The 144,179-nt window shown below is 38.7% G+C and overlaps 3 protein-coding genes across 3 annotated transcripts; 1 reads left to right on the forward strand and 2 right to left on the reverse strand.

Annotated features, from left to right (window-relative positions):
• Nucleotides 1-12,069: 12,069 nt before the first annotated feature.
• Nucleotides 12,070-63,977, reverse strand: LIX1 (limb and CNS expressed 1). The gene is made up of 6 exons (XM_063088256.1): nucleotides 63,896-63,977; nucleotides 46,420-46,583; nucleotides 23,461-23,601; nucleotides 21,204-21,299; nucleotides 14,102-14,179; nucleotides 12,070-12,357 (listed from the first exon to the last, which is right to left on the reverse strand). Exons 1-6 carry the CDS (start codon nucleotides 63,975-63,977, stop codon nucleotides 12,070-12,072), a joined length of 849 nt encoding a protein of 282 aa, XP_062944326.1.
• A 7,732-nt stretch (nucleotides 63,978-71,709) lies between these two features.
• Nucleotides 71,710-103,592, reverse strand: RIOK2 (RIO kinase 2). The gene is made up of 10 exons (XM_063087787.1): nucleotides 103,455-103,592; nucleotides 100,068-100,206; nucleotides 98,405-98,521; nucleotides 95,733-95,908; nucleotides 93,261-93,349; nucleotides 91,273-91,464; nucleotides 88,984-89,076; nucleotides 87,606-88,127; nucleotides 85,505-85,601; nucleotides 71,710-74,392 (listed from the first exon to the last, which is right to left on the reverse strand). The coding sequence occupies exons 1-10, from the start codon at nucleotides 103,518-103,520 to the stop codon at nucleotides 74,228-74,230; spliced, it is 1,656 nt and encodes a 551-aa protein (XP_062943857.1). The 5' UTR covers nucleotides 103,521-103,592; the 3' UTR covers nucleotides 71,710-74,227.
• Nucleotides 103,593-134,679: 31,087 nt separating this feature from the next.
• On the forward strand, nucleotides 134,680-136,442 carry LOC134370218 (protein NYNRIN-like). The gene is made up of 2 exons (XM_063087266.1): nucleotides 134,680-134,709; nucleotides 134,843-136,442. Exon 2 carries the CDS (start codon nucleotides 135,176-135,178, stop codon nucleotides 136,103-136,105), a length of 930 nt encoding a protein of 309 aa, XP_062943336.1. The 5' UTR covers nucleotides 134,680-134,709; nucleotides 134,843-135,175; the 3' UTR covers nucleotides 136,106-136,442.
• Nucleotides 136,443-144,179: the final 7,737 nt, after the last annotated feature.

Below are 144,179 nucleotides of genomic sequence, written 5' to 3' on the forward strand. Positions count from 1 at the left end.
CCATTTCCTCGCAGAGTCACCAAAGTTGGATATTATGATTCTTTATTTTTTGCCAATCTGATTGGAAATATTATTGTTGTTTGGTAAGTACTGAGATTGAAAGTTGAAATTTCTTTTTCTGTAAATTGCCTGTTGAACTTGAATCTTTCTCATAACTGAATAATCCTGTCCTCATTTTCTGGATTAATGGAACCAGGTATTAAACTTTCATTCTGTGTGTCTAGATGCCAGAGAATTCCCCCCTCTTACACGGTGGAGCTCAATTTACATCTGGGAACTGGCAGAAAAGCTTCTGTTCTTCAGCCAGGTGCAGGGAATGAGAGCGGTCCTCAAACTTTTGGTTCGATATGCAGAAATCGACATTGTTTGGCACAGACACTGTCATGCCAAGTTCCCCATTTTTTGTCAAGGTTAACACAAAACACACAAAGTAACTATCTTTTCTATGCCCTTATAAGAACATTTTTGCTATCAAGAAAGAGAGGCAAAGAGGAGCTTTATTGGGAGAAGATGTAAATGAGAAGGCCTTAATTACCACAAAGTCAATTCCCTTTGACTATTTCCACAGAACTTTAATTCTCAAGTGTGAATAAAGAGTAATTTGAATAAAACTAATGATATGTGTAAATAGACAACAACATGAGGAAGAAACTGAAGATTGAATTCAGGGAAGAAATGGCTCTTTAGGTTAACAGGAAAAATGAGGAGTCAGTTAGAGGGCCAGAACCCAGAGTTTCCGTGTTATCGTGGTCCTCACTGGCCTTGCTCCCGTCTCCCCCAGAGATTCCTGTTCTTAACTGAGTTTCTTCTTTTAACTCTGCCATGCCCCTCTTCTAACTGTGTAACTATATACGAAGATAGTTCAAAGTACTCATAGAAAGATTTGTATTATCTTTCAATTCTGTTTTTCCATGAACGTTTTGAAGCACCCTCGTATATACTGAAACTGGGTTTAGAAATGGCTAGTTTTTGTTTTTCGGGATTTAATTATTTTTTTTTATTTTTTAGACCATTCATTTTAGGCCCTATAAGTCCGACTGTCAATGTGTGTGACACAATGCCTGGGATGAAGTTGCCCGTGTGGTGAGATGCAGCCTGTTGAAGCCTCTTTTCAGTGGAGTGAGAGCTGAGCTCCCCTGGCTTTTTACAGACAACTGGTAAACTGGGCAAGGAGATACTGTCCTTGGATTTCTATGAAGAAAAGAAAACGGATGCAGAACGTGCTGCCAATAAGAATGCTCTACGTGAAAGGCAATCTGAAGAAAAGTTGTCTTAATTTAATTTTCTACTGTATTGAACTCAATCTTTAACAAATATATTTATGTGAGTCAACATTTAAGATAAAAGGAACTATGTTTTGGCCTTTAAGAGACTTTAAATCCCCTTTTCCTTTTTTTGGTTTTTTTATTTGGTGGCCTTGTAAATAAAAAAAAACATTAAAAAAAAATCCAAGTAGCTACAATAAATGAATGAATGAATAAATGAAATGAAATGATTCTCAACTCATTGGAGAGAAAATTAACTGAGAGGATAAATTATCTCCCACTTTTTAGTTTCAATTAATTATGGTATCAGTTGACTTTTCACCTCTTCCAGCAATCTGGCATTTCATTGGGTCACTTGTGTTTTCAAAATTTCCATATGGAAACTGACGTGGACCAACTACTACCTATTTATTTCCAGCCATCATCTAACAAATTACTGCATGGAAACATGGGAATATCTGGGAGATACACAATGGATTGCCTCAGAATAAATTGTTTCTATAATCATTTTATGACTACCTTAGTCACGAATCATGGGTCAGAGTGGAGCCACACCTAAGGTTAGCAAGTGGCTGAGTACCACGTAGAGATAGACAAACTATCCAGGCTGTTGCACTGTCCACTTTTGCTACAATTGTTTTCACTTGTTGGGATCAACTGTTTTCTATTAAGAAGCATTAATTAGCAGCCACTGATAATGAAAGCCAGGGACCACCAGAAATAGACCAGAGGAAATTTCCTGACCCACTTGCATAGCAACAATTCATCATCACTGAAGATATATGATGTGTGACCACAGAGCAATGTGAGTGATTAGGTTTCTCCACACAACAAAACTCTTACATGTAAATGAATTCCAGCCCCTTCAGGAGAGTCCTTGAAACCCGCCTGTATGCTCATTTCAGTGTGTGATTGGTCTGGAAGCATTTTTATTTTTCCCCTCTGGGGACACTGTTCTTTTGAACATCCTTAATGGTGACAAAGTTTATCCTTTGAGGATGGATTTGATTTTTGGAAACAGTACTGTGTGTTCGTGGTATACATCTGTTGTTTTTGTCTACCCAGCAGTCTTTCTCCAAGCTTCTGGTTGGGGAGACACGTTGTTTTGTTGTTCATTCTGTCTCTGAAGGCTCTCAAGGAGGAAATAGTTTTTAGTATGTCTTGGGAAATGGCCATTTTCCCCCCTGGTAACTGTACCCCTATTTTGTTTGGGTGACTTCTTCCCCCATCAGGTCTAAGTTGTATAGGTGGGCCGGCTTGACCACTAGTTCCAGGGGGACAGGCATGTGACTCGGACCTGGCCACAGCCATTGACTCAGAGGTGGACATGTGACTAAACACCACAATGGCACTCAGTTCTGGAACTTGGATTTGAACTGTTGGGAGAAGAATTCCTCATAAGAATGAAACTGCTGGCTGCCTCCTTGCTGATACAAGGAGAAAGCCTGCCTAAAAATGGAGCCAACACAAAAGAAAGCAGATGTGAGACATGAGCAGGGACACACATGAATGTGCACATTTGTAAACATCTGTATAATGAGAGAGACCAAGTCCTGAGTTGTGCTCCTGGATGCAGACGTACTTGGAGCAAAGACTATCCTGGGATTCTTTTGTGTCATCAGCCAGTAAACTCCCTTTTTGCCCAGCAGGTTTCATGTGGGCTGCTGTCTTGCAATCAAGTGAGTCCAGTAGAACAGAGCCAGGTCTGGTGAAGCAATGAACTCATCAAGCAGGGAGTAAGAAAGGCACCAAGACGTTTATGACAAATTTCTACTCAAGAAACAGTCACTGAGCACTGGTTAAGCATTGGGCCTAATAGTGGAGATGCTGAGATAAGCTAGTCAGTTAAAGAGGTCAAGGCGCTTTCGGCCTACAAAAGTGACTGCTCTTCCTCCTTTGCTCACATGGACTCTGAGGGCCATTCTGAAGGAGTACTTAGTGACAGGAATGTCTTTGGCAAAGACGGCACTCTGGAGCACGGTCACAGCATGGTATTAATTTCCCAAGGTAACTAATGTTTGAAGAAGACAACATATATTTTAGGTTATGAATTCTATCCTGTTAAAAATAGAACTATAATTTCCCTCCAGTCATACCTCCAGGGGATCATGAAAACACAGGAATTTCTATGTAGGGGAGCATGGACAGTGTGGTTTGCACATGATACACAAGTTTATTTCAGTTGAGAAGGACTCCTGACCTGTATGAGACCTTACATTAGAGTAGGAGGGCCAGTAGGCGGGAAAAAACCCTGCCACCAGTCCTAGATCTCGTTCTCAACAGTGTCTCCATCGCTTGAAAAGGGTCCTCCTTGCATCAGCTTTGCTGGTCTTTCCTTAGGATGAAAAGTCCAGAATGATTCACTGTGGCTTTGCTCTGAAGTAAGGAAGGTCAGATTCCTCTGGCTGCAGGTGTGTGGCCTGCTTGGAAGAAGAAGGAGACAGTTCATTGCAGGACACGTGGCCGGCAGTTCTCATCCTACCCTCGTGGGCCTCACGCTCTCACTTCTCCTTGTGTCTCTGCCTCTGTCTGCATCTGTGCCTCATACCCACCACCTTCCTTCCTACCAACCAGCTTGCTTTGCAGACACACATGCCTGCTTCCTCATCCCTTCAGCCTGCACAAACTGTAGCTCTCATATATGGGACTCGTCCAGCTGTAGCTCCCAGCTCACACTGCATCTTCCTTCCATGTCTCCCAGTTCTCTTCCCTGAGGAGGACAGACCCATCGGTGCAGTTTCTAGTTCTGAGCCAGCTTACCCAGAACCACTGGCTAGCTGATGGGGTCGCTGGCTGTGATGAGGATGGGCAATGTCACATGGCACCCAATGAGAAGGCTGGAGGAACAGGACACCTCAGGGGTCTGGGGGACTGGGTCAGGTTGCATGGTGACTTGTCCAATACAGTCCTGTCTCATGTGCCTGCCCCACAGGCCCTGGTGAAAGCAGACTATGGAGAGCTTGGTGGCTGCCATTTTTAGGTCACCTGGATGTTCCTGTATCTAGTGGCACCAACTCTTAGAAAACTTCAAAGTGTTTTTAGGAAAGGCAGGCAGGAAAATGTCATCTCTTTTTCAGCAAGTCAGCAAGTAGAAGAAACCATGATCAGAAGAGGCAACAGGTGATGGCTGTGGGTGGGGCTCTGGCAAATTAATCTATGGGGGGGACAAAGAGAAAATAAAAGGAATGTCTGGAGAAGTAACCTGGAACTGAGAAATACACCCCAAGTAGGTGTTTCAGTATGGTGCCCCAGGCCCACAGCTGCCCCTGTTCTACCTTCTCTGCCCACTGAGAACCCAGAGCAATATTGAGTCCCATAGATCATTATTTTAGGTACCCTATGGGTTATATAGACTGGTCTGGGAAACTTGCCACAATTTATGATTTTGCTCCTATAGAAAAATGCATTCCCCAGGTTGAACTAACTGACTTACAAATAGACTTGTGGAACACAGTTGCTGTTAAAACTGGGAACTGCCTATAAACAAGGCAATCTGGGACTCACTTCAGAACCAACAATCACTAGAGAATCAAGAGCTCTCAGAAAGAAGCTTCTGCTAGCTTTTCGCACCACCTACACTTTGCTCCAAGGAGGAAAGTGCTACCAGGGTTTAGTCAGATTTAAAGAACTGACTGACTATGAGTTAACAGAGATTGTCATGGTGTATTAGTCCATTTTGTGTTGCTATAACAAAATACCTGAGACTGGGTAATTTGTAAAGAACAGAGGTTTATTTGGCTTACGATTCTGGGACAGCTGCATCTGGTGCAGGCCTCAGACTGCTTCTACTCATGGCGGAAAACAGCAGGGAGCCGGCAGGTACAAGCAGATCACATGGCGAGAGGAAGCAAGAGAGAGAGAGAAAGTGAGAGAGAGAGGGGAGGTGCCAGGGTGTAAAGCTAGGCCAATGTCAGAATCCTGCTGATGACTCCAATTGTCGAGCTAGCGCTGGGCCTGGAGCTCACAGACCCCTCAAGTCCATTCACAGACTGGGTCACAAACCCTTTACATGCCTGGCTGGGTCACCAGACTCCTCACACACCAGGCTGGGTCACCAGACCCCTCACATGCAGTTCTGTGAGCTAGGTAACTGGCAAACGGGTCCTTGGAAGCCGTAGGATGGAAAGCATGGCTGCGTGGAATGGCGTCTGCCTGAGTTGCCAGCCAAAGTTGTGGTACTGCGCATGTGCACCAACTCCACCCACACACAACTTGCTTACTGAACCACCCCCAACAGGCCCTGAGGTGACGGGAGCCTGATTAAATTATTCTATTTTCCCAACAGTCCACCCCTTAATCTTTTGTGATGTTCCCTTAACGAGGATAGATGACCCTTACATTCACATATTACACATTCCATCCCAGTCCCAAAAGTCTTTAGCTTGTTGCAGCACCAACTCAAAAGTCCAAAGTCTCATCTGAGACTAAAAGCAAAAGTCCTTCCAGCCATGAACCTGTAAAGAGTCAAAAACAAGTTTACCTACTTCCAAGATACAGTGGGACAGACATTGGGTACACATTCCCATTCCAGAAGGGAGGAATAGAAAGGAAAAACAGGCCCCAAACAAATCCAAAACCCAAACAGCAAAAGTTAAACACACTGGGGCAGCCTGGACCCCAGGCTGGCACTGCATGCTGCCAGCAGCCCCACAGTTCTGGGCTCCTGGTGACAGTCCTGCCATCCTGGATCCACTAGACATTTCTTCAGTGGGGGGTCTCTGTGGGGGCTCCAACCCCACTTTTCTGCTCCACATTGCTCTGTGGATGATCTCCGCTGCAGCTCCACCCCTGCGGCAGGTCTCCGCCTGAGTCCCCCGGCTTTTTCACACATCTTCTGAAATCTAGGTGGAGGCTGCCATGCCTCCACTGCTCTCATATACTGCTGGCCTGCAAACTTAACACAACGTGAATACCACCAAGGTTTTTTGCTTTTGCTCTTCGGAGGTGCTGAGGCAGTATTGCTCCAGCCAGAGGTGCTGGGATGCAGGGAGCAGTTTGCTGAGGGCAGCAGTGCCCCAGGTCTGTTCTCTGAGACAACTCAGTCCTTCTAGGCCTCAGGGTCTGTGAAGGATGGGGCACCCATCCAGACTTCTCAAATGCCATTAGGGTTTTTCTCTCATTGTCTTGGTTCTTAGCATCTGGCTGCCCCATCCCCGGCTCCTGAATTACTTCAATCAGCTGGGCTTACACCGGTTATTCACTCAGTCTCAGGCAGTTCAACAGCATTCACCCACGCAGTTCAAACAGCTGCGTTCACCCAGTCCATCAAGGAGTGGCTGCCCTACCCCTGTGCATATCTGAGGCTCTCCTGTAACCGCTGCCACCAAGACAGGCATGTAGTAATAGAGACTAACTTTTCCACCTTTTCACCAGGTGAAAATACACTTGAAATTCTGCAGGGGCACCTGTCCTCAGGTCATCTGCCCATCTGCATGTGGCACTTTCTTCTTGGGTTTATACAGCACCTGTCCAGCCACCGGGTTTCAGTGGCACCCTCTGAGCCTTTTGCCTTCAGACAAATGCAATATGCATTTACTATATCATCTCTACAGCACATTACACCATCCACCCCTAGGTCCCATAGTTGCAGCAGCCAGGGGCTCTCCCTGTTTCTGCTGCTTTACTGTCTCAATTTCTCGTGCACAACAGGTCATGCCTGGAGATGCACAGTTTCCCCCAACTCACCACTGGGTTGGGCATCTTCCCTGATGTGAGAAGCAGGAATAGCCAGTCACTGCATGTCATCCTCCAGGACATTTATCCATGCTTCCAACAACTCTGCTTTCTGCCACAAATCTCAATCAGTTTGCAGCATAGTGAGTAGCAGCCAGGCTCTGGTCAACAGGAAGGTGGCCATAGGGCACAGCACATTCAAAAGTAGCCACATTTCCTCCTTCTTCCAAGGGCTTTTGGCTCCTGTACCTGTTCAGAATCCTGTCACAGACTACATCAATTGTGTCAATCTCTTTTACTTGCCCGTAATCCTCCTGAGTGGGCCATTTGTAAAGCAGGCTAATGTCAGAATCCTGCTAACTCCAATTGTCGAGCTAGGGCTGGGTCTGGAGCTCACAGACCCCTCAAGCCCATTCACAGACTGGGTCACAAACCCTTCACATGCCAGGCTGGGTCACCAGACCCCTCACACACCAGGCTGGGTCATTAGACCCCTCACATGCCAGGCTGGGTCACCAGACCCCTTACATGTAGGTCTAAGATCTAGGTAATGGGCAAACAGGTCCTTGGAAGCTGTAGGTTGGAAAGCATGGCAGCGAGGAGTGGCATCTGCCTGAGGCAGTCACCAGCCAAAGTCTCAGTGCTGCACATGCGCACCAACTCCACCCACACACAACTTGCTTACTGAACCACCCCCAACAGGCCCTGAGGTGAGAGGAGCCTGTTTAAATTATTCTATTTTCCCAACACAGGGTCTTTTAAACAACCAGCTTTCCCAGGAACTAATAGAGCGAGAACTCACTCATTAATCCCCCCACCTCGGGAGAACATTAACCATTCATGAAGGATCCACCCCCATGACTCAAACTGCCATATTGGAGAACAGAGTTCCATGAGTTCTGGGAGGACAATACATCCAAACTCCATCACATGGTTTCTAGTAAAAGGGTTAAAAGTAATACCAAGTATTGGGGCCAAAGTGACTGAAGTGTAGCAGCTGCTCTTTTGGTAGAGTAAAGGCAATCGTATCTCCTTGCTCTTTCAGCTTCTCTCTAGCTTTCAGGAGAAATAGAGAGTCCCCTTTTCCTCTCCCTTTTATTCTTTTCTGTGCCCTCTTCCTAGAGGCCAGGCTTTACTGCCTAGTAAAACATGCATTAGGTAGCTTTAGGCCAGAAGATTGCACGTTGAAGTGTGATCAGAAACACCTGGTGGGGGCCAGCCTGTGGCTCACTCGGGAGAGTGTGGTGCTGATAACACCAAGGCCACCAGTTCGGATCCCATATAGGGATGGCCGGTTTGCTCACTGGTTAAGCGTGGTGCTGACAACACCAAGTCAAGGGTTAAGATCCTCTTACCGGTCATCTTTAAAAAAAAAAAGAAAAAGAAACACCTGGTGAAGTAGTAAATAATCCAAACCCTCCCCTGGAATTTGCTTAGTAGGTCTCGGGTGTGGCCCAGAAACTCATTCTTTTAAACAAGGACCCCTTATGACTGTGGTGCAGATAGTTCATGTGCCATATTTGAGAAGGAGAGTCTGAACCTTTCGCTCGGATGAGAGAGATTGTGTGTGTGTGTGCACATGTGTGTGTGCATGTGTACTTGCCCTGCTTTTATTCTGGGCTCCAGGAGAGACCTCTGCCCAAGCAAAAGGATTTGCTCCTACCTAGCTCAGAAAAGCTCTACATTTGAGTTTGGGGAGTAATACCCAAGTGGAGTAATAGCTTTCATGGGTTAGGACATAGACCTCTGAGCCAGTACTTCCTGGGTAGAACCATGGTTCTCAACCTTGTTATACATTAGAACTAAATGCAGAGCTTTAAAAAATACTGATGCCTGGGCCCCACTCCCAGAGAGTCTGATTTCATTGGTTTGGGTGCAGTCTGGACATTTATAATTTTAAAAAGCTCTTTGGGTGTTTCTAATGTGTAGCCAGAATTGGAACACTGTGGTAGGGAAAAGGATTTTTGTTTTCTTGGAGCCCTTGCTAAAAACAATCTCAATATTAACTCTTTAGGATGAACAGTCGAGAAGAATCTCACTATTTTCATTTCTGCAAGCCAAAATAAAACAAAGAGAAGAAACAAAAAAGGATATCTTGACTGGTGTTTACCTGTGAACCTAGTCAAGGATAGTGAAAATATTCTTAGTCTGGCTTTTTTGTCCTTTGGCTAGAAAGGAAGGCATGGCATGATAGAACTCAGACTTCTCTGAAGCATCTCAGCTAGAGATAAAACAATGCTTGTGGCTTTAAAAGCTTTCCCTAAAGAAACAGAAAAGCATTAAACCTTTATGCAATTTTTTTTTTTCTATTTTTCCTGAAGCTTGGGTGATCAGATTCAAAGTTGATGTAGGTATAGCATTTCAGGAATATATAATGGTTTGATTCTTTTCTAGAAGTAGGTGAATGAATTTAACAGCAAAAGTACGAGTGAACTACAGCTTTTGAACAAATGGACAACCAAATTCTGAACATTAGAACGATGACTTTATTAAATTTGTATTCTGATGTTTACCCAAGTTTAGTGACTAGTTTGCTCTAAGCTGTTTTTTCACAACAGTATGAATTTTGTGAAAATTAATTATTTCTTGCCAAGTATAGCGCAATTCCATATTTTAGGGTGATGATATTTATCTTAGAAATAGGGTACAGGGGCTCTGTCTGAGCTACATTGGATTCCTGATGTAAAGTTTAAGAGACTCTATGTTTATGCTTAAAACTGAGTTCTGTACTGGGATCCGAAGGTCCTCTAGGGCAATCATAGACTTTGCAGGGTCCAGATACTCTCTGGAACTGTGCAATTTCGAATGTGCATGTTTTGTTCTATTTTTCTAGAGGATAGTCCATAACTTTTATCAGATTCTCACAGGGTTTATAACCAAAAAAGGTTAGGAGCCAGAGCTCCACATGTTTAAACAAAGAATCTTCCACTCTAGTCCCCTTTACCATAGCATGTTATTGAGAACGAGATATAGAAAAGGGGGGAAAATCTGCTGTGCTCTGTAACCTTGCTCTTCTCTGGGCCAGGATTACGGATGTTTATGTGATGTACTAAGAGCAAAGCTGGAAGTGCTTTGCTATGAAATGAGCAGCAAAAGTTCTGACTTTCGTTTCTTTTGCTGTCGCTTCCACCCTGTTCCAGGAAGAATGGAAGGTTTTGGTCAATCAGCAAAAACTGATAGTGGCCAAGGGAAAACCTCTATTTACAGAATGGGTGCAGTTTTCTAATTGTAGGGTGGAAAGTAAATTTCATATTGTCCCATCTGGTCCCTGCTTCTGCATCTAATTAGATGGTGTCATTTTGAGGCAGTCATTGCAAAGGCAGCAAATGCAGTAAAGGTGCACCCAACTTTAATCACACCCAACATAGGAAACTGCCTTTTTCTAAATGATAATGTAATGACTTTATGAAAAAAAAGTTACTTTAAGTGGGAATTTTCCTGAATTTTAAAATTTGTTCAACATACAAAAGTTAATTCTAATTTCTTTTCAGGAATATAAGGGAATTTCTAGGTGACAGCTAGCCTTATTATGGGGAGGAATGTGACTTTTGTTAAAACAATATTTTAAAATAAAATGTATCTAATATTACATATTACCTTTTCAAGATATTAGAGTAGGGCAATTATGTAGCTAAATTTCCCCTGTTGTGAGAAATGTCATGTATGATAATTTCTTATTATCAAGGCTAATTCCAAAATACAGTATACAGTAGTTTTAGTGGGGACTTAAGGAGTGACAATTATCTTTGTATTTATTTAGATGTGAGATTAAAATATCACATATTGTGAACTTTACTGTAATTGTTTACTTTACTGTAATGGTTTAGCTTTCATGAAAGATAGTCTGTATTTGCATAAACAAGAAGAAAAAGAAACTATTTAAAATTGAGAAGAATGTTTTCTTTAATCTGAATAATTGGACTAAATGCAGGATAATCCTTTTCATGTTGTAGATATGGAAATACCTATGAGCATTGCAAATTGATACTGCTGCCGTTCTTAAATTGTGACCGGAAATGACCTAGAAATTAATTTGTATTTGCTTTTGATTTTCTAGTCTGTTGATTGACTCATAGAGATGGGTCAAATAGAGATGGCAATGTCTTACCCCTTCTTAAAAGAAGATTTCAGTGACAAACTTAATAATGACACTACATTTGAGCTACTGGTTGCTTATGTTCTTGAACAACAAAGTGAGCTAAAGATTCTTTCTCTCTAATGCCTGTGGAATGAATCACAGACAAGCATTCTTTGTTACATGCTAATGATTTTTCAAAATGCTTTAACCTTTACTATGCCATTAATTTTCTCCATTATAGATATATGTCTGCAGTGGCAGAAGTAAAAACAAATTGGTTTGAGTTATGTATTTGCAAATAAAAAATGAACATAATTGATTGTAAAACTTATACAAATTGGGTATTAATTCTCCTTGAGGAGTAAGAGCGAGGGTACTATTCTAGGTCACATTTATCCCCACATATGGGAGAGTGTGGGTTTTTAAAAGTTATTATTACAATGGCCTTTTAAGCCACATTAAGTTTATCTAGTATATTCATACTACTATAACCTCAAGATCTTTGATAGTAGGATGTCCAGATAAAATTACCACTGTAGCTTTGGATTATACCTAGTTGAGTGCAAGCTATTGCTTAGCTTACAAAGCTCAGGAAGAGACTCTGACCCTTGTATATTTTAAAAAACAATCCACAGTGTTTATTTAACCTTAAATTGCTATCCTGCTACTTCCCCTAGTCCTTGCTGCTGTTCTTTTGGGGGATGCTATACTGGCCTATTCTTTGAAACAGCATGTATAATCCAGCAAGGCACATGTCAACCATGCTTTAGGTTGGAGCCAAGCCTGGAAAGTATTTTTCAAACAATCCTGTCTTCATCCTTTCATCCTGAGGTGGAACTATTGACAGCATGATGCAAAAACTGTGAATGGGCTGTTGGGTCCTGTAATAATCCTACTACTCTCACATTCTGTGAATGGAAGGGGTGGGAGGACTAGTACAGCCCTCAGGTTGTGGCTATAGATGCCAAAGCCCCGGAGGACCTCCTTCAGTGAGCTTCCTAATGTTAGGGTCCAGCTTCTGCCATTTTTGGGGGCACCTAGGACCTGACCTTGCTAGTGATAGCCACACAGGGCTGTGAGGCTCAGCTGATCTTCACTGGGCGAGGAAGGCTCAGGGTCACTGTAGATCTGGGTCAGGGCTAAGCTCAGGATTTCTTTCTTTTCTTTGTAAAACCGTAGTTCTTGTCCTGCTTTTCTGGCTTCCTCCAACTGCCTCAGGGCCATTCGTAGCTCTTGAGAGAGAATTCCTGGTGACTCTCGCTCCTTCATGATCCAGTCCAGGGCCATGTGGCTGCGCATCTTTTCATCTAGGGAATACTGGGAATAGTAGGAGATGACTTCCTGGAGGCCAAGAAACCAAGTCCAGAGTATCAGTAAAGAGCAACAAAGGCACCTGCGGGCACATGGCCCCTGCCCCCGCATCCATCCACACAACAACCCAGGCTCTCTGATGTTCAAGAACTTCAACCATACCCCACTGACACACTCCTTAAGAGGAAATGAAGGGCTAACCTGGTCCAGCAAAGCAAGTCACTCCAGGGTGAGTCAAAACACACCACCAGCAATGACTCGATATTGTTCCCCAAACCAAGCTCTGACAGCCCGAAAAAGGACAAGCCTGTCTTTCAAAGTGCATTCCTATAACAACTGGAATGAATATTACCTCATTTATTCACTGAGTCTCTGCTCAGCATTATCTCTTTTGGCAAGACAGAGAGAGGGAAATAGCTGTACAGAGGGATTCAGCAGAATGGGGTTTGGTCACACCCACTGCAAAATCAAGAAGCTCTTCGTCAAGGGGACCTCAGAACAAGACAGGAACCAGGAGAGCAGCTGTGCTGTTGGCACAAGAAAGATGCCAGTCCAAAAGTGCCCAGTAACTACAGAAACGTTTAAAAAATGTATTATGGAATGTAGTGATTATCATTATTGATAGCATAATGATACCTTCATAGTACATTGTCTCTTCCTTTTACAAAAATTAAAAAATGAGCCACTACCTGTCAATTCTTGTGTAAAAAATTTGCCCATTCATAGTAACGTCATATATAGATTTGATTGTGTGGAGAGGATGCCTTGCTTATTTTTATTTTCAAGAACATATGGTATTTATTTATGACCTTAACAAATTAAAAACAATCATGGAAAAGTGTTTATAACCAACCCAGCATATTTCAAAGGACTTTTATAAAATCAAAGGAAAAGGAAAAAAATAGCCAAAGCCATTGTCAGCTACTCATTTCTTTTCAGTCTTTGACATTTTGAAAGCTAGACATTCTAAGCAAAGAACAATTGAAAGTCCTGGGGCTACAGTGCATGGAAAACGCTTACATCCACCCTCATCTTGCTGACTAGCAGAGGCTTTGTTCCTAGCACAAATTCCTTTGGAAACTCTTGAAAATAAACTACCGTCTTTCAAATTCTAACGGTGGATACATGAAGGATAAATCCTGGAGGATAGCTGGTGAAAACTGTTAAATACACAGGAGAGGGTTTACATTTGCTGTTAAAAAAGGATGCTTCCTGTAAGTAACAAAGAAACAATGAGACCCATCTCTGAAAAATAAACTACTAAACCAAAAAATTGGGGATTGAATAACAGCTTGTCCACATTTATAATCATTTTTATTGCCCATGGAAGACTTTTCCTGGGGGTGAGAAATACGCTTCCTCTACAACCAACTCCTCTGTTCAGTGACGTGTCAGAAGCAGCACATTCTCAAGTTTCTTTCTGCATTGGAAAGTGTAAGAGTAGGCAGGGCAGGTGCATACAGTATGTTAGAGTATATTCAGCATTTGTCTTAGACATTAAGTCTATCTTAATGATCCTTCCATTCTGCATTCAGTACAAGTATATAAATCAGTCCTATGCCCAGCCACCGTTCTTCCTAGTGTGTGTATTTGGTCAATTCCTGACTCAGCTGGACTGTTGTATATATTTCTTCATGTGTCCTTTGCTCTTTTCACTAAATAAGGTACCAAATTTAAACAGAGAAAAATCCAAATAAAGGAATCTCCTGGAAAGATGATGAACTATATGCTTAGTCTATACAACACGACCACAGTCTCAAATGGAAAATCTCACCTGTCGGGAACACCGCGTTTCACGAAGGGCCTTTAGGCTTCCATTCCAGTGCAGTAGCTGGAATATGGTCATCAGCTCCTACAAAACCCAAACACCTGTTACTGGTTTCGAAGCAGAAATATACGTGTATGTGGGTGAAAGCTGAGCAGGGCATAACTCTGATCCCCAAATGTATCAGAGAAACAGAACACACAATATTGTAAGAACACTCTGGGACTTTTCAAAGACCAGAGTTCCCAACTTCTGGAGCATTCTTCCTTCTCTCCTCTGCTATATCCATACTTGGAAAATGAAATGGCTAAAAAATTGATGAATATCGTTCAACATTAAAAATACATACACTCTAACATTGTACATCCAAGAAGTTATCTAATATACCAAAACGTGAGAAATAATGTATAGGCAAGGTTATACATTGTATCATTTTTTGAAATTTCCCAAGACTAGAAACATCTTAAACACTCATTGTTAGAGGAATGGTTAAGTAAAGTATGATACATCCATACTACTGAATACTTTGCAGTCATAAGGAAAGGATGAAAACACTCTCATGGTGTGAACTGTGTGCTAAAATTTGACTTAAAAAGACTAGAAGATTCCTATATAGATATTTACTTATAAATGCCTAGAAGAGTTTGGGTAAGATAGAAAATCTGGCAACATTAATAGTCTCTGGCGAGGGAAAAAGAATGCCTTGGGTGGGGGACAGGCATGGGAGGGAGACCTTCCTCTGACATTCTTTTGCAAAATTGTTTGAGTTTTGAATCATGTGACTATGTTACATATTAAAGAAAAAAATTTTAATTTTAAAAAATTTAAGCAAAAAATACATATGTAAATGTTGTTCTATAAAATTAGTAGGAGGCTATTGGTTTGGACTGAGATCCTGCACCAGGCACCAAACCAAAATGGAGTTACTTATGCTAAAGTTACACATCACCAAGACAAAACTAAATTGTCTATGTGATGTTTCCAGAAATCAGCAGAGACAGAGATAAGAGCCAAATCCCCAGACAAGCCAGTTTTAGCCATCATGATAAGGAAGTCCCCTCTGCTCTAACCTTTACAAAAAAAAGTAGCTTCGAAATGATCTATCTGCTTTTAGTTTTCTGTTTCTACTTTCTTTAGCCCTTTTCTGCCTATAAAGTTAAACTCCTCTGCTCAGCTATTTTATAGAATGAGATGTTGCCCAATTCTGAATTGCAAATAAAAGCCAACTAGATCTTTAAAGTAAATTTGTGTTAGTATTTCAGTCAAGACAAATGCCTGACAATATGAAAAATAAGGCTGTATTGACATTAAAACCCACATGTAGTCCACATCCAATGGCCAGGACTCAGCACAGTATTAAGTAATCAGCACTGTCCTTTCAATAGCAAGGGCAAGCTAAGATGTAGAAACATACTTAAAATTTTTATTTTCCTAATGTAGTTATAACTAGCAGTTTTCCACTGAAGTTATCTGCATTTCACTTATAAAGATTTTTTGTTTGTTTTTGCCAGAGAGACGTCTATTGTGGATTAATAGCATAAACCAAGACCACATAATTATTGGAAAGTAACTTGATATAATTAAGGAATTTCCTGGTCTTAAAAATAGTTATGAAAGCTTAACATTTAGACAGATGTCCTAGTGCTCATTCAAAAAAGCTGGCTTTTATTAACTCTTTACCTCTGCTTGCTTAGGAAAAAGTTTTCATTGTGAAAATCAGGAGGTGCATAGTCAGTCTTAGATTGCTGGCATCTTAAAATAATTTGGTAAATTTTAAAGTTATAAGATTATCAGAAGAGCAGATAGCACTATTCTCAGATCTAAAATTGCCATCAGAATTAAATGTTTTTCTTCTTTTCAATCTAAGATCCAGTTTGGTATTTTGACTCTGTTCCACTTCACAGTTAAGCACCCCAAGAGCCCGCAGAGACCTCAGTGGAAGCAAAGCCATTTCTTTCCATTAATTAAAATACAGCATGAATACCAGATGAGTTGCTCCTTCTGCCCCAAATGGAGACTCCACCATCTGCCTGGAGTCCTGGGTCCAGTGCCCAGGGAAATTGCCTGTCTCCTGGCCTCTCTTCTCCACCTCTCCCTGCCACTCTCCATTTTTTCACTCCACCACATCACCGTGCTAATTTGGAAAAGTGGAAATGCTTTGTTCTAGAAACCAAATCTTGCCCAGTCTGGCTGTCACTGCTGTGTTTCTTAATCTTTCCATCAAAATAAACCCAGTGATTGAGGAAGGTAAATTTCTCAGTATATTGCAAATCCACTTGCTGAATACTTAGCAGCTATAAAAATGAATAGGAATGCTCTTCATGTCCTGATATGGACCAGTCTCTATTATGTAAGAGGAGGACCAATATTTGCAACTAAAAAATTCTTTTGGTTTCATGTTTTATAAGAATCCACTTGAATTATGTATTCGGTTATATATGCCCATTTTTTTTTAAAAAAAGAAAACAAATACCACTCCACTTCTCTACTTGAGCACCCCCCAACCCCAAATATGTATGTAAAATTGAAAACCAAGAAAGATACACTGGATTTATTCTGTGGCTTCCAATACCCATCCTGGCAGTGCCTGTGCATCCTTGTGGCCCAGTTTGAGAAACAGCCTATTACTAACAGGGCTCTTAATTCCATCCTCTGATAATTGTTGTCTTAGAAATGTACTCTTCTTTCTCCAAGATCTTCTGAGCTCTCATTCTTATCTATGCACTGCTCCCCAGCTGCTTCCAGATAAACTGCTGTCATTCCAGCCTGCAATTCCTCTAAGACTTTAGAATCCACAATTCTGCTGTGAACAGAACTGGAAACCTTTCTCATGCCCTTGACAACTTTCATCTTTCACAAAAGGGACTTGAACCGTTTTTGCCTCCAGGGTGAGGATCATTCTTCTCATCCTCTCTGGTTTGTCTAAGTTTCTATCCCATCACCAAGCAGGGTTTTTCTCTTCTGTAACACAACTGGCTCTTCCTCAGTGTTAAACTCTGGTTCCTAAAATTCCCCAGGGAAGATGACCTCCTTTCTCCCTTCCTGCATATATGCTGATCTAGTTTTTGTCCTCCTATGTAGAGATGCTAATCTCACCATCATTTTATAAAGTAGACTTAAATATTTCCACATACTTCCTGTCCCACTTCTTTATTTCCCCTCTCAAGACCAAATTCACTATCTTCAAATCTTCCCGAAGCTGTATGATTTGTCAGCTCAGCCACAACAAATCCTCATGTGCCTCTAACCAATTCTGCTGGAAGTCCTTGCATTATTGCAGACTGGCGTGGGGAGGGCTGCTGTGGACTCCTGGAAGGAAATGCTTCCTAGCTTCAACATGATTTCTCACTGCCTGGTTTCTACCATCTCACTTTCTGCCTGGAGAAGCCCTGTCACTAAGGGAAGTTAGTGTTGTCTGTTCTGTGAGGGACTGTCCTGCTAGTGCTGAAGTCTTTTGTGTTGTGGCATTTGTTTTGTGGGCTAATCCAGAAACCTGGATAGCCTGGCTGGACTGGCAGAAAAGCAAGAAGCTGCCATCCTAGGGTGAGGTGATTGAGGCAAGATTTAAAGTGAGTAGGGGGTCATGCACGTTCAGGGTCTTTTGTTTAAAAATTCAATACTTTGTTTATCATTAGTTTTTTGAGAATAATTTTGAATATTTAAAATATCGCATTATAATTTATTTATTTTGATTATAGAGTTTTTGGTGCTCTTTTAAATTTTGCACCCAAGGTAAATGCCTTGCCGGGCCCTTCTTGTGAGTCTGTCTCAGGGACTAGTGTGGCTTCATTAGCGGGATATACGGGACCCTGGGCTTGATTTAATGCTCCTCTGTCTTGAAACTCTTCATAATTTTACAACAAGGGCCCCTGCATTTTTATTTTGCACTAGGTCTGGCAAATTACGTAGCCAGTCCTGGTCAGCAAAGTAAATTTAAAATCGAATGGGAATCAAGCCTTGTGTTTTCTTTCCTCTTTAGGAAAATCGCAGTTGCAGCTCTCATCCTACAGCTTTCCTGGTTCATTTTGTCATTCATTCCATTTAAACCTACAGCACTGGGTTCTGGCCTCCCAGTGCTTCCTGGTGTTGCCTTCTATTAGAAGCAATGTTGGCTTTTCAGCTACTTTGTGGGGAGAAAATGCTCACTGCTTCTCTCTGGAACTTTGTCTGGGAGACTGGCCTGGTTCTGTGATTCATCAGAAATAAGAAAAACAAACACTGTAAATGGAGAACTTGAAAAACAGGTGGGCACCATCTCTCCACCCAAGAGAATGGATTTAAGAGGAAATTTGTTTATGGGATGAGGTTTTAAAAGGCGACCTGGAGAATTTAGAAAAGATGTAAATAAACAACTCTTCCTTGGATTGCATTAGGCTTCAGAATAAATATATTAACCAGCTTCAGTCAAAGTCTGCCTAGACTCTGACCTTGACAAGACCCAGTGACTGGTGCGGCTCCCATCCCTCCCCCCAAACAGCAGGCAGTTTTCTCTGTGGCAAGGCTACCTCAAAACAGGCATCCCAGCTTCCCTCCCACGAAGCGAAGGTAAGCAGAGGCCTATCATATTTCCTCCTAGCACTGGCTACAGGATGCCCCCCCCCCCCCCCGACAGCCTGAGGGCAGTCAGGAGACACCAGCCTTGTTTTTATATGGTATAGACATCCATAGCTAGATACAAACACACATCTATTACCCACCAGGGGTACTGAATTGCTGTGTCGGCTGCAGAAACAACCCAGGTCTGTGGTCAGTTCCCATTATGTGCAGACATAAGCTGATGCATTTAACCAGGCCACTAAGGAATGTGCCGAGTCCCAGCAGGCAACCTAGCACCGGCGGAAAGAAAAGAGATGTGCTCCCTGGGCTCTCCTCCTGGGTTGCTAGTATGCCCACTGTGGGAGGGAGTTTGGATTTTTCCTGCTCTCACATCTTTCTCTTCCTTTGTCCCCCATCCTATACCCAGACTCCTTTCTGAGAATTTATGAAGCATTTCCACAGTATGATTCAAATTATTATTTCACATATTTAAATACCTTACTACACAGACCACACAGAAAACACACAGCCCACAGCAAGGCAATTAAAGTATTACCAAAAGGAGGCTATAGAGCCTCTCATAGTGCTTGGAAGGAATTTTAAGAATTTTTTTTTTTTAATCTTGCCTTCCTCTGGCAGACTAACACAATCACATCAAAATCATTCTTGATTTTTCTGAAAATAGCTGCTAAATCACATACAAGCTACTGTGCACTGGGGCAGGCCATAACACATATGTCTGTATGATTTTTAAATTTTTATGTTCTTCCACTTGAAATAACTCCTCCCTTTTATTTTTTCTCTGTTTAGTTTTAGTTTGAGTTATAAGAAAAAATGAAAAAGGACCCTTTGCAGATCTACTCTTTTATTCTACAGCAGGGGCCCTAAATCTTTTTGTGCAGAGGAGCTATCCTGTTTTCATCTGAAGCTTCAGCTTAGATAGAGTTAGTTGTTAAGGGAATCCATCCAGCAGCCTCTGGCATTTCAAGTAAAGCAGTTTTTCAGAAATATATATAACAATGGTTGTTAACCTTCATTGACCATTTACCATACGCTAGGCACTGTTCCGGATTCTTCTCATATTGTCCCATTTAATCTTCACAATAGCACTGTGAGGGAGATACTATTATTCTCCCTGATTTACACACAAATGAGGAAACAGATTTTGGGTAAGGAACAGAGCCAGGCTCAGAACCCCTGAGCTGGCATGTGCCCCTGTCCTCTCCAGAGGGCAGGCTTAAAGGATACCTCATTGCTTCCAAACAAAGACAGGTATGTCAAAGGTCAGTGAGACCATGGTCACTTAAGGTGAGAACTGAATGACCAAGATCTAGGATAGGGTGAAAAAAGAATATTTTTGCTTCCCATCCAGGGGACTAAGAAATAAAAGTATTGATTTAAACAAAATTAGCAGGAGGCACATATCTACCTGAGAAGTGGCTATGCCATTATGGTCAGAAAAAGAATTTAAAAGTCATCGAAGAAGGTATTTGAAGGTTGGTAACTTCAGGGCTCAGCTGCAACAACATTGTAAATTATACCATAATGAACATTTTTGTCCATGAAACTTTATATCTCTGATTGCTTCTTGGAATCAAACCTAAGAAAATAGAATTACTAGGGGCCAAGCCTCTTCATTATTATATTGCATATAGATTCCTACAAGCATTGCATGTGTCTGACTGTTCAACTGCATTCAAGTTTAGTTCTTTAGAGGGAGACATATTTCATGCCCAATCATTGGCCTAGCCCAGTATAGGATAATAGTCTGGTGTATGAGGTGTGTGAGCTCAGAGATCAGACTGCCTGGGTGTGAACCCTGGCTGTGTCATTTGCAAAGCTATGGCACATGTACTTCAATGATAACATGGGAATAATAATAATACCTACCTCACCTAGTTGTTGTTAGTGTTAAATTATGATATTTGTTAAATGCTAAGCACCATGCCAGACAAAGCAAGCATCCAATAAACGTCACCTGCTGCTACTATTGTTATTGTTATTAATATAATTATTTATTTTGCAAATAATAGGTAATATAATTCTTCATCTCTATTATTGCTTTTCAGCAGTGGATGAAAAAGGGTTACAGGTTGCTAAATTTTTTGATTTGGTTGAAGGGAGGAGGTGGCAGATCTTGTTCGATGGAAATGCCACGACTGAGGCAGGTATTGTTTAATGTACACTGTAGGAACCTTCGTCTATGACTTCTGAAAATTAAGAACCACTTCAAACTGTCTGAGTTGGTTTAAAGAACTTCGTACTGAAAAGTGGTGAAATGTTAGGGAGCCATAAGACTATGGTGTTCCTCACCTGTTTCTTAGACTTAAGTCTCTTATTTCCCTTCATAAAAGCAAAGATAGTGCCTTGTTTGCTCATTTGTTTTAGCTACTGAGGTGTGGCTCAAATGGAGCTACTATGATTGATTCTAAGAGGGTTAAATTAAAATGACCAAAATGCTTAAGACCAAAAGGAAAAAAAGTAGATTATTAGGACAGAAGATGTTAGTGATAGGTTGCATTTCTCCAGGATTCTGGATTGGATAATCAAAGAAACGTGGTAGGAAGTCAGGTACCTGAAACTCCAGCATGGTCTTGCCCATGTTTGACTCCAACATGTAGTGATAGGCTCCGATGCTGGTGCTGGGGTCATCTGCATCTTCTAACGTGCCCTTGGGAAGGAAAGCGGACAGAGAGAACATTACTGATTTTTCCTCCCCTTCTTTCAGTGGTCACAAATTGATCTTGTGGCCACACAGCAAGCTTTCTATTGTTAGCATAACACTAACAGGTGTCTATTCTACAACCAAGTCTCAGTTGATTTTGGATAAACTCTAATGTCATCATGACATAAAGAGGGTTTTGTAATCAATTTGAATCTAGCTTTTGATTAGAATGCCACTATACTCACTGATGATAGAATAGTTATCCCAAAGCAGAAATTTCTGTATCACTGCACAGGGTTTTTTGTTGTTCATGTTAATGTTTGTGTGGTTATTCTCCGAGACTGCCTTCATTGGTTATTGAAATCTTGAACTACTGACCTTGCTCTTATTCCAGTGATAACTAGACAAGATCATGTAAATGACATGGAAGGAATTCTCCAGTTGTATGGACTATTCAAATTTTACTGCCACGATTCTTAACAGGAGCTTTTTTTTTATGTTAACATTTAGCATAATATGTTAGTGTTTGACCTGGAGACATGGATCTTGGTTTATATTTTTTCCCTCCTGAACCACTTAATCTTTAGGAAACTAGGTGGGTGGGTGGTGGGTAGAAATGAAATTCCCCTTCAGTTTGGTTGTGGGCAGTGGTGCTAAGGAGCTAACACAAGCTCTGGAATGGCATCTGGGCCTGCCCTTTGATATTACATGGCCTTGGGATCCCGGGAAGGTGGGCAATGGTGACTTTGTGAGGCTGAACAAACAACTGCTAGCATCAGATAGCAGCAAATTTATAGCTTTTGAATGCAGTAACATTAACACACTGCTGCTGAAATATTTATGTTGGCTTTTTAAATATCCCAGAGGAAATCCATCCAGAAGCTTGCAAGCCATATATATTCAGTTTCCTTAGAAATTTCCATGAAAAAATGATAAATTACATTTACATTGAGGGCCCCTCCCCACTCCTGAGTAAATTCCACACTTATATAAATCAGGCATCATTTTCCTAACTTCTCTTCCTCAAAGGCACTTGAAATTTACAGGGCCGGAAAATAAAGGTTTCCTTTCATCCTCAGACCAGATATAGACCAGAGCTCCCTGCGGCTCCCTGCCAGGTCAATCGCTCTCCTTCCCCTACCCTTCCCTATCTCTTCTGTAAGTGATTAGAGCATTTATGAGGGGAAAATGGTCAGTGCTGGTCTGATAATGTCTCCTTCGTTATCAGCAGCTTCTCCAGGATGACAGAACCCTTCTAGTCAGACTAAGAGAAACAGAGAAGGAAAATCTCAGATGGGTAGGTTTATCCATGCTAAAGTCAAGGCAGAGGTAGCTAATCCCTTTGGTAATGCCAAGTTCCTCCCCTTGAGCACACACAGGGAGACACCTGCTGCTAGTGGGAACTCAAGGCTTCCTCTGTGGTTTATGGTTTGGAGGTAATGGGGGTTGGGAGCTCCAAATCATTCATGGGACAAAGCATTCAGCCCTGGATTGCTGAGAAAATGTCCTATATAAATTTCTAAGGCAGGGTGTTTTACTCTTCAAGCCCTTTGAATTTAATTGTGTCCATTACAGAAATTTTCAAAGCTCTCTGAAAGAGGTAATTATCAACTATGATCATTTAAATAGCTAACACATATTGGGCACACAGTTTTTCCCATATCTTAACAGTTGACATTTTCCTTGAAAACATAGATCGCAGGGCCCTACACTGGCTAGGGAATTGGCACTTTCAATAAGCACCTCAGATGATTTTTATAGCTAGTCAAATTTGGGGAAAGTAGAGCAAGTTTATCACCAGATTAAAGCAGTATTCGATTGATTCCATTTGATCTCAAGCCTTAAAAGAATCAACACTTTTCAAAAAGCAAACATTCAAATAAACAAATGGAGATGGATCAATTGTTCTACATTGATTTAAAGCTTGATTAATTGTGATCCAGGGAGGCTAAACAACATCACTGAGATGTGGAAAGGGGGTCAGCTCCAATTTCATGGTTTCCAATCCATGTATTCTTTTTGCTGAAAATTAATGACTTAATGGGTAAAAAATCAAACCTACATAATTCTTAAAATAAGAATTTGCTCACTTTAGCCACATCCCCAGATTTAAATGTCTCAGTATTCTCAGTGCAGCCAGCTCCTCCCTTCCCTTGCGGGTACTCACACTGGTGGAGGCTACTGCTTCCTGGACACTTTCAATAATGAATTCCTTGGTGATCCTGCGAGAGGGCAGCTCATTGAAGAGGGAGTTGATTAGGGCCACTTTAGCAGCATCCCGTCTGGCCTCTGCTCTACTTAAGCAGCACTTGAGGAAGGAACGAAAAAAGGAGTCATTAAAGGATTTGCATCAATGGGTCTCTGGATATTTCTATTTATGCATTTACTGTCTGCACTTATTCTTTCATACCCATCACAGATTTCCTTTCAGCTCTAGAGCACATGCTAATATCTTGGTTTGTCTTCAATTACTTTTTGTCCTATTTCACAGTCATTGAATGTCTGCTATGTATCAGAGGCTTTGCATACTCTGTTAATAAGTAATAACGAAAGGAATAATGGCTACTATTGTGTGCTAGATGATTTACTTTCATTGTTAGGGCCTTCTTCAAATCCCTATATCAGAGAAAACAACATAAGTAAAGAAGAAAAATAGGGAAACTAAACACTTGGGTAGTTCGAAAAGTTCAAAGAAAAATATAATGAAAAGATAATATGAGTCTTTCCATGAACTTTTTGGAGACCCCTATTACTTGCAACAGAATAATTAGGAACACAGATTTTGGAGTCAGGCTGCTTGGGTTTAAGTCCCAGCTCTGATATTTACTAGCCATAAGACCTTGAGCAAGCTAATTAGTTTCTCTGTGCCTCAATTTCCTAAAATTCTATAAAATGGGAATAGTAGCAGGATTGAAGTTAGGATCGATTGGTAAATATAGATGAAGCACTGAGAATACCTGGCATATTGTAGCCCTGCAAGAGCATCCCAGTCTTAGACATCTTTTCCTGTACATTAGCATGAGGGCATTGCTGTCAATATCTATTGTTTTTGTTTTTCCAGCATTTATCCTTCACTTTTCTTCTAGTAACATTCCCTGATTTTCTTGAAGACCACCATTTTTGCCTTGTTATCAGTCCATGTTGTTTGGGTAGGACATATTCCACTCAGCCTTCTTGAAGTTAGGGGCCATAGGCAGCTTGTGCTTAGCAATTCATACAAAAAAATCCAGTTCTCCCAAATATTGTCTAACTCTCCATCCGCCTAGCCTGGCATCCTGTGGCTCACATGGATCTACTTAACGTATCCTGATTCTTTTCTGTTGTATCTGTCTCTTTTCCTAATAGCCAACAACTCTCATTCTTCAAGCTCTGGCTTGGTGTGGATCATGGGGGTACATATAGAGGACTGAAGCCCTGTTCCCGCAGTGTGATGGCCTTTCTCCTACAGGCTCCTGTGAACTCAGGGCTAACTGTCTAGGGTCCTAGACTCCAGGATTCCTTGTAGGAAACAAGTCCCAGGAAGAGAAGCCTAGGCCCAGGTCCTGGTCAATGAGTGGCCACCCACCCCTGGCTTCACTGTTCTATGGTTGTAAGACCTGGGCCACCTGAACTTTAGAAGCTAATTTTCTCATTGGACCAATAGAGAGGCTAGGTTTTCTGATCTCCAAGTGTCCCACTACCTAAAATACATGGTTCTCAGAATCAGTAGTGCATGGTGACTGATGGGAAAGAAGAGGAAAAGTACCAGCCAGAGATTACACTTCATTTTGCAGTTTCATAGCCACAAGGGCTCTATGCTATCAACAGGAAAAAACCAAATCCTCTAGCTCACTTTGAGCACATTCCCACCTCCACCCCATCTGCCCTCCATTGACCATCTCCAACACCCCAAACTTACATTCTGTGTCCTCCAGAGACCTGCCCCTCCTCCCCATCTCTGCAAACCCAATTTGAGTCCCTGAGGTCAGGTTCTAAGTCCCCTGCAATTTCTCCTCAAAACCTCCCAGAACAGTAGCAACTGTATATTGTAATGATCATATACGTGCCTGTAGATCACTTCTTCCCCACCCCTCTCCCAACCTCCAGACCTGGGAGAAGCCCCTTGTGTACTTCTTGAGCATTCTCCACAGTGGCTAGGCCAGGGCCAGCGCTTGGAGAGACTCATACACGGTTAGTGCATGTATGAAGTAAATAAGACTTCTGGAACGGTAAGAACATAACACCAAGGAGAATGCAAAAAACATCTGCCAGTAGCCTAACAAAGCAGAACAATTAAAGGCAGGAGGAGCTACTTAAACTTTCAACAAAGAGTCATTTACCATATAGCTTTTAAATGGAGGATGGAGCTAACGTTCTATAATGTACATGGAAAGTAGTTTGGGATTTTTCTCCTTGATGTTGAATGACAAGCAATAAGTCTTTGGGGTAGCTTAAGGCTACAAGGCCATTCAAAGTTTATTTTATTATTATTTTTATTGAAACATAATTGATTGTACATATCTGTGGGGTACAATGGTGCATTCAAGGTTTTGACCTCTTCCAAGTTTTAGGCCACAGGTATTAAACTAGAGGGTGTCTGGGCACATAGATTGGCTTTGTATTATGGGCTTGGCTGGAGATTTACTGTATAGTGAGTTCTGGGCCATCAGCTCTTCACTGAAGCTCAGGTGCTGCTTCTTCCAGGAAGCTTTCCCTGACCACTCCCAAGCCTAAGCTGGGAGGACCACTGTCCAAGAGAAGCACTGAATACACTGCAGTGTAATTATTTGCTGGAGCTCTGCCCCCCTGATCCTCATCCCCAGGCTGTGAGATCCCTAAGGGCAGAGTCTGTGACTTAATCATCTTTGTGTCCCCTGCCCCTGTAGCATAGTTTGCTGATTGAAACTCAGGAAGAAGTCATGAAAGTACTGGACATAATGTTCAAGAAATTCTCTTAAGAAAGATATATATTTCTTATTCTAAAAAAAAAAAAAAGTCCCATTTCAATGTACCCTGTATAGTATGTATAACCCAGTAATATAAAAATATATTAATACCTGAGTTTTGGAGGGGATAATTGGCCATTTTATTCAGACACTCTGAGATGACCATTTTTGCCTGAGTGTAGGATATGTTTATTACTCTTTGAAAAATTAGTTCTCCATTAAAAAGCAAACAGAGTTTTTGCAAGTATTACCTAATACCTGTAGGAGCAGCTCATTTTAATAGGGATTTGGCTTTACAAAAATTTGTAATAGAGCTGTTGGGGGTTTAGAATTTAGAGAATTAGATTCAGATTCAGGCACTCTTAAGAAAGAACTTCTGTCTAAATGATAGCAATTCTAACCATCTTTCATAGAGAGAGAGAGAGAGAGACCTAGTAAACACTTCTTAGATAAAAGAAACTATCTATCTTAAATAAGACCAGCTAAGTACTAGATCAAAGGCACCACATACATTTACAACCAAATGGCATTGCTTGGGAGATCAAAGTGCAGCAGTGCTGAGAGAACAGAAAGAGCCTTTACCATGAAAGCATGAGAAAGGACTATAGAGACTTAACCAATACCAAGATTTTAAAGCAGACACATGTCTTTACTTATTTTATTGTTTCGATGTATAGAATCTTTGCTTAAAATGGGGGAGAAAGTGTACTAATTAATAAGTACATAAAATAAAATAAATTCTGAGCCATCAAAGTGCTTTCCTTGCTATTGTTTTTTGTGTTTCTCAAAGACTTTAAAATGTCTATAATGTTAACCAGCCGCTTTCTTCAAAATTCTGGAACTACAAATCCAAGCCAGTAAGAACTGCATATTTTTCTTCAGGGATCTTTTAATGGGCCCTTTCAACCCATATGAACCTGTACTTGGGCAAGAAATTTAGCCAAAGAGAAATCTACTTGGTGTATCCAAATCAGAGTGTGGCTGCTGCTGTGAGCACAGGCACTGTTAGAGTTACCATCAAACAGTGGGAAACACTGTAAGAATATAAAATATGGTAACTGACAGGACGTTTTATTGATGTGTACAAACCAGTCGTCAAAGACATCAGTTGGGGAGTAAGTGAAGTATGATGTTATTTCAAAGCAACTTCCTGCTAGAATTAGACTTCCCAGGTTGTACAGTTTATTCTTGCTGTTTTTTAGCCAGACCCCAATCATAAATACAGATTTGTAAACTGTGTCTTATCTGCTGACAATTTTTACATGTTAATATAGAGAGACAACTTCTGTCCTTTGCACTTTGTGAAAGTGCAGTGCTGGAAAATTTAATGCGTAGTCAATATTTTACTAAAGTCAGCTGTGGATTTCTTAGGCATGTGGCACCACATGCTTTCCAAGTGGCTAGCAGACCCCACTCAGACGTTTATCTTGATGCTCAGATGACTTTCATTTGCTGGTAGATTATAAACCACGATAATCATTTCAAAGCCTCCTGGCTCTAATCTAAAATTAAAGCAAAAAAATTAAGAGCAACTGTAGCATTGCTCAGGAAAGCTATTTAAAGGAAGTGGTAGCCATCCTGCAAGATGCCCCCAGTGGTCTCTGCCTCTGCATTCACACCCTTGTGTAGTCCTCTCCCACACTGCACCAGGATTGGTCTGTGTAACCAACAGAATATGGTAGAAGTGATGGCATATCACTTCTGATATTAGGTTATGAAAGACACCATGCTTCCATCTTGGTCCTGTTCGCCTTCTCTCTTGAACCACTTGCTTGGGGAAAAGTCAGTTGCCATGTTGTGATTAGTCCTACACATGGCAGGCAACTAAAGCCTTCTGCCAAAAGCCAACTGAGCAAGATTGAAAGCTGACCCTACAGACTTGATCAAGCCTTCAGATGACTGCAGCTCCAGCTGACAGCTTAACTGCAGCCTCCTTCCAGGAGACCCTGAGCCAGAACCATCCAACTAAGCTGCTTCCAGATTCCCAGTCCTCAGAAACTATGTGAGACAATAAATGTTTGTTAAGTTTTGAGGCACTTTGTTGTGCAGCAATAGACAACAAATACAAAGGCTTTGCTCACAACAGGTAATTAAGAATTCTCTCAGCACACCCTTGAGGGAGAGCTCAATGCCAGTAATCCTTACTGCTGACACTGTGTGCTTTCCACTTTATGTTCATCATCACATTTCATTATTACAACAATCCTATGAGGTTGGTTTTGTTATTACGCTTATTTTGCAGGTGAGGATCAGAGGCTTAAAGAGGATATGGTATCCCAAAGTCATGCAACTTAAAAAGTAAACAAAACAAGATTCACCCCCAAGTCTGTCTGACTTGGGAATTCAGGTTTTTAACCACTGTGCTACTTTGCTCTTCACAGAAATGGTCACCCACTTTGGACATATAGAGAAAAAATGTAATTTGGGTAAGGTCACATAGCATTCCCTAAATCAGTATAGTACTTTAGACAAAGCTCCAGCTTCGATATTTTATGGATTATTTTGACAGAAGACTCGAAGAATGTTCCCTCTCATCCTTGCATGACAAATTTAACTTCATTTAGAAGAAAAGGCCGAGGAGGATGCAGTGGCAATAACTGTGCTCACTGAGTAGGGGAATGTGCTGATAATTACCTTAATACCCTCCTCCTTCCTATCATCCTCCTTTTGATGCTTTCCTGGACTATAGGGGGAAGGAAAATGGAGATAGAAAAGCCATCTATGACTAGACCAGAGATCAAATGTCATCTCCTGTAGGAAGCATCTTTCTGGATGGAAGTGCCCTCTTGATTAATTATGGGGCTAAGAGATTTTTCCATTCTACCACATAGGGTTACACAACAATTTTAAGAAGTGTTTGGTAACTCTTTAAGAACAAAAGTCATTTAAATTAACCTTCCCCAGCTCTACTGGATTAGAAATTTCCCCCCAAGACCAGCTCATTCTGGACTTGTATTTTATTTTGGGGTTTTAAGCCACCAGGAGCCCACAGACTACACTATAATGATCACCACCAAGCCTAGGCCAGGACCCTGGACCAATAGTACAAACGCTTTAGTATTTATAGTAAGATCACCAAGGAACTTGCTAAATGCATATTTCTGGGCCCCAACCTGACCTACTGAATCAGAATATCTTCAGGTGGATCATGGCAGGAAATGTGCATTTTGATAAACTCTCCAGGTGATTCTGAAGCAGGCGGACCCAGGACTACTCAGGGGAATGTTGCTGGAGCCTCTGTCCCTGCCATGTCTCATTTCTAACTGGCAGGGGCAGAACCAGGTTTTGTGGGGCCTGAAGCTTACATAATTTGGGTAATTTTGTTTAAGAAAAACAATATGAAATTACAAATAAAGAAAGTTAGCATTGCGACTTGCAAGGAGCCTGTGCAGAAACTTCCTTGGCTTCATGGTAAATCCATCTCTGCTAACATCAAAAATGCTAATTTCTCACTAGAGAAGCTGCTTCTACCCAAAAGTCAAGGAAAGCAGTATTCAGGTAAAAAAAAAAAAAATCCTTATGATAGTTCTAAAATTAGGCCCTTAGGAAGTACACATACACTGCTAACCTAAGTGAGGTCTCAGTTTTACTTTTCTGCTCAGCAGTTTTTATGTCTTCCATGATAATTTTCCAATGTGTCACACTATGCAATGTCAAGATCGAACCAAAATTAACTTGTGGGCCAGTAGGCTGTCCTGAAATAAAACAGTGACTAGTCAATTATGTAGGATGGACAAGTTCTTAAATTAATTGAAATAAAATTTTGATAGTCATATACATGTTATAAACAGAAACGCCTAATTAGAAATTAGTTTTATTGTTAATTATTTATGAGCTACTTTAAAACTGTATATAGGTGTGTTACTGTTTATGGAAACACCTTCCAGCTCAGCTGACACTATTTACTTTTTTCCCCCTTTCCGCGGCTGGCTGGTACAAGGATCCCAAACAGTGACCTTTGTGTTATAAAGCTGTGATCTAACCACCTAAGCTAACCAGCCAGCTCCTTAGCTGGCACAATTTAGACTCTGAACAGTAACTTCACTGGTAGCCCTCATTTGATTAATAATTTTTTTCCATGCTTTGTATTGAAAATAGGCAGGATACATGTGTTGCGTTGTTTTTACATCTGAAGATTTCTCTGTACACATATCCCAACTACAGTGCTTTCTTCAGGAAAGCATGTGGAAAGAAATCAATATAAGTAACTTCTCCCCATCTTAAACAAACAACAGACTTTCTAGAATTATTCATACATGTATTTTAAGGACATGTTTTAAAGGTCTGCAGATCCAAAGTGTGTAAAACCGAGTTGGGCACACTTTTACTTGGTGCCTACCAGTGGTTACCAAGGAGTAGAAACATTGTCTACAAGGAGCAAGATATCCTTATAATGTAATAGCAAATAGCAACTGTGTAATGTAATGTAATAGCAAACGTGACAACTTGTGTCTACATGTGAACTCAAGCTGAAGATGCCATCCTCCCTGGGGTCAAGGGCAGGTCAGTGTTATTTAGGTGCATTCACTCAATAGCACATCGTACCCAAGGGCACTTTGCAGGTGGCAAAACCAAATAAACTGATTCTGTGAGAGGTGAGAATTCTTGCCCAAATCCTTCAGGCTGTTAGTCTGTCATTCAAGCGGTTGGGAAGGTTTTGCTTTTGCAACTTGGCGTCTGAGTCTCAGCAAGGGACTTGCAGAGTTTGTGTGCACCGCCTGCCAGCTCTGGTCAGTGTCACCAACACCTCAGTTTCATCCTGACAGCAAGACTTCAGCACAAAGAATGCCACAAACCAGCCCCTTCTGCTAACGATCCCCTTTTCAGTTTTTCAAGACCTTAACTGCCCTGGCCGAAACATGAACATTTGCATATGTTCCAATTCATCTAATTGTGGCTATATTTGCACTTTTTCCCCCTTCCAGATGGTGATGTGAAAAAGGGCCACTGCTGAAAATCAGTCACCCAAGTTAATATTGTCTCTCCATAAGTCAGGCTGGCTGCGAATATGTTGGGAACAATTTAGAGCTCTGTGTGTGCTGGGAATGAGGGTCTTAGCTAGGGATGGGGGGAGGGAACTGGCCTGGGAGTCCAATTTTCACAGAAAACTCACCAGTTCCTGTCAACTGAAAGAAACGTTTCATGCACATGGTGGGTCAGAATGTTATTTTTATAATATAAACCACCTGGCCTCTTCCTCATTTACCTCTGCTGCAAATGCTATTCTACACATACCTAGACCAAAATCCCTGGTAACTATTACAAACCCATGTTGTGCTTTGCTTCTTCAAGTTTTTTTCTTTTTCTTTTTTCAAGTTCAGGTGAAGACAAGATGAGTTGATCAGGGCTCAAAATTTTGGTTTACTTTTACAGTTACTTTGCTGTAAAAGGACTTGGCTCTGATTGCATGAGAGAGAGGGGAGCGAGTTAGAGAGAAATGGAGTCAGACTTTCTTCTTACTCAGCAACTCAGTAGACAGTGAATGTCTTCCTAAAGTTATGAACTAGGGACTGGGAGACTCCTATGCAGATAGTCCAAAGTCTTTATTTACCATGAGGCCTTTCCTAAGCATTCCTTTAACTACACTCTAACTTCTAGCTGGAGGTCAAGCATCTCTATTCACTTTGCTTAATAAAAAAAGAAACGGTTAAAGTTAGGGAAGGAAGCTGGGGAATAAATAAAGGGTTTCATTAAAACAATATGCACTCCCAATTTCATGGACCAGTCATTAAGTTCTGATAATTAGCTGACATATGACTTTCAAATGCGTAGGGGTATAACTAACTTTTCTATCTTTGGGTCTCATTAGTTATAAAATAGGATGCTTTCCTGTGGAGATTTCCACCAGGAAATGTCTCTTTTAGAAGTTAAGTTATGTCGCACAGCACGTAGTGCATCTGAGGCGAGGTACACAAATCTAGAGGCAGAAGAGAGGTCATGGATGATTTCAAATAGAAAGACTTGGCATTAAAACAGCATTAGTGCTGGGCAATAGTTTCAATTTTATGACAGGAACTAAATCTCTATTTGGGGTATGGAATGCTAAGGCCAGGCCTTATATAATAATCAGCAATAAGACCACTACAATTCCGTTCAGTCAAATGTATGAATTAATCAAATTTTCTCTTAGTCATTCTCTTTTGGGAAAAATCTAACTTTATAAACTTAGTTTATTGTGTTTTAAATGTATCTTTAATTCCCTGGACTTTGAGAAGACTCAATAATTCACCTAAGTATAAAACATGTGTTTTTATGTCTGATAATACAGGCAAAGTGTGCTTACTGATTTAAGTAACCAAAACAAAACAAAATTAAACACTCCTGTCCTTTTAGATAGTATGTTTCGTGGAAAAGTAGTTTTTCTAGGTATCTTTGCAGGCAGTGGCTTTGGTTTGAAAACCAGAGTGACATAAAAATCAAAGATCATTAAAGGGATTCACTGTCTTTTAGAGACAGGGCTTTGCCAGGAGCTCATCTCCTCTTGGTGTCCCAACTCATGTCTCCCTACTGTGCAGCCCATTTACACAACACCAAACATGGGTTACAAATGAAAAAAAAAGATAATTAACAGTTTGCCTTGGGAAATACTAAATGCCTCAACTTCATGTGGTGCCTTACATTATGCAACTAGCCTAAGTATTGGACCCCAGTGTTTAACACCTATATATATTTTCTGTGAAGCAATTTGAACAACAACAAAGTACTTAAGTGAAAAAGATGTAATACTCCAATGAATAAGGGTCTCACACTTCAAACAGATCAAGTTATTACATCAATGTTTTAGCCAAGAGGCACGTTTTTAATTCAATCATAATTTGTGCACATAAATAAATGCGTACCCTAGTACTGTACTCAAGGGAATGTTTGGTTTTCACTCAAAATAAGAATGAAATTCATTAACCCAAGTCACTCTGGCAGACCGTAAATGGAAGACTACATCACTGGCTCAAAAACAAAACTTGAATCACAAATTTTTTAAATCAAAATTATAAAATAAAATACTCAGGTTGTCCTTTTGGATTTGGAAGCAAAAACAGCTGCTGCAACAATTGAATGCTTTCTTTCTGAGTTCATCAAGAGGGGGCCAGACGAGGATCTGATGGTCCTTGTATGGCTCTTATTGTAAAAAGTGGAAATTACTGCAAGTCTTCATGGTGATGATATATGGCTCAGGAAGGATTAACTGCCTAGACAAAAATGGCATAAGGAAAATATGTCCAAAATGCATGAATTTCTACTTAATGCCTGTAATATTAGAAGATGTTTTCTGTTATAAAAGATGCAAGAAATACTAATGTGTTTCAATATAACTTTCTGAAAAGAAATTTTTATCAATAGATGATTTATTGTTTAGAAATTCAAAAATAAAATCATATTTTCACTTCTCTTTTTTTTATACTGTAGCAGTTTATGAAGGGAGGGTCTAAAGGCAGGGTTACAGCTTCTTTCTCTCTGTGTGTGTTTTGTGGGTTGTGGTGTCAGAATTAACTGAAAATTCTTTAATTAGTCTTCATGGACACAAGCCTCACATTTACTTCAGTGGAAGGTTTCTTTGCATAAAAACCAGTGGTTTGTGTCCATCAGAGCCTTTGACTGGATTGCTTTCCTTTAATTAATCAGAAAACTAGAATTTGGTCTGAATACCACTTTCCTAAAGAATGAATGAGTATAATCTCTCACAGCTTTCATGAAACTGCCTGAAACCAGAGGGATTAGTCCTTCAATCCAGTCTCATACTCCACTTGAAGTATTTTCAATTATTTGGCACCACTGGAGGTGACGTCCACGGCTCAGTAAGAAGGCTACTGCTGGTATAATGGTTTCTCCATGCTTCAGCACATGGTCTTGGCATTAATAATACATTGTGAAATGATTTGCAATGCACAGGGGTGACATTTGATTACGTGAAAGGCATTGTAGGAATGAGCATGCAGGCTCTTATAGGCCAACTGCTAGCAAAAACATGGTGAAATGTTATACGGTGAAAATAGCATTTAAGATGGTTTCTGAACTGACAAAGAAAAGTACAAGGACATTGCTTTAGGAGAACTTTTCTTTCTTTTTTTCCTGGTTTTCCTTTCTCAAATCATATTTTGAAGGGCTAAATGGGTGAAGGAGCCAGATTTGGCAGCCAACCACCCAAACACATTTTCAAAATATATTTGATTCAGGAAATTCTGGATCTTTTAAAGCAAGGATGTTAACAATCCTCCTGAGAACCTTAAAATACAATGATTTAAACACAAGGAAAAGGAGACTATGAAATGATCAGAGAAATCACCAGGAGGCTTCCCTGTTGAAGAGTTCAGCTTTTTGTTTTGTTTTCTATTGTTTAAAGACTGCAAGGAGGATGTTGAATCTACTACCTAGGGGAAGTCCTATCATTTTCGGTCAAAATTTATGAGATGATAGGGAAATTCATAATTCTCAGGGTAGCAAAAACAAAAACAAGACCACTAGAATTTCTTAGACTCATATCCTGTAGATCCATTCATTGATATGCCAAATGTGTTCTAATCTAGATAGATTATAATGATCATGTTTATTACATATGAACAAACATAATGAATGCCTGTGTGTGAGTATCGCTAAATCTTGTCATTCACTGGTCATGAGAGTCAGGTGGGGAAAAAGTTACTGTGCATAAATTAAATGCAGAGAGAATTAGAATATCTTTTTAATCAAGACTTTTAAATTCATCCACTTTCAAAACTTTAATTACAGATATAAACAAAATAATATCAGCTGATTTTATTGATACTGACTTTTTTTCTTCCTAGCCCACTACCTTGAAGAGTTAGGTGAAATATCTTAGCTGACCATTGATTATATGGAAAAACATTAACTTCATTTATTCTTGGGATTCATTCATTTGGCTATTCATTCAACAAAATTTATTAGGCACTTACTATATGCAAAAAATTGTGCTTGGAGTCATGAGGGACATAAAGCTTCCAACCTTGTCCCTGAGGAACTTAACATTTTATTACCGAGACAGAACATGCACATAAGTAACTTTAACAGAGGGTAGAAAACATTAAGCACTAGTACTGAAACAGAGATAACTGCTTTGGGAAATCAGAGGAGGTAGAGATTTCTAGCAGGGAGATTCAGAGAGCTTTCACGGAGAATGTGACATTTGAGTGGAGTCTTGGGAGATGGGCAGGGTTTAGACATGAACAGGAGGTGACAGTAGGTCACAGTGTGAGTATGGGAGTGGTTAAAGGCTGTCAAGACACGGATAAGGAACAGTCAGGTTGAAGCAATAGGTGTCAGAAGATGGATTCAGGGACATAAAGCTGGAAGGAAAAGTTGGGTCAGTTGTAGAATCTTTACAATGGAGTAAGGAATTTAGACTTTAATAAGAAGGTTATAGGGAGCCACTGAAGCCTTTTAAAAAAACTTTATTTTGAAATAATTTTATAGTTATAGAAGAGCTGCAAAGATAATACAGAGAACCCAAAAAGTAGTCCATATCATTTGATGTTGTTTTAACATAATAACTTACGTGGTATTCTTATACCAACCACACTTCTAGGATTGCATCTCCTCATGCTTAGTGTGGCATATATATTGGTTTTTTTCTTAATCAGAAATGCCAAAGATTTGTCTTTCTTATTTATCTTTTCAAAGAAACAATTTTTTATTTTCTTAACCAAGTTTGCCAGTTTTTGCTCCATTTCACCAGCTCCCCTGAAGTTCCCCTAAAGCTACATTCACATTCAATCTAATTTAAAAAACAGATTCATGTACAAATGTGGTATCAAAAAAGTCCTTTGATCCACCTTTTAAACAGATTACTGTCCCTAGTCCCACACAGCCCCAGAGCTATGAGATTCTTTTGCCATGATCCTGCTTGGAATATGATGGTCATTTCAATCTGAAAACTTGTACTTTTCTTTAACTCAAAGAAAACTACTTCTGTTATTTATTTTCCCTCTTCTATTTCCTTTGCCTCTTTCTAGAACTCTTATTAGATCAATGTTCACCTCCAGCATTTATCCCCACATCTCTTGTATTGTCTTCTTTCATCTCTTTGTCTCTTTGCTCTAAATTCTAAAATATTCACTTTATTATTATTTTTATTTTTATACTTTGTCAACCTTTACTAATGTGGCTGTCATCTATGTCCATTCATCTACTTGCTCCTTATTTATTATTTATATTGTTCTAATTTGGCAATTGTATTTTAACTTTCTCATTCCCTGCTTGTTCCTTTTTTCATAGCTGTTTTGGGGATGAATATCTTCTCAAAACTTTCTTTTTTTTTCAATTTAATTTTATTTTTAAAATTTTATTTATTTATTTATTTATTTTAAATTTTATTTTGTCGATATACATTGTGGCTGATTGTTGCTCCCCATCACCAAAACCTCCCTCCCTTCTCCCTCCCCCCTCCCCTCCAACAATGTCCTTTCTGTTTGCTTGTCGTATCAACTTCAAGTAATTGTGGTTGTTATATCTTCTTCCCCCCCCCAGTTTTGTGTGTGTGTGTGTGTGTGAATTTATATATTAATTTTTAGCTCCCACCAATCAGTGAGAACATGTGGTATTTCTCTTTCTGTGCCTGACTTGTTTCACTTAATATAATTCTCTCAAGGTCCATCCATGTTGTTGCAAATGGCAGTATTTCATTCGTTTTTATAGCTGAGTAGTATTCCATTGTGTAGATGTACCACATTTTCCGTATCCACTCATCTGATGATGGACATTTGGGCTGATTCCAACTCTTGGCTATTGTAAAGAGTGCTGCGATGAACATTGGGGAACAGGTATACCTTTGACCTGATGATTTCCATTCCTCTGGGTATATTCCCAACAGTGGGATAGCTGGGTCGTATGGTACATCTATCTGCAATTGTTTGAGGAACCTCCATACCATTTTCCATAGAGGCTGCACCATTTTGCAGTCCCACCAACAATGTATGAGAGTTCCTTTTTCTCCGCAACCTCGCCAGCATTTATCGTTCAGAGTCTTTTGGATTTTAGGAATCCTAACTGGGGTTAGATGGTATCTCAGTGTGGTTTTGATTTGCATTTCCCAGATGCTGAGTGATGTTGAGCATTTTTTCATATGTCTGTTGGCCATTTGTATATCTTCCTTAGAGAAATGCCTACTTAGCTCTTTTGCCCATTTTTTAATTGGGTTGCTTGTTTTCTTCTTGTAAAGTTGTTTGAGTTCCTTATATATTCTGGATATTAATCCTTTGTCAGATGTATATTTTGCAAATATTTTCTCCCACTCTGTTGGTTGTCTTTTAACTCTGTTAATTGTTTCTTTTGCTGTGCAGAAGCTCTTTAGTTTGATATAATCCCATTTGTTTATTTTTCCTTTGGTTGCCCGTGCTTTTGGGGTTGTATTCATGAAGTCTGTGTCCAGTCCTATTTCCTGAAGTGTTTCTCCTATGTTTTCTTTAAGAAGTTTTATTGTTTCAGGGTGTATATTTAAATCCTTAATCCATTTTGAGTTGATTTTAGTATACGGTGAGAGGTAAGGATCTAGTTTCATTCTCCTGCATATGGATATCCAGTTATCCCAGCACCATTTGCTGAAGAGGCAGTCCCTTCCCCAGTGAATAGGCTTGGTGCCTTTGTCAAAGATCAGATGGCAGTAAGTGTGTGGGTTGATTTCTGGATTCTCTATTCTATTCCATTGGTCAGTGTGTCTGGTTTTATGCCAGTACCATACTGTTTTGGTTATTATAGCTTTGTAGTATAGCTTAAAGTCAGGTAGTGTTATGCCTCCAGCTTTATTTTTTTTGCTCAGCATTGCTTTGGCTATGCGTGGTCTTTTATTGTTCCATATAAATGACTGGATAGTTTTTTCCATTTCTGAGAAAAATGTCTTTGGAATTTTGATGGGGATTGCATTGAATTTGTATATCACTTTGGGTAGTATGGACATTTTCACTATGTTGATTCTTCCAATCCAAGAGCATGGGATATCTTTCCATCTTCTTGTATCCTCTCTAATTTCTCTCAGCAGTGGTTTGTAGTTCTCATTATAGAGATTTTTCACCTCCTTGGTTAACTCAATTCCTCAGTATTTTATTTTTTTGGTGGCTATTGTAAATAGGCAGGCTTTCTTGATTTCTCATTCTGCATGTTCACTATTGGAGAAAAGAAATGCTACTGACTTTTGTGTGTTGATTTTGTATCCTGCTACTGTGCTGTAATCATTTATCAATTCCAGCAGTTTTTTTGTAGAGGTTTTAGGCTGTTCGATATATAGGATCATGTCATCTGCAAACAGGGACAGTTTGACTTCATCTTTTCCAATCTGGATGCCCTTTATTTCCTTCTCTTCTCTGATTGCTCTGGCTAGTACTTCCAACACTATGTTGAATAGGAGTGGTGAGAGTGGGCATCCTTGTCTAGTTCCTGTTCTTAAAGGAAAAGCTTTCAGCTTTTCCCCATTCAGGATGATATTGGCAGTGGGTTTGTCATATATGGCTTTAATTATGTTGAGATACTTTCCCTCTATACCTAACTTGTAGAGGGTCTTTGTCATGAATGAGTGCTGGACTTTATCAAATGCTTTTTCAGCATCTATAGAGATGATCATATGGTCCTTGTGTTTGAGTTTATTAATATGGTGTATCACATTTATTGATTTCCATATGTTGAACCAACCTTGCATCCCTGGGATGAATCCCACTTGATCGTGATGAATAATTTTTCGTATGTGTTGCTGTATTCTGTTTGCTAGTATTTTAGCGAGGATTTTTGCATCTATATTCATCAAGGATATCGGCCTGTAGTTTTCTTTTTTCGTTATATCTTTACCTGGTTTTGGTATCAGGATGATGTTTGCTTCATAGAATGAGTTTGGGAGATTTGCGTCCATTTCAACCTTTTGGAATAGTTTGTAGAGAATCGGTGTCAATTCCTCTTTGAATGTTTGGTAAAATTCTGCTGTGAATCCATCTGGTCCTGGGCTTTTCTTTGTTGGGAGCCTTCTGATAACAGCTTCAATCTCCTTTATTGTTATTGGTCTGTTCAGATTTTCTACGTCTTCATGGTTCAGTTTTGGGAGCTTGTGTGTGTCCAGAAATTTATCCATTTCCTCCAGATTTTCAAATTTGTTGGCGTATAGTTGTTTATAGTAGTCTCGAATGATTCCTTGTATTTCAGATGAGTCAGTTGTAATATCGCCTTTTTCATTTCTAATTTTTGTTATTTGAGTCTTCTCTCTTCTTTTTTTTGTTAGCCATGCTAATGGTTTGTCAATTTTATTTATCTTTTCAAAAAACCGACTTTTTGATTCGTTGATCTTTTGAATTGTTTTTTGGTTTTCAATTTCATTCAGTTCTGCTCTGATCTTAATGATTTCTTTCCGTCTGCTAACTTGAGGTTTGGATTGTTCTTGTTTTTCTAGTTCTTTAAGTTGAAGTGTTAGGTTGTTCACTTGCCATCTTTCCATTCTTCTGAGGTGAGCGTTTAATGCAATAAATTTCCCCCTTAATACTGCTTTTGCAGTATCCCACAGGTTTTGGTATGATGTATCATTGTTTTCATTAGTTTCAATCAATTTTTGGATTTCCTGCTTGATTTCTTCTTGGACCCATATGTCATTAAGTAGAATGCTGTTTAATTTCCATGTGTTTGTAAAGTTTCCAGAGTTTCATTTGTTATTAATTTCTAGTTTTAATCCATTGTGCTCTGAGAAGATACATGGGATAATTCCAATTTTTTTGAATTTATTGAGACTTGATTTGTGACCTAATATGTGCTCTATCCTGGAGAATGATCCATGTGCTGATCAGAAGAATGAATATTCTGAGGTTGTTGGGTGGAATGTTCTGTAGATATCTGCCAATTCCAAATGGTCTAGAGTCTTGTTTAGATCTTTTGTTTCTCTACTGATTCTTTGGCTAGATGATCTGTCTAATATTGACAGTGGGGTGTTCAGGTCCCCTGCTATTATGGTATTAGTGTCTATTTCCTTCTTTAGGTCTAATAGAGTTTGTCTTATAAATCTGGCTGCTCCAACATTGGGTGCGTACATATTTATGATTGTTATGTCTTCTTGATGGATCAGTCCTTTTATCATTAAGTAGTGTCCCTCATTGTCTCTTTTTATGGTTTTTAGTTTAAAGTCTATTTTGTCAGATATAAGAATAGCTACTCTAGCTCATTTTCCTTTTCTGTTTGCATGGTAAATCTTTTTCCATCCTTTCACTCTTAGTCTGTGTGAATCTTTATGGGTGAGGTGGGTCTCTTGTAGGCAGCATATAGTTGGGTCCTCCTTTTTGATCCAGTCAGCCAGTCTGTGTCTTTTGATTGGGGAATTTAAGCCTTTTACATTAAGAGTTGTTATTGAAAGTTGTTGATTTATTCCTAGCATTTTGTTGGTTGTTTGGTTGTCTTAGGTGTCTTTTGTTCCTTGCTTTCTGATTTACTGTTTGGTTTCTGTGTTTGTTAGTTCCTTAGGTTGTAGATAGTGTTTTTGTTTGCTTGTTTTCTCTTCATGAATGCCAATTTTATTATACTAGTGGGTATTGATTTTTCTTGGGTTTTTATGGCAGTGGTAGTTATTTTTCAGGAACCAAACCCAGTACTCCCTTGAGGATTTCTTGTAAGGGTGGTCATGTGGTAGTGAACTCCCGCAGTTTTTGTCTGAGAAATATACTATTTTCCCTTCATTTCGGAAGGATAGCCTTGCAGGGTAGAGTATTCTTGGCTGGCAATCTTTGTCTTTTAGTATTTTGAAAATATCATCCCATTCCTTTCTAGCTTTTAGGGTTTGTGATGAAAAGTCTGATGTTAGCCTGATTGGGGCTCCCTTTTAGGTGATTTGACGCTTCTCTCTTGCAGCTTTTAAGATTCTCTCTTTGTCTCTGAGTTTTGCCAGTTTGACTATGATATGTCTTGGAGACGGCCTTTTTGGGTTGAATATGTCTGAAGATCATTGAGCTTCCTGGATCTGAAGATCTGTGATTTTTCCTATACCTGGGAAGTTTTCTGCCACTATTTTGTTGAATATGTTTTCAATGGAATCTCCATTTTCCTCCCCTTCTGGAATACCCATGACTCGGATATTTGAGCGCTTACGGTTGTCTGATATCTCTCTCAGGTTTTCTTCAATGCCTTTGATTCTTTTTTCTTTCTTTTTGTCTGCTTGTGTGATTTCAAACAGCCCATCTTCAAGTTCAGAGGTTCTCTCTTCAACTTCCACAAGCCTGCTGGTTAAACTCTCTGTTGTGTTTTTTATTTCGCTGAATAACTTCTTCAGTTCGGCAAGTTCTGCTACATTTTTTTTCAGGACATTGATTTCTTTGTACATTTTCTCTTTCAGATCCTGTATACTTTTCCTCATTTCATCATGATGTCTAGCTGTGTTTTCTTGTATCTCATTCAGTTTCCTTAGAATTATCACTCGAAATTCCTTGTCAGTCATTTCAAGGGCTTCTTGTTCTATAGGATCTAGAGTTTGAGATTTATTAACTTTTGGTGGTGTACTTTCTTGATTTTTTGTATTTCTGGTATCTTTTTTTTGATGTTTATTCATTGTGGCAGGGGGTTTCACAGTCCACTGGTTTGAGACTAATGAATAACTAGGATGTTGCTGTGGTTTGCAATTTCGTATGGCTACCTCCGTGGCTGCTCAGTTGGCCTCTAATGCCTTGTGTGTGTGGTTGCCTCGGGTCTTGTGCTTCTCCGGGGAGCCACCTTTCTGGTCAGCTTGGACTCTGCTGGGCTGGTGGATCACGTACCACAGGGTGTGTGATCATTGTTGAGCTTTCACTTCCTGTGCAGGACTTCTCCCTGTTCTGTGTGCTCTGGCCCAGGCTGTTGGATCATGCAGTGGCGACCCCACAGGATGTGTGGTTTCTGTCGAGTCTCCGCCTCCCTGGCTGCACGTCTCCCCACTCTGTGCGCACTGTGCTGGGCTGGGGCGTGTCTTCTGCAACCCTCGTCTATCAGCTGGGCCTTCAAGACCCTGCTCGGCACCGCCTCGCCCAGGAAGTCTACCAGGTTTCTGCTAGGCACAGATGACCGGTCTCTCTGGGTGCCTTTGTAGCACTGTGTAGATCTTTCTCGGGTCTTGTTCACCTTTGTATCCCCCCGGTATAAACCGAGTCTAGCGCCCGCCTGCAGCCAGCTCTCCGGCAGGTTCAAGTGGACCTGGGAACTCTCCTACCACACTATTCCCAACCAGAAATTGGTTAGGCTTTTTTCCGAACTGGTGACCGCAGAGATGGTATCTGCCTCCCAGTAACAGGAAGTTTACCGGGGGCCGGAGTCCAGGGTGTGGTGGAGTGACAGTCGGCCCGCCCGTACTTCCTTGCCCTCCCGACACTGGCCGGGGACGCCCCACGCCACCAACCCGCCAGAGAACCGCGGAGGGAGTGGGAGGGGAGGCCGGCCCGCAGGCTCCGGAAAGCCCCGTGCCGGGCCAAGGAAGTGGGAAGGCTCAGTGAGGGCTGAGCCGGGTGGAGCTGCTAGCACCTGGGAAAATGGAGGCAGCCCCAGGGCGGTGAGTGGCCTGGTGATGCAGGCGGGAGCCAGGTGGGCATCACCCCCCCAAACAGGGCTGGTCCAGGGGTCACTCACAGGGTTGTGCCAGGTTGGGTGCTCACTCTCTGCCTCTGGTTTGCTGCCTTCCCCGTTCTCAGCCACTGCCGCCTCAGGCTCTTCTCAAAACTTTCTAAGGCTATTTATTGTAATACTCTCTTATATTTAGTGCTGCTTCAATTCTTCCATTCTTTTGTTTGCTTGCCCTGGCCTTTTCTCTTATGCTTTCAGTTTTCCTTAAACGTCTGATGTGATCTTTAGTTTGTTGACACTCACGGACAAAGAAGTATATTAGTTTAGGTGGCTGGGAAGACCTTCCCCTGCAGTTGAGTAGGTCTGTTTCCCTAGGAGGTCTCTTCTGAGTGGGAGGGCTGAAGGGATGAGAGGGCAGGGTGTGTGAACTGGCAGACTTCACTTTAGAATGCTCGACAGTGGACCTGCAGGCACACATGGCGTGGGGAACCTCTTCATCAATTGCTGCCTTTCCTCTCCCTTCCCTACCCCTCATCCCTGTCTTTGGTGTCTGGGGTTACATCAAGCTCTGTTCCGAGGCTTCTAGGCCCACATTCAAGTTATCCTCATCAGGTAACTCACTTTCATTCATCAGAGTTCAAAATCCACTGCTGTGGGAGCGCCGTGGCGCTGGGAGCACCGAGGCCACTGGTTCAGATCCTATATAAGGGGAAGGCAACAGCTCAATGGATGGATGAGTTAGAAGTTTTAAAAGCAGTTCTTTAATTAGCCTTAAAATTACCCCTGGACCCCCTTCTGCTCTTTGCATTTTTCATCTGGTCCTGGACTTTCTCTAACTCTTCTTCACTTTCATGGTGTATTTCTCTTGTACATGTATAGACCATGGTATTTTTTTCATCTAATAATTTGATTCCACTTGCATCTCCCAGAATTGCCTCAAAATTCATCACTTCCAATGACACCCTTTCTAGTTGCCCAGCACTCTTGTAAATTTACTTATTTGAAAACATGTCTTTAACATTTGAAGGCATTTTAGACTAGAAAAGAGGTTGAGGAATGTGCTAAGTCTACTATCTTGATTCAATCTTGAGGGGTTTTTTGTGTGATATTTTATATTCTAAGAGAAGTTTATCTTATTGATTCTGGCTCATCTTTGCAGGCTGAGAACTGTTTGAATATTGTGGCTCAGTCTTAGTTTAATTATGGCTTAGATGTCTAGAAGACACCAATGGCAATTAGACCAGAACTTGCTTTCTCTCCAACTCCCCACTGGACAGTAGGCAAGGTGGTTCTATTTTCCCAAGCAGTGGTGACCACAAAAGTAGGAAGGAATCCTTTAAATTCCTATTGAATCATCCCAGAAAGTAGGGAAGGATTAAAAAAATCCTTATTGAAGGATGCTGCCTCTATTTCTGAGCCCAAATTTACTCTCCAATCCTCTGTTATCTGACTTGTATCCCATTCTCTGCACTGAAATTACTCTTTTGAAAGCTATTGAGATCTTACATTCATCACAGTCAATGGGAACATCTCACTGGACCTCTGTACTGTGGCTGACCCCTGTTCACTGTACCCTCAATCTCGAGATGTCACATCTCTTGATTTCCATAAATTCCCTCTTCCGGATCTTTGTCTCTTTCTGGCTCATCCTCAGGCTTTTCAGAGAAATCTTTTTCCATTTACTTCTGCCCCCTACCCCCCGCCAAAAACATTACTAAGATCACTCCTTGAATTTCTTCCCTCATCACACATTCTCACTCAGCAGTGGTACCTGTGGCCATAACCTCTGTTCACAAATTCAGAAATCCAACCCATCTCTCTCCCTCGAGCTTCAGTTTTTTTACCGACTGCATTTCTCTGCCTGGAAGCTTCCAGACACTGCACACTGACTCTCTCCTCACCTTGCACATACTGGCTGCTCCTCCTGTGTTGCCAACCCAGTGGCAGAGGCCAGAGCAAAGGTATCATCCTAGCTCCTGTACCTAATGAAGTCCTCTCACCTTTACCTGCTGAATGTACTGTGTATGCAGCTCATCTCCAGGGCACTCATCTCTCTCTCCCTATCAGCCCCTTGGCCTTTAACATCATTTAGATCTAAAGCATCTTCATGCTATTGCAGAATAATCTTTCTGAAACATGAGAATATATCACTCTCCTGCTCAGAATCCTTCAGGAATTCTGATTTTAGATAAAATAAAAGCTGTACTCCTTTGCAAGGCATGAAGGTCTCTTACAGTTTGATGTGAGTGCCTGATAGTCCTCTCCCCCAGTTCACTGCCACACACACCGACAGATGTGCTCCCACATTCTGAAAAAGCTTGTGGTTTCCTTTTGCTCCTTGCCCTTGCACACACCGTTCCCTATGCCGAGAATGTCATCTCCCCTTTGATGACTGGGCAAGACACCCTTAACTGCACGTCTCAGTTCATGTTTGCATTCCCTGTGAATCCTTCTTTGATTTCTCCTGGGCAGCATAGGTTTGAGGGTCTGTTTATTAAATTATGTTCTTCCCTCACTCCACAAAGGATTTGAGACAATGTAAAACAGATACACTGGGTAACAGGATAAAATAAATGAGAGATGTTAAGTTCAAAGTGGAAGTAAAGGTAGAAATATAAATAATACTAGGTATAAGGTTAATTTTAAGAATTATATGACATAAAATTCTGTAGAACTACACTACAAAGAGATACACTGAAAATTTTCCTCTGGGCTTCTTAGTTGTCAAGCCTAAGAGACAAACTTGGTTGCTTAGAAGTTTCACAGTGTCCATAAGCTATAAATAAAGCATGGTTGCCAGTTACTGAAAATTGAGAGATAGTTTACTGTGTTAAAGTGGTACTTCTAAAGAGGATTGGTAAATTTAGAAGTTCCTTTCCTTGTGCTTTCATGGACGCTCACACATAACTCTATGTAATTATTGTAACCTTTTTTGTACACTGATTTCCCCAGGGTATGGACCATACCCTCAGTACTTGGCCCATTGCTTGTATTTCCTAGTTACTCAGCGAGTATTTGTTACACACACTGGATAACCAGATGCTGATGCTTAATGCAGGCAAATGTTTTTTATGTGAGTAGGTATACAACTAGAAATGTATCATTATTTACACCCCATCATAAACACAAAGATTGAACCAATTGGAAGAGTCTTTCTAATAATTGTAAAAACAATACTTGGGATACCTGCTATATACCAGATACCATGCTAAACACATTATGTACATATTTCATATGACTTCCAACCAACTCCCTGGAAGTTAAGTTTGCCAAGGTATACAGGTAGTCAGAGGCAGACCTTGGGCCTAGCACAGATGCCTGAACCCAGCCCTATGATTCTCAACCCTTTGCTGTTGGTTAATGCTTTGGCATATAGTAGATTGATTAATATTTGATTACAAAACTTATGAAAGTGGAGACTTTTTACAGATGGGAGGGCCCTGAGAGAAGAAAGGACAGCAGCTATCTGCAAATAAAATGATGTGCTATAAAATTAGTTTTTCCTAAGAAATATCAGGGCACTTCTTAATATAAAACACTTCCATTTTTAGAAGTTGAAACATCTGACCAATTTTTCAGTATATATAATAGAATATGATACAATTCGTTCTCTGTTTCTGAGAGAACTTGCAATGTTACCATTTTACATAAGGGTTTACTCTATTTTAACCTAATTAACTTTCACTGACAAATTGGTGGTTGCTTCTCACCTGAAAGTTGCCAAAACAGCTTCCCCCCGGAAGGGTCACGTAACTCACAAAGGGAGGTCCAGGAGCTGGCAGCGACTCATAGACCACCACACCTTCACCTGGGAATGCAGCCCTCTGCTGCTGCTTGCCTTCCCAAAATTCCTGTAGCATCGACACAACATTCACTGAAAAAGAGAAGAAACATCATCAGTTATTAAGGATGGACATATTCTGGCAAAAAGAAAATTTTATCTGTGGGCTGTATTCTGTAACACAGAAGTTCCAGTTCAAGCAGATCAGAGTACATGTATGGTGGGAGTGATTTCAGCTGTGAAAATATACTTTATTTAAATATATTTAAAATATATTAAAATATACAATTTTCATGCAAATGTGTATATTTCATAATGACTAAGACTCAAGTGGTTTTGGTATGCTAATTCTAACAATGTTGAGGTATAACAAATTTACTTCATAAATTAATTTTTAATACCAAATTTCAAAAATCTCATTTTTTCTGCTTTGCACATTTGCCTTAATAGCTTCCTTAATAGACTTTATCCAGAGCTGTGATTATCTATGGTCCTAGCTTCCATTTCTCATAGACTCTTAAACCTGCAGTGAGAAAGGCAAATCGAGACATAAAGATGTAAGCAATGTAATTTTAATGGGGACTCACTTATTATAAGATTTAAGAGGAGAAATTCAGAAAGAAGAAAACTCTTTCCTGCTCCCTCCACCCCAATCTAAAGGAGAATGAAAGGCAATTGTGGAATAAGCAGAAGGCTGGAAAAAATGGAGACCTTGTTAAGGTCAAGGTCTGATAGATGACTTCAGAAAACACAGTAATGGCTAGAGCCATGTGTTTCAAATTAAATGACCTGCGCTAGCCTGCAGAAGTTCCAGATCAAATTAGGTTGGTTTGTTTATCCTGTACTGCAAATTGAATTGTGGAAATTAACAAGGATAATGGAATTGTAGAGTCAAAAGTGACCTCATGGGTCATGTAGGCAAAGCTCTGCCTAGTGCAGGAATTCCTTGCCAGCACTCCTGACAGCTGCCCATCTGGCCTGTACCTGAACATGTGGAAGGACCTGGTACTTGGCACATCTTGAGGCAGCCTGTTTCAGCTGTTAATGGTTCTGTGAAAAGATCCTTTTGGGGAGTGAGCAGAAATCTACTTTCTTGTAAAGTTTACACAGGGAGTCTACTTCTCATTCCTGGAGCTTCATGGAAGTTTACCTACTAATCCACATGAGAGCCCACCACATATTTGAAGGCAATGTAGGACATCTGTGGTTCTTATCTGCCTGGCATTTGCCCACTGTCTTGTGGGAACAGCACAAAGCTTTTCCATAAAGAACATGTAGTCTCCAGGAGTGGGGAATTTGGCCCAAGTCCAGTCCAGGACTTTTGCTGAAACTATTAGACATTCCCTTTTTTCACTAGGATTGCTGGAGGCAAGGGAGGTAAGCATGGCACTGCCAGATGGCTAGCTGAGAAGAAAGTCAACACAGAGAAGGGTAGAGACAAGAGATGGAGAAAGAAAGACTAAATTCTGATGACACAGTCTGAGCGCCTGGTTCCAACTGTGCCCAAATCTGGCATCCTCGTTCAGACTTTGAGTTATCTCAACCAAATCATTTTGGTTTTTCCCTAAGTCATTTTGAACTGGCATCTCTCACTTGCATATGAAAGTATATTAATACAGACAGCTCTCGTGTTTCCCCAAGTTCTAGATTAAATAGTTCTTCTAAACATTCTTTGCGTAACACAGTGTCTATGCTCTTTGCTATTATCCTGAATACATTCTTAGATGTGCTTCAAAGTAGTGGTCATTGATATTTTTAAGGGAGTTGGGAGTGTCACAGAGTTTGATCTCAAAGCAGAAACACTGCACAATCATTTTCTAAGCTCTTTACTAGAGCACTGGGCTCCTGCACTTCCTTCCTAGGTCACCAATCAGCTTCATGAAATGTAGTTTAGGCAAATTCTGGAGACTTGTAAAGAATCAGATACTTGTGTATATTAAAAATCTACAGTGGTTAGTATTTAAGAATTGTTTGGGGAAAGAGATTGGGAAAATGGAACACTATCAGAGGGGATAATTGAATTAACCAATAAAATACATATTGGAGTGGTCAAATTGAGAATTGGTCATTACAGAGATTTTTAATTCATTCAAAAATATTCGAAATAACATATTCTGCCTGTTGATGTAATTCAAAATGGAATTACAACTTTTATTTTCTAAACTGCATTTTTGCCCCCATCCCCCTCTCTCTCCCACTTCTGAGAAGACAAGGATTTGGCTGGCTCATTTATATCTCCACTTGCAGTTGATCTGCAGAATTCAGTAGAGATATCTTGAGGATTGAATCCTGAAATTAAAGCCAGTGGCCTGTTACTCTGCTAGTTAAGAAGGACCATTAGCCTCCTATTTTAAGTTAGTTTATTGTTGAATAATGATGTTCAGCTGAGAACTGCGATAGGAAGCTGAGGAGTCATGATTATTTAGGTGAAATGAACAAAAGAATTTTGACACATAATGCTATTTGGATTAAAGAGTTTGAAGTATGCACTAAGATTTCTGAATGAATAAAAGCAGCAGTTTCCAACTTTTTCATTCTGTAACCTTGAAAGATTTCTTTGATGGTTCTACAGATGTCATCACCACTAAAGAGTGCAACATATATACATGCACACACATAATCCATCTTTCTATCTCTATCTCCTCTTGTCAGCTGGAAAACCAGATGAATGAAGTGCAGAGGAAAGAAGGCCAGCTTGCTGTTTGGAATTCCAAAAATCAGTATATATCAGAGAATTCTCTATTTGTGAAATACACACTTCTTTATTGTTTTGAGGTAGCATCAACAAGGTTTATGGACAATTTAAAAGGAAATATGAGCACAGAGTCAAGTACTGCTGGAGAAAACCACCCAACTTTGAGGTTAGATCTCATTACACAGTTTTGTCTCTAGGTGTAGCTTCCATCTTCAGTGTCCAGCCAGTGATCTTGTCTTCCATGTTACAGAATAAGCCTGAGCTACTCTGTGTGCAATATCCATCCCTACATCTAGGGACCCATCTGCACAGGTGCCCAGCTCCACCTTATTTCTACAGTCTCAGATGAATTTGTGCTGCTTCTCCTGGGCACTGCTCTCTTAGTCACTCCCTCGACCTATCTTTAAGTGTTTCTTCTTTACTCATTCCTTCCCAGCAGACTAAGTATGCTCAAGACAATGAATGAATGAATAAATAAATGAATCAATCAATCAATCACTTAAATGAAACACTCAGCCTTGGGGCTATTTATGGCTACTAGTTATTAAAATTTTCCCATTATAGCCAAGCTGCTGAAAGTATATTCTATACTGACTTTCTGTTTCCATGTCTTCCATTCATTTTTAGTCCACCACAATTTGGCTTTTCTCTACATTATTCTAATGAAACTACTCTGACAAATATCACCAATTTGTAGTTTTCAGTCTTTATTTATGTGACTTACATTTAACACAGCTGGTCAATTTCTTCTGCAAACTCTCCTCTTCCTAGGCTTTTCTGATGATATTTCTTCCCCATTCTGTTTCTCTCTTTCTAATCATTTCTCCTCAGTCTGTTTGGTGGATTTCTCTTCCTCTCCTCACTCCTCATGTTGGTTTGCATGAGAATCTTTTCTTCTTTTGCTTCACTCTCTACTATTGACCTTGAATGACAGACCTATCTCCATGACCCCATCTACCATAATATTTACCAATAGGTCCCAAACTCTTCTATAAGTCTAACTTTGTTAACAGGCACATCCATTCGGATGTTACACAAACTCAACATATTCCCAAACTCAACTCATTTTCCATTCCATAAACCTTTCTCTTCCTCCTGAATTACTTGGAAAGTGATGCTGTCATCTACTCGTCACCTAAATAAAAAGTCGAACATCAACTTCATTCCCTCTTTCCATATCTAATAAATGCCCAAGTTTTGTCAATTCCATATCCTTGATGTCTTTCATAGGCTTCGCTTTCTCTCAGTCCATACTGTCATTGCTGCTCTGGCTCAGACTCATGTCTCAACAACTGCTGAACAGCACCATACCCGCCTGACTCCAGTCATACTTCCATCGACCCATTCTCTTACTGTTTCCAGGGCAATCTTTCTGAATTTCATAGCTGATCAAATCACTCACATCTTAAAATTCTTCTGTGTGTCCTTCATTACCTCCTGGGCAAGGCCTAGAAGACCCTATGTCTTGCTCCTCTCTCTCATTCTAAAATTCTCTCCCCAGGATGTCCAGTTAGCTAGATCGGTTAGAGTGCGGCCTTGTAACACCAAGGTCAAGGGTTCCGTTCCCCATACTGGCCAGCTGCCGTAAAAAATAAATAAATAAATTTCTTTCCCCAAGTTCATCCTCCAGGCTCTTCACACTCCCATTCTGCTTACACTACAGGCAAGCCCCAGCCATCCATGCACCCTCCTGATATGCCCTGTTTTCCATTGTCCATTGTCTTCTTGGATGGTACCTACTAATTTTTCAGGATTCACCTCCAGCATCAGCTTCTCAAAAACAAAACAAAACAAAAACAATGTAATCTCTAAACCTTTGCTAATGAAAGCGCAGTCCCTTAAGAAACATCATAGATATTACTTGGGGACTTGTTGAAAATGTAGGATCTCAGACCCCTCCCCAGGCCTACTGCACCAGAATCTCTCTTTTTTTCATTATATAAATTTATGGCATACAGAGTTGACTATCAGTATTTGTGTATAGTATATGATGATCAAATCAGTATTATTAGCATGTTTATCATTACAATCATAATTATTCTTTGTGTCCCTTATCCAGTTACTCCCTAACCCTCGTCCCCACCAGAATCTTCATTTTAACAAGATTCTAAAACAATCTGATGTACATTCAAGTTTGAGAAACCTTGGGCAGGAAGAAGTGGTTACTCCCATTTCCCTTATCATGTACCTATTATATGCTAGGTGCTGTGTATTTTCTCACTCAATCCTTGAAACACCCCCTTGAAATAGGTAACATCATCCAGTTTATATATGAGCAATAAAATAAGCTCAAGGTAAAAATCACATAGCTACTTGGTTTTGGAACTGGGATTTTTAATCTTGTTCTGTCATAGTTTATGTTTTTTGCTCATCCTGAAATATTCCCTAATATGATGGAACTTAAGTTGTCTTCATGTCTGTCTACTTCTACTAGAGACACTGGTCTTTGGAAGAATTATTATTTTTAATATTATTTCCCCCACAATGGCTAAATAATAAATGTTAGTTGAATATGTGAATGTCATCAAAGGTAGAGCAGATGTGCTGTATTTGTGAGGCTGGCAGTAGGGAAGGCATAGAAGGCCTCCCACAAGAATTACTGCACCTACCTCTTCCCATGGGCCATTTGTCTGACATTTGTTCTTGACAACGTCAAGTAAAGCAAAAGCAAATATTTGTACTTTTTCCTGAAGTGATAGGACAGGTGTCCAGCTGGGAACTATTATACTGCATGATCAGTCTGTGTGCATGTGAACAGACATCTTCATGATTAATCTTCAGCCAATACTTTGTTCTGGTTTAAAGAAATGGTGTAAATACCCACCTACCACGTGACTTGGAAGGGGCTGTGACTGAGCCTCCCCTTCTTTCAAGGAAAGATGGACACAGGAGGGACCTCAAGAGGAACAAGAAATGACAAAAGACTCCTGAAAAGCTTGGAGCAGGCTTCCCAGGCAGAGGGGCATGAGCAAAAGGGAAGGTCGGATCTATGCCTGATTGTGCCCCCCCACTCCGGGTCAGGAAACTATCATCTAGAACACATTATTTTTGGCTCTGCATTGTTTCTCCCAAAGTCTGTTAAAATTCTTTTTGAAGTTTCTACTCTCTGGCAATGGACACTAAAAGAAAAAGGGCTTTATCCATAGCCAGGACAGGATTAATTGGTCATCCAGTGAATCTGGAGCCTAGACATGAGGGTTTTAGTGAATCCTCAGCTGGAGGCCTGGAGATCTGGAGAAAGCAATGTTGTCACTGTGGGTGATGCCGGAGTCCGGACAAGTGGAGCAGCTCTTCAGGTTCAGAGTTTAACTCTCACAAGTCATCTTTTGGTTTTGTTTTTGTCAAGGTAGCTGATGTTTAACTGATAAAATTACTATAAAGAAACAATACCAAATGGCTGAGGCTGGCAGTGTGGGAAGAAGTAGAATGAGAGATAATTGTTGGGGAGATCCTGGGAACAACAGCATGAAATACTGTTTCTTTTTGTGACTTTTATCAGCTTATAACATCTGAGAGTAAAGAAAGCAATTTACTTTTGAATTGATTTTGTAGATCAAACTTCTTAATCCATTCCACTGCCCCAAATGGCTTTTTTGGACAGAAGTGATAGACCCCTTCAGCAGTTTTGAATATTTTGTGTATCAATAACAAGACAACTTACTAGGTAGTTTATAGACGTCCGTGTGGCTACTTTCTTCTTCACTGTGTTTTGAAATTTGAACATGACAGAATTTTCAGAGTAGTAATTAGATCCCCAAGCAAGTATCTAGGAAGTAAGGTTTTCATTTTCCCCTTCCTCAAGCTTCCTTTTTTATTATAAAGTTCAACATCGAGGCTTTCCCAGTTAACTGATGAAGATATCCAAAAATGTGGAACACTTTGGCTATCCAACCTTTGACCGTCTCCAGCAGAAATCCCTGAACACGTGGTGCTTATTTGCTATCTGCGCCTTCGTTTAATTTCTCCCTCCTACCTTGAGTGTTGTTTCTGCCCAGCCCCTCCCCTCCTTCCATCCAATTTACTCCCACACTTCAGAGGAAACACCACCTCCTTTATCACGCCTTACTCACTGGTTGCAGCCCACATGCATCTCCTTTTCTGAGCTCTTATTCCATTAGCGACCCTGTGTTTTAGCACTTAATCTCCTATAAACTATGCTAATAAAATGGATGTGGTGCTCCTGGCTAAATTTATCAAGTCAGACTTGGCTGGGCTTCCTTCTGGCTAGAGGAATGAAACGCCATGTGGTAACACTTCATCTTATACAGTACAGGTTTCTGTTATTTAACTCACAGCCGACTGGGATTCTATAGGGCAAGAACTCGGGTTTGTTCTTCTCTGTACCCTCCTTGGTATCCAGCACAGGGCGATTGACCCAGAAGCAGTCATTAAATTCATTTGCAACCTAAGAGAAAACTCTACATTGTCTGAACAGTTTTAGTGCAATTGAATGTGTAGGAGGTACATGAAGTCACTTTAATTCATGGGGAGGTCAGGACTTCCTTCTGGAATAGAACGTTTCATGTATGGACCACTGTGGTGTCACACAGTATGAGTGTGATGGTGGCAACCATGCCCCAGCTGGAGGTGGCAGAGCAGGTGCAGAAAGATGAAGCCTGGTCAGAGTGGACAGGAGATTGCTGGCAGCTTGCTCACTTGGGTTGTACCTTCACAATAACTAGGGCTTAGGAAAACACTAAAGGGTAAGTCTGTTTGGTTTGCTTGCCACCTCTAACCAATTTATGTTGATTGCCTGGCTCACTCTGTTGAAAAGGATTTGAAAATAGTTTCTGGGATCAGTGGAACAGAACACATAATTAACCAGCAATGTGGCACTGATGTGATCTACGTGTTGACTCTGACCTTGATGGTATGAAGTAATAAGGAAGTTCAAGACAGTTCTCTGCCCACAGAGATTTACAGTCTGACTGGAGAAATAATACATTCATCATATAATTAGTGAACAACATATTAAAGTGCTAAATTGTAGAACAGGGATGATGTTAAAACTTAAAGCTTAAAAATCTATGGCACAGTGAAATTAAATCAATGCAAAGGGAAAGTAGATGAACGTGGACTGAAAGAGTCAGGAAAAATCTGCATAGGAGGAGAGCCTAAGCCGAGCCCTCCTCAGAGGAATGAGGATTAGACAGGTGTAAAGCTAGGCTAATGTCGGAATCCTGCCAACGTTGCCAATTATAAAGCTCTTTTACCTGCCGACTGGGCCAATTGTCGAGTTAGGGCTGGGTCTGGAGCTCACAGACCCCTCAAGCCTGTTCACAGACTGGGTCACAAACCCTTCACATGCCAGGCTGGATCACCAGACCCCTCACACGCAGGTCTATGAGCTAGGTAATGGGCAAACAGACCCTTGGAAGCTGGAGGTTGGAAAGCATGGCCGTGCGGGAGCGGCATCCGCCCGAGGCAGATTGCAGCCAAACCCAGGAGTGCACGCACACCAACTCCACCCACACACATACAATTTGTTTATTGAACCACCCCCAACCAGCCCTGAGGCGAGGGGGGCCTGATTAAATTATTCTATTTTCCCAACAGACAGGGGTGGGGGAAGGGAGAGAAACTGTGTTCTCAAAGGACTGAGGGTGGCAAGTGTCAAAAAAAGTAAGAGAAATAATTGAACCTCTGCTGAGGAATTGTGTAAGGAAGTGATAGGAAAGGGTGCGTTAGGAAGGGGATGTGATTTGACAAGAGACAGGATAAAGGGACTTGGCTTCTTTTAATAACTGGAAGTGAACCCCATCATCCTGGTGCCCCAGCTTTACTTGAGTGGGAGAGAAAGGCAGGAACACAGAGTTTTGTGTCCTTGGCACTGGCCTAAGGTGCTGTGCTACCTCTGGTGCCTCCATCCTTGAAGAGGTGAAGTCACGAGGAAGGGCCCAGACACTCGGAGAGAATGTGTGGTTGCTCTTGTGCATCTGGGTGAGCCCAAGACAGAACATTTCTCTGGGAGGAGCCTGAGCAGAAAAATCCATGAGAAATGGGTAGGAAAGGAAGTAAGCAAAAGAAAGACTGCTCCATCCATACCCTGGAAGAATCAGGAAGCCCCTCAGAAGGCCACCAATAACTGGACACCCAGAGGGCTCTTATCCTCACAGTTTGTCATGTATATATATTATTGTATTTTCATTTTCACGGATTGGACATGACAGAGATACCGATAGGGCACATGATCTATGTTTTCTTATTGGAAGTCTAAGATGCAGAGAATTTAAATGCCCGTGAATTTTAGAATATATCTATAGAAGAGTCCTCAAATAAAGGCACTAGTCATGCACAATAAAATGTGTACTGCATCCTGTCTCTCCATCTTTTATCAACAGGCAGCTGTTTACTTAGTAGTTAAAAGCCTGTTCTCTGGAGCCAGACTTCCCTGGTTTGAATCCTGTGTCTACCACTGCAAGGTGTCTAACTGCTCTATGCCTCAGTTCCTCAACTGTGAAGTGTAGTACCTTAATCACGGGGTTACTGTAAGGCTTAAAATGGAAAATGCCCAGAATCGGGCTTCACACGTAGTAAGCATTAGAGTGTTCACTGTTATTTGCGGTTAGAGAAGGTGAAGGAAGAAAGGAAAAGGCATGATTATGTGTTTGCATATTGCATCTTTGAAACTAACTGTTCCTGGGTTGGAAACCATGTCATTAAATATTCTAAAAATAGTCTGCAAGTCTGAAAACTCTCTAACTGAACACATTGTACTATTTAATTTATTTCCAAGATATGTGAAGGGTTTAGAGATGGAAAAGAGAAAGCTCTTTGATAACATTCATTGGTAAAGTCAAAGCTCCATAATAGCCAGAAAATAAATGAATGAAATGCTACATATTTCAAAATCTGGAGACATGAATATTTGTCCCAATTTTTCACTTTCTAATGGATGCTAAAGGCAGTAGACCTGATATTGCCAAAAACTACAGAGAGGAGTTAACTTTTATTTTAAATTAACATTTAAAGACTGCATATACTTCAGGAAAGTAGAAACAATATAGTTCATTGCCTGGTTCAATTACGTTAATATGTCTTGCATAGAAGACAGTCATTTGTCTGCAAAAAGGAATTTTAAAAGTCCATTATAAATCTATCAGAAAAAAAGAACCAATGTCTTTAAGCCTTACATGAGGAAAAATTCTAGCTGGGTAAAATTTTCCTTGCCAAACACAAATTGGAAAGGCTGCCATTAAAAGACAAATTACTAAGAGGATTTCAAGATGATTAACGTATTTTCAAATTGATTTTCTGCCTCTAAAGAGATGTATCTTATGGTATGTAATATTTTCATATAATCTTTAAATTATTCTTAGCAGGTGATATTTTAAGACAAAGTTAATTAGTATTTTCTATTCTAGTAACTCAATTATGTACAACTTGTTCTTACCAATATGATTTCCTAGTTTTGTTGAGGAAAAACAGAAAAAGGACCCCCAAGTAATTTATTCATCTATCTATTTATTTATTTGGTGGCTGGTCTTTACAGGGATTGAACCCTAGACCTTGGTTTTATCAGAACCACGCTCTAATCAATCCCCAAGTAATTTAAGGGGCAAGCTCAAGGTGTGATGTCGATTTGCTAATTCATAGAAAATGGGGTGAAAAATGGGGGCCATTGGGTCTTTCGCTGGGCTTGGCTGAACACCAGGACACTGATCAACAGAACTGGTTTTCTAGGTGTTTGTAACCATCCCAGCTCTTGCCAAGGTTTGACCAGTCTACTGGAATCTTGCAGACACAGCTTGTGTGTCAGGTATGACATGCAAGAATCCTGGGCCCTTTTTTCTTTTGTGTAGACACTCTTTCAAAGGTTGCCACAGACACAGCAGGACTGAGACAGCTTGGAGTCTTGCTGTGTTCCCAGCAGAGGGATTTCCTTTGGTAGTGCTGGAGTCAGTGCCTAGCTTCTTCAGCAGCTGGAAAGCTGGTTGTGTTTCTTATTTTGTTTGTTTTTTCTTTTTTTCCCTAACCTCTATGCCAAACATTTTCCTGAAGGAACTATGATCCTTTGGATTGTTTTACAATTAACCTCTTTAAAGATTCTACAAAATATGCAAAAATAATATCATTCTGTTTGGTTTAATTTTCACATTAGAATTTAAGACTGCCAAACTGAAAATCTTTTGGGGAGGAAACTTAAATAACACTTATTTTTTGTATATTTGCAAGTGCAGGGTAATTTTTTAAAGGAGAGGAGATGAGAAAGAATATGAAGAAGCGAGAGGGAAGCACAAGGATACATTAAAATAAAATGTAATTAAGTATACCACATTTAACAGCAGCAGTAGCAGCCCTGAGTTCATATGTGTGGTTTATATGTGCACTATGGGTCAGATGGTTTCATCTAATCTCAAAAGCTGCATAAAATAAAAACCTACTGTAACCTGTGTAACAAATCAGGAAGTATATATCTTCCCATGTTCCATCGGGCACTGACACTGCATTGTACTTAAAGGAGACTTAGCAGGTCCATTGATTTTAGACAACCAACCAAAGATCAGTCACACTGGTTGCTTTGCGATTAGTTCTGATTGATCAAAATGGCCAAATCTGTGCAAATGTGGCTTTAGGCATATAATGCATCTTCCTTCCCTGGAAATGGTCATCATAAGAATGCTCTTCAAGGCTGCCACAGTTATCTAACCAGGGTCTATGTAGAAGGCACAGAATTTGGTGCATGGCCTTTAATGACTCACAGCTGGGGGTAAATCCCAGGAATGAATGTAATGATGGACAATTGAAGCCCCTATGCCAGTGTGGTTCGTGGGATGATTCTACATGGCTCTGCTAAGGCCAACAGCACTCTGGTGGAGATGCTGGAGGTGATGGTGAGTACCTTTAAGAGCCCCTTCTTCCTCCATGCTCCCTCCTGTCCATTCTGGCTGTCAACTTAGCCCTGCATACAATTAACCTGTGACAATGGTGTCAGTGGATGAATGGCTTAGAAGGGTCCCAGCACAGTTTGCTTCATCATAAAGGAGAACACCTGACATGTGTTTCTCCCCTTTTTGTGAGGGAGAAAAATCAACTAATCCGTAATCAAAAAATGTCTGATTGTGCACCTGGTTAGGTGTCTGGCCAGTGGGAGGCACCTTGGAGTTGCAAAGAAGTGCAAGGTACAGCTCTGCCCTCCTGGGACTTAAACTTAGGTGTGGACAAAAACAGGCTGGTGAAGTGCAGAACCACCTGACAGAAATGTAAACTAAATAGTTCAGCCATAAGTGCCAAAGGAGAGGTGACTAAATGATGGGTTCCCACAGCTGCTTAACGGGATGGATCAAAATAGGGATCAACTGATCATCACTGTAATAGCAAAAAAAGAAAAAAAAAAAAAACCCCAAAAGCAAAAAACAAACCCAAAACAAAAAGCAAAGCCATAATTCAAACAACAGTCTATGGACACAAGAGAAAATATAGACCTATAAGCAGTACAATAATTGTCTATTTTGTCAGTATTAAACTTCCCATAGGATTCTTTTTTTTTCTTTTTTTTGTTTAAAATAGGATTGTTTTAACCATCTTGACAGACTAAACTTGTATGGGCATTTGAACATGGAGTAAAAGAAATAAGAGCTTTTGGGGTTAAAACTTCAATATGAAATGTATTAAATAAAGAAGATTCTTTTATGAAAGGCTTCTAAAGTTGTCGTACATTTCTTAGATCAATCTGTAGCACATAATCAGTAAAACCGTATCATTTAAACAGAAAGATCATAACTTAGAAACTCACCCTTATGCAGCTGTATCCTATTATGGGCTGTAACTTAACACATGAGTTTCAGAAGTTGTTAAAATTGAGTTCAGGCTAACAAATCTTAACTGTTAAAAATAAAAAAAAAAAAAAACCTCTGGAGATGAGACAACAGTCCGTGAAGTGGCCCCAGGTTTGATCTCACAGAATGGATGTCTATCATATCTTATTTTAAACTGTTAAATCTTATTTACATATAAGAAATAAATGTATCAGGACACACATATGGCCTTTAAGTGATCAAGAAGCTACCTAGTTTTTCCATTTTGAAAAATTTTCCTCTGGGGTAGAGACTTTCAGTATTGAAACTCTGCCAAGTGTGTATTTACTGGGGGAGAAAAAAAAAAAAAAAAAGAATAGCTCTTATGCCACTGACAGCTGAACTGAAATCTGCATTTTTCTCAGTATAAATTCAAACAAAGATAGTTGTATCCTGTAATAAATAAAGTAAGCTTCAGTAGAACTGACATCCACAGTTTAGATGTTAAGATTTTCAGAGTTTAAATTATTGTAATTAAGATGCAGTCATTATTCTTAAATCAGCTAGCAAGTAGTAGAGGGCTTGTTTTAGACTGTATTCTTTCAGGCACACTTTACATGGTGGAACGCTACACAGCGTATGTCAGGATTTTACTGCACAAGAACCTTCATTCCTTACATCCTACTCCATCCCTTTCTGTTAAATGCGAAAACTATAAATGTATCATCAAATTTATAGATTTCAAGTAACTACACTAAAAAGAATAGGATGGAGAAAATACTTGACTCGAGAATTTTTGTTCTCTCATGCTGCATACAGATAGATTCTTGATTACTAGGATGTTTTTAATAGTCCTATAGCTTGGTCCAATTTTTTCAAAGGGTAAAAATGTATTCTTTGAAGTAAAGTATTTATCTATCTATATAAATAAAACCTTTCATGCAGAAAAATGTTTCCCCAAATGGAAGAGTTAATGCACCTCAAATATGTAAGAAATTTGCTTCCAATTGTGCAATGTTTAGTAAAAACTCCATCTTACTTTTTCATTATAAAATCTGGGGAAAAATATTAGTAAAATCTAACATGACACTTTATAAGTCAGTACTAGAAACCAACACATTCTCATGGCTGCAATGACAACTAAGATACCTTTTTGACAATCTTTTTGAGAAAGTTTGCCTTGATTTTGGCAATCAGTCAGTAGAAGTGGTTTCTCCCCATAGGCATGTTTGACATTCACAAATCTTGCATGTTGCCTGAGTTGGCAAATGGATTCTTGCTGAGAAAAAGCTGCAATTCTCCTTAATTTAGGTATCAGGAAGTGTACTTCTAACAGATGTCAATATAAACTTTTCCCTAATGCAACATAAGGCCATAAACTTCTAGAACTAATCTAGGATCACCGTTAACTACAACGGCTCCCCATTGCCTTGCCTGCCTTCTCAGCCTGTCTCTGCCTCCCCCATGCATTGTTCTTATACTGCCCAATGTGCCTTTGGAAAAGCTGTTCCCTCTCCTCAAAAATGCCCTTCCCCTCTCCACTTTCCTATGGTACTCCTGTTCGGATGTGACTGTTTAGTGGGTTCCTTCTATACTCCCAGAAGAATTCACTTCTCTCCTCTCTCTGTTTTCTTAACAGATACTGCCACCACAATGCTAAGGACATGGTAACTAGCACCTCTGAGGGACAATGTCCTGTAGTGGCTAAAGGTGAGGAGTGACTGAAGACAGACTTTGAATCCTGGCTCTATCACTTACTAGCTGTGTGACCTTGGGCAAATCACCTTAACTACCTTGAGCCTCATTTCCCTCACCTATAAATAACAATAGTACCTACATGACTGGCTGGCTGAGAAGAATAGATGTTTCTAGCATAATGCCTATCACATGGGGACTTGACATCCTAGTGTTGCTATTAAATGGATGATAAGTTGAAGAGTTAACACTCACATCAGGATCTGAAAGCGTAACCTTCTTGAAATCATGTGGTGATTTCTTTTGGGAGAGCATGTGAGGAACTGGCAAACAAATAGTGAGCTTACACACTCCCCCAAAAGAGTGGCCAGGGGCTGCTTTTAGGATAGCTCATGTTTGGTTGTGAAGCATGGCACTTGAAAAGAAATTGGATATTGCACAAAGCTAAGAATGGAAGGCAACATGGAGATATGCCATACTTTCTCTGCAAAGAGATTCTGTCTTGTGGTATGAAGACTTCCAGTAACACTTGTTACAAAATAGAAACATTTGTGTAATGGAGAACAGGCTAGTGTCAGTTTAGATGAGCAAACTTCAAATTGAGAGCCCACCTTATTTGAAACCTTCTTCCATTGTTTTTTGTTTGAAATGTAAAATAGGGACAAAAAAAAAAAGTGTGTTATGGAATTCATTTCCTTCCAGGAGAGAAAATAAAAACCAAATCACAACTATTGCCAGATGAACACCTTGCCTAAAATAAAATGACAGATTTAATGTATTGCAAAATGCCATTTGAAGGGCCTCCTTGGCTGAGAAGAGCATTTGAATTTTATTTTCTTAAATGAATGTAACTATTCCCATGTGGATCTGCCTCAGACGAGAAAACTCTGTGCTTTTCTGACCAACTTGAAGAGAAAATTCAGTTACTATTGCTTGTTTTTACGCAAATCAAAAGCCAAATGAGGGATCATTTACTCTCCTTTACATTATGTGTGTTCAAAGAGTGAAAAGAGAAAAAACTACCCTTGCATTCACAGAAGAGAACTTTGGAAAAAGTCTAAAAGTGGTTTTTTTTTTTTTTTTTTATGCTCCTTTGTTCAACTGGGCTGGGGTTTTAAAAATTCTCGGAACAGCTTTTCATCTTGCAGGAAAGCAAGGTAGCAATTTTTTCTTAAGGAATTGGCAGTGATGTGCTCAAGTGCTCAGCCTTTTCTTCTGGCAGAAAGTGATTGGACCGGGTAGAGATGGGGGAGGAGCCAGGAGTGACTAGGACAGGGTGCTACTCTGAACCTACCATTCAAGGCTGGTGGCAGCTTTTCATGGGCTGCCAACAGGGGTGTGGTAGCAGCGACTTATGGGTATGCCAAAGAAAATGGATTTACATGCCAGGGCATGGCATAGTTCCCAGACAGTCTCTTGGATGTCCTGCCCCAGAAAGTAAGTAAGCCCATTCCCACTTACCCCACGAGGACGGTGAGTGGTTGGATGTTTTGATGTTACGAAAACTCCTAGTAGAAATTTACCATTTGGCTTACTTTCATTTAGTCATTTGCAGATTAGAAAAGCCAGAAGAAAGCGGATCAGCAGCTTAATATTTACACCTATTAACCATACTAGCAGTTGCCGAGTGGCAGTCCATTCTAGGGTAAGCAGGCAATACTATCTGGTCAAATTTAGGGTCTATGTAAATGAATGAAATATAGTAAATAGGATACTTTTCTGTTTTTCCATATAAAAGAATTCCTGAAAGTTCTGGGTGGTGGAACTTCATGTACAATTGCCATTTAGTTCAGCTTGAAATATGGGCCATATGATTTCAGATTTAAACTTCTTAAATTTACAGTGAGCTCAGTGAAAAATTTTTCTCTATTGCTTTTCACTGCTTCTACTATCCAAACCCTCAGCATGAGACCCCTGGTCCTATACAATTTATCCGAGTCTTTGGACAGCCCAGGAGTCCTTTTATCCTCCACTAGTGAATTCAGTGCTATTGTACGAGAGAGACATTCTTTCCTTCACTTTTCACTTAAAGGAGCATACCAAACCTGAACAGACTCCAGTCTAGACTAGGGGAGGGAGTGACTTTTATTAGTTCTAACATAGCTATTGACAAATGCTTGAAGACAATATTAAAAAAAATAAAAGAAGGAAAGAAAAGGCTTTCATTTTATGCTTTAGAGGGCAGATTAGTGACAATTTAATCTCTAAGAGAAAAAATTTATAGAATAAAATGGCCTAACATTTCTCTTTCTTCATCACACATATGAGAAATATAAATTAAAAGGACAGACATCTGGAAAGGAACGTTATTCAGCAATCAGAAAGCAAAAATCCAAACCACTGATGTTTTGATGGAGACAAACATAACTAGATTCACAAAGAGGAAAGCTGTAACCTATTGAGGTTTCAAAAAAAATTCCATATGCATTTCACCTTTTGGGCTGTCCCAAAGCAAAGTTCCATTTCAGAAGCACTTTGTAATATGAAACCCACTGTAGATAAGATACAACGTGAAGATAGTCTGTTTTGCAGCAGCAAGAAATCAAATTGGTTCCAGAAATGAAGTTATATGGCCAATGTTTAATAGTATTGCTAGAATTGGAAAGCTTGATTGAATTATTTTTCATAATCATTAAAAAAGAATACTTTGAACAAGCTTTTCCATACTGTGTAGATTTGTGTGTGGGGGGGGTGGGGAGGGGAGACACAGGGAGTGTTGCTGAGGTTGGGAAGAATCTCATTTTATTGGCCTTTTAACTAAAGTATTATAATTTGTTATCAAAATCTAAGAGCTCAGTGGTCTTTTTTTTTTTGTAAAGTTAACACTTTTGTTTACAACAAAAAATTTCAGAAAAACACAATACTTGATTTAACATAACTAATATATGTTGTGAAAGATTAAACAGGTTAACAAATATATATTTTGTTATCATTTCCAAGTTATTTTTAGTTTCAATCTCAGTACCCGCCAGCCTTGCTTTATTTAAAAATCATCTGAAAAAGTACATTAAGTCTTATGCAGTTCTCAGATTTTAGAAGGAGAAACTTCTAAACAGTTAGCAAGATGTATCACTGACAAAATAACCCAGCTCCTAATGCCTGTAGGTGAAATGAAATCATTCTTCTAACTGAAGTCAGGAACAAGTTAAATATCACTTAGACACACAGCACACGACTACAGAGATTTAGGAGAAACCGTATTTAAATAGGATGTGACTGGATGTTTAAGACTATTTTTTTTAAAAAGTCAGAAAACTTTTCTCCCTTTCAGTACTTACAGTCTTTGAAGACTAGAGCTGGGTCTCTGTGAGGCAAGACTTGGGCAATGATGTGTCTCAGAGATTCCAAGGTTCTGTCCATCTTGGGTCTGCCTGTGTGAGCCTCCTGCACAGTGTCCTCATGCCTGAATTCTTGCAGTCCTGGACTGAATTTGTGCAGCTCATTGATGCACTGGATTACCAAAGAATCCCTTTTAACATCTGCCAATCAGACATTTCCCAGAATCTAAAGACCCCTCAGGGGGCCCTGCTCCCAGGCTCACTTATCTTTGTTGTATGCTGAGCTAATTAGCTCGAAAGACTGGCTGACAGGCGGGTTCCCATTGCTTCTTTCTGTTAAACACACCCACCTACAGGCTAGCTGGGGAAGCTCGCTAATCATGGGAACAGCTTTCCTCTCCAACGGATTTGGCCTGAATGCTGTGCAGCTTTCTGACTTGATATTACTTTTGGCCCTCCATCTCCATGTGCTGCCTGCAGGAATATGGAATCGAGAAGGTTATTTCTCAAGGACATTTCCTAAATAACAAAGGAGGTTCCAGCTCAGGAGTGCCAGCTATATATATTATCAGTATAATCAGTATAAATCTAAATTCTCAAAATAATTCTCCTTTGGTCAAAGAGTGCTGTAAAATTTGTGGATGTAGCCAGGCACCAGATTATGCTTTGTATTTGAACTCAAAAGCATCTCCTCTGGAAGCAAGGTTTGTCTCCCTGCCACCCCCACCCCGAAATTATAATCACTTCCAATGGGCAATGGCAAGTAAGCCCTGGTAGACTGTCTTACAGCTTGCCTGGGAACATTTGTTTCCCTATTTACCCTTCAAGGCAAATCATTCCCGAGGTTGACTTTAATTAATTCTGATATCATTCACTTCCTTTCATTTCATGATAATTCATTCTATTAAACATTTTAGGAGAAGCAAAAAAATATTTGTCAAAAGAATACAGACAGTTATTAAAAGATCTTAAGAAAACAGAGATTCTTTTTTTTTTAACCTATATTCTACAGCACCCATAATTTGTCAAATAATCTTTCCACAGGAGACATAAATATAAGTCATGGGATTCCTTTACAATAATAAGGATTTATACCATATATAAAATAACTGGTTTTAGTGGCTATAACCTATGGTAGATGTGGAAGGGTTATTGAGGACTTCTTTACTTTTATTTAAAATATTTTTCCAGGGTAGGCTCAAGAGATTGCTTTCCAATGTTCTTTCTAATTTTCAGATTCTATAATTATGTTGTATTTTATGATGAACCAAAACCAATCCTTTAAAGACTATATAAAAATAGAATGTCTTTCATGGGATTAGCTTCTTCAGCTAGTTGGTCGAAGGGTGGGCTTAATAAAAGGAAACAGAAGGGATGAGGCTACAATAATAATTCCAATTGCAATGACTATCACTTAGCAAATGCCCACAGGGACTATATGACACAAAGAACACAGACATGGGGCTGCCCCAGAGCACAAAGTCATCGTTATAAAAAAAAACAACTTGAAAGTAGCAGCAATTTGTGTTAAGACACTTCTTTAAATATGGTCCCAAAGTGCCCTTTACGTGGACTGTACCAAATAGAAAATTGTCAATGTTCTTGTTGTCCAGGAACTTAAAATATAAAACAGAAACTAGATAATTTGTCGACAGAACAACTATACATTGATCAGACACAAAGTATAAATGAATGCAAGTACTTTCAGTGTGATATAGAATTAGAAACCAAGATATTTAATGTTTCCAATCCAGAATCAGTAAAAGTAATATGGATTTCTCAAACGAGTAAAACTGATAATATAAAAACAGAGAAAAATTAGAAATGCTTGGATTTCAATCAATAAATGGGCATATCTATGGGCTTAAATTTGGTGGAAGGAACACTGAATTTGGGATCAATAAGACCTAGGATTTGATTTTCCTTATCTATGTAACCTTGAAGGAGCCACTCATCTTCTCTGGGCTCAGAGTCCTCATCTATAAAATTGGGAGGCTAAACTGGATGCTTTCTCTCAGTTCTACTATCTATGATTCTATGGGTTTATTAAAAATGAGTACAAATATTATCACAGATTTTCTAATTTTCTGTAAGTTCATATATTTATTTCCTAAAGGCTGAACTGGTCTTCAAACAAATCACTTCTATTCTCACAGTCAACCTCATATCCAATATCCATTCACCAATATGAGAGACACGATCAATATGAAGAATTCAAAGATACTTGCTGCTAATGCCAACTACTTTCATTTCACGATAATTCTATTAAAAATGAAAGGTAAGAATTTGTTAAGAAAACTAATCTTCAACCCACATAAGATTTTTCTAAGGAAGGCAAACTATGAGCATCTTCATAGAGAACCTCAAAATTGCTGTGCAAAGATAAATTCATGTAATTATCATGATCTTTAATGAGTTATATTTTAAGAAATTTAAAAGAAATTCTAAGAAAGGGGGATTATACAACATTCAAGTTACATAGCATAGCTTCTTTGTTCCTATTAAGTCCAGTCATTCAGCAGAAGTTTTCTTAAACCTTTGCTTATGCATTTCTTCATTGAATGCCCATAAAGACTTCTCACCTTAAAGCGCTTTTAAGAGAGAGAGCCTAGAAAAACAACGATGTGGTTTCTTACTATTCTCTGATGTAAAAAGGACCGGATGGAGATGGAAAGCCTGAGAATCCTCTGAGCAGTGTGTCTATCTTAGTACAGATTCTCAAGTTCACGATAGCTTTCATTGTAAACCTCAACCATCTGTAGTCATTTGCCAAAGGCAAAATTATTGAAACAAGGGTAGATGACTACAGTGAAAGCTGGAGTGATGTTTTTACAAATCCTGTGAGTACTAATCAGGATGGGAAATGGCATCCAATTTACATATTCAGTGATGAAAACTTACCAGCCGGTGGTGAAAGAGGATGGCTCAGTGCAACAGCACACTTAACAAGCTCTCAGATAGTACAAAGCTCTTTGAGAAGATGAGAAATCAAAGTGGTATGTTTTGCACCATTTCATGCACAATGCAATAAAAATGCCTATGGAAATAATAATTTTGCAGCTAAGAAAAATTCATTCCTGTCATTCTAGTAACATTTTTTTGTTAGATAGCTCATTAGCATTATAAAAATGATAAGGTGGGTGCCACGAATTAAAATAAAATCCAGAATGCTAGGAAACATAATAGATGCATCAAAGAATCATCTTTAGTTAAAAACAGGAAGGAACTCCCTCCTCATGCCATAACGTGCCCTGCTCTGGAGGAAGAGACCAGGGTTGGCAAGCCAGGAGTGGGCCTGTTGGTGAACCTGCAGGTGAGGTTGGTGAGACCATAAGTCCTGAAAGATTTCAGTTCAAGGCATGCAGCCTCCAAAGAATAGGCCTCCAAAGTAACTGAGCCTGACCAGAATTACACTACTCATCCCTAGGGTGACTGAGAGAGGGAGAGAAGCCTGATTGAGATTTAGGAAGATTCTCTTCCCTGAAATAATTTCTTCACTTATTTGCTAATACCTTAATTCTTAGAGCCCTACTTTATAAAAACAATGGAAAATGACTGACAGAGCTCCTTCTAGATTCCAATGGGAGTTGGGTAAAGGGAATTGGAAGGGTCTAAATGCAGAATTGGCAAAAGAAGATCAAAGCTGTGTTCAAGAGTGTTTCGGAGGGTGTATGGGAGGGTGAAGAAGGGGAAGGGCCAGGAAGAAGATGACTGCAGAGGTAATGACTAATGACTGTTTAGTGTCAGCTTTGTTTAGCCTCAATTCGAAAGAGACCAGTTGGAGGAATGAATGGCTGGTTAGCATCAACTTTGTTTACTCTCAACTGGGAAAGAACAAGTTAAAGGAATACATGGCTGCTCAGTGTTAATTTATTTACTCTAACTGGGAAGGGACCAATGAGATGTTTGAATCAAGCTATTTATGAGAGGGTTAGTGGAAAGGCAATTTCCAGTGGTTTGTAGACAATAGTTGATAAACACAGGTAACATAAAAGAACTTTACCCCAGACATATGTTTACTGATATTTCACCACATGTAGGAAATTATCTGTAAGAACTAATCTGTTAAACTACATGAATAATAATTAGAAAATTGATTAATATCCCATCTCTATATTAATGTACATTTCTTCACTTTTATAGAACATCATAAAAACACTGGTAAACTGCCCCTTATCCTTGCCAGGGCAGTCAGAGTCAACCCTCATAACCAGAAAGCACAAAGTAAACCTCTCATTTACCTGAGTTTTCTGATTGGCAGATATATATTTGGGGGCCCTGAATGAGTCCATGCGATCTTGATGGTCTTACATAACCAATTATCCAGCCCTTTCTTGGTATCTGGTCTGAGAAGTGAAATTGATTCTTTAAGAAATATTTTGGAGGTCAAAGATATCATTGCGAAGGCTTTGCTAGTTCGTGGGTTAACACTTTCAGGATAAACTCAGAATTATTTAAAAGTGGAAGAATTTGTATGTTCAGATTCACAACACTGGAGATGATGAGCCCTTGGGTCATTAGATATGTGTCCCATGAAAACTGAACTGATTACTTTAACTGTGATTGGCTGACTTCCAGCATAATATATACTTTGAAAAGGATAGTCTTAAAATTTTTAGTTTGTTTTTGGGGGTGGATTTTGCCAGTGGCCTTTACGTTTCCTCTTTCATAAAGTTTAATTAACTGGTTTGTCTTCTTCCATTTTCTCAAATACTGCGCCCCCCCGCCCCCAGGACAGGAATTTATATTGATGAGTATTTAGAAAAAACTTTATATACAATACGTGGCAATAAAGTGATCAGATTGATCTTAAAAGAGGTATCTGAACTCCAGCTGAGTCTCTGAGCCACTCTTCAAATGAAGAGAGATGAGGTCTTCTACAAGGGGCGTGCTGGGGGACGAGACATGTACCACTTAACATGGGTTAACTGGAGCTGCCTTTATTCTTTAAAGTCACATTTCTGGGGGTATGAGTCACACAGAATGTTTAAATCTTTATTTAAAATATGTTTCAAAATAATGAGCAAATTAAAATGAAAATTTAGACGATGAAAAAAATACTAGGTTAAAACAAACCTAGGGAGAATGTTTATTGGTTATAAACAAATTACTTAAACCTGAGATTACTTGATGGCTGTATTAGGTTCAAGTAAGCTACAAATTTCACAGCTCCACGTATTTTAGATGAGGCTTCCTGTAAAGACTGCATCATCATTATACTCTTAATTCAGTTCAGGCCACACTTTACGGATATGCTTATATTAAGATAAAAGCCTTGTGCCCCATCCATTTTACACCGTAAACTGTAATTTCCACTTCACTTCTTAGGCAGTCGCAACCAGAGCACTGCATTTAGCAGGCATCCTGCTGACAAAGAAACATTTCTTTACAAAATTTGTTTAAAGGAGGAATAGGAAACTGCATAGAAAGGGGGCCTATTTTCCCACAAATTGAAAACTAGAGAAAGACCAACTTAGAAAATAATTCATTCTTCTGATCCTCTCAAGGTAACTCAGTAGCCTCTTACTCAAGGAAAACGTACTCCCCCAGCATTGCCCTCTCCTCCACCCCTCAAACCAGAAATGTTCCACTGATGGCTTCTGTCTATTGAGGGTTTTCTTGGACTTGTCCTGAGAAGATGAAGAAGGATTTTTATAGAAAAAGAACTTTGTTTTCCAAAAAGTGAGGTAACTTTGTAGAGAATAGGACTCAAGACCTGGTTATGACTACCCCTCTCATCTCCACAGCACCAGGAGGACGAGTCAAATTTTGTGGCCCTTAGTGACTTTGCAGAAGAGACCCTTGGGCTGAATACAAGCCCTAAACCACTAGAGTATACTGGTTCTCCTACCATTCACCTTTTTGGTCCTGACCAATTCTATCTTTCCTTCCACTCCCTCCCAACCTTATTCACTCTGTGTGACTCAGGGCAAGTATCGTTACATCTAAAGATGTTTTCTCATCTCTACGATAAAAAAAAAAGAGAATCACTGTGATAACTCTAGTATAAAAGGATTCTATTCCAGATTGTCTTAATATTTAGGCTACTAACTGGACAACCTTTTAGATTCTATTCTAGATTCCCACCAATCCACTGTCAATACATCGACAGATCAATTCTCCTTAGCCCCATCCCTCCCTCTTTAAAATCAAATCATTGCACTGCTCAAAATTTAGTCGTTCTTTTTCCTAATACAACTTTTAAAAAATTTCAAAATCATTTTTTGTTTGGTCCTTTGCTACACAACACCTTTTTCCTAACTATAGCGTAGCAATCATACTACATTCACTTCTGTCTTCTGGATTTTCTGCATGATTTCTTCTTTGCAAAGTCTCTCTTTTTAAGTCCACCTATTCAACCAAATCCCCCTTACCCCAGACAACTCACCAAATTATGCTGGCTTTTCACTCAGTGACCCTGGAATTTCCTAAGCACTAATCCATGGTATCAGGTTCTTAGGGAGAGTTTACTTTGTAATGTCATGTAGTTGTTCCCATGTACTTATTCTCATCTCTCCACAGTGGATGCTGTCAGCCAGCAAAAACTTTATTGTGAAAATCTGTGTACTCTCCCCTGATATCATTTTACACGCCACCAAACACTTGGAAAACTGTGTGAACACATGTATTTTTCTTCCTAATCTAGGCCTAACCTCTTCAACCAATAGTAGGATTACAGTAAGCAGAGTTTGATTCATTTATTTCAAGTGGTTACTTTTTAAAAAAAAAAAATGGAGAGAATGGAACTGAGGACACCAGAGGTGGGAAAGGGGGAGGGGGGAAAGGGGTTAGGGAGAAATCGGTACAGGACCACAAGTTTATGTTGTGTAATGCTAAAATAAAAATAAAATACAGTAAAAAATGGAAGCATATAACATTGTGATAAATGTCCCAAATTAACATATATATCATTTATTATGAGGCATACTTCTATTTATGGAATTAAATCTACAATAATCTGATTCTAAACATATAAAATGTTAATTTTTTTTTTCTTTTGACCGATAAGGGGATCGCAACCCTTGGCACGGAGTTGTCTGCACCCATGCTCAACCAGTGAGCACACCGGCCATCCCTATATAGGATCTGAACCTGCGGCCTCGGCGCTCCCAGCGCCCCACTCTCCCGAGTGAGCCATGGGGCTGGCCCTAAAATGTTAATTTTTAATATCATCATTATTTACAATATTAAGGTAAAAGAATAACTTACAGTCATTAAATTGTAACAAATATCAGCCTTTGTGAATGACACAGCTTTCTATTGTAGACTTTGGAGTTATCCCTATACTCCTCGTTATCATACAACCGTGTAACCCAGTTATATTGAACTTTAATGTCCAGCCTCCTCCTTACATGGTTGCATAAAATGGCTCTAATACTCCATAAAGCAAACCAAGGGCAAACTATGCTATGGTCTGATGCTATTTAGGGAGATACTCTGAGGAGGGATGAGGAACATTGAGGATGGCTAGCCTTAGTCCACCCACAGTATTAAATCTGTGACAGTGAAATAAGCCTACATCTCAGGAACTGTTCTGCCTGAGAACCTAATAGAATTCAATCCTCTATCCTTTGGAAGTGGCTGATAAAACTGGAGGATAGAGCTCTTTAATTAGGTATAGCTATGTATTTTGTCAGAAAGTTTACTAAGCAATTGACTAAAAATATGATCATCTTGAGTTGCACTAGCCTTTTGACTAGTACCCTTTAAATATTTTTATAGTTCTGGAGAAAGCTTAAAGGTAGCCAGCTGTGTACCAAAGAACAGACCAATACCACAAGGTCAGCACAAATATAAACCGTATGTTTTGTAGGAAAAGCTTATTTAATGGGAACAATAAGTACAGACTATGCAAGAAGGTGACAAGGCAAAGCTTCTATGAATATTAATAAACAGAATCACAGTTGAAATATCAATGACCTTGATAAAAGGAAAGATAGTCAGCCTGTGGAACATTCTTTACAGTAACCATACGAAGTCATTTCAGCAATACGTACTACACATATACTATGTATCAGGCACTGTGCTAGGCTCTTCAAAAGCATTCTTTCACTTAATTTTCACAGCAACCCTGATATAGGTACTATTAAACATTCCCATTTTACAAATCAAAAAAGCTAGGTTAGAGAAGATAAAGAAGGTACCTGAGGTTTGAGCAGTGTTAGAACCAGGATTTAAATTTGTAACTCCTAGACTCAAAAAGTGTTTTAACAATCACATACATAGCTTCATTATTAGTAGTAGACTTAAATTTTGTTTTCACTTATTGTTTATATGTTTTAAAAGGCGAGGGTTACAGCTTGTCGGATAGGGCAAACTCTCTAATTTCTAATTTATGGCTACCCAAAAACATCTTTTAAAAATAACCGTTGTGTTTGGGCTCTAGTTTTCAAACGCCAAAACAAAAATGTAACCCAGGAAAAATTAAATTTCTTTCCAGATCATTATTACTAAATCTTCAGTAGCTAGCACTAATCTTTGCCCAAATGAGATAAGGTCTCCATTTTTGATTTGAATAATTTGTTCTGTGGCCCACATGAAATTTTAGGCTAAGGGTAAGAACCAAGTTTATCTGCCTTCTAAGTTTCTCAAATAGTAATAAACTTTTTATGTGGTAGGTACCCAAAAGTCGACTGAGTCAACTAAGTAAAGCTGAATAGAATGAGGTCATATAGTTTTATTCCCAATTTGCTTTCAATACTCTGAATATAAGAAAATGTATTAAAAAGAAACATTCTGTGGTTCTATTAGGCTGTTTTCAAGGTTATTTTACCTTAAAAAATGCTTTAAAGTAGACAAATTATAAAAAAATACCTGAACTTAAAGATATCTAAAATTCAAAGCAGTGCTATGTAAATACTCCCCAAATCAGTCTAACTTAACTTTCTTTTTTTTTTGGCAGCTGGCCAGTATGGGGATCTGAAACCTTGACCTTGGTGTTGTAATACTGTGCTCTAACTAACTGAGCTAACCAGCCAGCTAGGTTAACTTTCAAGGGAACTAAATGTAACATTTTCTTGCATCTGTATATTTAAATAAATTTATTAGCTAATGATGAATCAATCTTGCAAATGGCCAGGAGAATCAATTTTGAAGAAGTAAAAGGGAATCTGCCATATCAATCTTGGAAAAGAAAGTACTGTATTCCCTCTGGTAGATCATAATCACAGATGCAAGTAATTTAAGGACATCCTGTTTGGTGCCTATGGGTGACACTGCCATCTAGCGGTCATTTTTTGCTGCAGGCGCTCTCCCTCTTCTGGCCTACTATGAAGAGACTTAATTGTCATCAAGTACACACATTTAAGCACTCATCTTCACATCTCACTGAATTATAAAGTTCCTGAAGAAGGGATCATGGCTTATGTATTTCTTTCCTGCACTAAGTATTTATTAACACCAAAGTGAGAACATGTCCCAGACCTATCCACCTAAGCGTATGAGAAAATATTTCATTCATTCCTTCTACCTCCTCTCACCCCTAAATTTTCTGCACTCCTGCTCAGGCCTGCATAAAAGCTGGCAACTGTAAATATCATGGTAGGATTATTTCAAGTTTATGTTCCCATGGCCACATTAGCAGTGTTTAAGTGGCACAAAATACATTATAAATTAATGTATTAACTATTAAGTAAATTATACATTACTGGCTTATCCTGACTTCTAAGGATTAAAAAAACAGAAAACAATAAATTCTTCCAGTATCTAAATAAAATGCAACCAAGCTGCTAGCAAAATTCCAGAAAGATAAATATTATTATAATTGTCATTCTAATAGCTATGCTGTATTGAATGCTTATAATGTGCTAGACATTGTTCTAAGTGCTTTATGTGCAGTGTCTCATGTGATCCTCAAAACAACTGTATAAAGTAGTTATACATCCAATTTTAACAATAAGAAAACTGAGGCAGAGAAGAAGAGAAAGAGAAAGAAATATGACTTGCTTAAGATTGTTTCTACTACTAAGTGGAAAAGTTTGGATTTGAAAAGTCTGGATTTCAAACCACGTAATCTACCTTTTCTTGGCAGAAACCAAAAAACGGTGTTATTTAGATTTTTAAAAATATGCAAATATCCCTAATATAGTTATTTTGAAAAACTGATTTTAGCAGATTTACCATAGTAATCTAAATTACTTTAAAAAAATGAATTGCTTTAGCAGAATTACTATAATTACTCTTTGAAAGACACATACTGAATGAGTCAGATAAAAGAAGGCTCACTTATCTATTTATATACTAGCCTTGGTCCAAAAAGCCTAAAGGTGCCTTAAAAAGGGGTGATAGTAACTTGAAAAAAAAATATTAAAAATATCCAAAATCTTAAATATATTATTCTCCCCAAAAACTAGCTGCTTCCAAACTTGATTTAATATTTTGCATGTTTTCTCTCCGTTGCTTAGTAAATACATTTGCTTCTCCTTTCTGCAATCGACGTCTCACAGCTGATTTTTGCTGTTTTGTCAACTGACGTTTCACCTTCTGTTTCACCAGTTCCTGGAAAGATTTCATAAATTAATATCATTGATAATGAGCCATTTTGATAAGCAGCAGACATTCAGAAGAGCAAAAATTTATATTCCTAATAACTTTCAAATTTATTATCTGTTAAGAGCATGAATTCAAAAAATTCCAAACACTGACAGTACTATACAGAAATTGGTATAAAATTGGTATTAAATTCCTAACAGAAATACAGATTATATAGCAAAAAATACAGTATATAAATGACAATTTTTAAAATAACAGACCACCATAGTGCCACCTAGTGTCCACCATGAAAACTGAAGGAAAAAACAAGATGAAAACTGCTTGTTCCTCACTTTTTAGGTAAAAGTTAAAATGGTTTTGCAATGAAAATTATTTTTGGAAGCATCCACTATTCAATATACCCTAGAATGACTTCATAACTTCAGGTATAGAAATGACATGATGACAGCAGTTAACCATGGAAAAATCTTCACATAGTTTTTTAAAGTTGTAGAATGCTTTCCAGTAGTGAATAATCATAAATTCAAATGACTTATTAGTTAACAGATAAGTGGTACATGTCACATGACTTACAAGATGAGTAAGAAATTTGAGATATTCAGTTCACAATGACCTTTTCTTTCTTTGAAGCACTATAGCCTATTATTTAATTGTATATAAACTTGCATTATCCAACCTGTCTCCTAAAAAAGAAGGTTTATAAACACTATAAGGGCAAAAGCAAGGGTCTTCTTAATATGCCCCTCCATATGCTGGGTACAAAGAAGCATTTATGAAAAATATGCTAAGTTAAAAAATTAAAAAATAATGGATCTGGGAGGTAAAGGTGGGCTAGAAGAACTAGTTTGCCTATTGCATTATTTCTTGGGTTTTATAATATAAAGCTGTAGATCAGATGAGTTAACTGTAGACTTTGGATTAATAATCAATTAACAGGCTTTAATAAGTTATCTCTCTTTGTTTTATTCTAATGATTCTTAGTGGGAAGAAAGGCATGAGAAGAGAGGGGGAATCAGAACTTAGGTCTCTACAGAGGCTAATAACCCAGAAGACGTAGCCCCCCAATCCCAGTAAGACCTGAGACATAGAAAACCTGATATTCCAGTTTTAAGACTGAAAGCAGTAGAACTAGCTAAAAGTTTCAGGACCCTTCCCTACAGTTTTGAATTCAGAGGAAGCCAAACAACCATCACTGCCTCCCCCACTTCAGCAGGAGCCCAAAATCTGGAATCAGAATAGCATCTTCTTAACTACAATACTATTAGCTTGAAGATAAGAGAACAAATGACTTAAGAATTCTGTAAGAAAGACTATTTAGGAGTTGGGGCAAGATGGCGGCGGCTGCGGCGGCTGGCGCGGAGTAGCTGAGGTGGAAAAGGTGGCCACTGGGCCTCAGGAAGCCGGGAAACTTGTGGACCTTCCTCTGGCCATCTCTTAAGGGAGGACTGCTGCTGCTGGCCGGTCGTGGGGGCTCAACGCCACTTTGCCCCCGGCAGGAGAGGCTGCCTCATTTACAGGCAACAGCTTTGAAGTGTGGAGCAGGAAAAGAACGGATTCTTAGCTGCAAAAGCGAGTCTTGAAACAGGGAACACGGCGCCAGGGCTGCTGTGGATGCAGCCAGGATCCCGGAGGCTGGGTCCGCACTGAAGGCGGCCAGCTGCCCTATTCAGGATTCGAGGTTTCAGGCCGGCATTAAAGAAGATTCCTGGGAGCGCCCGAGCGGCGCCGCGACTGAACAGCCGGAGGCGGCAGCGCCGAGAACACGGAAGGCAACAAACCAGAGACAGAGCGAGCGCCCGACCTGGCACAGCACTGTGAGTGATCCCTGGCACAGCTCTGTTCGGGGGGTGGATGCCCACGCGGCTTCCGCCTGCACCACCAGGCCACTCACTGCCCCGGTGCTGCCTCCATTTTCCCAGGTGCAGGCAGCTCCGCCCTGCTCCGCCATCACTGAGCCCATTTGCTTGGCCGGGCGCGGGGCTTTCCGGACCCTGCGGGCCGGCCTCCTCTCCCACTCCCTCCCCCACTCCCTCCGCGGTTCTCTGGTGGGGCTGGGGGTGTGGGGCATCCCGACCAGTGTTGGGAGGGCTAGGAAGTACGGGCGGGCCGACTGTCACTCCACCACACCCTGGACTCCGGCCCCAGTAAACTTCCCGTTACTGGGAGGCAGATACCATCTCTGCGACCACCAGTTTGGAAAAAAGCCTAACGAATTTCTGGTTGGGAATAGTGTGGTAGGAGAGTTCCCAGGTCCGCTTGAACCTGCCGGAGAGCAGGCTGCAGGCGGGCACTAGACTCGGTTTATACCGGGGGGATACAAAGGTGAACAAGACCCGAGAAAGATCTACACAGTGCTACAAAGGCACCCAGAGAGACCGGTCGTCTGTGCCTAGCAGAAACCTGGTAGACTTCCTGGGCGAGGCGGTGCTGAGCAGGGTCTTGAAAGCCCAGCTGATAGACGAGGGGTGCAGAAGACACACCCCAGCCCAGCACAGTGTGCACAGAGGGGGGAGACGTGCGGCCAGGGAGGCGGAGACTCGACAGAAACCACACACCCAGTGGGGTCGCCACTGCACGATCTAACAACCGGGGCCAGAGCACATGGAACGGGGAGAAGTCCTGTACAGAAAGTGAAAGCTCAACAGAGATCACACACCCTGTGGTACGTGATCCACCAGCCTAGCAGAGTACAAGCTGACCAGAAAGGTGGATCCCCGGAGAAGCCCAAGACCCGAGGCAACCACACACACAAGACACTAGAGGCCAACTGAGCAGTCACGGCGGGAGCCATACCAAATTGGCAACCACAGCAACATCCTAGTTAGTCATTAGTCTCAAACCGGTGGACTGTGAAACCCCCTGCCACAATGAATAAACACCAAAAAAAAGACACCAGAAATACAAAAAATCAAGAAAGTACACCACCAAAAGTTAATAAATCTCATACTCTAGATCCTATAGAACAAGAAGCCCTTGAAATAACTGACAAGGAATTTCGAGTGATAATTCTAAGGAAACTGAATGAGATACAAGAAAACTCAGCTAGACATCATGATGAAATGAGGAAAAGTATACAGGATCTGAAAGAGGAAATATACAAGGAAATCAATGTCCTGAAAAAAAATGTAGCAGAACTTGCTGAGCTGAAGAAGTTATTCAGCGAAATAAAAAACACAACGGAGAGTTTAACCAGCAGGCTTGTCGAAGTTGAAGAGAGAACCTCTGAACTTGAAGATGGGCTGTTTGAAATAACACAAGCAGACAAAAAGAAAGAAAAAAGAATCAAGGACATGGAAGAAAATCTGAGAGAGATATCAGACAACCTCAAGCGCTCAAATATCCGAGTCATGGGTATTCCAGAAGGGGAGGAAAATGGAGATTCCATTGAAAACATATTCAACAAAATAGTGGCAGAAAACTTCCCAGGTATAGGAAAAATCACAGATCTTCAGATCCAGGAAGCTCAACGATCTCCAAACGTATTCAACCCAAAAAGGCCTTCTCCAAGACATGTCATAGTCAAATTGGCAAAACTCAGAGACAAAGAGAGAATCTTAAAAGCTGCAAGAGAGAAGCGTCAAATCACCTATAAGGGAGCCCCAATCAGGTTAACATCAGACTTTTCATCACAAACCCTAAAAGCTAGAAAGGAATGGGATGATATTTTCAAAATACTAAAAGACAAAGATTGCCAGCCAAGAATACTCTACCCTGCAAGGCTATCCTTCCGAAATGAGGGGCAAATAGTATATTTCTCAGACAAACAAAAACTGCGGGAGTTCACTACCACAAGACCACCCTTACAAGAAATCCTCAAGGGAGTACTGGGTTTGGTTCCTGAAAAATAACTACCACTGCCATAAAAACCTAAGAAAAATCTAAACCCGCTAGTACAATAAAAATGGCATTCATGAAGAGAAAACGAGCTAACAAAAACACTATCTACAACCTAAGGAACCAACAAACACAGAAAACAAACAGTAAATCAGAAAGCAAGGAACAAAAGACACCTAAGACAACCAAACAACCAATAAAATGCTAGGAATAAATCAACACCTTTCAATAACAACTCTTAATGTTAAAGGCTTAAATTCCCCAATTAAAAGACACAGACTGGCTGACTGGATCAAAAAGCAGGACCCAACTATATGCTGCCTACAAGAGACCCACCTCACCCATAAAGATTCACACAGACTAAGAGTGAAAGGATGGAAAAAGATTTACCATACAAACAGAAAAGAAAAACGAGCTGGAGTGGCTATTCTTATATCTGACAAAATAGACTTTAAACTAAAAACCATAAAAAGAGACAATGAGGGACACTACTTAATGATAAAAGGACTGATCCATCAAGAAGACATAACAATCATAAATATGTACGCACCCAATGTTGGAGCAGCCAGATTTATAAAACAAACTCTATTAGACCTAAAGAAGGAAATAGGCACTAATACCATAATAGCAGGGGACCTGAACACTCCACTGTCAATATTAGACAGATCATCTAGGCAAAGAATCAGTAGAGAAACACAAGATCTAAACAAGACTCTAGACCAATTGGAATTGGCAGATATCTACAGAACATTCCACCCAACAACCTCAGAATATTCATTCTTCTCACCAGCACATGGATCATTTTCCAGGATAGATCACATATTAGGTCACAAATCAAGTCTCAATAAATTCAAAAAAATTGGAATTATCCCATGTATCTTCTCAGACCACAATGGATTAAAACTAGAAATTAATAACAAACAAAACTCTGGAAACTATACAAACACATGGAAATTAAACAGCATTCTACTTAATGACATATGGGTCCAAGAAGAAATCAAGCAGGAAATCAAAAAGTTTATTGAAAGTAATGAAAACAATGATACATCATACCAAAACCTGTGGGATACTGCAAAAGCAGTATTGAGGGGAAAATTTATTGCATTAAATGCTCACTTCAGAAGAATGGAAAGATGGCAAGTGAACAACCTAACACTTCACCTTAAAGAACTAGAAAAACAAGAACAATACAATCCTAAAGTTAGCAGACGGAAAGAAATCATTAAGATCAGAGCAGAACTGAATGAAATTGAAAACCAAAAAACAATTCAAAAGATCAATGAATCAAAAAGTTGGTTTTTTGAAAAGATAAATAAAATTGACAAACCATTAGCATGGCTAACAAAAAAAAGAAGAGAGAAGACTCAAATAACAAAAATTAGAAATGAAAAAGGCGATATTACAACTGATTCATCTGAAATACAAGGAATCATTCGAGACTACTATAAACAACTATACGCCAACAAATTTGAAAATCTGGAGGAAATGGATAAATTTCTGGACACACACAAGCTCCCAAAACTGAACCGTGAAGATGTAGAAAATTTGAACAGACCAATAACAATAAAGGAGATTGAAGCTGTTATCAGAAGGCTCCCAACAAAGAAAAGCCCAGGACCAGATGGATTCACAGCAGAATTTTACCAAACATTCAAAGAGGAATTGACACCGATTCTTTACAAACTATTCCAAAAGATTGAAATGGACGCAAATCTCCCAAACTCATTCTATGAAGCAAACATCATCCTGATACCAAAACCAGGTAAAGATATAACGAAAAAAGAAAACTACAGGCCGATATCCTTGATGAATATAGATGCAAAAATCCTCACTAAAATACTAGCAAACAGAATACAGCAACACATACGAAAAATTATTCATCACGATCAAGTGGGATTCATCCCAGGGATGCAAGGTTGGTTCAACATACGCAAATCAATAAATGTGATACACCATATTAATAAAGTCAAACACAAGGACCATATGATCATCTCTATAGATGCTGAAAAAGCATTTGATAAAGTTCAGCACTCATTCATGACAAAGACCCTCTATAAGTTAGGTATAGAGGGAAAGTATCTCAACATAATTAAAGCCATATATGACAAACCCACTGCCAATATCATCCTGAATGGGGAAAAGCTGAAAGCTTTTCCTTTAAGAACAGGCACTAGACAAGGATGCCCACTCTCACCACTCCTATTCAACATAGTGCTGGAAGTACTAGCCAGAGCAATCAGAGAAGAGAAGGAAATAAAGGGCATCCAGATTGGAAAAGATGAAGTCAAACTGTCCCTGTTTGCAGATGACATGATCCTATATATCGAACAGCCTAAAACCTCTACAAAAAAACTGTTGGAATTGATAAATGATTTCAGCACAGTAGCAGGATACAAAATCAACACACAAAAATCAGTAGCATTTCTTTTCTCCAATAGTGAACATGCAGAAGGAGAAATCAAGAAAGCTTGCCCATTTACAATAGCCACCAAAAAAATAAAATACTTAGGAATTGAGTTAACCAAGGAGGTGAAAAATCTCTATAATGAGAACTTCAAACCACTGCTGAGAGAAATTAGAGAGGATACAAGAAGATGGAAAGATATCCCATGCTCTTGGATTGGAAGAATCAACATAGTGAAAATGTCCATACTACCCAAAGTGATATACAAATTCAATGCAATCCCCATCAAAATTCCAAAGACATTTTTCTCAGAAATGGAAAAAACTATTCAGACATTTATATGGAACAATAAAAGACCACGAATAGCCAAAGCAATGCTCAGCAAAAAAAAAAAAGCTGGAGGCATAACACTACCTGACTTTAAGCTATACTACAAAGCTATAATAACCAAAACAGTATGGTACTGGCATAAAAACAGACACACTGACCAATGGAATAGAATAGAGAATCCAGAAATCAACCCACACACTTACTGCCATCTGATCTTTGACAAAGGCACCAAGCCTATTCACTGGGGAAGGGACTGCCTCTTCAGCAAATGGTGCTGGGATAACTGGATATCGATATGCAGGAGAATGAAACTAGATCCATACCTCTCACCGTATACTAAAATCAACTCAAAATGGATTAAGGATTTAAATATACACCCTGAGACAATAAAACTTCTTAAAGAAAACATAGGAGAAACACTTCAGGAAATAGGACTGGGCACAGACTTCATGAACACGACCCCAAAAGCACGGGCAACCAAAGGAAAAATAAACAAATGGGATTATATCAAACTAAAAAGCTTCTGCACAGCAAAAGAAACAATTAACAGAGTTAAAAGACAAGCAACAGAGTGGGAGAAAATATTTGCAAAATATACAGCTGACAAAGGATTAATATCCAGAATATATAAGGAACTCAAACAACTTTACAAGAAGAAAACAAGCAACCCAATTAAAAAATGGGCAAAAGAGCTAAGTAGGCATTTCTCTAAGGAAGATATCCAAATGGCCAACAGACATATGAAAAAATGCTCAACATCACTCAGCATCTGGGAAATGCAAATCAAAACCACATTGAGATACCATCTAACCCCAGTTAGGATGGCTAAAATCCAAAAGACTATGAACGATAAATGCTGGCGAGGCTGCGGAGAAAAAGGAACTCTCATACATTGTTGGTGGGACTGCAAAATGGTGCAGCCTCTATGGAAAATGGTATGGAGGTTCCTTAAACAATTGCAAATAGATCTACCATACGACCCAGCCATCCCACTGTTGGGAATATACCCAGAGGAATGGAAATCATCAAGTCAAAGGTATACCTGTTCCCCAATGTTCATCGCAGCACTCTTTACAATAGCCAAGAGTTGGAACCAGCCCAAATGCCCATCATCAGATGAGTGGATACGGAAAATGTGGTACATCTACACAATGGAATACTACTCAGCTATAAAAACGAATGAAATACTGCCATTTGCAACAACATGGATGGACCTTGAGAGAATTATATTAAGTGAAACAAGTCAGGCACAGAAAGAGAAATACCACATGTTCTCACTTATTGGAGGGAGCTAAAAATTAATATATAAATTCACACACACACATACACACACACACACACAAACCGGGGGGGGGGGGGGAAGAAGATATAACAACCACAATTATTTGAAGTTGATACAACAAGCAAACAGAAAGGACATTGTTGGGGGGGAGGGGGGAGGGAGAAGGGAGGGAGGTTTTGGTGATGGGGAGCAATAATCAGCTACAATGTATATCGACAAAATAAAATTTAAAAAAATAAATAAATAAATAAATAAATAAAGAAATAAATAAATAAGACTAAAAAAAAAAAAAGAATTCTGTAAGAAAATTATTTTCAAACCACAACCCTAATATGTAAACTCCCAATGATAATCATACTAAAGACATTTTTAGTAGTTAAAGTCCTAAAAAACTTATTCAAGAAACTATTGGTATCTGTACTGCCAAATAAAGAACTAAATAAAAGAGATGGGACTAGTAAAGAATGCATCAAATAGGAGGTGAAAAGTCCCAGGAAGACAACAGTAGAACATATGCAATGTTCAAACTGGAGGAGTACAGGCAGAGGCCTACTGAATGTTTCTAAGGAGGAAAAAATTTCTTTTCTAAGTACTCTGTGTGAATTTTCCCTTAGTTCTTTACTTTGATGAGACTGTAAGATAATCATATCAAGCAAAATAAGTAGTTGATGGGTTAACATGCATGTACCTCCCAACAATCAGAACAATTTAAAAATCCTACAAGCTTATTTTTCTCCATGTTAAGTGGCAGAAAAATCCCTCTTAGTATATTTAAAGACAAACAAAAGGTGAAACATGAAATAAAATACTTGTATGTTATTTAGGGAGTACATAAAAATTATTAAAAACCACACTTTTTTTGTTGCTGTTAAAGCAAAAATAGTTCTTCCATTAGGTGGTAGCCACATGTATATTTATTAAGAAGCAATTATACCTTACTATTTAACCATAATTTAATTCTGCTACATATTAGCAAGGACAGAATTCAAAAATGGCCAATATAGAGGAACTATAACAAGTACTGTAAGGAGAAAAATAAATCTTACAATTATTTGCCTTTGTACAGGTACCAAAACAACAATCATCAAGTTAATGGAGGTAACAAAATAGTTTGTTTTCTCCTGAACTTTTAGCAAAACAAAATGTGACCCTAAGGAAAACTGTGTGACAAAATTTCCAAAAGAATGTAGAGTTAAAATGATGATTTAATTCAATGATTAGAGAAAAACCTTTACTCAGCAAGCTAGGCTGAAGAGATCTTTTTCCCCCTTCCTTAAAGGCAAATTTGTATTTTATAATATAATTCATAAAACCCAAATGATAACAGTTAAAGGCTTGATCCAGTCTAAACTTTTAAGTTTATGCTGCTGGCTGTAGACAAATAATTAAGCAGAATAGGATCAGAGCAGTAAAAAGGAATAACAGTTAAAACATGCAAACACAGCTTTAACCTGGCCTCTTCACAATGTCAGTGAGCCATCATCTTCACATACAGAAGGGAACATAACTTAGAATTTAAGAAAGTAGCATGAATTAGTAATCTAATTTTTCTTTATGTACAATCATCAATTTTATACCACCATTATTAGATATAAAAGAATTTATGTTTTGATTCTGAGAAATTAAAGAAAGGAAGGTAAATTAAGAAGTACAGAAAATAGCAGAGCCAAGAGTGGACAGGAATTTCTTACAAGAAATTCATAACAGTCAAAAGGAGATTTTAACTTTTCATGTAATTAATAGATGCTTCATAGAGATTTCAATTTTATGTTCAGAAAAATCAGGTAAATTACCAGATCCACAGAACAAATATATGAAACTATATTTCTAGTTTTTAATTTCATTACATTTCTAAAATTTCATTTTTTTTACTGAAAAAGCTCTAAATGTGCCTGATATTAAGTAAAGGCCCCAGAAGTAAAACTGCACTATATTATAAATACAGTACTGTTATTTTTACTTTGTTTTTGATAGCTCTGATTTAATTTTGTAAATATCCTATATTACTTACCACAGGACATATGTTTCAATTTATTGACAATATTTCTGAACTTGGAATAGAAGTTCAGGAAAAATAAGTTATTTTGTCTTTTGAATTCACTTTCCATCTAGCCATTTTTATTTCCTCCCTTTTTACCTTCTAAACTGATTTTTTTCTTTTGCTCACGATAAATAAAGTTACCACTAGAAACTGGCTTCAACAGTACTCAATACCGTAAGCAGAAGGAAAAAACCCAACACATCAATTATGTAATTTTAATTTATAAAAAAAATTTGATAAATTACTATGCTGCTTTATTTACTTTCTTAATGATGGACAGAAAAGAATATTTTAGAGAATTCGAAACTACAAATTTCAAAACATCGCTTAATCCAGAAATAAGGCTAGGAAATAATGCAGTATTATTCTGTAGGCTTACACTCTAAGTTTGTTCTGCCAAAGGGCTCAGGAAAGCAATAAGAAAACCAACAGGAGCTTTGCTTCATTTATCAAAGGAGTTATAATTTTGTAAATTCATGTTGCTCCTAAATGGCAAGTACGGGTGTCATATCTTCATAATTCTAATGACAGAGTATAGGAGTGACAATACTTCCATAGGCCAGTGAGAATGGCTTTGCTCTGGGGGACATGATTATCTCTAAACTGATCCTTCCTTCTGGGTAGCTCTGAAAGAATGCTGGCAGGCAAATAAAGTTCCCCAGTGGGAGCTGAACAATTTTTGCTCATTGTCCTATCCAGAAAATGTCCCTTTTGAAACTTCTTTGGACATTGTTGCTAAATGTCCAAAAGGTCCTATGAAAACCTCAGATACCAAAAATTTAAAAATTGCCTTTTTTTCTTTCTAAAAGTACAGACTAGCTAGTGAAGCTGGTACATCTTCACAATTCAGCTGCACTGCTGTCACTAGCTAAGGAAACTTTGAGCGAAGTCACGTACCCTAACTGGGCCTTAGTTTCCTCATTGTTAAAATGAAAGGACTAATCTACGTGAGAACCCCCGCTTAGATCTAATTTCCTATGATTTTATCCTTCAAGTTCAAACTAATTTATATGCTGCCTTTTTCCTGCAAGCTCTGATCATTCCAGCTAAATATGAATCCTCTCTCCTGTATAACTAAATTTGTAAATAAATGGTATAATTTTATACCATTAACATATGAGGTTCAAATATCTGAGGCTGTTTTGTACACCTTATAATCCTGAGCTCATTAATCTGTCCACAATAGTGATCTAATAAACAGCTGGTAAATGTTGAATAAATACTTACTGGAGGAATTGTTGAACAGCTTATAACACTGCCTGCAGAAGTAATACTCAGAGTTCTTGTTCTATTCCGATTAATATCTCCCATACTTTCGTCATCTCTAAAATAAAAAAAAAACATACTTTATCTAGTTAATTTTTATAACATAATTAATCATGCTTGATTAAATTAATTTATACTATTTTTAGCATGACAGTAAAAGACATAAAATACTTCAGAAAGATCATTACATTTAAAATTTCTATTAAGGTAAAACTGAAACTACCTATAATTCAGTCTAATATTTAACAATTTTCATTTTTTAGCATTCTGATAGTTATAGTCACTATCAAAATTTCAAAATGTTACAATGTTTTCGCCATCAAAATTGATCATTTTCTCACAATTCATGTGTCTCTTTTCCATTAATACTCTCCAGTTTTTTCACTAACTATACAAATCTGCCTCTCACAATCTAAATTTTTGAGACACTTTCTTGCCTCCTTCCCAAATAGTAGATATAGTGGGCACACAGACAATACTCTATGTCTGCTCTGCTGAAGTAGAAAAAACCACAACCTTGGGAACTAGTTTTTTACATTGCTTAAAGTTTTAATATATACAATGTATAAGAACTCAGAGGAAATTAACTCTTAACAGTTAATATTTTTTCACAGCACCTGATATTTTGCTTCTACTTGGAATAATAAAAGTTTTACCCAACACGTGTCCAGAGAGTGAGAACAAATTATTGCTTCCATTCCATTCTTAGAAGAAAACACACATAGGGTTAAATGGTCTTCTATCACTATAATGTTTAATTTTATGTGTCAACTTGACTGGGCCACAGGGTGCCAGATATTAGTCTGGGGGTGTGTGTGTGTGTGAGGGTTTTTCTGAATCGGTAGACTGAGTAAAGATGATTGCCCTCCCCAGTGTGGGTGGGTCTCATCCAACCCATTGAAGCCTGAACAGAACAAAAGGTTAGAGTAAGAGAGAATGTGCTTTCGCTGCCTGTCTTTGAGCTGGAACACTGGTCTTCTCCTGCCTTGGGACTCAAACTGAAACATACTTTTGGCTCTCCTGGTTCTCAGGCCTTTGGACTTGGACTGGACCTACACCACTGGCTCTCCTAGGTCTTCAGGTTGCTGACTGCAGATCCTGGGACTTCCCAACCTCCATAACTACATGAACCAATTCCTTATAACAAATATCCTATTGGTTCTGTTTCTCTGGAGAACCCAGACTAATAAAATCACTTAATCAAAATACTGAGCCCACCTTTTTCTCTTAAGCTTCTGCTTTAACTTTCCAAGTTTAATATTCAAATGGCAGTAGCCCTGAGACTCAAGATATAGAGCTATATGGAAAAAAAAACCCCACAATTCCCATGTTTTGCTTCATAAAAAAACTATAAAGATAAAAGGCAGTCTTAAGATGTAAGCCTAAACATGTATTGAAAAAATGGTTAATACGTTTATTGCTGATCTAATTTCCAATGTCATTTTACTATTTTGAAATACATAAAACCAGTACTTCATTAAACTATAGTTTGATTCTGGATAAGCTATCCCTAAGTTTTTACAACTTTTGCTAATCTAAAGTAAGCCTGATTCATTAATATTTGCAAGGAAAAAAACTTCTTAAAAGAAAAGCATAATACCATTATATAATTTTAACTGTACACAAAGGATAGAAGGTTCAAAGTACCAGAGAAAATTCACTGAAGATGTTTTATGTAGAAAGCACATGTTTTACATATTTACATGCCTTTATACAAGCATACATTAGTGTGTAATTACAAAAATATATGAAGAACAACTCATCCACCTAAAACCTGATCGATTCATCAAGACACCTACATTAATTCTTTGAAAGTCCTCAGTTTGCACTTTAAGGCTGAATTACTTGAAATTTAGTCAACACGCCGCCTAGAATCAGGGCAACTGAAAAGGAGGGTATTTTGAGTTTTAACAACAAAAAGGTTATTTGGCTTTCATTTTACACATAACAGTGGCAGAATACAACTCTGTCATAACATTTGGGAAAAAAATTCATTTATCAGAACTGATGAAAGTATTGATCTCAAGATTAAAGTAAAAAAGCAATCAACAGAAATCTATACCTGAAAGGCCTGAATTCTTTGTTTAATGACAAGGCAATCAAATGAGGGCACTCATCTTCATACTCTTCAGAGCCAGCAGGGATTTCTCCTTGACCTGTCTGACCATCTTGCCTGGTATCATTTTCAGTTCTATCTTTCTCCTCAGACAACTCAGTTACAGAACTGTTTTTAACAACCTGCCCTTTTATTTCTTCTAAAGGATGAATGAATTCAGTCATTTGAAAATTGTGTACATCAGCACTCTCCTCTGATAAATTATCTTCCTTTGTTTGTTCAAGGTATCCAGATGATCTGCAGCAGCAGCCACCTGATTCATCTACAGAGTTCCATTCACTTTCATTTTCTGACCTACGAACGTTTGTTTTTTCTGACACCTCTTCATCAGAAAATGAGAATTCAGATCCTTCCTCTGTTTCAATATTTTTATCATCTGGACCCACTGGGTGAAGCAGTTTATCATCTGCTTGCATTTCCTTTGTGTAGCCACTGGCAGAAACCTCAACATCAAGAGAGTCCTCCTTTCTAGGAAAAAAAACAGTGTCAAGCATTGAAAGAGAGAGAAAAAATAATTTTCTGGGAGGGATAAATATCTATTATTCTGATAAAGTATGATTCTCAAGCTAGTTTAATAGTTCACATATTTTAAGGATTTTTCTCTGCCTAAAATGTAATACTTAAATGACTTAGGTATACAAACATAAAAGAAATATGCCAACTATAATTTTATGAATAAAATAACATGACTAAAAAGCAACATAGACAAGGATACTTCAAAAAGTTCATGGAAAGGTTCGTATTTCCTTTTAATTCTAAGTACCCTCATATTAAAAAAAGGTTATAGCAACTTCAGCTGCTATCCACTTAGCAAATTAACTTTCAAGGAGAGCTAAAGATTTCTTTTAAATTATGACTCATCCCAAATTAGAAAATATCTTAAGTGTATAAAATAAATATGAGAAAATTTAAGTTCAAAAATGCAAATAATAATTATGTCCCAAGAACACATTAAAGATAGCTCCTGTTCTGAATGAAGGTACAACACATTTCAATAAACATTTGCTTTGGTCCTAACGAATATGTTATTTACACAGCATCCAAAACAGAATAAAAGTTCTTGAATTTTTAAGGAACTAGAAATGTTCCTTCCAAAATTGAATAGCAGTGATTTAATGGGCCAAAGGAAGGTATTTTCAAGTTTTTAAGTTTTGTTTATGTACTACAGAGCAATAATATTCAACTACAGAGCAATAATACTCTAATTATAATGTTTCAAAGGTCAATATTTGGAAATTTTTAAAAATAAAAGTGTTAACTTTTAGATATAAATAAATCAGATACTTAAAGGGTCTTATCATTTGAAGCAATACCAAATACAAACCTGATATCACTAAATGTTGGATAAAGCTCACTTTCATAGCCAAAACGTTTCACAAAAAAATCTCTAATGCATTTAACATCTCTGTCGAAATACCTGCAAAAGCAAGAATCATTTTTGATACAGGTTTTGTTGCTCATCTTTTTCTTTGTTAGCCAATGACAGTATCCTTATTATTTATTATGGTATTCCTGTTCCTTACATGAAGGAGAAAAACATGATACAAATCAGTTGCCAGTGTGTTTGAAAAAACTAAAATCTGAGGAAATCTCAAGGGATAAAATGGGATATAATCTGAGGAAATCTCAAGGGATTTAATTTCAATGCCATATGGTTCCTAAAGTTAGAAAAGTCAAGGTTTTCTCGTACTGTTACCTAGTACATGGTAAGATACACTAGGTGAAGATGAGTGTGAACCCCAGGAAAGGAGACTATGGGCCTAAAGTTTGGAGGCAAGTTTCCACTTATCCTCTTTAGTCCCCAGTCTGTCTGGCTACGCTTCCCATCAACACCCATTAGAATTCCTAGTCAACAGCAAAAGCTGAAGATAAGATACTAATGGCTCATAAGGAAAAGTTTGGAGACTACTGGATTATGCTGATGTACCTTCATAATCTATTATAAAAGGAGAAATAATGCTGTGGCTTATAAATAATGATCTGAAGACATGCTAATCTGGACAGAGTAGAAGAACTTCTGAATATCGGGTTGTTTTTTTGTCCACCACAAAGCAGCAGGAACATATTCAATGCTCTAGAACATTTCCAGGTAAGGAAGAATTAAAGACAGGATGACATGGAAATAGGAAGACTGTGACATGTCTTAGTTCTCAGGGCAACCTGGGAAAAATCTTAATAAATTTAAAAATTATCATTTTAAATATGTTCACACCTCCCCTACTAGACAACAACTTCTTCAAAAGCAGAAGCAAGGATTATTTATATCTCAACTTTTAGCCCTTAGGACAACTCCTTTGCCCCTCTACTGGCTCACAAAAATTCAAATTAAATCATAATATCTTCCCATAGAACAATGCAGCCTAAATTTGAAATGTTATAATCTGTCATCAATCCCTTCTTTAACTCTGCTGGTTCCCACGTTCCTTTATTGTGTGACTATGTCACTCCATATTAATAAACATAGTGATTAGTCATCATCCACAGAGTATTGATCACCCAAGTACCAGGCATTAACTTTTTAGTATTATTTTGTTGAAACATTTTTAAAATTTATTGTTTAAATGACATTTCTTTCTTTAGCGTAAGTATAGACATTTTTAATGGAAACTGGAGGAAAATAAGCTTCACTTTAGCACATACTATTTCATGCTCAAACTCTGCAAGAATGAATATACTCTATAAATAATATAAATGATAAATAATACCAGTTTGTACTTTAGGAATAAGAATTTTCTCATAAGCCTTGAAAAGGGAAGACAAAAAAACACTTACCCTTAATTTGATTATGTATAATGGCATCACAGAATACAAGCAAATAAAGGAAAAGGTCGTATTTCACAACTTGGTCAGTTTAACTGGTTAAGTAATGTGAAAAATATGATTATCACAGTATATAAGGTGATTCTGCCCTGTGTCAGGGATGGAGTTTTATGTGAATTCTATCCTATTAATAAAAGCTAAGAATGACATGACAGATAATTATCATTGGTCTGGCTACTGAATCCAGTCCAAAACCACAACTTTTACTCAGGCCATCAAGACTGAGTTATGCTTGGTTAAGCTCTATTGGAGGTAACCACAGAGAAAAGAGAAAAGGAGAAAGGCAAAAGTATATGGTGATTCCACGGTTCCCCTTACCACGTCCCTACTTCTGAGCAGGCTTTTTATCTGTTTTAAAAATTGGGCTTCTAATCTAAATGTCTGTTTGAACAAAGGGCCCATGGCTAAGAAAATTTGACTTTTGAAAGTCTGTGATTTACAACAGAGAAATTCAAATTCTTTTGATGCCGTCTTCATTGTGGTTTATATAAATAAAATAGATAGGCAATTTCTTCAGATTTCCAATACACACACAGCATAAGCTTAACGAATAGGTTTTAAATATTAAATGAAAATACATTTTTTCCCCTTTAAAATACTGAATAAGAAAAATTCTCTTATGAGGAAAATCCTAATAGTTGGATATAATAAAAAAACCCAAATTTTATAACATTAACACCAGTCATTTCAAACCAGTTATTGACCCACTTGATAATTTTACAAAATAGAAACTATGAATAAAAAATGACTATATCATTCAACAAACACACCCAGAATCAATTTTAGCATATACCATTCAGCATTGGGATGAGAAGTCGAAACCATCTGTGGAAAATCAATCATGGTGATGTGGTCATCTTTATCCAAAATGAGATTGAATTCATTGAAATCTCCATGAATCAGCCCATGATTTGCAAGTTTGACAATCAGTTCCATAGCTTCATCATATACTGATGCAGGATCTTCAATATGGTGTATCTGACATCTGAAAGTATTTCAAGTATAAAAATAGGTTATTTGTATTCACTCATGATTTTAATAAAAGTATGTATGTGTGTGCGCATATATTACTTCCATTCCCTGTATCCCCAATAGTCTTTTCCTCATTCCCATCAGCATACTGATATATCTCCCATCTATTAAAAATAAATAGAAAGCCTCACCTGCTTAGATTCTGTATTTCTTTCCAGTACTACCTTCTTTCTTTAATCTTCTTTACAAACTCTTCTACATGTGCTTTTTCCAACTTCTTTCCTCCCACTCTCATTAGAACCCATTTCGAACAGGTTTTCATCTACCTCATTCCAATGAAATAGATCTTGTCAAGACTACCGATGACTTCCATGTTGCTGAATCCAAAGGTCGTTAACCACATGTAGACTGTCAGTTGGCCTCGTTGTCCTCCTTGAAACACTTTCTTCACTTAACTCTTGGGGCACCATGTTCTTTAGGTTTTCATTCTTTCTCACTGATTACTCCTTCTTAGCCTTTTGTTAGTTCTTCATCTTTTTCCTGACCTCTAAATTTTGGAGTTCCTCAAAAGTCAATCCTAGAACTTCCTATTTTCTCTTATTTAGACTCACTCTTGGTAATGTCATCTAGGCTCATTTCTTTAAATACCATATACATACTGATTTCAACCTAGACTTCTCCCCCAAACTCCCACACACCTTGAACTTACCATGTCCATAACCGAAACTCTGATTCTGCCCTATCCTCTAACCCAAAACTGCTCTTCCTGCTGCTTTCCAGTTTCTGTAAATGGCAACTTTATTCCTCCAATTATTTATTACTCAGGCCAGAAAACTTGATGTCATCACTGACTCACCCCTTCCTTCATATCCATATCCAGTCCCAAACAAACCATGTTGGTTCTACCACCAAAACACATCCAGAATCTAACTTTTCATCACCTTCATGACTAATGCTGTGATCAGAGCTACTATCATCTCTTGTCTAGATTATTACAATAGTCTCTTAATATGTTTTCCTAACTCCATCTTTGTCTCCCTTGAGTCTATTCTTAATATAGCAGCCAGAGTGATCCTATTAAAGCGTTAGTCAGATGATGTCTCTTCTCTGTTCAAAACACTCCAGTGACTTCCCATCTCATTCAAAATTAAAAATTCCTTACATGAACCTACAAATCTTAAGTGATGTGGTCACCTGCTCCCTCTCTGATCTCACTATTACAATTCCCCTTAGTCACTCAGCTCCAGCTACACTGGACTGCTCTCACCCCAAGGCCTATGTACTTGCAGTTCTCTGTCTGGAATGTTCTGTTAGCCATTGGCACGGTTTCCTCCCTCTTCAACTTTCTGCACTGATAAGGTTTCATCTTATTAATGAAACTTTTCCTGAAGTCATGCCCCACGTAAAATAGCAGTCTCCTACTCCCAACCTTAGTACTTTCAATGCTGTGTTTATTTCCTTATTTAGTTATTTGTTGCATGTCTCCTTCTATCAGAATGTTAAGTTCCACAAGGGCAGGAACTTTGTTTTGTTCACTGCTGAGCCTAAAAGTACCTGGTACATAAAGACTCTTAATAAATACTGAATGAATGAATGAATGAATGAATGAACCACAGAGAGTACAAAGTCCATCCTGTCAGAATAAAAACTGAGTTTTCAATTTGTCTTCGAGTCTACTTCTTTAAGTCAATTTCTAGCCTTCCCGTAGCAATATTCCATTAATTAAAAAAAAATTTATTGAAAAAAGAAAACACTGAACTTTAGATTCATTTACTGGGATCCATGGTTTCAAGAATAACGAATACTTACAGAGGATAACCATTTATGAGTTCCATGACTACTGCGTGGCGATTGTAATCAATTGGCTTTGGAACTGGAAATTCCCTCTCATACAATGCCTGAAACATAGCAAAACAGGTATAAGCTAATGAAGAGGTCATTATTTTTTAAAGAACAATAAAACTAAATGTACCTTTTCACTCTAGAAAAAAAACACTTCATCAAATTCAAAAAAGCCTTCATAAAATTACAGTTAACACATGATTATTTACGCATGGCTTATTTATTCACTGCATAGAGTAAGCTGTACATAAAAACAAATTTTAAACTAAAATTTGCTTGAATTCACTTTTCCACCAAAAATGAACATACATAAAATATTACGCACTGTGCTAAGGTTACAAAAATGAGTGTGAAAAGTCCCTGTCATTTGTTGAAGTGTGCTCAAAACATTCAAATGGAAACAAATTGTGATTTAGGAAATACTCTGTCTTTTGGCATATTAGGAAATGAAGCATTCCAATAGATCAGGCATTTTCGCTTACAGAGCACCAACCTTTTTCTCCAGACCAAAATATGCAATATAATTCTACTATTTGATAAACATACATACTGTAGTAGTCCGAGTCAAATGTTATTTCAGATCATCTACACCTTTTCCCCTATGCTTAATTTCTTACTGTTTACAAAGTCCTGTTATCATTTCCTTCAAAATACCTCAGATTTACACCCTCTGCCACTTGTATTACTACCATTTCTAAGTAGGCCTTTGTCATTTATGCCTATCACTCCACCAGTGTTGCAGCTCTTGTCATCATACTTAATCTGTTCTAGGTACCAATACCAGACTAAAATGCTTGTGTCAACGCTCCATTCAAAAAAAATTCTATAATAGGTGTAAATACTGATTTCAGTCTAAACAACCTTTCATAATTTTCAAAACTCTCTTTAATTGACTTGTCCAGTCCTAGTTCTCCCAATACTCTCTTCAATAAGCAGCCAGGAGTACAGTCAAGACAGTCATCTTGATGTCATCTATACACACAGGGCTCACATCCATTCACATCTTTGCCCATACTAGATCCTCTGCAAAGTCAAATCGTACTCAAGTTTTCATGACTCCACTCAACTCTCACTCACTTCATGAAACATCTTCCTTCATCAACTATTCCAGTCTACTGAAGTTTCTCCAAACACAAATTTTTTCTTAAAAGTGTTCTTTGTTTCATGTGTGTTTGTGTTATCTTACTAACTTTAAGACACAGACTGTACTGTTAATTCCTTTGGTGTCCACTCCTTTACCTTCACACTACTCTGGTACTTGTCTACCTACCTTCTGTGGACAGGAATGGAACTATTCCCCATTCATCAGAGATTTTTGTTTGCTTTGTTTTTAAAGAGTTACTTTTTCCCCCGATGGGACCATTTTGAACATGCCTTGGCAGTTCAACAGCATATGATAACCTTAAAGATTACCAATATTTGTCTAGAACTTGTGCTATAGCCTAACCCTCAAGCTATAATCTTTATTGTATTTTTCTCTTAGGAAAGTATCAACGTATTTAAGAAGTGCACTTATGTGTAACCAGATCTTATTCCTGTACCTTCAATATAAACACCCTGAGAAAACACCTAATAGAGTTTTGGGAAAATGTGTAATGATCCTTACCAACCTACTTACTTGCTGATTATCATAGAATGCAAACAATTAGTATAAGACAAGAAAAATCATAAAATGTATGATAGCAGTAACAATTATTTATACTGTCTTAAAAATTCTCCCATGATTACTAAAAATTTAAGCATATGAATTAAAGTAACCTACTCAAAGAATAACAAACTCCCAAGAAACAACTGTTCACACAATGGAGCAATTTTCAATAATTCAAGTTTTTTAAAAAATGAAGATAAAATTATGACAAATCCTACTGGACAGAATAATAAAAACACAATGTTATTTTCTTTTAATTTAGTTATTATTGAAGACATTTAACTTGGGTATTATTAAAGATATTTAACAAATCTATGCTGAACTTAATTTTGAAGGTGAAAGTTTAAAAACTACTGATTTTTACCATTTTTAGTACACATACAGATTTGTAAATTGAAATTTGTTCCATTATGTGGAAAAAAAAAAACAACTAGTCAACTTATCTGAGACACTAAGGTTTCTATAGATAGTAAATATCTGGTGTTTTCATTGGTATAGACATATATATATATAGGCATATATATTGAATATATACCCCCACACACAAATTTGTGAGGGAACTACACTATTAATTATTTAATACCATAGAATACATGCTGACTTTATGTATTAATAACAAAAATACCTTCACATAGATAGAAATCACTAGAAAAGTAACATAAATCATCAATAGAGTGATTAATCTGTTAGGGACTGAGTGGAATTAGGGAGAGGTTGGGGCAACAGACTACTGCTTATTATTAAAGCCTTGTATTATTTGGTTAAAAAATGTAAAATTATTTAAAAAATACCTTCATATAAGCAAATTCCTTCATGGCAGAGAGACGAGATAAATATAGCCAAGACACATTATGCCTATGTTTATGGTAATCACGCTTGTTTTTCAGATTTCGAAAGGAGGTTCTTCCTAGTCTGTGAAGCTTTAATGCAAATTGCTGTCCATTTTCATTTGCAACAATGTAAATATCTAGAGCCAAGATTTTAAAAGGATCTTTATTACACTTTTATTCCAATAAGTTAAAACAATTTTAGCTCTGAATTTTTTTGTACCAAATATGTTATATTTCCTAAAATAACTAGGAATACTCATTCAGAAAAACTCTTCATATCGCACGTTTACCATTTTACTTTAATTACAATCCAAAATGACAAGCCAAAATATATGACTATCTCCTACAAAAGAAAGCAGAGATGTAATGTGTCAAAGGTGCTTCCAAAGGTGCTCAATACCCATATCTACCATGTCAAAACACTCAATTTAGTAGGAAAACATCTAATTGTTCCTTAATGTCCTATATGGGAGAGAAATGATTTAATATCTTCCTTTTCAACAACATAAAATTCAATTCTTCAACTGCTTTGATAAGTAATAGTTGTTACAATATATTACTATAATTAAGAAAAATGGAGCTCTTTAAATAAGTAGTTTGTCAACTATCAAAACAGGCTGCTATTTGTAATACTAACATTTAGAACATGTTCTGACTACTCATGAGGAAATTTTAATTATTACAATTCTATTAAGAAACAAGCTCTGTCCCACATTGCTGATGGGGTTATAAATCTGTGAAAACTTTTTGGAGAGAAATTTGGCAATATCAAAATTTTAAATGTACGTACCTTTTGTCCTGTTATAAGCTGAATTGGGTTCCTCCTATGTTGAAGTCTTAACCCCCAATGTAACTATTTGGGGATAGGGCCTTTATAGAGGTAATTAAGGTTAAATGAGGTCATAAGGGTGGGGCCCTAATCCAATAGGACTATCAGAAGAGGAAGAGACACCAAGGACACAGAGAAAAGGCCATGTGAGAACACGGCAAGAAGGCAGCAGTCTGCAAGCCAAGGTAAAAAGTTAGGAAAAACCAAACCTTGATCTTGGACTTCTAGCCTCTAAAACTGTGAGAAAATAAATTTCTCTTGTTTAAGCCGCTCAATCTGGGTTATTTTGTTAGAACAGCCCTGGCCAACTAATACATTCTTCAATAATTCAATTTCTAAGAATGTATTTACAAATTTATTTGCACATAAGCATCAAGACATCTGTACAAGCATGTCCACTGCATCACCACTTACAAATATAAGACCAGAAGTAACTTAAATGACCATTAACAATTGGGAACTGGTAAAATCACGTATGAAGCATCTGTACGATGTAACACAATACTCTGTGACTATGAGAAAGACCTGTCTGCTGATGTGAACTGATATCAAGGATGCATCAAATGGATAAAAATCAGGGTACGGAATAGTAAGTACTGTTCGCTTTTGCTTGTAATTAAAAAGATATGTGAATATATCCTTAGTACATATAAATATAGTTGTATTTACACAGAAAACTCCTAGAAGGATATGTAAGAAATCAGTAGAGTATTAGCTTTGGGAAGTAATAACAGGAGGTTGAGACCTGGGTTTGGAGTAAGATTTACTTTCTACTGTACCTTCTTTTGTACTATTTATCATTTTGCCATGAAATGAAAGTCTTAAAAATTTAAAGAAAAAAATTTTTTAAAAAAACTGAATTATAATTTCATTATGACTTGGCTCTTGTATATATATTATTAGAATATTTGTAATAGTCAATTCATGATTTTATACTCAAAAGTGAAGTTAAGACTGTATATATAAAAAAAAATTAACAGAAAGACTACCCCAAAGGGGGTGTTTCATTACTTCTGTTTATATATTTCTATACACACACACACACACACATACACACACACATTGTACTGTATTTAGTACTCTCACATTATCTCTTAAATATATACCACACTCTGAATATAAATACAAGAGACATGCAAACCATATGAAGTACCACAGCAACCTTCTTTGGGGTAGGCTTCCTAATAATTCTTTTACTTCTGAGTTTAGTTTTGCTTCCTCAGTTTAGATAAATAATGTAACAATATAGGATAAACTACATAGGATAAAAAGCAGTATATAAGATGGCCTGGTATAAAGAAAATCATTCCCTGTACCTTATTCCTACCTGTCTTCCTCATAGAGAATAAATAAATAAACAAGTATTTGTTCAATGTTATTTTAGAATACTTTTCTTCCTGTGTTCCACACATACTTATCTTTGCTTTGCTGATCATATTGCTGTGATAGAAAAATGTGTTTGTGGTTTTTAAATATTGTCTTCTAGTACTTCCTTGTGGTACACAGTAACTGTTACAAATGTATAATTTATCAGGTCTAAAGTAAGACCAAATAAAATATTTGCCAAAGATTTCAGTTACGAGAGGAAAATTAATTCTTGGAATAACTGGACTTTCAGTGATAGACTTAAGGAAAAAACATAGCCTACAAAACTAAGGGTATTCATAATTTGTATTGCTTCCAACCAACTTTCCAATTTACTGTTAGTTGGAAAAAATGGAAAAATTAAAAGAGAAATGCTTTCTCAAGGGGAAATATAAACTAAAGCAAAGAATATACTTTCAACAGTACTGTCAGCACTTACCTGATTCTTTCCCAACACCCATCTGGTTTCCAACAGACTCAACTACCTCTCTGGAAGAAAGTGTTTTCAGAGCTAGGTAATCATAGCCTGCGTTTGTCAACCGATAGCCCTGGACAGCTAGACAAAATCAAATGAGAAAGACCATACTTTAGTTACATTATACTACCAGGTCACGAGTTCAAATCATAAGAATTGAAAGATGGGAAGTCTTAGTTGAAGTACTTTTTTTTTTTCTTTTTTGTGACCGGTAAGGGGACCGCAACCCTTGGCTTGGTGTCGCCCTCACTGCGCTCAGCCAGTAAGCGCACCGGCCATCCCTATATAGGATCCGAACCCGCGGCAGCGCTGCTGTGCTCCCAGCGCAGCACTCTCCCAAGTGAGCCACGGGGTCGGCCCAGGAAGTCTTAGTTGGAAAAACATAAACTACCCAGGCTTACAAGTTTCCAATTTCTTTCTATAATTTGCATTTCTTCTCTAGTGCACTGTTACTCAAAGTGTGACCAATGCCAGTCTGAATGTGTCTGTGATGAGATGAAGGAACTAAAAAGGCAGTGTTTAAGTTCAGAAACTTTATATTAATTTGACCAAAAATTTATGCCTGTTTTTATATTTCTGTTATCCATTTCATTTTTCTAGTATTTTTTTTTGCATTGATAAAATGTAGTTATTAAAATATGTAATATATTTATGTTGTTTTGATCAAGTACAAATTATAATTGTGATAATTTTTCATTCCAGAAAAATATAATTTTTAAAATATAAAAATTTATAACAGAAAATTTAAAATGAACAAAAATTTAAATACACAAATTTTGCATACAACAATATTTCTACTCTTTATAAGAGGTATTAGACAGTATTTGATCAAATAATAGCAAGCACTAAATATATTTCTTTGGAATAAAATTCTTTTGGAAAAAAGAAAAAAATTAGTTCAAAAGAACTATAAAAATATAAATGCAATCTCTTGAAGAGTTTATTGATACGAATGATGGTGGTTATCATGATATTTACATTCTTAAGAGAGATGTTAAATTTTTATTGAAAAGTGTGCTATATATATATGATTTTTATGGTACAAATCATAATCTCTGCAATTAGAAGCAGGGTTTACTGTGGAGCAAATAGCTTAAGTTCAGGGCACAGGATTTTTCCAAGAAAGACCTGGAAGAGGCCCTAAAAATGTATTTATGATGCTATATGTTTTTGTTAAATTTTCAAAAATAAGTTACTTAAACTGCAATTGGTTAAGGCCCCTATCACATTCTAATTCTACCTGCCCTCCATCTCAAACCTTCTGCATGTAAATACTTTTATAAGGATCTGAACGGATAAATTTTTTCAACCTCTCACCTCAGCTGGTTTGAGAAGTAACGCTCTTGAGTCCTGTGGCAAATTTTATTTCCCAAAGAAGGCAGCAACAATCCCTCTATCCTACTTGCTCTTCTGCAGTGTGACCTTACTAATCCTCTTTTTCCACTCCCTTTGATATGGGTGAGCCCTGTGATTGTTTTGACCAATAGAATATGGCAGAAATATGTTGCGTCAGTTCTTGGTCTAGTGCTTTCCTTGTCTGGCAACTTCCACTTCTTGTCTTTTGGAATGCCTACTCTGGGGGAAACTAATTATCTAAAAATCACAAATGGTGCGTCACAATACTTACTTTTGGTACGCTCCCAGGCAATGAGTTTATGTTTCACTAATTCTCTTAAAACTTTATTACAGCCACCGTGTTTAAGGCTGGCTATAGAAGCAATCAAACTGCAGGGAACTATTTCATGGTTCTTCATGCCCATTTCAACCTGAAATTAAAGGAATCTTTATATAATCATAATCAGCACAAAGCCTTGTCTATCAAAATCTTGCTAAGAAATTAACTTCTCCTTGAAACTTTCCTGATCATGCAATTCTGCAACTAATTCTGAGACATAATTACTCCCTTCTCTAAACATATTTTTATTTAGTTTAATATATAACACTAATTTCATATTGTCTCTACTTTGCTTCAAGGGTAGAAATTGCGTGAATGCTTGACATACTTAATGACATGTAGTGAATCCTAATATACTTATTGACATCTAAACGTGTGTCTGTAAAAAACTACACTTACTTATTAACGGGTATTTAATGAGAAAGAACTTTGTGGAGGATGTGTGTGTGTACACACACACACACACACACACACACACACACACACACACACACACGCACGCACGCACGCACATATATACACTCTTTACCCCTGGAGAATTTATTGTCTAATTGTGGAAATAAAAAAAGTATATATTTAACTTTATTAGAAGGTAGGAAGTGATAAGTGCTAAAAAAGATGTAGCTTAGGGAAGACCAAGAATACTTCTAGCTGAGGGATCCGTTTCAAGGGAGAAGCAACACTTCAGATTGACTTTCAGAAAGGTGGACATATAGAGAAAGCAGACAAGGAGATATCAGGGAAAGAAAAAAAAAAGGATTTGGAAATGGCATACACACAACAAAGTACTGAGTATAGGGAACAGCTAGTACTGTGGTAGCTCAGATGGGATGGCATGTAGACTTCATGCAAAGAAGGCTGGAAACATTTCTAAGATATAGAAAGCCCGTAAACATAGACCAAGGAGTTTTATATTGTATACAGAGGAAAGCAGAAAACTCTTAAATATGTTTAGGCAATGGAGATTCATGAACAGTTACTTTAAGGACATTAATCTAACAGGAATATGCAAATTGGTTTGGAGAAGGCAAAAACTGAAGGGGGTGTACTGTAGAACTAAGACAGCAGTCCAGCTCAGAGGAAATAACAACTAAATGGGACATGTGGTAGTAGCAGTAGTAACGGAAGGAAGAAATTAAAGAGAAAATTATATTAAGTGAAACAAGTCATGCACAGAAAGAGAAATACCACATGTTCTTACTTATCTGTGGGAGCTAAAAATAAATAAATAAACACACAAACAAATAAAGGGTGGGCGGAAGAAGACAGAATAACCACAAAAATTCCTTGAACTATTTAAGCCAAGTGCACAGATACAATGTGGGGGGGGGGGGGAGGAACGGGTAAGGGGGCATGAAAATCAAGTAAAATGTATTTTGAGAAGTAAAATAAAATTAAATTAAACTAAAAAAAAAAATAAAGAGCTTTAGGAAGTAGTATGGGAGGGCTTGGCAATTGGATGTGATAAGGTAAAGGGAAAGAAGAGTCAAAGTTGGAAGTGAAGAGGAAAAACAAGTTTTTAAATTATATTACTTTTTATTTTTGGTGGAGTTTGAGAAAGGAGAAAGGGAATAGACAAAATTGATATATTTGGTTTGAGCACATACTGTCAAATGAAGATGTTTAAAGGAAAACTGGAAAGGGGTCTGTACTTAGTAATAAAGTCATATTTAGAGGGAAAAAATTGTCAACTGTTTGACAGAGGTGAGAGATAAAGCTGTGAAGTGGATACAGTCAACAAGAAGAGACAAGGGAAGAAAAATGAAGGGTGGGGGAAAGAATTTTAGGGGAAGTTTGTATTGAAAGGTAAGAGCAGTTAGTCAAACGACTGCTGGCATGGGAAGAGCCAAAGACATTACATGGAAGAGAGTCAAGGAAAGGTACCAACACTGATATTTAACTGAGACTGGAATACTATATTTAATGAATAAGTCATTCCTTGGTGAGTGTCAGTAAGAACTTAAATATTGCAGAGCTGAAGTTTAAGAAGATAAATCAGGTGTCATTTTGATATCCCACCAAAACATCACATTTTAAACAACTCATTTTCCATGCCTTGTCCCTGCCTCCCCCAGCCTCCAACACTCTTCCTCTTGACTCTCTTATTTCTGTCAGAGGCATTAAGGAACAAGTGAATGTACCGAGGAAGCAGACAAGGAAAGCATCTTTCAGAGGTGACAGTACGTATTTAGAGAAAATCCAACAGAACTGAAGCATCTACAGGAGACAGAAAGAAAAGTGTTTTCCTAATTTCATACTGATTTCGCATTTAATAGTTTAGTCCTTAGGTGTTACCTATTTAAGACTAATTTCAAAAATCCAAAACATGAAGAATTAAAATAATATAAAAATCGGTGTGACTCACATTCTATCACATAATTACATAATACAGGTAGTCCTTATCATGGGGTTCACTCCTTACCAAAAGATAATGGCTCCTGAATAAATGCATTGCTTTATTCTGCAAATGACTAGATCTATGTACTGATCTCTGTGCTATAAGACTAAGGCCATAAAATAAACTTGTGTGACTCCCTTGATCAAAAACATTCAGTGGTTTCCCCCACCCTCTTTACCAAGCCCGGAAGGCTCTACAGAACATGATCTGGAACTTTTTTTTTTAAAAGACAGACCTTGTAGATTTTGGTTACAACAGTAAGCAGACAAGATTCTTGCATCCAGGCAATCACTGACTACACAATTCAGAGACAGCATTTGCGCCCCACCCCCCAGATGTACATACTTTCTATTCCGTTATCCTTTATCATCTTCACAACACTTATTACCTAATATTATCCTGCTTACTTATTTAATAGTTTACTTAATGATGATTTGTGTCTCCCTTCCCTCTTATATATTTTGTACCCTGTTGAACCCCTAAAACCTAAACAAACATTTGTTGCTACTAAAACTCGAATATTGGTTGGTAGAATGATTCAGAAGGAATGCTATGCGACTGAGTCTGTAAGTGGGGAACTCAATGATACCCATAATTCTCTTCAGGAGGGACCTTAAACCTTCTCAGCTGGTCGGAAGCCCACGGTCGGAGAAGTTTCCCAGGCCACAAATGCGAGTGTGTCTCTTGAGCACAAGGAAAAGGGGAGCAGAAAGGAAGGAAAAGATCAGAAGAGGGAACCTTTGCTCTGTCTGGGGGAAGATAAACTCCCAAACAAAAGGTTTTTAAAAGGCCGACTCATTGGTGCTCTTTCTCACATTCCCAGCCTCTGCCACGTCCCAGGGCCCACAGCGCGCCCGCTCAAATCGCAGCAAACTTCGAGAAACAGGAAAAAGACGCACGGTGGGGATGGACAAGGGAGAAGGAAACAGCGGGCTTCCTACCGCGGTCAAGACTCTGAAGTCATCCCGGGTCAGGTAACGCAACTTGGCCACATTCACTTTCCCCATGGCGGCCTCCGACCGATCCTTCTCCCACTTTAGCTGGAGAACGCAAGGCAGGTCGGAACTCGGGCCTCTCACGCGCCTTAGAGCCGCCGGAAGGCTCGCGCATGCGCTGCGTCTTACTACAGGTCCTCGTTAATAGATAAAAATGCTACCTCACTGGCATGGGAAAATAAAAGGCCTTCTGTGTCGTATCAAAGATAGTGTGAAACAGGGAAGCATTTTACCTTTAAGTAATTTTATAATGTGACTAAGTTGGCGGGTTTTAAATGTTCTCTACAATATGGCATTTTATTTTTTACACCTGTCAGGACTGGCTGGCGTAATGACGCATCCCGCCTCAAAGAGCAAAGTGGTAACTTAGTGGGAGGGGCAACATTTACCCTGAAACAGCAACTCCTACTTTAGGCAAAGTGACTTTCAACAACAGAGGGGGAAAAATGAACCTGACCAAGAGTCCTACAACCAAAGCTGTTAAGGGTAAAGACGACACATAATTCCACGAGCAGCCCGGAGAGGGCGTGGTTAATGAGAACTCTTGCGCTTGCGCAGCACTTCGCTCTAAGTTGTTCGCGGGGGCTCTGCGCCTGTTGGGGGTTGGGTTTAAGGTGATGGGTAGAGGGCAGGGCTGTCATTGTTACTTTTCAGCGCGCATTTACAGAGAAAGAGGGCATTGGATGGTTTGGGACCCAGGAGAGATTTAAGGACTTTAGGAGAGCTACCGCACTGCAGTTCCTCTCTACCCCCACAAAAACGGTAACTGGAGCGGGACTGCAAACAACTTGCATCCAAAGAGGATGCGTAGCCTCTCCTACCTTCCCTACAGCAACAGCAACAGGATAATAGCAACGAAACTTGTATGATACTGTTTGCGTTTATATCTTATTTCATGAGGTATATTTTAAGCCTTTAAATGGCAAATATTTTGGTACACTACTGAACTAACTGTGGGCGCTACATAACTCTGAAGGATCATCCTATCTTCGGAACTCCCTGCTCTCTTCCAAGATCATAAGAACACTCTGTATTAATACTCCTACACGCAACCTTCCAGTAAAGAGTGTGCTGCCTGAGGAATGCAACCTTCACCAATGTTTTTCTGGGCCTTTAGCCTAGTGGGAATGGGACCATTTCATAAAAGTGAGATAAGTAGAATAAGACCTCCAACTGAGATATATGTCATTAGCTTAATTCTGACACTAACTAGTTTTTTTTTTTTTTTTTTTGACCTTCGGTAAACTCTTAACTTCTCGTTCATGCAAGTTTTTATTTTGATTGGTTACTATACAATGCATTTCGGTAGACAAAACTCAGTTTCTTTCCTCAAAGAGCTTATAGGTCTAACAGATCTTAGGTTTTTTTATTTATATTATGAAGGGGTTGAACTTGAATTGGTGTTTCTAAGCCTTTTACTAATTTAAGTCCCCATCAGGCCCTGTTACCTTCATCCTCTTTGGTTGAGAATCACTCTCTTCTGTATATCCCTAAAAACCAAGTGTATTTGGTTAACTGAATAGCCAAAGCAATCTTGATCAAAAAGAACACAGCTGGAGGCATCACACTCCCTGATTTCAAAATATATTAGAAAGCGTTTATAATCAAAACAGCGTGGTACTAGCATAACAACAGGCACATCAACCAATGGAACAGGATAGAAAGCCCACACATTTCTGATCAATTGATTTTTGACAAAAAATCCAGAAATAAACCCACACATTTCTGATCAATTGATTTTCGACAAAAAGCCAGGGTCATACAATAATGAAAGGACAGTCTGTTCAATAAATGGTGTTAGTAAAACTGGTTATCCACAAGCACAAGAATAAAATTGGATCCTTATACCCCATACAAAAATCAACTATAAATCGATTAAAGGCTTAAATATAAGACCTGAAATTGTAAAGCTACTAGAAGGAAACATAGGGGAAAAGCTCCATGACATTTATCTTGGCAAGTTTTTGGATATGACCCTGAAAACATAGGCAACAAAAGCAAAAATGTGGGTGGCATCAAACTAAAAAGCTTCCTCACAGCAAAAGAAATGTGAAGAAGAGTGAAGAGACAGGCCACAGAATGGAAGAAAATATTTGCAAGCCATACATCTGAAATAAGGGTTAATATCTAAAATATGTTAGGAACTCAAGCAACTCAGTAGCAAGAGAACAAATAACTTGATCTAGGCAAAGACATTGAGCAGGCATTTCTTAAAAGAAGACATAAAAATGGCCAACAGGTACATGAAGAAATTCTCAGCGTCACTGATTATTAGGAAATACAATTTAAAATTACAGTGAAATATCACCTCACATCTGTTAGAATGGCTATTATCAAAAAGATGAAAAATAAGCGTTGGTGAGGATGCGGAGAAAAGGGAACTCTTGTACATTGTTGGTGAGAATGTAAATTAGTACAGCCATTATGGAAAACTGTGTGGCGGTCCCTCAAAAATCTGAAAATGGAGGGCCGACCCCGTGGCTCACTCGGGAGAGTGCAGCGCTGGGAGCGCAGTGGCGCTCCCGTGAGAATGTAAATTAGTACAGCCATTATGGAAAACTGTGTGGCGGTCCCTCAAAAATCTGAAAATGGAGGGCCGACCCCGTGGCTCACTCGGGAGAGTGCAGCGCTGGGAGCGCAGTGGCGCTCCCGCCGTGGGTTCGGATCCTATATAGGGATGGCCGGTGCGCTCACTGGCTGGGTGCGGTGTGGGCGACACCAAGCCAAGGGTTGCAATCCCTTACCGGTCACAACAACGACAAAAAAAAAAAAAAAAAAATCTGAAAATGGAAATACCATGTGATCCAGCAATTCCACTTCTGGGTATAGATCCAAAGGAAATGAAATATGTCAAATGGGTATCTACATTCTCATGTTCATTGCAGCATTATTTACAATAGCCAAGATATGGAATCAACCTAAGTGTTTATCAGCAGGTAAATGGATAAAGAAAAGGTGGTTTGTATATATGTATATATACATACATATACGATGGAATACTATTTAGCCTTACAGAAGAAGGAAATTATGTCATTTGCAACAGTGTGGATGAACCTGGAGGACATAATGCTAAGTGAAATAAGCGAGGCACAGAAAGTCAAATACTGCATGATCTCACTCATACTTGGAATCTAAAAAAAGTTGAACTCATGCAAGTAGAAAGTAGAATGATGGTTACAAGAGGCTGGGGGTGGTAGGGAATAGAGAGTTGTTGGTCAAAGGGCACAAAGTTTCAGACAGGAGGAATAAGTTTTGAGATCTATTGCACAGCAGGGTGAATATAGTTAATAATACTAATGTACATTTCAAAATAAGAATAAATTTCAAATGTCTCACCACAAAGCAGTGGTAATCGAGGTGATAGATATGTTAATTAGCTTGATTTAATCATTTCACATTGTATACATATATCGAATTATCACATTGTACCCCATAAATGTATACAATTATGATTTGTCAATTAAGAATATTTAGTAAAGATTTGTTTTATGAAAATAACATTTTTTATTTTGCAAATAGAAAATCATATCCTAATATTAGTACTCATTTTCAAACTGTATCTGCTGAGCCCTTGGTGATTTTGATAGTACCACTCATCTTCAGAAGTAACGGATAGGTAATCAGTCATAGTAGTTGGGGACAAAAACTTTATTAGTTATTTAAACAGGGAATATAATATTAAAATTATGAATTAGGTATAAGGTTAACTAGATACCTGAAAAGGGGAAAGGAGAATACTAAGGCAACCATCATTAGTACTGGAGGAACAAAAATAAGACGTTCAAAGTACTACAATGTAGGTGCTTAGAAAAGAGAACTCATAAACCTGAGACCTAGACATCTGAGGAGGAGGCACTGTTGTATTGTTGCTGATATCTCTAGGGCAGGAGGACATTATAAGGCTCATTTGGCAAGTGCTGGAAAAATTACAAACTAGATCAGATGATGCTATGAAAGGGCCTGCAGTTGCTGGAGTAAAGGAGGGTTGTTGGAGTGAGGCCAACAAAAATGACACACACAGGAAGCCTGGAGGAAGCAAACAGGAAGCAGAAGGAACAAGTTGATGCTTCTTTCTTCTAGGATTCCTTTTTGGCAGAGCCCAACATAGAGCCAATGGCAAAACAGAAATTTAGTTTACAAGGTTCCAGTCCTAACATCAGAGAGTGGAGTGTTGAAATCTGGGTCTGGAGCTAAGAGACAATAGCTTAATAACTGGCACAACCTCTAGGGTATTTTTGAGCTCTAAGATTCTATTTGTCTGCCTTTTAGACCTGCATAGGGTAATAATAAAGTAAGCATCTTATGGTTTACCTTTTATGCATGTACTTTGATTTAGAGAGTAAACAACTTGTTTCAGTTTTTTAGCTTTCTACTTTATTACCTTACTTGAATAATGAATTTACCTGTTTTAGTCCTGTGCTTGTTTTTCTTTGTTATTATATGAGTATCTTTGTTTACAAGAATTAAAAATAATCCCACTATTCTGTTAGAAATTTTTATCAAGTAAGGGCTTTTGAGTTACCTAAAATAGTATGTATAATTGTGTTGGTTACAAATTAGAACACTCGCCATATTATTCCAAGTTTTCTTTCAAATGCCAGTATTTTAAATGTTTCCACACATTAAACTTTGCATAGTTTTATGAATTTTTTCCTTTGCATAATGAATCTTGCCTTTAAAAATATTCTTCAGACTGTGGGGCATTTAACTGCCCTCTGTTAGAACAACTTTTTTTGGTCTAAACTATTGCCTGATTTCTGGACTTGGTTAAACATTCTTACTACACCTACTTTTATATGGCTTAATGTATTCTTCTTTAACATGAAAACATTATTTGCTCAAAGGAGTTCTCATGAAAGTAGACTTTATATAAAATGCAATATTAAACTTTTAGTAGGAAATGGTCAAAGAAATAGAGAATATTAAAAAATGAGGTGTTCAAAGTAGAATGGTGGTTTAATTAGCTGGAGTACTTAAAAATGTCTGTTGACATAAAACTAACAAACATATTAAAATATAGTTATTTAATCACTTGGGCTTATCAGCTGAAACTTTATTATACAGAATAATCTATGGAAAAACTTTCTTTTTGTACATAGAGATGTAAGTGATGGTCAGAAAATACCCTTTCTCTAAGATCCCAATTGTGAAAAGGGGTTATAGTTAAGCTTAATGAAAGGCAGTAACCATGCCAGCGTTCCAAATACTGCAAATTCTTTTCCATAGGTAAATTTATAAATACTTTAGAATGCTTGCTGAAAGTCCAGCCTGAACAGGGAAGTTCATATACTGTTCATACACTGGGTTCTTTCATGCTAGTTTGTGAAACAACTGTTCTTGAGACGTGTTCAATTATTAATGCCGGTGTCTCTTTTCAAACAGATCTTCCAGGGAGAAGATTGTTTGGTTCTCTTAGAATTCTCAACTTTATTAAGCTGCCATCTATAGTCAGAGGACATCTGGAAATGTTGGAATTAGCTTTTAAAGCAATAACTGGGGTTACCATAGTCACTGTTACTCTGATAATCCAAACTTATTTATTAACCTAGGGACTTATCAAGGAACTTAGAGGTTGGTGTTAATTAATCAGTGGTTGCCACGTGGATATTAGTTTATGTTGAACTGACTTGTTTTTCTGAAATATATTTAACATATGTTAAGCCTGTATGGAATAAAGCTCACACAGTGTAGTTTAGCCAAAAATAACCTATCAGTTGGCCATATTTAGAGTTTTCACTATTTCTATGAACATTAGTGATGATGTGTTCAAGGATTTAATATGTGGCCTCTTTACAGTCACTGGAGGAATTGATTATTCAGTTTGTGAACAAACTGAACCCTTCTCTTGAGTATTTCCCTCATGGTTTCTGCTCCAGGCATTTTCCTGCCTGGGTAACTCAAGGTGGATGGATAAAAGGAAGTGAGATGAAATGAAAATTATGCCATATTCATTTACTTATTTATTTTTTATTATTGGCTCTGATAAAATATTTCTTAAGCATTTGAAGGCATTTCACTGAGGGTCATGCCTCATTTAAGGTTTTTTTTTTCCTTGTTTTTACCATTTCTCTACATCACTGAAAGTGGATCTCAATGATCTCAACATTAGTTTCTTAAATGTCAAGATAGATTATTATTTATGCATGCTTAAAGTATTTTTCAACTAAGTTTGTAAAGTACTTATATTTTTAAAAGTATACTCTTATTTTTAAATTATTTTTTTTTAATTTTATTTTTACCGATAAATAATACTTGTGTATCTTTATGGGGTACAATGTGATACTTGGATACATGTCTACCCTTTAAGTAATTTTGAAATATACAGTACACTATTATTAACTATAGTCACCTTGCTGTGAAATAGATCACTAGAACTTAAAAGTATATCCTTAATATGGCATTTCATATTAATATCCATTTTTAATATCCTTTTTAAATCTTAAATTTATTGATAAGCGATTGTTAGCAGAATCTGCTAATTATCCCCAATATTTGTTCTTTCTGTTTTCCTTTTAGCGATAGAACAGCTGGGCACATGACCCCTGAGCTAGAGACTACATTTTTCAGCCTTATTAGAGCTAGATGTGGTTACATGTCTAAGTTTTTACTTCTGGAAAGTGAGTAGAAATTATAAATGCAGCTTCTGGGTCTTGCCTTAAAAAAAGTTGGGTATGTGGATCTCTCTGTTTGTTTCCGTTCTCCTGCAGGCTGGTCCTTGACCATTGTGGCAGTGAATTAGCTTCTACCATGCGGATGAGGGCAGTACTCTCAGGGATGTCTGAAAAACAAGGTGGAAGGACTCTAGTCCCTGGATGACCCTGTGGAGCAGGCTACCTTCCTATTCTGCTCCAATTCCAACTGCTTACCTCTGAATGTTACATGACAGAACAATAAACTTCTGCCTTATTTGAGCTACTGTATTTTGGGGTCTTTTGTTACATGAGATTATTGTATACCATAACTAATATAGATAGGATTTTAAGGGAAAAATCTTACTGATGAGTTAGAGTTTCAAAGGAAGCTCTAGAGGCTGAGGGCTTGTAGATGCTAAGTATCTGCATTCTAAACTTAAGCACTAGATCATCCATGCCAGGCTGACAACGGGGCTTCCAAAACTCAGTTCTGCTCTCATTAACCTATCACTCACTTCCATGCTATGGAAAAGACTGGAGATTCATTGGAGATTGAAAGATGGGGTCTATATTGATGATTTCTTGGGAGAGAGATGTCCGTGTTTTATGATAATTTCTCTCCCAACTTTTTTAAGGAGAGAAGAGTGGTGCTGACCTCTACTTCAAGCCAAGTAATGGGGCCTTGAAGAGACCCATTTAGAAAAACTTCACACGTGGCGCTGAAAATTTAGGAGATACAGGGCCTGGCTATTGTCTTAGTCCTATAAGTCTTAAGTCAAAAGGCTAGCTGAAAGAGCTAAATGGTGAAAAACAAAAGGAGAGGGTTGTCCTGAGATCATTCTGAGTTTCCAGAGTTTGGCTGGGCAAACCTCTAAGAGGTTACATTCACTCACTTGTTGCCCTCATACAACAAGTAAGTGAGTGTAAGGCTGTTATGAATGCCAGTATCATGTCAAAACTTTTTTTTGGTCACCACCTGTTGAGCCTGAGGCTTCAGGACAAATTCTGCAATGTCACATTATGGGTTATGCATTAGGTTCTAATGAGGACAGTAAAACTTATGAGGTGAATAAGTCAGAATCTAGTCAGGAGACAGGAACCATACCAATTTTTTTAACAGAGTAGTTTATGTAGTTATTACCAGGTTATTAGAAAACAGATATCCCCCTTTAAGTCTGTGGATAAAAAAGGTAAGAAGTCGGTTGATATTTTTAACTCTTGAAGGAGGGATCCTGAGCTGGGATTCAGGCTCCTAATGGGGGTCATTGCCTCAATGGTGCTGCTGTTTCAAGAGTATGGGTACTGGGCTGAGAACTCTGGAGAGGGTTACCAGTCATTTGGTACTGGTATCTGTGAGGGACACAATGACAGTGGCTTTGGAAGTGCAAACCTGTCGCACCATATTGATGCTGTAGGATCAACTATTTCTGTGAGAGTCAAGCATCATTGCTGGGTGATGCTGATAGAAATAGCAAGTATACAGGAAGGAGCAAGTCATTTTCCTCCTATTTCTTTTATTTAGTCTCCTGTGAATACTCCTACTGACAGAATACAACAGTGTGCCTGGTATTCCAATTGGATAGGATCCTGGTTGGAATGATCCTAGGTTAACATGTCTATCATGGGTTCCATATTTTGTCCTCAAGATTCACACATTTTAATCAGTCATTGAGGGAAAGTGTAATTCAGATGACTGTGTCTCCCAACTGCAGGGAATACATGAGAAATTTTCCAGGTTTTTGGGAGTTTTTGTTTGTTTGTTTGTTTAAAGTCTTTCTAGGCTTGAGGTGAAGTGAAGGTAGCAACCCACACTACCCCTGGAGTGGGTTGCAATTATAGGACAGCTGTCTTCATGGAAATCCTCTTCACAAATACTTTTGATGTATTTCCCTTTTGTTCTACTGGATGTCTAATTTATAAAAGCAGTCAATCATATATTTTGTCTGGTTTTGTAATTGTTTACAGTGGAGGTTAAGTCCAATAGTCCTTACTGCACCATGACCAAAAGCCTCCTGCAAATACTTTCTATAATTATCTTTTTTTTTTCCCATTTAAAATCTGAGTGCTAAATGGCTATGTAAAATCTTACAAAACTTTTTTCTTTCTTTTAAATGACTCTGCTTTTACAAGAGCTAGGAGAGGAGGGAACACTTCCCAAATCATTCTATGAAGCCAGTATTACTCTGATACTAAAATCAGACAAAGATATCACAAGAAAAGAAAACTATAGACCAATATCCCTATGAATATAGAGCTAAATAATTCTCAGCAAAATTTTAGCAAACTGAATTTAGCAACATATAAAAAGAATTATACACTGTGACAAACTGGGATTTATCCCAGGAATGCAAGGTTGTGTCAATAATCAACAACTGATCAGTAAAGTACAGGATAAAACCACATTAATAGATTAAAGGATTAAACCACATGATCATTTCAAAAGATGTAGAAGAAGCATTTAGAAAAAATCCAAATTTTTCCATGATAAAAACACTGGAATACAAAGGGAACTTCCTCAACCTGATAAAGGTCATCTATGATAAACTGAAGACTGACATCTTACATAATGGTGAAAGACTGATAGATTTACCCCTAAGATTAGGAATAAGACAAAGATGTCCACTCTAGTAACTTCTCTTCAACAGTGTGCTGAAGGATCATGCCAGAGCAATTACAGAAGAAAAAGAAATATAAGCCATCCAGATCAGAAAGGAAGAAGTAAAACTACCTCTATTCACAATGATATGATCCTATATAGAGAAAATTCTAAGGAATGCACACACACACACACACACACACACACACACACACACACACACACACACACACACACACACACACATTATGAGTGCTAATAAACAAGTTCAGCAAGGTTGTGGGATACATGATCAATACGCAAGATTCAATTCTATTCTTCTGTTTTCTAGCAATAAATTATCCAAAAATGAATTTTATTCCATTTACAGTAGTATCAAAAAGGGTAAAATACTTAGGAATAAATTTAACAAAAGAAGTGTGAGAGTTGTATGGTGAAAACTATAAAACATAATTGAAAAAGTGATAAAAAAAAAAACTAAATGGAAAGACATGGATTGGAAGACTTAAAATTGTTAAGATGGCAATACTCTCCAAATTGATCCACAGATTTATTGCAAAGCTATGAAAACTCCAGATGCCTTATTTGCTGGAATTGACAAGTTGGTCTTAAAATTCATATGGAAATGCAAGAGACTCAAAATAGTCAAAACAATCCTGAAAAAGTAAAACAAAGTTGCAGCACAGACACTTTCCAACTTCAAAACTTACTACAAAGCAATGGTAGTCAAAGCAGTGTGGTAGAGAGATTTCCGGCCAAGATGGCAGAATAGACAGTCCTCAGCATCACTCTCTCCCACAAATCAACCAATTTACAAGTACAAAAAAGCAACGATAGCCAGGCTGGGGCTGCTACAGCTCAGGGGAAGAGGAGGAGAGACCTACGGAGTACATGAAGTTGGGAGAAGCCATGATGAGAGAAAAAGAAAAAAACACTCTGACCATTTTGAACCCTGGATCCTTCCAGGTTAGAGGTACTGAGTGCACAGAGCAGGAACTGGCAAAAGCCACAGCTGTGCCCTTTGGAGGAAGTTGCTTGGAGGCAGCAGGGGAGAAGAGGGCCTTGGTGGCCCCTAGGCCAGCAAGACCACTAATAGGGTTCCTGTGGATCCACATAGGAGCAAGGAGCCACAACAACTGAAAAAAAGGAGCCACTCAGAGGCTGGTGAGTCATTGCAAGGGACTGGCAGACAGCCCATCCCATGGGAAGTGTTTGTAGCATGGGCAGTGGGGGAGACAGGCCCACTGGGAGAACACTGGGGCACAGCAAAGACAGCTGATCTGCACCCGAATCAGTGTAGGATCACTCAGAGGAGATTGGTCAGGAATATAGAATTGCATGGGGTGCAGTTTGATGAAAAGACTCAGGCCCAGACCCAAGTTTCTACACAACCCAAGTGCACTGGATTTCACTAGACCCAGAAGTACCTATAAAGTCAACCATTAAATCCTCAGCTGCACAAAAAGCCTTCCCTAGGGAATCGGCAGTAAGGCAGCAGTTTAGCTAAACCACACAGCTCAAGTACTGGTCCCCATTGGAAGTTCCCCTATTTTAGAAGTAAGCAAAGGACAACAAATTAGTTCCAGTGCAGAGTTTAAGTGGTGGGAACAACAAATAATCCAACACAGAACTGAAAGAAAAAACAAAGTACCCACAAGCAGAGACAAAGTTTGATATTAACTAGTAAAGGTCTCATTTCACCAAAGAACACCTATAACACGTAGAAGGACTAGAAGTCCCCTGAGCTACCAAGCCAAAAAGGGGGGAGGGCCAGGGCCTCAGCAATGACCCCCAACACCTGCAACCAGCCCAGTGATGACCATCTAGCCACTGCATGAAGTTCCCTGGGCTCTCCCAAGCTTGGGTGGTGGGGGGCCAAGGGCCTCGCCACACCCCACTTGACACTCACAACCAGCCCAGCGGTGACCACTGAGCCACTGCAGGAAGCACCCTGGTTTTCCAGGCTCGGGTGGTGGCAGGCAAGGACTTTTGCCACACCCCCCTGACATCTGCACCCAGCCCAGCAATGACCAAGCCACTGCTGGAAGCCCCCTGGTCTCTTTTGCCACACCCCCCTGACATCTGCACCCAGCCCAGCAATGACCAAGCCACTGCTGGAAGCCCCCTGGTCTCCCCTGTGGGAATGAGGGGGGTGCCACAGGCCTCAACCCTGCCCCTCCTCCTTCCTTCTTTTTCCATCACATTTCCTTCCCCTTTCTCCTCTCCCCCTCCCTTCCAACTGCTCCATAACATCCTAAAATGTAAAAAAATAATATATATAAAATTACATTTTCGGGCCGGCCCTGTGGCTCACGTGGGGAAGTGCGGTGCTGGTAGCGCCAAGGCCGTGGGTTCGGATCCTATATAGGGATGGCCAATGCGGTCACTGGCTGAGCGTGGTGTGGACAACACCATGCCAAGGGTTGTGATCCCCTTACAGGTTAAAAAAAAAAATTACATTTTCTTTAAAAAAAAAAAAAAGAGTGGTAATGGCTTAAGGGTAGATATATAGATCAATGTAGTAAAACTGAGAATCCAGAAATAAACCTTATATTTATGGTAAACTGATTTTCAACAAGGGTACCAAGAAAATTTAATTGGGAAAGAATAGTTTTTTCAATAAGTGGTGCTGTGACAACTGAATATCCATATGCAAAAAAAAGTAAATTTGAGCCACTACCTCACATTATATGCAAAAGTTAACTCAAAATGGATGGAAGATCTAAATGTAAAAGCTCAAACTATAAAATTCTTAGAAGAAAACATAGGCGTAAATCTTTGTGTCCTTGAGTTAGGCAATTGTTTCTTAGGTATGACACCAAAAGCATAAGTGTGAAAGGAAAAAAATACATATCCTATATTTCATCAAAACTTTTACACTGATGTTCATGGTCGCATTTTTCATAATAGCCAAAAGGTAGAAACAATCAAATCAACTTATGATTGGGTAAACAAAATGTGGTATATCTGTACAATGGAATAGTATTCTGATATAAAAATGAATGAAGTACAGATACATACTAAAACATGAATGAAACTTGAAACATTACACTAAATGAAAGCAGATACTAAAGTCCACATATAGTATGATTTCAGTATTATATGTCCAAAATATGCAAATCCATAAAGACAAACTGTAGATTAGTGGTTGCCAGAAGGTGGAGAAAGGGGGAATTTGGAATGACTTCTAATTGATGTGGAATTTTGTAGTATAATAAAATATTTGGTCTTTGTTTCTGGCACAGAACTCCTATAACTTTCGGAATTTACTGTCTTTTGTATGTTAATAAGATGACTTACGATGGGAAGGACCTAGATAGTTTCAGGATGGGAACTGGTTGCTGGAAAAACTAACCATGTAATTAGGCTTGTCCTATGCATTTCCTTCATTTGGCTGTTCCTGAGTTGTATCCTTTATAATTAACTGGTAAAAATAAGTAAAGTGTTTTCCGAGTTCTATGAGCTGTTTTAGAGAATTATTGAACCTGAGAGGGAGGGGTTGTGGAAACTCTTGAATTTATAGTCAACCAGGGGAAAGTGTGGGTAGCCTGGGTACCCCGCTCGCAATTGGCATCTGAAGTGGGGCAGTCTTATGGGATTGATCTCATAACCTGTGGGGTCTGCGCTAACTCTGGGAGTTTGCATCAGAAGTGAATTGAATCATGGATACCCAGTTGGTGTTGGAGAATTGGTTTCTGGTGTGGGAAAAACTCCATTTATTTAGTGTCAGAAGAAAGAACCATAGAGGTTACTTTTTGAGATAATGAAAATATTCTGGATTAGATATTGGTGATGGTTACACAACTTGAGAATATACTTAAAAACACTGAATTGTATACTTAGAAAAATTACTCTACTCGAGCATTCAGGGATCAACCTGAAGGAGCCAATAGCCAAAGCTAGGATAATTTGAGCAAAAAAAAAAATAGCAATATTATTGGATTATAACCGATACTATAATAAATATTTGTGACTTCATATAGACATAAATAAATAATTGAATAAATAAATAAATGGAAGAGAAGGGACAAATCTTCCTTACAAATGAATTCCAAATAATCAATGTAAAAGGAATGAGGGAAATAGGAAATCACAATTAGCCCACCACAGTAATAATTGCTGCAGGCAAATCTGCTGATGAATTCTAAAATTATTGGGAAACACTTTAAGGAGAAACAGGATATGTGCATAGCTTGAATGTATACCCCCCAAATATTTATTAATTATTATAATTATTATAATGATTTTAATGTATTTCCACTAATGTTTGATACTTTTCCCTTCAGGAGGTAGAGCTTAATTCTTCCACCTTCAGTGTGGTCTGGATTTAGTGACTCACTTCTAATGAATGGAGTATGAAAAGAGAAAAATATTAACATTATGTAGAGAAACCTGGCTGACATTACTTTCATCAAGTGATCAAGGTTACGATAACCGGTAACAAGTCGTGTTGATATGTGCCTCCTAATATGCAATAAGCAGGCACTTCACCTCTACAGTATTCTTGTTAAAAATTCCTAACCAACTCTGGTATAATCATGAGAAAACATCATGCAAGCCCAAAATGTGGAACATTCTGCAAAATACTACACGGGTACTCTTCAAAAGTTGCAAAGTTATGAAAAACAAGGAAAGACTGAGGAACCCTTAGAGACTGCGGGAGATTAAGGAGACATCAAGACTAAATGTGAAGTGGTATTCTGGTTTGGATCCTGGAAAAATTGGTGAAATCTAAACTTTGGTTAATAGTGCTGTACTAATTTTAATTTCTTAGTTTTGATAAGTGTACTATGATTAAAATGTTAAGATGGGAAGATTAAAGGAAGCTGTGCCTTCTTTATAACACTTCTGAAAATTTAAAATCATTTCAGGGGCTGGCTGCTTGCCTCAGTTTGTTAGAGTGTAGCCTTCTAACACCAAGGTAGAGGGTTTGGATTCCCATACTAAACAGCCGCCCCCCACGCCCCAATATATATATATTAAAATGCAAAGTTTTGGAAATTACTATAATTTGCAAGCTCTTTTATTTCCTTTTTTGCTTTTTTGGGGGGTGAATTACTATCTTCTCTTTCATAAAGAATCCACTTAAAAGTAATACTGATCGGCCCTGAATTCTGTGGGCTATTTATTTATTTTTCTTATTTAAAAGTAACAGTCAGAGAATGAAACTAGACCCATACCTCTCACCATATACTAAAATCAACTCAAAATGGATTAAGGATTTAAATATACACCTTGAAACAATAAAACTTCTTAAAGAAAACATAGGAGAAACACTTCAGGAAATAGGACTGGACACAGACTTCATGAATACGACCCCAAAAGCATGGGCAACCAAAGAAAAAATAAACAAATGGGATTACATCAAACTAAAAAGCTTCTGCACAGCAAAAGAAACAATTAACAGAGTTAAAAGACAACCAACAGAGTGGGAGAAAATATTTGCAAAATATACATCGGACAAAGGATTAATATCCAGAATATACAAGGAACTCAAACAACTTTACAAGAAAAAAACAAGCAACCCAATTAAAAAATGGGCAAAAGAGCTAAGCAGGCATTTCTCTAAGGAAGATATACAAATGGCCAACAGACATATGAAAAAATGCTCAACATCACTCAGCATCCAGGAAATGCAAATCGAAACCGCACTGAGATACCATCTAACCCCAGTTAGGATGGCTAAAATCCAAAAGACTCTGAACGATAAATGCTGGCGAGGTTGCGGAGAAAAAGGAACTCTCATACATTGTTGGTGGGACTGCAAAATGGTGCAGCCTCTATGGAAAATGGTATGGAGGTTCCTCAAACAATTGCAGATAGATCTACCATATGATCCAGCTATCCCACTGCTGGGAATATATCCAGAGGAATGGAAATCATCAAGTCGAAGGTATACCTGTTCTCCAATGTTCATCGCAGCACTCTTTACAATAGCCAAGAGTTGGAACCAGCCCAAATGTCCATCATCGGATGAGTGGATATGGAAAATGTGGTACATGTACACAATAGAATACTACTCAGCTATAAAAACGAATGAAATACTGCCATTTGCAACAACATGGATGGACCTTGAGAGAATTATATTAAGTGAAACAAGTCAGGCACAGAAAGAGAAATACCACATGTTCTCACTTATTGGTGGGAGCTAAAAATTAATATATAAATTCACACACACACACACACACACACACACACACACACACACAAAACCGGGGGGTGGGGGAGAAAATATAACAACCACAATTACTTGAAGTTGATATGACATGTAAACAGAAAGGACATTGTTGGGGGGGAGGGAGGAGAGGGAGGAGGGAGGGAGGTTTTGGTAAGGGGCCACAATAATCAACCACAATGTATATCGACAAAATAAAAAAAAAAAAAAAAAAAAAAAGTAACAGTCAGGGCTGGCTGGTTAGCTTGGTTGGTTAGAGTGTGGTGTTGTAACACCATGGTCAAGGGATCAGATCCCCAACCTGGCCAATGCCCCCCCCCCTTAAAAAAGAAAGTTTTTGCAATCCTCATTGATCTAATCATTATATTTAAAAACCCATAACAATGTATTTTTGTTTCCATGATTCCAGAATATCATATTGTTTCATTCAAAAATCTGAATGTTACAGAGTTCGTGGTCTATTAAATAACTTGAACATATATTTAAATTCAAGTCTCATATTTCAATGTATTTTACTTTACAATATAATGTAGGTTTATTTTGCCTTTTAATAATGATAACAATCAGACAAAACTAATATTATGCTAGTAGGGTTAATATTTATTTATATTTTAATATTGTATCAATCAATGTTCAGAAAGCTTTTGAGTTACATTACAATAAAAATATAAACATAGTTACTTAAAAGCCATGTTCTAGAAAAATATGTAAGGACATGGAAAGGTAATTGTTAAGTTTAAAAAAAAATACATAAGAGTTCTATAATATTTTCATAGTTTTTAAGAAGAGAATCTATATCTATATCTAATCTTAAAACCCAGAAGAACATATGCCAGAATTTTAACAGGAGTAATCATCTTTGAGTTGTGGTATTTAAAATTTTTCCTTGCCCTTTTCTGCATTTAAAAAATTATGTAACAATGTATTTTCATTACTTTTGCAATTAGGGAAACATAATAAATATTAAAAATATACATGCATACATGTAGTAAGATTAATTAATATTAAAGAGAGATTGTAAATAACACAGAGAAGAAAGTCAATATATTTTGTTCTCCTGAATAAATAAATCTAAAATTTGGAAGATTTGTTCACTTTCTGAGACTTATAAAACAGCTATAAAGTCCTCATGCTTAGTGTTTTAATTTACACATACACCTTCAAACACAGATGCAAACTTCATTTATATCTCCATTCACAAAACAGACTCATGTCCTACATTTAGGGCAGTGACTTCTCAAAGAAATTATACTTTCACTACTTTGAAAATGGCTGGCCATTATATTATGCAGTAACACACCATTTAGCCAGTATCATAGAGATAATACAGAATTTTTAAAATAACTGAAACTTATATCTGTAAGTATCAAAACGTTTGATTTAAATTATTTAGAATGAAAATATTTACACAGTGGTTTACTTCCCTGACTTAAGCAAATTCTATTCGATTCAGTGTTAGCTTTATGAATCTCAAATATTGAACTAAGCTGTGATGCACTGACACATCATTGAGTATGTGTGTTATCACTCATTAAAATCGAATGCTTTCAGACTGCATAGAAGAAACAAAAAGAAGGCAAGATCTGGTCTACTCTTTATAAATTTTCTACCAGCTCTTAGTTTTCACCAGCTATTGTGTCCATGATATGGTTACCATGACATGGTTGACCTAATTGTTGGAGTCTACATGTAACTTTGCTTTTCTTATCATATTACGTTAATGGATTTCATGGTAGGCCTTTCAATCTTTTTGTCTGTTTGTTTTTAAACCAACTTCTACTTCAAGGCTATAGATTGTCAGAGGTATGAAATGGGTTAACTAGGAGCATTATTGTATTTTTATAGCTAACTTAATTTAAAAAAAAATATGACCCAATGACTTGAGACAAATGCTTGTTTGTGATCTAAAAACAAATTTCTTACAGTTTTGACAAATCTTTATTGCAGAAGGCTATAGTTAAAGTACACGTGGTGAAGCCTTTTATTAGGCACTGTACTCGGCTCTTCCACGGCAAGACGCTTGCTTCTCTTGTGGAGACAATAACTATACCTACCCTACAAAGTTTTGAAGGGATTAAATAGAATGTATATGTAAAGTGCTAACCCAGTGCCTGCAACATAACAAGTGCACAGTGATTCTTATCTGAGACAGGAAGGGAAGAGCCAGTATGCATGGGGAGTGAAGCAGGATGCTGTGCTACTAACAGGAGGGTGAGTAGGGAAGGGCCAGGTCAGACAGTGTTAGGATTTTGAGTTTCAAATGGGGTAAAGTGGGAATCACTGAAGGGTTTTAAGCAAGGTGTGACATGATCAGATTTGCATGTCAAAAAGAATATTTAGGCTTCTCTATGGAGATTGGGTACCAGAGGAGTAAGTACCTGTTCTTTCCTTTGATCTGTCTGCTTATGAGTTGAACATCTTTGATTTAAACCAGTGGTCTTCAGTCCTTCCCACGAATACACAGGTGGAGTTTTAGCTTCCTACTTTTATTTTGACTTGGTAATTGCACACTTGCAAGGCATGCCACTCCTAGGTTCTTTTTAAACAAACTTGTGTATTTAGGACCACCCACATTGAGCAGGGAGTTAGGCAGGACGCCAAGGAGCAGCCTGGAAAGTGGCTCTGTGCTATGATGCTTGCTAGCTTTGCCTTCCTTCATCTGGCCTCCTGCATTCTTAGGCAATGCCTGTCTCTACATGGAAGCTTTGTTTCCTTTCCAGGTTTTATTACTTTAGCTCCCAGACAAGAAATGACAACTCTGTGGTGTGGTGCTATCATTTCCCTATTCTCCTCCCATCTTGAATTTTTTCTCTTCCCTGGAGTGCCACAGCCCTTATCACAGCACTCTAGGCGGCTATCAAATTGTCAGAGTTGGCAAGAGCATTGGGTCTTATTAACATTCCTGATCCAGACACTTGGTTTATTGCTGGCATCGATGTGATATAACCTCACCTCTGCTTCACTCTTTTACGGGTCTTAAATACTGGATCTGTATCTGATTGCAGCTACCATAAATGCTTTTGCCTTTACCATTTTTTGATGTGTGTCGTGCTTGGCTCATTTCTTGTAGTCAGGGATGGCTTGTCCTACTTTCTGTCTGGATCTGGGATGTCTACTCTGGTCTGTCCTATTTCCTCCTCACTTCATCTAATTAATCCCTTTCTATTGTTGTCTATTTCCAGGTTGATCGTACCCAGTTCATCCTGAACATTTTTCTTCAGAGGTAAATATAAAGGGAGAGATTGGAATATTAATTGGTGAAATAATACGTTGTATGGGATTTACTTTTAGATATTCTAGCTAAACCAGTAAACGAGAAAGTGATAGAAGCATAGATGAATCAAAAGTGGCACAATATTGATACTTGTGAAAGCTGGGTGATGGCTACATTGTTCTATTTTGTGTATGTATGGATATTCTGATAATAAAAAATAAAACAGAAAGACACATGGAGGATTCAAATATTATCTTTCAGCCAAGTAGAGGTCCTGGAGTGGTGGGACAGAGATATGAGAAGCAACTGGGGGGTGGCTGAAAAGAGTGCTCTGAGCAGTCTTGACATATTAGATGAGCTAATGATGTTGTCTTCTAATACATTGCCCTCTTCTGAGGGGTTCTTTACAGACATCACTCCTTGTTCCATTTGACCTTGGTATCCTGGTCATAGTTGATTGAATCACAGAGGGGATCTTAAACAAAGGCATCTATCTGTATAGCAGAGTGTCCCAACTTGGCGCTATTGACATCTTTTGGGCTAGGTAATTCCTGGTGCTACTGACATTTTGGAGGGCTGTGCTGTGCACTGTAGGATGTTCAGCAGCATCCTGACCTCCACTCACTAAATGCCAGTAGCACCATCTCTTTTCTCTCTTCCTCCCCTAATTGTGATAGCCAAAATGTCTCCAGACACAGCCAAATGTCCCCTGGGGGGCAAAACCACCCTCAGTTGTGAACCACTGAAGTATAGGCATGTGATATTTTAGCTAAATGCCATCCCTGTGGATGCTACTTGACTTGATTTGGGCATTTAGATACCATCATTTTTCCATACTAAATAAAAATATCGTAAATATTATAAATAAATAATTAAAAATAGAAAATTTTAGGCCTTCCTACATGTTTGTTACACTAATGTAAACTTGTTTTATGCCTGGGCCCCTGGCTTTTCAGCTTTATAAAATACTACAGTCTTGATTTTTCTTGGCATAAATGTTCTTAGGGTCATTATTTCCCAATTTCTGCATAAGATAATTTATTTTACAAAATTTTTCATACATTATTCTTTTTATCATTTATGGAATATAATTTCTTACTTTTAATTTTTGTTTTTAGATACAATAATGTAGTGCTAATTTTTTATTTTTTAAATTAACATGAATTTCACAGTGTCTTTGGAAATATAGCCTACTTGGAAGAGAGAGTCTGGAAATTTATTTGATAAATTTTGTGGTTCTGGGCACAGTGCAAATGAGACATTTTCAGGTGCTGCAGTATGTAAATAAATGAATATTTTTCCTGGCTCAGTTTTGTACCATAACTAGCCAACAACTCTTGTATTAACTTCTTCAACTGAATAGAAGTGCTCTAGTACATACTTCTGATTTAATAAAATCCTTAAAATAGGTTTTTGTGCTAATATATTTATAACGTGCAGGTGTTTGACACAGAAACATAAATTACACGTACATAAAATTGGTTCAGGGAAATACTGAAATGTGCTGAGGAGGATAATAAAATATATATTTGAACATTTATTTTACAATTCAGCTTGAACATTTTTCAGAACTGGTAAAGAGTTCATAGTTTTATTGCATGATTCATTTTCCTCTGTTGAACATTTCTAATCTTGTATTTTTTTATTGTTTCTCTTTTTTTTGAAGTTTTAAAAATTATTTAGTCAGTCTGGTTGTAGAATTACTTCTTTCTGAATTACATACTGAGATCTCAGTACTGAAGAGTCTGTGTAATTTTTCCCCCAAATCTTATTTATCAGCTCTTTTGATTATGATTTTCTATAGAAACATATATGAGTACAGTTTATGGTTATCTTGCTCTATAAGAATCACAAGTTTGTTGGTCTACTTAGAATGGCAGTCATATTTGCATGTTATGCTAAAAAATAATGGTCACATTTATAGTGATTGTTTGCAATTTAATGCATTTTATTGCATTATTTAATAATTTAATGCATTATTTTAAAAAGATATATAAGTTTGTGAAAGGTCATCTCTGAAATTCAAGCATGCTAATTGAATTTGCCTCTTTTTAGTTTTATTTTAACTTTATATTTATTTATTTATTTATTTTTAATTTTTGTCCTCAAGTGTTAATACTTTCAAAAAGACTAAGATCATAGAATATATGTTCTCTGACCATAGTAACAGAGGAAATTGAGAAAATTCATAAATGTGTGGAAATTAAACAACACTCTCTTAAATAAACGATGAGTAAAATGAAATACCACAGGGAAATTAGAGAATACTTTGAGATAAACATCAAAGCATAGCATATTCAAAGTTGTAGGATGCAGGGCTCATTTAGAGGAAAATTTACACTCGTAAACACCTATATGAAAAATAAGAAAAATCTCAAATTAGTAATGTAAATTTCTACCTTAAGGAAACAGAAAAAGAAGAGCAAACTAAACTGAAAGCAAATAAAGGTAGGAAATAACATAGATTACAACAGAAATACATGAAATAGGGGATTAAAAAACAATAGAAAAAATTAACAAAACCAAAAGTTGATTCTTAAAAAATCAACAAAATTTACAAACCTTTATCTAGATTGTATCAGTCCATTTATGTTGCTTATAACAAAATACCTGAAACTGGGTGATTTATAAAGAAAAATGACATTTATTGCTTACAGTTTCTGAGGCTGGGAAGTCCAGAGCCTATATGGTGGTGGTGACAGTGACCCAGGAGTCTCACCGCAATGGTGGAAGCAGAGAGAGCAGAGAGACACACTCTCCTTTTAAAGCCCTCAGAACCACACCCCTGACCATCATTTTTAATCCATTCACTACTGCACAGACCTACAATCCAATCATCTCTTCAAGGTTCCACCTTTTAATTACCATAACAGGGTTTTCCACCCTCTTAACTGTCACAGTGGGGGCTAAATTTCTAATACATAAAACTTGGGGGACACAATTCAAGTTCCAGTGAGTTTTGGGGGGACACAGTTCAATCCACTACATAGATTGACCAAGAAAATAAGAAAGAAGACCAAAATTACTAAAGTCAGAAATAAAGCAGGGGCATTATTACATTGTCACTATGATTTTTTGTGGTGGTAAGATTTAGTTTCATTCTCATTCTCATTTGCATTTTTTGTTCTACTGGTATGTTTTGTTCTTTCTTGTGTATTCCTGGTAGTAATTATCATTTTTCAGGTTACAGATGTAGGACTTCCTTGAGTATTTCTTGTAGGGCTGGTCATTTGGTGATGAACTCCCACAGTTATTGTTTGTGGGGAAAATATGCTATTTTTCCCTCCTTTCTGAAGGAGAGCCTTGCTGGGTATAGTATTCTTGGCTGGCAGTTTTTTTCTCTTAGTATTTTGAATATAACATCCCATTTTCTTCTGGTCTGTAGAGTTTCTGTTGAGAAGTCTGATGTTAGTATGATACGGGCTCCTGTATAGGTAACTTGATGCTTTTCTCTTGCTTCTTTTAAGATTTTCTCTCTGTCTCGGAGCTTTGCCAGTTTGACTATAATTTGTCTTGGAGAGAACCTTTTTGGTTTGAATCTGTTTGGGAATCTTTGAGCCTCCTGGATTGAAAGGCCTGTGTCTCTCCCTATACCTGGGAAGTTTTCCATTATTATTTCATCGGATAGATTTTTCATGACTTTTACTTTCTCCTCCCCTTCTGAAACACCCATGATTCGAATGTTTGTGTGCTTAAGATTGTCTGCCAGCTTTCTTAGATTTTGTTCATTTTTAAAAAATCATTTTACCTTTCTTTTGTCCACCTGGGTTGTTTCAAAAAGACTATCTTCAAGATCAGAAATTCTTTCTTCTGCTTGTGCTAGCCCGGTGCTTAAGCTATCTGTTGTGTTTGTTTATTTCACTGAGTGAATCTTGCAGTTCCATGAGTTCTGCTACATTCTTTTTAAGGTGTTAATCTCTTTGTAAATTTCCTCTTTCACATCCTGGATTTTTTTCCTCATTTCATTATGTTGTCTGAGTCTTCTCATATCTCAGTGAGTTTCCTTAAGATTGTTGCTCAGAATTCCTTTTCATTCATTTCAAGTGTTTCCTGCTCTATAGGGTCTGGTACTTGATAATTGCTTTATTGTTTTGGTGGTGTCATATTTTCTTGGGTTTTTGTATTTCTAATATCTCTACATTGAAGTCTGGTACTGATAGAGCAGTTCCTTCTATTATCCTGGAGTGGGCTTTGAGGAGAGAGACATCCTCTTCTTTTTCTGGTCTCCGCTGGTGACTCTTCTTGTGTCAATGTAGGTGTCTGGCAGGCCATGCACATGCTAGCTGTGGCTACTGCTGTGGTGTCTGTTGCTTTTGTGGCAGCCATGGCTGTGGTGGACAACTGCGTGGAAGTGGTGTTTTTGGTGTGCGCCTTGCCTGCTTCCAGGTGGAGGGGGCTGTCCTTGGCTCCTGTCTTAGGACCCTGGATGTGCTCTCTTGCCTCCTTCTGGGCAAGGGCGGGGGGCTGCCCTCAGCCTAATTTGCCTCTTAAAAGATATTTATTATAAATATATTTATTGAGTGCCCACTAACTGATAGTGTTCTTTTTGATCCTTGTTTCTCACCAATTACATGAAAAGGATTTTTCAAGTAAGAAAGAATAAGAAAAAAATTGATATGATTAAAAAGAGAATTAATAATTAGAGAATTAATTAGAATAATTAGAGAATTCATAATCCACAAATTTAAAAAGATTATTGATTATGCATCTGTTTTAGAATAATATCACATAGCCAACTTCCTTCCCTCCTTCAAATCTTCTTCTAAATATCCCCTTCCCAGTGAGACTTATTCTGACTACCCAATTTGATATCTTAACCTCATCCCCCCTGTACTGCCAGTCTCCTTTAGTCTGTTCTCTCTCTTTTAGTAACACTTTTTATTTGCTGTCATAACATAGTGTATTGCTATGGTTTGAATGTGTCCCCTCCAAGTTCCTCACTGAAACCTAGTTCCCACTGTGGTGATATTAAGAGATGGCCTTTTGGGAAGTGGTTAAGTCTTGAGGGCTCTGCCCTCATGAATATGTTAATGCACTTATAAAAGAGGCTTCAGAGAGAGTTTGCCTCTTTTCCCTTCTGTCCCTTCTGCCATGTGAGGACACATAGTTGGTGCCATCTATGAGAAGTGGGTCATCGGTACACCTTGGACTTCCCAGCCTCCAGTACTGTGAGACATAAATTTCTGTGTTTTTTTTTTTTTTTTTTTTTTATAAATTACCCAGTCTCAGGAATTTGTTATAGCAGCACCAACAGACTAGGACACATATATTATATATTTACATTTATTGTTAATTGTCTGTCCTCCTTTCATTCCCCAACTGTAAACTGTTTTAGGAGTTTTTGGTTGTTTCACATGCTTGTCATGCAGATGCCTGGTGCATAGCAGTTTAGTGCATTAGAAGAATCTTTGTTATCTGGAATTCTAGCAGTTAGGTCTCTGCTCACTGCCATTTCTAGTACTGTTTTGTTGTAGTTATTGTCAGTTTAAACTAATAACTCTGAAAGTTTTTGAAGTATGACCTGAATGAGCAAAAATAACTGTTTTGTATGGATTTTATGGTTTAGGTATTTTTAAAAATTAAAAAAATATCATTTATTCAAAATGATAATCACTACCTTTTTGACCATACACTTTGCCACATACTTCACATGGACTTTCTATGAGTCCTCTTGCCATCTTTAATGAGGTAAGCAGCGTTACCCCCATTCTATAGATGACAAAACTGAAATTCAGAGAGGTTAAGTAGTAGTAAATGGCAGATATAGGAATTAAATTCAAGTCAGCCTGAATTCCAAGTCTGTTTATTTTTAAAGCTGTCTCTAGTTGAAAGGGAATTTCTCTATTACCAGTATTATTTAATTATTCAGAAATACCATTCTGTGACCATATTGAATAAAATATTTAGAAAGTTTATAGCATAATTATTAGCACACAATGTACTTATTTATTTTGAGTATTTATTAAAATACTTGTTTTATACCTAACCATGTGCTAGGTGTTCAGTACGCTGTATTCAGTGAAATAGACATAGTCTGCTGGGGAAGATAGATGTATTGTCAAAAATTCAGAACTCTATTCTTCTCCTCACCCCCAGTTCCACCGTGCATTATGACTGTTGAAAGTAGAAAATATTCTGGTAGCATTTAGATTTTATTGTACTTTATTGTATTTATATTTTTCACAATACATGGCTAAACTTTTGCTTTATCAAGAGAAATTATCAGGGTTATACGGTCTGATGACTCAGAAATTTCTTTCTTCTCACTTTCTTGAGTCTTTACACATTCTGGTTCTAAGAAGAAAAACTGGTTCTAAGAAAAGGCAACAATAGTACTTGTTTTTAACATTTTATTTTATTCTATTATGATGAGAGCAAAGTTGGTTATATTATCTGTGCCTGAAAATATCTTGAATTCTAAAACACCAGATTGAGCAAAGAACACACATGCCTGTCATTTTTAGGTCGTTTGTACATTTCTGTATTCAAACTATTTGTGATAAATTATTTTATTAATAATTTGATTTTGAATATATTTAGTTTCATTTATTATTTAATTTACCTTTATTAAGCTTCTTTAAGGTCGATATTTTTGTTCTTACTGGATTGTGATCAAGTCTTAAGTGGAGATGAATTCTGAGTAATAGAGAAAATTAATGATGAAATGCATAAGTTAATAAGAAATTACTGATTTTCATTTCAATGCAATATCCCAAGTTGTAATGTAGTAAATAATTCCTTATTTTTAGGGTAACCTGTTTATTTTATAAATATCACACCTGTTTATTTTTCTTATGAATGAAAGATAATTAACAGGAAGAAAAACTAAGGCATTCATTAGTTCTTAAATAACAGACTTTTGCCACTTTTTTCATTGTTCTTAGTGTTGATATAATCATAATCCTTTCAATGTTTCATTTGCTTTAGAGATTATGGTTTTTTAAAAAGGGACATTGAAATAATCTCTTATTACTAAAATGTAGATCTTAAAACTGGTATATTTTGAGTTTGGAATTTTACAATTCTGATGGGATGTTTCTAGAGCGTTTATGTCTGTGGTCTTATAGTGTAGTTAAAGACTGAAAGCACTACTAGTTTAATGTTCCTTAAGAATAATATGATAATAAGGGGAAACCATACAAGGGGGTATGAAGGGGGCATGTGCATCAAGGCTCTTCAGCTTGTGAAGTCAAGGATTAAAAAGAAATACAATTAAACATCACAGTGGTTTTGAGAAGTTGTATTAATTTGAATGCTTGGATCCTGAATTCCTAAATTTCTACACGGGTCAGAGAAAACCATAGGGTGGCTATTGAGATTGAGATTGCCTACAGATATATTATGTTTGGCCTGAAGGTGTTTTTTTAAAGTGTGAATTAATGGCAAGTATTTAACAGTTGAGAGTTTTCATACAAAAGTTCAGATTTCCAACCTCTGGAAAATTGGAATATGTGACCACAGTGAATCTGCTTTTCCACACAGCAACAATTAGCTGAATAGAGTGGTGGTGCATTTTGGATCACACTCCAGTTTGCTGTAGCTCCCACCTCTCCCTCTCCTCCCTGGACACTTGTGTCAATTACCATTTATCATTTGGCATACACTGTTATTTTTTCTTATACTAGGCCTTTAGTCATGGGTTTATATCCCTTACCATAGAGGGAACATTCTCCCTGGAAAGCTTTCTCCATAACCCTCTTCCCAATCTTCAGTGTTAGGCCTTCTCTTCCTAGTGCCCCCACAACACCTAATCCATATCTCCTAGTTAAACTTACTATTTTTAATGGTAGGTGTTCACTTGATAGTCTTTTTTGCTAGACATTAATATTTTGAGGTGAGGATCTTGTATTATGTTGTATCCTCAGTGGATTCAATAGTGCCCGGTGCTAAAAAAGAGCTGAATTTACGTTTATTGATAAATGAGACAAACTTTAAATGTTTCCTGGAAAACAAATTCTAGAATACCAGCAAGTATCCAGGAACAGTTAGTTTCTTATGAGGCTCTAATATTTGTCAGTAAAACTATTCAAGAGGGATCCTCTGATTGCTGCAGAAGGAGGCCATGATAAGGGTGAGGCAAAAGAGGCTGCTGGGATGAAAATTTAAACAGGCACAACCCCTCAGGGTAAGGCAAGTGCCTCTTTAAATTCTGTGTCACGGAAGCTTCTCTTGCTTCACCATACTCCTGAAGGAAGTGCTTTTTACAAGGGTATAGGGAAAGTACAGCCAAGAGGGCAGGTCTGAGATATCTGCAGTTATGCACCTGGGCCCCAGCCCGGAGCCAAGGGCGGATAGTTCCCAGAAATAGACAAGTCAGTTAAAGTTTCAAGAGTGCCCCTCAGCTGTTTCAAGGACTCCCACTTGACCGAAGTTCACCCCTGGCTTGATTTAAACTAACCAATTACCTTGCTTCTCGCTTCTGTACCCGCGCTTTTTGCTATAAAATGAGCCCAGAAATTCCACTCGGCGCGCCAGTCTTTCGAAAGACTGAGTCGCCCGGGTACCTGTGTGTTCAATAAACCTCTTGTTTTTGCATCCGAAGCCGTGGTCTCGCTGTTCCTTGGGAGGGTCTCCCTGAACTGACTGACTACCCACTGCGGGAGTCTTTCATTTGGGGGCTCGTCCGGGATCGGAGACCCCTACCCAGGGACCACCGACCCACCTGCGGGAGGTAAGCTGGCCAGCGACTGCTCTGTGTCTCGTTTCTGTGTCTAATCCTGTGACTCTGACTGTCTTTTCTGAGCGCGCGCATTTTGGTTTCAGTTTGTTCCGGGTTAGTCGCTCTGGGAGCGAAGTGCGGGTAGCGAACAGACGTGTTCGGGGGCTCGCCACCCGGCAATCCTGGGAGACGTCCCAGGATCAGGGGAGGACCAGGGACGCCTGGTGGACCCCTTGGCAGAGGATTATTGTGTTTTGGTCTCACCGCGTCTCGGGAGGCGCGCTCTGCCATCGGACTCTTTCTTCTATTTCTACGGCACTCGGTCTCGTCGCCGTTTCTGGTTTCTTTTTGTCTTAGTTGTGATAGGTCTTTGCGTCGTCGTTCCCCTATTGGAAATTTTCGAGATGGGGCAAAGTGCCCTTACGCCCCTCTCCCTTACTCTAGATCATTGGAAAGATGTCAAAGCCAGGGCTCACAATCTGTCCATGGAGATCAAAAAAGGAAAATGGCAGACTTTCTGTTCGTCTGAGTGGCCCACATTCGGCGTAGGTTGGCCGCCAGAGGGAACCTTTGATCTTACTGTCATTTTTGCAGTTAAAAAGATTGTTTTTCAGGAGACCGGAGGACACCCGGACCAGGTTGCCTATGTCGTGGTATGGCAAGACCTCGCCCAGAATCCCCCTCCCTGGGTGCCACCCTCCAGCAAAGTCGCTGTTGTTTCGGGATCAGAAAATACTCAAAGGCCACCTACAAGGAAGCCTTCCGCCCCTCCCCAACCCCCCGTCCTCCCGACACCAGATGACCTATTTTCTCTCTCTGAAACCCCACCTTACCCGGCGGCTCCGCTGCCCCCTCTGGCCCCTCAGGGAAACAGATCGGCACCAGGCCGAGCGCCCGGTGATCCTAGCCCTGAGGGACCGGCTGCGGGGACTAGGAGCCGCCAACCTCGCAGTCCGAGAGACGGCTCCGGTCCTGACTCCACCGTAGCTTTGCCCCTCCGAGCCATAGGGCCCCCAGCTGAGCCTAATGGCTTGGTCCCTCTACAATATTGGCCCTTTTCCTCAGCAGATCTTTATAATTGGAAATCTAACCATCCTTCTTTTTCTGAAAATCCAGCAGGACTCACGGGACTCCTTGAGTCTCTTATGTTTTCTCATCAGCCCACTTGGGACGATTGCCAACAGCTCCTACAGATTCTTTTCACCACTGAGGAGCGAGAAAGGATTCTCCTAGAGGCCCGCAAAAATGTCCTTGGGGACAACGGGGCCCCCACTCAACTCGAGAACCTCATTAATGACGCCTTTCCCCTCAACCGACCTCAGTGGGATTACAACACAGCTGCAGGTAGGGAGCGTCTCCTGGTCTACCGCCGGACTCTAGTGGCAGGTCTCAAAGGGGCAGCCCGGCGCCCCACCAATTTGGCCAAGGTAAGAGAGGTCTTGCAGGGACCGGCAGAACCCCCTTCGGTTTTCTTAGAACGCCTAATGGAGGCCTATAGAAGATACACTCCGTTTGACCCCTCTTCTGAGGGACAGCAGGCGGCAGTTGCCATGGCCTTTATCGGCCAGTCAGCCCCAGATATCAAGAAAAAGTTACAAAGACTAGAGGGGCTCCAAGACTTTTCCTTACAAGACTTAGTAAAGGAGGCAGAAAAGGTGTACCACAAGAGAGAAACAGAAGAAGAAAGACAGGAAAGAGAAAAAAAAGAGACAGAAGAGAGAGAGAGGCGGCGTGATAAACGCCAAGAAAAAAATTTAACTAGGATTTTGGCCACAGTAGTAAGTGATAAAAGGTTTACAGATAAGCAGAAAGGGACCCTGAGCAACCGGGCAAGACCGACACCTAGGGACAAAAGGCCTCCTCTCGACAGGGACCAGTGCGCCTACTGCAAAGAGAAAGGCCACTGGGCAAGGGAATGCCCCCGAAAAAAGAAAAACGACAAAAAAGCTAGGGTTCTATCCCTAGACGACTAGGGGAGTCAAGGTTCGGACCCCCTCCCCGAACCTAGGGTAACATTGACAGTGGAGGGGACCCCCATCGAGTTTCTGGTCGATACCGGGGCTGAACATTCGGTGTTGACCCAACCCATGGGGAAGGTAGGGTCCAGGCGGACAGTCGTAGTAGGAGCAACCGGCAGCAAAGTCTACCCCTGGACCACACAAAGACTTTTAAAGGTTGGACATAAACAAGTGACCCATTCCTTTTTGGTCATACCTGAGTGCCCTGCTCCTCTGTTGGGCCGGGACATTCTGACCAAACTAAAGGCCCAAATCCAGTTTTCTACAGAGGGCCCACAAGTAACATGGGGAGATCACTCTACCATGTGCTTGGTCCTAAACCTAGAAGAAGAATACCGGCTGTATGAAAAGCCGGCCTCTCCCTCCATCGACCCATCCTGGCTCCAACTTTTTCCCGCCGTATGGGCAGAAAAGACAGGTATGGGACTGGCCAATAACGTCCCACCAGTAGTAGTAGAACTGAGATCAGGTGCCTCACCGGTGGCCGTCCGACAGTATCCAATGACTAAAGAAGCCCGGGAAGGCATCAGACCCCACATCCAAAGGTTCTTAGACCTAGGGGTCTTAGTGCCCTGCCAGTCGCCCTGGAACACCCCTCTGCTACCAGTAAAAAAGCCAGGGACCAATGACTATCGGCCAGTCCAAGACTTGAGAGAAATTAACAAAAGGGTGCAAGACATTCATCCCACGGTCCCAAATCCATACAGCCTCCTGAGTTCCCTTCCGCCTAGTCACACTTGGTACTCAGTCCTGGATCTCAAGGATGCCTTTTTTTGCCTCAGACTACACCCCAACAGCCAGCCACTGTTCGCGTTCGAGTGGAGAGACCCAGAAAAAGGTAACACAGGTCAGCTGACCTGGACACGGCTGCCACAGGGGTTCAAAAACTCTCCCACTCTCTTCGACGAGGCCCTCCACCGAGATTTAGCTCCTTTTAGGGCTCTCAACCCCCAGGTCACATTACTCCAATATGTGGACGACCTCCTGGTGGCGGCTCCCACATATGAAGGCTGCAAAAAAGGGACACAGAAGCTCTTGCAGGAACTGAGTAAGTTGGGGTACCGGGTATCAGCTAAAAAGGCCCAGTTATGCCAGAAAGAGGTCACCTATTTGGGGTACCTGCTCAAGGAGGGAAAAAGATGGCTGACCCCGGCCCGGAAAGCTACAGTTATGAAGATCCCTACTCCCACAACCCCCAGGCAGGTCCGCGAATTTCTGGGCACTGCCGGATTCTGCAGGCTCTGGATTCCTGGGTTTGCTTCCCTGGCTGCACCCTTGTACCCTCTGACAAGGGAAAACATTCCTTTTACCTGGACTGAAAAGCATCAAAAGGCTTTCGACCACATAAAAGAAGCCTTGCTGTCTGCCCCCGCTTTGGCTCTCCCAGACCTCACCAAACCGTTTACTCTATACGTAGATGAAAGAGCCGGTGTAGCCCGAGGAGTGCTTACTCAGACCCTAGGACCATGGCGACGGCCAGTAGCTTATCTATCAAAAAAACTGGATCCAGTGGCCAGTGGGTGGCCAACCTGCCTAAAAGCGGTTGCTGCAGTGGCACTCCTCCTCAAAGACGCTGATAAGTTAACCTTGGGGCAAAATGTGACTGTGATTGCTTCCCACAGCCTCGAAAGTATTGTGCGGCAGCCCCCCAATCGGTGGATGACCAATGCCAGAATGACTCATTACCAGAGTTTGCTGCTAAACGAAAGGATATCTTTCGCGCCCCCTGCTGTCCTGAACCCAGCTACCCTACTACCAGTCGAGTCAGAATCCACCCCAGTACACCAATGCTCAGAAATCCTTCAAGCAGGTTCAACGGCGTCTCTTAAAAGAAAAGGAAATCAAGATTCGGAAGGCCCTGGAGAAACTGAGGAAGGAAAAAACATCAACATCTACACGGACAGCAGGTATGCTTTTGCCACTGCTCACATTCATGGGGCAATATATAAACAGAGGGGACTGCTCACTTCTGCTGGAAAAGACATTAAAAATAAACAAGAAATTCTGGCTCTGCTAGAGGCCATTCACCTCCCTAAGCAGGTCGCCATTATCCACTGCCCGGGCCACCAGAGAGGAAATAACCCTGTGGCGGCCGGGAACCGGAGGGCCGACGAGGCTGCAAAACAAGCCGCCCTGTCGGTCAGGGTGCTAGCAGAAACTATAAAGCTTCAAGAGCCAATCGAGCCTGCTCAAGCTAGGACCAAGCCAAGAGAGCTCACTCCTGACCAGGGAAAAGAATTCATTCAGCGGTTACATCAGCTAACACACTTAGGACCAGAAAAGCTCCTTCAACTAACGAGCCGCACCAGCCTCTCCATCCCGAATCTCCGGTCCACCGTTCAAGAAGTCGCCAATCGGTGTCCGGCTTGTGCCATGACTAATGCGACTACCACCTACCGAGAGACCGGAAAAAGACAACGGGGAGATCGACCCGGCGTATACTGGGAAGTAGACTTTACAGAGGTAAAGCCTGGCCGGTATGGGAACAGGTATCTGCTAGTATTTGTAGATACTTTCTCTGGATGGGTAGAAGCTTTCCCTACCAAAACTGAAACGGCCCTGACTGTATGTAAAAAGATACTAGAAGAAATCCTGCCCCGTTTCGGGATCCCTAAGGTGATCGGGTCAGATAATGGCCCAGCCTTTGTTGCTCAGGTAAGCCAGGGACTGGCCACACAACTGGGAATAAATTGGAAATTACATTGTGCGTATAGGCCCCAGAGCTCAGGTCAAGTAGAGAGAATGAATAGAACCATCAAAGAGACCTTAACTAAATTGGCCTTAGAGACCGGTGGAAAAGACTGGGTGGCCCTCCTTCCCTTAGCGCTGTTCAGAGCCAGGAATACCCCTGGCCAGCTTGGTCTGACTCCTTATGAAATCCTCCACGGGGGACCCCCCCCCATACTTGAGTTGGGAGGAACACTGGGTCCCGATGATAACTTTCTTCCTGTCTTATTTACTCACTTAAAGGCTTTAGAAGTTGTAAAAACCCAGATCTGGGACCAGATCAAGGAGGTATACGAGCCAGGTGCCGTGGCCATCCCTCATCCGTTCCAGGTCGGAGACCAAGTGCTTGTTAGGCGCCATCGGACCGGCAGCCTTGAGCCTCGGTGGAAAGGCCCGTATCTGGTATTGCTGACCACCCCGACCGCAGTAAAAGTTGATGGCATCGCTGCCTGGGTCCATGCTTCCCATCTCAAGCCTGCACCACCCCCGGCACCAAACGAGACCTGGGAGCTGGAAAGGACTGATCATCCTCTTAAGCTGCGTATTCGGCGGCGGAAAAATGAGTCCACCGGGTAAGAACCCCCACCGGCCTGTGATCCTCACCTGGAAGGTACTGTCCCAAACTGGAGAAGTTGTCTGGACCAAACAGGCTACCCAGCCGCCTTGGACTTGGTGGCCCGATCTTAAACCTGATGTATGTGCCCTGGCGGCGGGTATTGAGACCTGGGATATCCCGGGATACATAGCATCGGGCTCGGCCCAGATCAGACCCCCTGATTCAGACTATACAAAAGCTTATAATCAGATCACCTGGGGGGTCCCAGGGTGCAGCTATCCCCGAGCTAGAAACAGGCTTGCCGCTTCCCCCTTCTACGTGTGCCCCCGGGATGGCCGGACCCTTTCAGAAGCTAGAAGGTGCGGAGGGCTGGAATCCCTATATTGCAAAGAATGGGGTTGTGAAACCACGGGGACAGTCTACTGGGGACCTAGTTCCTCATGGGACCTCATAACTGTAGAACGTAACGGTAGCAGTAAAAGCTGTGACAACTCCGGCTGGTGTAACCCCCTTAAAATAAAATTCACAGAGAAAGGAAAAAATTCCAGAGATTGGGCACAAGGAAGAACCTGGGGACTAAGGTTCTATTTGACGGGAAACGATCCAGGTGTACTGTTCACCATTCGCCTAGATATCACCAATATGCCAACTGTGGCAGTGGGCCCCGACCCCGTCCTTGCAGAACAGGGACCTCCTAGCAACAAGCTGTTCCCAATGACTAGCAGGCAACCCCCCGCGGCACAAAGGAGCACTGCTACACAGAGCCTCCTATCACCAGGCACTCTACCCCCCACCACGGGTGACCATTCAGGTGTGATACGAGACACCATGGCCAAACTCAAACAAAGACTAGATAAAAGACAGTTAGAGCGCCAAAAAGATCAAAACTGGTTTGAAGGTTGGTTCAATAGCTCCCCTTGGTTCACTACCCTACTATCAACCATCGCCGGGCCCCTAGTACTCCTTCTTCTGTTGCTCATTCTGGGGCCCTGTGTCATCAACAGGTTAGTCCAATTCATCAATGATAGAATAAGTACAATTAAAGTCCTGGTTCTTAGACAAAAATATCAGACTATAGATAATGAAAATAACTTTTAATTCCGCTCTAAGATTAGAGCGATCCACAAGAGAAATGGGGGAATGAAGGAAGTGCTTTTTACAAGGGTATAGGGAAAGTACAGCCAAGAGGGCAGGTCTGAGATATCTGCAGTTATGCACCTGGGCCCCAGCCCGGAGCCAAGGGCGGATAGTTCCCAGAAATAGACAAGTCAGTTAAAGTTTCAAGAGTGCCCCTCAGCTGTTTCAAGGACTCCCACTTGACCGAAGTTCACCCCTGGCTTGATTTAAACTAACCAATTACCTTGCTTCTCGCTTCTGTACCCGCGCTTTTTGCTATAAAATGAGCCCAGAAATTCCACTCGGCGCGCCAGTCTTTCGAAAGACTGAGTCGCCCGGGTACCTGTGTGTTCAATAAACCTCTTGTTTTTGCATCCGAAGCCGTGGTCTCGCTGTTCCTTGGGAGGGTCTCCCTGAACTGACTGACTACCCACTGCGGGAGTCTTTCACTCCTTGCTTCCAAAGAGCACATATAAATGAATTTTAGTTTAAAACTAAAATATTGGTCATCATTGAAAAGGCTATAGCAACAGGAATCTAGATTGGTCTTAGAGGAAACATGACCATCAGAAAAGATATTTTATTAGTTTTTTAAAAAATTATACTTCTTGATACTTTATAAATTTTCTCTTCATCATTGGTTTTAAACAATTCATTATATGCTTGGGTGTCATTTCTTCCTGTTTCATCTGCTTAGGGTTTGTTAAGATTCTTGGATTTGTGAATTTATAGTTTTTAACAAATTTGCAAAAGTTTCAGGTTTTATTTCTTCAAACAGTTTTTTCACTTTTCCCTCTGCCTTTTTCTTTAGGGACTCTAATTACATGTATATTAGTCTACTAAATGTTGCTCGATAGCTCACTGATACTGTATTCATTTTTTCTGACTTTTTTTGTGTGTGTTTCATTTTGTATAGTTTCTATTGCTATGTCTTCAGGTTTGCTATCTTTTCTTCTGTAGTATCTAATCTGCTACTATTCCTATCCAATGTATTTTTCATTTTAGACATTTGTAGTTTTCACATTTTGAAATCTGATTTTGGTTTTCAATATGACTTTTAAGTCTATATATAACATGCTTAATTCTCTAGCTTCCTTTTTTTGTTTTTTTTCTTAAACATGACTGATAAGGGGATCTTAACCCTTGACTTGGTGTTGTCAGCACCACGCTCTCCCAAGTGAGCTAACCAGCCTTCCCTATACAAGGATCTGAACCCATGGCCTTGGTGTTATCAGCACCACACTCTTCCAAGTGAGCCATGGGCCGGCCCTTCTAGCTTCCTTTTATATGCCCTGCAGTACTGGTAACTGTCTCAATGTTCTTGTCTCAAATCTATCATCTGTGTTGTTTCAAGGTTGGTCTCAATGATTGACTTTTATCCTCTTTACAGCTTATATTTTTCTGCTTCTTTGCATGCCTGGTAATTTTTGATTAGATACCAGACATTGTGAATTTAGTTTGTTGGGTGCTATATATGCCTATAAATATTCTTGAGCTTTGTTCTGGGACACAGTTAAGTTTCTTGTAAATATCTTGATCCTTTCTGGGTGACATGAACACTTAAGGTACAGAAAGAAGGAAAACATCAAGGAATAAAGCTGTGGAAAGAGAATTATTCTGAAAGTAAAGGGGACAGTGTTAAGAAATACAGAAAGTAAGCAGGTCACATGTTGCTGAGAACTGGAAACAAGCTATGATATAAGGTCATTTATTTGATACAGAGAATACTGTGTAGTCTTGGGAGCAGAAAACAAATTATAAAGGATTAAAAATTGAGTGGGAGAATGTAGAGAGCAGGCAGTAGATTCTTTATTTTTTCTCTCATATTCTCCTCCTCCTTATATTTTTCTCAATTTCCTTAACATATAGAGTAAGAGACTTATACTCTATTTTAAAAACAGAGTGAAGAGACAACCTACAGAATGGGAGGAAATATTTGCAAACTGTACATCTGCTAAAGGGGTTAATATCCAAAATACATAAGGAACTCAAACAACACAATAGCAGGAAAACAAATAACATGATTAAAAAATGGACAAAGAGCCTGAGTAGACATTTTCAAAAGAAGACATAAAAATGGCTAACAGATATATGAAAAAATGCTCAACTTCACTAATCATCAGGGAAATGCAGATCAAATCCACCATGAAATATCACCTCACTCTCATTAGAGTGACTGTTACCAAAAAGACAAAAAATAATGTTTTGGCAAGGATGTGGAGAAAAGGGAACTCTTACATGTTGTTGGTGAAAATGCAAATTAGTACAACCATTGGCAAAAGTATGGAGGCTCCCCAAAATATTAAAAATAGAACTCTCATGTGATCCAGCAATTCCGCTATTGGGTACATGCCCAAAGGAAATGAAATCAGTATATTGAAAAGGTATCTGCCCTCCCATGTTTATTGCAGCACTGTTCACAATAGCCAAGATATGGAATCAACCTAAATGTACACCAATAGATGAACAGATAAAGAAAATATGGTATATATGCACAATGGACTTCTCTTCAGCTTTTAAAAAGAATGAAATCCTGTCATTTGGCACAACATAGATGAACCTGGAGGACATTATGTTAAGTGAAATAAGCCAGGCACAGAAAGACAAATACCGCATTATCTCACTCATATGTTGAATCTAAAAAAGTTAATGTCATAGAAATAGAGAGAAGCATGATGGTTACAAGAAGCTGGGGTGATTAGGGGAGAGGGGAGGATGGGGAAATGTTGGCTAAAGGATATATAATTGCAGTTAGATAGGAGGAGTGAGTTCAAGAGGTCTATTGTGCAGCATAGTGACTATAGTTAATGATGACATACTGTTTTTTCAAAAAATGCAAAGAGAGTGAATGTTAAGTGTTCTCAACACAAAAATGATAACTATGTGCGATAATGCATTTGTTAATTAGCTAGATTTAGCTATTTTACAATGTGTGTATATTTTAAAACATCATGTTGTACATGATAAATATGTACAATTCTGTCAATTAAAAAGCATACATGTATATGTGTGTGTGTGTATGTATATCCAATTCAGATATTATCCAGAGGATGAAATACTTTTACTTTTGGAGGTGGCTGGGAACTACCAACCTTTATTTAATTTGGTATATTTTGGCGGTTGGAAGAATAGATATCTTTATTTTTCATTTCAAATCATAGAAGAAAATCCTAAATAAATTTTTCATTGTGACTGATTTGTTGTTACTTTGTGTGGAGTATCCTAGTTTAGGTCCAAAATAACAGCCTGTTTCTTTCTGTATAATGCACTGTTCGATATACCTTCATGTACAGCATCAGCCTTCCCTGTTAGCAGTGAAATAGGGGATTGGTGACAGCCAGAGAAGACCAATGCATCCCTTTATAGCTTTCCTTTACCTACAAAACAAGACAAAACAAATATATCAGAAATAATACAAATGAAATTTCAAAAATTTTAGGGGAATTCATCAGATGGTGTTTTCTTTTGATAAGGAAATAGTAAAGAGGATTTGAGCATGGCCTTGTGCATCATATAACCACATCACAGGTGCTTTATTGAGAACCTGTTTAGTAATAAATGACTTGTAAAATTAAATCTAAGAAAATGGATTAATCAATGGTACAAATAGTCTTAAAAACATCAATGGACTTGGCTTCTCCTTCTCTTATATTACTTACTAGGCATGTGGCTTAAGCAAATAGCTTATACTCTCTGATCCTCAGTTTCCTTATTTGTAAACTGGTAAACTTTCACCTTCCAGTTTTATATGCTGGAGATGCAGAGCAAATGATAAATAAAAATGTGACAAATCATGAAGTTCTAGATGTAGTCACAGTACTTCAGTCATTAAATATCACCACCCATCACTGAAACTCATTGAGTTCCAATTGTGTTACTTAATTTTATCCTGAATAACATTCAGTTATTGATTTTCTCTCCTATAAGTGTAGGCCAGGGTTATTTTAGGATAACAGTTCTACTTGAGGGAATTATAAGCAACGGAGAACTGTTCTGGCATGTGATGCTTCTGAGGAACATATAGGGACAAATTTCAGGCCTTGTGATCGGCCACTTATAAGATAGAATGATAGTTTCAATATTGCATACACTGTTGAGAATGAGTCAAGATATATTAGTGGAATAAACCTGTTGATTATCTTTGTTTTGTTGTCTGTGTACATCCTGTGGAGAAAGGAGAAGTAGATAGGAAGGAGGTGGTAAAGTTAGTGTGCTTCCCTGGCAAATGCTTTGTTCTTGGGCTGTATTTTGTAACAGAAGGTGTTATGCTATCAGATTATGCTAATTTTCTATTTTATGAGGTGTGCTTTCTCAAGCCCATTCATCCTTAGTACCTTGCAAAGTCGCAAATGAAGATAATATTTACTCTACTAAAAATGTAAATTATAAAGTTACATATTATAAGCAATTGAGACTTTAATGTTAGAGAAAAAACGTAGGATCACAGAATTTTGTGAGGATATGTTTGGCTTAGAAAATAACATTCAGATTATATTTATAAAACATGCCTGTGTATGGTGATTTATAGTAAATAAAAAAAGGTAGACACTGTTATGAATAATATAAATGGACTATTCTGTATTTAGGACTTTTCTGGGAAAAATATTCACAATCTTTACCAAGAAAACTCAATTATCCTGTTGATCTGGCAGCAAAGTGTGATCTTATTTGAGTTTTTTGCATGATAAGGGCAAAGTGTCAGGAAAGTTTTTATAAGCCTATCATGGTACCTTGGAAGTCAGAAATAGCAGAATTTCACAAGTCAGATGAGATAGAGCCATAATGTCAATATTTGTGTACTGATAAATATGACTGGTGAAACTTGGCTCCAGTTGCCAGCTGTTTTAGAGCCTTGAAATTTAAAATTACATTAGTAGTGAAAATTAACGAACACAAAATCTCCATTTTTAAAAAACAGTTCTACTAATCTTGAAGTTTTTGAGAAAAATAACCTTGGATCGTTTTGGCAACTGTTGATTAAATATTTGAATCTGGCTTTGTGCACATACAGCACATTTTATTCACTGCATTAACCACACAGTAAATAAATGAATACTACAGTCATTTACTTTGCTGAGTATAACTAAAAAGTTAAGTATTATGTGTGCAATAAATATGTAGAAATGCAAAAGTAATTAGGGATGTTATTGGAATACTACGCACAAAAACACAACATTCTTGTATCTCATCATTACATTTTCCTTGAAATTTAACTAAGTAATCCTAATTTTATTTCTCATAAAATTTTATACAATCTTTTGGTTTCAAATGTAATTTTGACTCATTCTTTCATATCGTTGAACTGTTTGTTCATGTATTTCTTTAATTCCTAAGCCAAAACTTGTGTTTAATTTTCCTTGTTGAAAAGAACATTCAAAAATAATATTGAAGAGAACCTTTAATTGTCTGTCAGTGACTTCAAATCTTTTTCCTTCAGATTTTATTCTAGGTGTTATGACAAATTTGAAGGTAAGCAGGTAAATTACTATTTTAACCATTATATAAAGATATCATACTATTTGAGCTTTAATCAAGTGGCACTTATCTGAGAGTTGTTTTTCTTCTTTTACATAATTTTTACATCCTTTTGGTGGACACAGATTAAAAGGAGTGTGACATCTGGGAATGGAAAGGATCTTTTTGTCCATTACTAAAACCTGAAAAATTAGGATTTCAAATGACATTCCATGATAATTAAATTTCATATATATATATTTTTTTGGCTGGCTGGTATGGGGATAAATTTCATATTTTCTGCCTTCAATAAGTTTATGTATATTTTCATATGAAATTAAAAATGAGAGGGGGTGAGTTATTTGAGTTATTTGGAGGGAAGATTGTAGCTACGAATGTATTTACTGCATGCAAATAAAATAGATGATGTAAAATTAAATAATATAAACACAATGTAAATCTAAAATTAAACTGATGACATTTTCAGAACTCTATACAAGTTTGCTTGTAATATGTACTTTATCTCTGGGCAGACATCAGGAACCACAGATGATGAATTTTTAGGCTTTTCATGTAACAAAAAGACGTGTCAGGACCTTGATGCTTAGAGAAAATACTAAAATTACACACATTTCCTTATCTATTTTCATGGGAAACCATTACACTGGAAGGTAACACAGTATATGGTATGTACCTTTTCTGCAGTAATTGTAAAGAGCTGTGGCTTAGCAGGCTTTTGTTTCAAATGCCTATAGTACTTTCAGGAATGGGTGAAGGTGAAAAAGCACCTACTTTGCTTTTCCTTTCAGGATGAGAATTGGAAAATTTGGCCTAGTATCTGTCAGGCTGATGACTGGAATATACCATGTTTTTAAAAATTTCTCATGGAATGTAAATGGAAATAATATAGTATGGAAAACTCTAATCTAGAGTTCTTTTTTTTTCTTTTTTTTTTTGGCAGCTGGCCAGTACAGGTATCTGAACCCATGACCTTGGTGTTTATAAGGCTGTGCTCTAACCCACTAAGCTAACTGGCCTGCTCTAGAGTTCAATTCTTAAGACAAGAAGAAATTTGCTTGAAAAAGAGAGTTGAAGATAGTATGTCAATTAAAAGTAAAAATTACAGCAAGAAGCTATGTGCAGTTTTTACTATGTACCAGTAAACTGTTTATTTTATATATATATATATATATTCTTCAAAAGCATTTGACAACATTTGTTGAAAGCAGAGGTGTATTTACCGTAAAAATAATGAAGCTTAAGCTTTAGGGCTCCTTCCTTGAGTGGGCCTTTTCAAGGACTAACAGGCTGGAAAAAAAGACTAAATTAACTTCCTTGTCACTATATAAAATGATATTTCTAATAACTGATTATTAAAGAAGTGGTCAGAGATTATGTATCCAAAAAATGTAGGAAAACATTTATTAAAGGTAGTTGTCAGACAGATAAAAAAAAGTCTCAATTTTTGTGGTTTTTAATATTTTTCAGCTTTTTAAAATCTATAATTTGTTGTGATTTCTCATT

Source organism: Cynocephalus volans, chromosome 2 (genome assembly GCF_027409185.1).
Source record: "Cynocephalus volans isolate mCynVol1 chromosome 2, mCynVol1.pri, whole genome shotgun sequence".
In the NCBI taxonomy this organism is placed as follows: Eukaryota; Metazoa; Chordata; class Mammalia; order Dermoptera; family Cynocephalidae; genus Cynocephalus; species Cynocephalus volans.

Coding starts and splice junctions, on each gene's coding strand:
- LIX1 (XM_063088256.1), bottom strand. CDS start 63,977: ATGGACAGAACCTTGGAATCTCTGAGACACATCATTGCCCAAGTCTTG. Junction 23,602..46,419: donor GCTGTTTTGGCAACTTTCAG/GTGAGAAGCAAC, acceptor TCCTTCCTCAAG/TGCTGCTTAAGTAGAGCAGA. Junction 21,300..23,460: donor AAGCAGTAGCCTCCACCAGT/GTGAGTACCCGC, acceptor TTCCTTCCCAAG/GGCACGTTAGAAGATGCAGA.
- RIOK2 (XM_063087787.1), bottom strand. CDS start 103,520: ATGGGGAAAGTGAATGTGGCCAAGTTGCGTTACCTGACCCGGGATGAC. Junction 98,522..100,067: donor TGCCTGGGAGCGTACCAAAA/GTAAGTATTGTG, acceptor GATTTTGTCTAG/CTGTCCAGGGCTATCGGTTG. Junction 74,393..85,504: donor GCTGTTCAACAATTCCTCCA/GTAAGTATTTAT, acceptor AAATCTTTCCAG/GAACTGGTGAAACAGAAGGT.
- LOC134370218 (XM_063087266.1), top strand. CDS start 135,176: ATGACTAATGCGACTACCACCTACCGAGAGACCGGAAAAAGACAACGG.